This window comes from Heptranchias perlo, chromosome 14 (assembly GCF_035084215.1).
Source record: "Heptranchias perlo isolate sHepPer1 chromosome 14, sHepPer1.hap1, whole genome shotgun sequence".
In the NCBI taxonomy this organism is placed as follows: domain Eukaryota; kingdom Metazoa; phylum Chordata; class Chondrichthyes; order Hexanchiformes; family Hexanchidae; genus Heptranchias; species Heptranchias perlo.
Window position 1 is genome coordinate 4,587,241 of NC_090338.1, and position 143,211 is coordinate 4,730,451.

At 48.8% G+C, this 143,211-nt stretch overlaps 4 protein-coding genes across 5 annotated transcripts in view; 3 read left to right on the top strand and 1 right to left on the bottom strand.

Annotated features, from left to right (window-relative positions):
- Positions 1–25,176: 25,176 nt before the first annotated feature.
- Positions 25,177–54,696, top strand: ltc4s (leukotriene C4 synthase). Its single transcript, XM_067995973.1, has 5 exons — positions 25,177–25,315; positions 42,949–43,048; positions 44,453–44,523; positions 51,768–51,849; positions 53,078–54,696. The coding sequence occupies exons 1-5, from the start codon at positions 25,258–25,260 to the stop codon at positions 53,214–53,216; spliced, it is 450 nt and encodes a 149-aa protein (XP_067852074.1). The 5' UTR covers positions 25,177–25,257; the 3' UTR covers positions 53,217–54,696.
- Positions 54,697–55,856: 1,160 nt separating this feature from the next.
- LOC137332031 (histone H3.v1-like) lies at positions 55,857–78,633 on the top strand. 2 transcript variants are annotated; one of them, XM_067995760.1, is made up of 3 exons: positions 55,857–55,938; positions 75,585–75,687; positions 77,603–78,633. In XM_067995760.1, the coding sequence occupies exon 3, from the start codon at positions 77,612–77,614 to the stop codon at positions 78,536–78,538; it is 927 nt and encodes a 308-aa protein (XP_067851861.1). In that variant the 5' UTR covers positions 55,857–55,938; positions 75,585–75,687; positions 77,603–77,611; the 3' UTR covers positions 78,539–78,633. The 2 variants fall into 2 exon arrangements, with proteins under 2 accessions (XP_067851861.1, XP_067851862.1); XM_067995761.1 differs by having other exon boundaries at positions 77,606–78,633.
- Positions 78,634–107,473: 28,840 nt separating this feature from the next.
- Positions 107,474–132,899, top strand: LOC137332269 (protocadherin-18-like). Its single transcript, XM_067995974.1, has 6 exons — positions 107,474–107,756; positions 116,739–118,264; positions 125,088–125,176; positions 126,838–127,004; positions 127,774–128,285; positions 130,246–132,899. The coding sequence occupies exons 1-5, from the start codon at positions 107,567–107,569 to the stop codon at positions 127,875–127,877; spliced, it is 2,076 nt and encodes a 691-aa protein (XP_067852075.1). The 5' UTR covers positions 107,474–107,566; the 3' UTR covers positions 127,878–128,285; positions 130,246–132,899.
- A 5,162-nt stretch (positions 132,900–138,061) lies between these two features.
- The window catches only part of LOC137332032 (transmembrane O-methyltransferase homolog), an 8,329-nt gene continuing 3,179 nt past the window's right edge, over positions 138,062–143,211 (bottom strand). Inside the window, exons 3-4 of the mRNA XM_067995762.1 lie at positions 140,496–140,692; positions 138,062–138,791 (exon numbers count right to left, since the gene is read on the bottom strand). Coding sequence (XP_067851863.1) covers positions 138,459–138,791; positions 140,496–140,692 — 530 coding nt within the window. The 3' untranslated portion in view covers positions 138,062–138,458. The remainder of the gene's footprint in view (positions 138,792–140,495; positions 140,693–143,211) is intronic.

Consider the following 143,211-nt stretch of genomic DNA (forward strand, 5'->3'; position numbering starts at 1 on the left):
GTTACAGCCTGCCAACCTGAGAATGACCCGTTTATCCCTACTCTCTGTTTTCTTTCCGTTAACCAATCCTCTATCCATGCTAATATAGTTCCCCCAACCCCATGAGCCTTTGTGTAACAACCTTTTATCTGGCACCTAATTGAATGCCTTTTGAAAATCCAAATATACGACATCCACTGGTTCCCCTTTATTTACCCTGCTCGTTACATCCTCAAAAACCTCTAACAAATTTGCCAAACACTATTTCCCTCTCATAAAACCATGTTGACTCTGCCTAATCATATTATGATTTTCTAAGTGTCCTGTTATCACTTCCTTAATGGATTCCAGCATTTTCCTGATGACCGATGTCAGGCTAACTGGCCTGTAGTTCCCTGTTTTCTCTCTCCTTTCTTGAATAGCGGGGTAACATTTGCTACCTTCCAATCTGCTGGGACTGTTCCAGAATCTAGGGAATTTTGGAAGATCATAACCAATGCATCCACTATCTCTGCAGCCACCTCTTTTAGAACCCTTGGATGTAGGCCATCAGGCCCAGGGGATTTGTTGGCTTTTAGTCCCATTAGTTTGTCCAGTACTTTTTCTCTAGTGATATTAATTGTTTTAAGTTAGCTAGCACAAATTTACAGCATTGGATCGTTAAGTGTTCTGGAGTTGGAACCCTGGGTGCTTTCCATCTTCTCACCCACCCCCGAGCCAGGGATGCTGAGACCAGTTGTGCACTGTCACTATCCCTACCAGCTTGGCACGGTTCAGAGAGTGAATCCGGAACCATTATGGCCTCCGGGGCTCAGTATCGTACCAAGCAGTGCCTTTAACTACGAGTCATTATGGAACGTTCCACTCTTTAGAAGGCTTGTGGGGTTTGTTTTTGTGTAATCAGAACCTGATGCCTCTGATGAAAAGAACCGGAACCTGTAGATGGGATATTATAGAATCATACAGCACAGAAGGAGGCCATTTGGCCCGTCGTGCCTGTGCCGGCTCTTTGAAAGAGCTGTCCAATTAGTCCCATAGCCCTACAAATTTTTCCTTTTCAAGTATTTAGCTAATTTCCTCTTGAAAGTTATTATTGAATCTGCTTCTACCACCCTTTCAGGCAGTACATTCCAGATCATAGAAAGGTTACAGCACAGAAGGAGGCCACTTGGCCCATCGAGTCCATGCCAGCTCTACGCAAGAGCAATGCAGCTAGTCGCAACCCCCCCCCCACCCCCCCCATTATACCCGTAGCCCTGAAAATTTATAGAATCATTTTAAAAACTCACTAATTTTTTTTTTCTCCATCTATCCCTTAGTTCTTTTGCCAATTTTCTTAAATCTGTGTCATCTGGTTACCCTCCTACCAGTGGAAGCAGCTGAGGCAATTCTCGATGATTTTTCCTGCATTAAGAAAAGCTTATCCTGAAGGGGATGATGACCCACATTGAAAGAACCAGGAAGACCTCATCAAAGGTAGCCAAACTGCACTGTACTGCTCCTTTAGATGGTTCTTTCCTCTGTGTATGAATTTTGTGTTCAAGGGACATTAGCATTCGGAGATGAGATGTTTTCTCATTTATGCAACCAATGTCAGCATCAAGTACTCCCGGATCATGCATAGCTTTGAGTCAAATGCAGCTTAAGCTCCCTTCATTGTCTCAAAAAAAATAAGGGCCTTAATCCCAACCTCAGAAGATCAATGTGTCATTTTCCATTTCCACTTCCTTTGTGTTTCTTCTGAATAAGATTGCAAATTTAGGGCTCAATTAGCGGCAGTTTTGTGCTGCGGACCAATGCCCTTTGGTTTGGGGCTGCCTAAACTCATTTTATTTGGGACGCACAGCCAGCATAAACATTTTTTTAAAAAAAATTCATCCAATCAGTTTGAGCTGGATTTGAACTCTGGTCGCAGAGGTGAAAGGGCAATCTCTAATCTACCGCGCCACCCGGGGTCAATTTTTGTTTCCCCTCCCCCTGATTCTCCTGAAGGCACTGACTCATGATGTGGTGGTGTTCCACAGATGCCAACACCTGGCACCTCGCCCAAGTGGCTGGGCACATAATCTAGATTTGCACTGCAGTACAGGGCAGAAGGAGTGCTGTGCTGTTCAAGTTGCTGTCTTTTGGATGAAACATTAAACCTTGGGTCCCTGTCTGTTCACGTGAGCAATTGGTGTTTTCATAGAAGAGTAGGGAGTTCTCCCAACATTCACCAAAGTTCCTCCCTTGACCAGTATCACCAAAAACATTGCCTGCGCCGGGTCTTTGAAAGAGCTGACCAATTAGCCGCGCTCCCACTGCTCTTTCCCGATAGCCCTGCAAATCTTTCCTTTTCAAGTATTTATCCAATTCCCTTTCTGTGCAGAAAATGATTGCCAGGTTTCCCACATAACCATCTTACTTCAAAAGTAATTGAATGTGAAGCACTTTTGAGACGTTTGAGAAATGTGTTTTAGGTTGTGTATAAATCAAATCTTAAGAATTTAGCCCTGAAGGTCCCCACTGCTCCTTCAGTGGGAGATCAGCAGAATTCCGAGAGGTCCGCCTAAAAGGCAGCCGTTTGCAATGTATCTCCGGGGATCCCGCCAACCTCCTGGAATTACAGTCGGAGACCTTTGTGCTTTTGGACCTGCAGGAATGAGCCTCTTCTGAGGGGATCGTTGATTCATAGAATTCGACCCATCGTGCTCTTTGAAAGAGCTATCCAATTAGTCCCAGTCCCCAGCCCTTTCTCCAGAGCCCAGCCAATATTTCACCAAGTATTTATCCAAGCAGAGCAGAGGTATTTTCCAGAGTTTTGTGCCTCTCCCAGGAGATTACATGGTTGCGGTGGGCATAGGAAGTATCTAGTCAGGATGCTCCAAACATCATGACCGTGAAGCAGGCTTGAAGGACCAGCTGGTCTTTTCCCATCCTTTGTGATATGTTAGTATCTAATGACAAAATAGAAGAAAGGACTTGCATTTATAATGCGTCTTTCACGATGTCCCAAAGCGTTTTACAGCCAATGTAGTACCTTTTGAAGTCTAGTCACTGTTGTAATGTAGCAAGTTCCCACAAACAGCAATGGGATAATGACCAGATAATTTTTTTTTAAGTGTTGGGTGAGGGATAAATATCGGTCAGTACACCGGGGAGAACTCCCCTGCTCTTGTTCAAAATAATACCATGGGATCTTTCCTGTCTACCTGAGAGGGCAGACGGGGCTTCAGTTTAAAGTAGCACCTCTGACAGTGCAGCACTCCCTCAGTATATTGTACTGGAGTGTAGGCCGGGATTATGTGCTGGATAAGTGGTTTAGGCCTAGACACAATTATCAAACAGTGATATGATGGGAGGTACTAGGGCTGGTCTTCCTACATTACAACAGTGACTACACTTCAAAAATACTTCATTGGGTGTGAAGCACTTTAGGACGTCCTGAGGTTGTGAAAAGTGCTATATAAATCCAAGCCTTTCTTTTAAATGCAGCCAAAGTCTGGCGGTAGGGTCTGACATTGCGCTGGAATAAAGTGCAGGCAGACTCCCTAAAGGAGTGAATCTTGCTCCGCTTTGATTCAGAGTCACTTCGTGCCTTGACGCCTGATTTACACTGTGCAAGTTTAGTGTGGTCCAAAGTCAAACCATTTCTCTTTGGTGCTAAACTTGCACTGTGAATGCACCCTAAAGCGGTGCATTTAAAACACTTAAAAGTGTTCTTAAAATGTTCAAATGTCACTTTGTGACCTCCAGTTACTTTGTGATCATTTTAAAAATTCAAAGTGTGGAAATAATGCTAAATTTATTTTACTCAGTGCACCATCTGCTAGACCAAAGCTTTATCGTACAACTGAAGTTGCTGCATGTGTGTTGATTGAAGATAAAGCATCGTTCAAGGCTGCTATTAATGTACATCTCATCGATAGCTGGATACTAATCTGATGATGCTGATAAAGTCTGCAAACTGACTGTGCATCGATCTGATAAAAATTATTTTTCAAATTTGTTCTCAGGATGTGGGCGCCACTGGCAAGACCATTTATTTTCCACTCTCATCACCCCCAACACCCGCTCTCCTCCCCACGGCACCTTCCCGTGGAACGCAGGAGCTGCAACACCTGCCCCTTCGCTTTCTCCCTTCAAAGAATTAAATAAGGTTGGTCAAGCATGACCTTCCCTTTTGAAATCCGTGCTGACTATTCTTTATTATATTTTTGGTTTCTAGATGTTTTTCTATTACATCTTTGAGTAAAGATTCCATTATCTTTTCTACCACCAACATTAAGCTAATTGGCCTATAGTTCCCTGGACTTGTTCTATCTCCCTTTTTAAATATGGGAATCACATTATCTGTCCGCCAGTCCTCTGGCATTATTCCCTTTTCTAGTGAATTTTTATATATATGTAATAGTACCTCTGCTATTTCTTCCCTAACTTCTTTTAATATGCGCAGATGCAATCCATCCGGACCAGGGGTTTTATCCTCTCTTAAGTTTGATTAGTTTATCAATTATCTCTTCCCCCTTTCTATATTAAATGTTTTTATATGTTTTTTCATCTCTTCTAATGTCCTGCTCGCCTTAGTTAGTCTCCCTGCTAAATACTGAGGCAAAGTAACTATTCAATATTTCTGCCATTTTGCTGTCATTACCTGTGAGTTTATTTTGTGCATCCCTTAGTGGCCCTCTCCCTATCCTGATTATTTTTTTTGTAATATTTATGTGTCTGTAAAATACTTCTAATTTTTATATTCCTTGATAATTTAATTTCGTAGTTCCTCTTCACTTTCCTAATTGTTTTTTTGACTTCTTTCCTAACCTTTTTGTATTCCCTTTTGTCGTCCTCTCCTTTATATATTTTTTTTTTTTTTTATTCGTTCACGGGATGTAGGCGTCGCTGGCAAGGCCGGCATTTATTGCCCATCCCTAATTGCCCTCGAGAAGGTGGTGGTGAGCCGCCTTCTTGAACCGCTGCAGTCCGTGTGGTGACGGTTCTCCCACAGTGCTGTACCTGGTGTATGCCTTTTTCTTTAGTTTCAATTTTACCCTTGTCTCTTTATCCATCGATAGTGTTTCATTATTGGCTGATTTGTTCTTGTTTTTTTAAGAGGAATATATTTCTCCTGAACTCTCGATCACCGTTTTAAATATTTCCCACTGCTGTTGTATCTCTTTTTCCAGTTTACCTTCCTTATATATTTCTTCCTCCATTTCCCTTCCACTATTAGGTGGTCTATAGAATAATCCTATTAAGGTGATTGATCCCTTCTTATCCTTTATCTCAATCCACATGGATTCTGTTTCTATCTTTATGTTATCTATGTCCCTTTTTTCTACTGCCATTCTCATCCCCTCAAAATTAGCTTTTTCCAATCTATTACTTTGGTCTCTTTTACTTAAGTCTTCCTCAATCATTATTTTAAACCTTATTATGTTGTGATCGCTAATGCCTAGAGGTTCTGCTACGCTTACATCTCTTATCTGTTCTGGTTCATTTCCCATTATTAGATCTCACAATGATTCCTCTCTGGTTGGGCTTCTTACGTATTGGGAAAGAAAGGAGTCCTGAACACACTGTAAAAACTCAACTCCCTTTTCTCCTTTATCTATCTCTTCTTTGCAGTTTATTTGAGGGTAGTTGAAATCTTCCATGATTATTATTCAGTGTCTTTTACTCATTTCATAGAATTGCCTGCATATTTCTTCCTCCATTTCCCTTCCACTATTAGGTGGTCTATAGAATACCCCTATTAACATGATCGATCCCTTCTTATCCTTTATCTCAATCCACATGGATTCTGTTTCTATCTTTGTTAACTATGTTCCTTTCTTCTACTGCCATCATATTATCTCTAATTAGTACAGCTACTCCCCCCCCCCCTCCCCCGACCTTCCTTCCCTCCCTATCCTTTCTAAATATGTTATATCCTGCAATGTATAACTGCCAGTCCTGTTCTTTATGTCGCCATGTTTCAGTTATCCTTACTACATCTGTCTCCTCGCTATGGATTATTGCCTCCAGTTCCCCTGTTTTGTTATGGATGCTGTGCACATTGCTGTCGGCAGGTTAATTCATTTATGTTAACCATTCTTCTCATTTTATTTTTAACTGCCATTTTATGCGTTGTGCGTTGTGTTCTATAACTGTATCGTTCTCTGACTGTCTTTGTGTGTTAAAAGCAGTATTTAAGTGCACGTTGTTGTTCTTTTTTTAATAACCAGTATTATATACAACAATAGTTTGCATTTATATAGCGCCTTTAACGTAGTAAAACGCCCCAAGGCGCTTCACAGGAGTGTAATCAGACAAAAATTGACACCGAACCAAAAAAGGAGATATTCAGACAGGTGACCAAAAGCTTGGTCAAAGAGGTAGGTTTTAAGGAGGAGAGAGAGGTGGAGAGGCAAAGTGGCTTGGGGAGGGAAGTCCAGAGTTTAGGGCCTACACGGCTGAAGGCGCGGCCACTAATTGTGGAGTGAAGGGTATGGGGGACGCACAAGAGGCCAGAATTGGAGGAGCGCAGAGATCTCAGAGGGTCGTAGGGCTGGAGGAGGTTACAGAGATTGGGAGGGGCGAGGCCATGGAGGGATTTGAACCCCAGGATGAGAATTTAAAATCTGAGGCATTGGTGGACCGGGAGCCAATGTAGGTCAGTGAGCACAGGGGTGATGGGTGAACGGGACTTGGTGCGAGTTAGGATATGGGCAGCAGAGTTTTGGATGAGCTCAAGTTTATGGAGTGTGGAAGATGGGAGCATTGGAATCATCATTACCTGTTTAGGCACTTTGTATTATTAGACCAACTGATTCAAGGTGACGGAATCAAACAAATTACAAAGGATTCTCGGATTTCCAACGGTGTTTGGCGATTGAATTCTGTGGCTCTGTTCATTTTTCTCTGAAAACTGTAAATGAGTGGCCTTGATTGCTATTATGTTCCTTTTACTATGTATTTAATTTTGATAAATGTTAGGTTAAAAAGTAGCAAGTCGGTGTTATGTCTGTGATGTTTAACAGCATCAGGGAAGTGAGAGATTTAGCAACAGTTATAGCGGTGGGAGAGGGTGTTCATCTTTGGCAGCATTGGGGAGTGGTTCTAGCAACACTTGCAGAAAGGCAAATATGGCGTTTGGTAGCTCGGGAGGTGTAACGTACAATAACTTGCATTTATATCGCGCCTTCAAGGTAGTAAAACTTCCCAAGGCGCTTCACAGGAGCGTAATCAAACAAAATTTTGGTTTGGTTTACCAGGTGATCCCTGGGATCTGTTAATAGTTGGGGCTTGACAGCAGAGCAGGGTGCCTGGGGATAGGGCAGGGTCCTGGGGTCTGGGACCATTTGAGGGGGGATGTATTTGGGGTCTGTCAACACCGGGAGAGGCAGGTCCATGTTGTAGCAACATAGGAACAGGAGGAGACCATTTGGCCCCTCGAGCCTGTTCAGCCATTCAATGAGATCATGGCTGATCTGTGACCTAACTCCATATACTCACCTTAGCCCCATATCGCTTAATACCTTTGGTCAACAAAAATCTATCGATCTCAGATTTAAAATTAACAATTGAGCTAGCATCAACTGCCGTTTATGGAAGAGAGTTCCAAACTTCCACCACCCTTTGTGTGTAGAAGTGTTTCCTAACGTCAATCCTGAAAGTCCTGACTCTAATTTTTAGGCTATGTCCCCTAGTCCTAGACTCCCCAACCAGCGGAAATAGTTTCTCTCTATCTACCCTATCAGTTCCCCTTTATATCTTGGAAACTTCAATCAAATCACCCCTTAATCTTCTAAATTCCAGGGTATATGACCCTAGTTTGTGTAATCGCTCCTAATTTAATCCTTGGAGTCCGGATATCATTCTAGTAAACCTACGCTGCACTCTCTCCAAGGCCAATATGTCCTTCCGAAGGTGCGGTGCCCAGAACTGCTCACAGTACTCCAGGTGCGGTCTAACCAGGGTTTTGTATAGCTGCAGCATAACTTCTGCCCCCTTGTACTCTAGTCCTCTAGATATAAAGGCCAGCATTCCATTGGCCGCCTTGATAATTTTCTGTACCTGTCCGTGACATTTTAATGATCTATGTACCTGAACCCCTAAGTCTCTTTGGACCTCCACTGTTTCGAGCTTTTCACCATTTAGAAAGTACACTGATCTATCCTTTTTACCTCACACTTGCCTACATTGAAATCCATTTGCCACAGTTTTACCCATTTACTTAATCTATTAATATCTCTCTGTAATTTTACAGTGGAACATGAATGCAGAGCTGCTAGGACCATGGCAATGCCATGTCGAGGAATGCCACTCGGGTACAATGTGACATTAGATATACATCCTGGAGCTTTGTCTTTGGGAGTCTGGGAAAAACCGTGGTTGTTTTAATCAAGAGAACAAATGGGTGCATGATGGGGGAGAGTATACATGGGCTGTGGGAGGAGATTAAATGGGTGGGTAGAGTCCATGATAGGGGAGAGTGTACATGGGCTGTGGGAGGAGATTAAATGGGTGGGTAGAGTCCATGATAGGGGAGAGTGTACATGGGCTGTGGAAGGAGATAGATATATTTCTTAATGCTAAAGGGATCAAAGGATATGGGGAGAAAGCGGGAACAGGGTACTGAGTTAGACGATCAGCCATGATCATTTTGAATGGCGGAGCAGGCCTGAAGGGCCGAATGGCCTACTCTTGCTCCTATTTTCTATGTTTCTATGGAAGGAGATTAAATGGGTGGTTGGAGTCCATGATAGGGTAGAGTATATATGAGCTGTGGAAGGAGATTAAATGGGTGGGTAGAGTCTATGATAGGGGAGAGTGTACAGGGGCTGTGGGAGATGCAAACTTGATGGACTGAATAGCCTTTTTGCGTTCTGATCTTTCTCGAGTTATAGAGCAGATTAGCCCCTGAAGTCGGGTTCCAGCAGCAACGCTGTTCACCTAAAGCGAACAATTCAATTAACCATCGTTTGCTGGTGTAACATCCTGTTGTAGATTTCCTTTCCCACCAAAGCCACAGTATCATTTACTTCAATCTACTTGCCTATCTCATAGTTTGCACTCAATACAATCTAAAACAACACAACAGCACTAAATGAAAAACTAAATTTGCCTTCCTGCTGTTTGTTTGAAAGCTAGCCACAAAGAAGAACTCTACAGGGTTAATAAAGCTGTAATTAGGATTGAAGATCCTTCTAATTATTAAAAAAAAATACATTGTAATTGTGTAAGTACCACATAACAGACTTATTTGGAGGGGGGTGCAAGAGCAGAAGGATCTGGGGGTGCATATTCACAAGTCTTTGAAAGTGATAAGGTGGTTAAGAAAGTGTATGGGATACTTGGTTTTGTAAATAGGGGCACTGAATACAAAAGCAAGGAAATCATACTAAACTTTACAAATCACTGGTTAGGCCTCAGTTGGAGTAATGTGTACAATTCTGGGCACCACACTTTAGGAAGGATGTCAAGACCTTAGAGAGGGTGCAGAGGGGGTTTACCAGGATGATACCAGGGATGAGGGACTTCAGTTATGTGGAGAGATTGGAGAAGCTGGGATTGTTCTCCTTAGAGCAGACCTAATAGAGGTGTTCAAAATCATGAGGGGTTTTGATAGAGCAAGTAGGGAGAAACCGTTTCCTCTGGCAAGTAGGTCGGTAACCAGAGGTCACAGATTTAAAATAATTGGCAAAAGAACCAGAGGGGAAATGAGGAGAAATTTTTTCACACCCGGGGTTGTTGAGATCTGGAACGCACTCCCTGAAAGGACGGTGGAATCAGATTGGAGAGGAACTTTCAAAAGGCAATTGGACATGTACTCGAATAGGACAAATTTGCAGGGTTATGGGGAAAAGCTGGGGTGTGGGCCTAAATTGGACAGCTCTTTCAAAGAGCCGGCACAGGCACGACGGGCCCAATGGCCTCCTTCTGTGCTGTAAGATTCTATGATTCTATGAGCAATCATAGAATATTACAGCACGAACAGGTTTACTGAGGCTGTGTCAGTGTTTTTCTCCACTTCCCACCTAGTCTAATCCCACTCTCCTCACTCCCACACCCTTCAAATTCCCACCTAGTCTAATCCCACTCTCCTGCTCACTCCCCACACCCTTCAAATTCCGACCTAGTCTAATCCCACTCTCCTCGCTCCCCACACCCTTCAAATTCCCACCTAGTCTAATCCCACTCTCCTGCTCGCTCCCCACACCCTTCAAATTCCCACCTAGTCTAATCCCACTCTCCTACTCACTCCCCACACCCTTCAAATTCCCACCTAGTCTAATCCCACTCTCCTACTCACTCCCCACACCCTTCAAATTCCCACCTAGTCTAATCCCACTCTCCTGCTCGCTCCCCACACCCTTTAAAATCCCACCCAGCCTAATTCTACTCTCCCTATACCCTTTAATATCCCACTTAGTCTAATCTGACTCTCCTATTCACCTGCCTATTTCATTAATATTCCTCTTTTTCAAGTAACTATCTGAATTCCCTTTTAAAAAGAATTCACAGGCTCTTCCAGCACTGCTATGTGACAGGCACAGCTACTTTCCAACTACCCTCTGTGTAGATACATTTTAATCTCCCCTTTTTGTGATTATCTTAAATTTGTGACCTCTTTGTATTATCAGACCAGGCAAGGGAATCAATCTATCAAAAGTTACCTTCCCACGGTCAAGCACATTCTTGACACAACATCCTTTCTGCCAAAGAAAAGTGGAGTTTTCTTTTGGACAAGATTTGTACTTGTTGCGTTGTGGGATATTAGTTCCCAAGAATGAAACCCATTCCTATTTCAATAATCATTTAAAGGAATCATAGAATCATACAGCACAGAAGGAGGCCATTCGGCCCATCGGGCCTGTGCCAACTCTTTGAAAGAGCTATCCAATAAGTCCCATTCCCCTGCTCTTTCCCCATAGCCCTGCAAATTTTTCCTTTTCAAGTATTTATCCAATTCCCTTTTGAAAGTTACTATTGAATCTGCTTCCACCGCCCTTTCAGGCAGCGCATTCCAGATCGTCACAACTCGCTGCGGGGGGGGAAAAAAATTCTCCTCCCCCACTCCGGCTCGTTTGCCAATTTTCTTAAAACTGTGTCCCCTAGTTACCGACCCTCCCGCCAGTGGAATTAGTTTCTGCATATTTACTCTATCAAAACCCTTCATGATTTTGAACACCTCTATTAAATCTCCCCTTAACCTTCTCTGCTCTAAGGAGAACAATCCCAGCTTCTCCAGTCTCTCCACGTGACTGAAGTCCCTCATCCCTGGTACCATTCTAGTGAATCTCCTCTGCACCCTCTCCAAGGCGATCACCATTTCATCTGCTTTTAAGGGGGGGGTGTTCTGTGAGCAGCTGAGTTCAAGACAGTGAGTGACCCCTTGGTTAATGATAAACATAAGGGTATGTCAAGCCACAGTGTGATAGTGTCTGTCGGCCCATTACATTCATTGGCACATCACACCTTCCAAAAGAGCAGCTCAACTGACTTGATGAGGAATCGCAACGGATGTCAGAAATGACTTGACTGTTGCTCATGTTGAGACTTGATGGGCCACTGTTGATAAAAGGCAAAAATAATTCGGTGAGCTTTATCTCCAAGTCTTTAATTTCCAGTCATAGTGGCTGTCACATTTCCTGAACTATATTACGGTGCTGTTTAATGTTTTTTTAAATTGAGGGATTGGATTGCGTAGTGAGTCAGACACTGGCTTTTAATCTCTGGGACCTGCGTTTGAATCTAGCTCACACTTGTGTGATACTGTAGTGCATTTGTTATTGTACTCAGCGAGCAACCCAGAGGTCATGTGTTCAAATCTCGCCATGAAAACCCGAAATACTGACCATGAAAGCTGCCAGACTGTTGTAAAAACCTGACCGGTTTACTAGTGTCCTTCAGGGGTGGGAACCTGTCACCCCCACCCAGTCTGGGCTACTACACGAGACTCCAATCCACACTACGTGACTGACACTTAATTCTCTCTGAAGTGGTCTAGCAAGCCAATCATTTATAAAACCAACCATGACGACACATCTAGGTGCTAAATGGACCTTTGCCAGAACAAAAAAAAATGTGAAACGACTTTTGACAGTTTCACTGGCGCAGTAAGAGTTGCTCCTCTGAGCTTGTGATTTTAAGGTATATCACTGAAAGAAAGAACTTGCATTTATATGGTGCTTTTTCATGACCTCAGGACGTCCCAAACTGCTTTACAGTCAATGAAATACCTTAATTTGAAGTGTAGTCACTGTTGTGATGAAGGAAACACATAGCCATTCATCTCGCTGCTCTTTGTGAGACATTGCTGACACCGAATTGGCTGCTGTGTTTGTTTACATAACAGTCGTATTTTAAAGGAATCCATTGTGTGAAGAACTTTTGAAATGTTGCCATGTAAATGCTGGTACTTCATCTCAATGTACCTTGGAAGCCCCGAGAGAAACTGTCATTCTGGAGGTGTTTTTCACGTCGTGACAGTGTTGCCACATCTCTTCACGGCCAGTGCAGTCACTGTTGTGATGTAGGAAATGCGGCCGCCAATTTGCACACAGCAAGATCCCACAAACAGCAATGTAATAACGACCAGATAATCTGTTTTAGTAGTGTTGTTTGAGGAATAAATATTGTCCAGGACACCGGGGAGAACTCCCCTGCTCTCATTCGAAATAGTGCCGTGGGATCTTTTACGGGGCCTCAGTTTAATGCCTCATCCGCTAGACGGCACCCCTGACAGTGTAGCACTCCCTCAGTACTGCACTGGAGTGTCAGCCTGGATGGTTTTTTTATATTCATTCACGGGATGAGGGCTGTAGCTGACAATTTATTGCCCATCTCTTTGATACATATGAATGGCTTGCTAGGACACTTGAGAGGGCAGTGCAGAGGCGACGTGGGACTGGAGTCACATAGGCCCAGACCGGGTAAGAAAGGCAGGTTTCCTTCCCTAAAAGACATTGGTGAACCAGTTGGGTTTTCAGGACAATCCGACGGCTTCATGGTCACTTTTACTGAGACCAGGGGCTTGTTTTTAACTTGGAGCCGGGATGTCAGTGGGTGGGTGGATGGATTTACGTGCGGGGAAGCCAGAAATCAAGCGTGCTTGTTTAAATCTGCAATCACAACTCGATTGCAGGCAATTATCTTCCGGGTCTCCACGCTGTCCAGCGGGCCTACTGCGCACCCGAATGATGCGATTAAAAGCCCACAATTTAAAGGGCCAGTCCAAGAATGGATTTTGAAGGAGAAATGGAGTCCAGGAAAGCAGAGGCTGCCCCTCGATTTAATGATGTCGCCCTAGATGTACTGCTGGCTGCAGTGAGAGCCAGGAGGGAGCTAATGTTTCCAATGGATGGCAGGAAGAAACCTGGCTCTGTCACAAAGTGCTTGGCTGGAGGTGGCAGAAGAGGTGAGCAGCAGGAGCTGGTGCCCAGGTCATTAGTTCAGTGCAGGAAGCGTTTTAATGACCTAACCAGGTCAGGAAAAGTGAGCACAGTTGCTGATTCGCCCACATCCTGTGTCGTTCAACAACACCTCCCCCCACACTGCCGAGTCACTCTGTGTCCTCGCACCCATTTAAGTGTCAGCAGCAGCACCCATCCTTCACTTCCTATGCCCTTCCTCAACTGCCCACCATTCACCCACCACTGTCACTCGCCTCAATCCTGATGCAATGTGATCTATCTGTCTGATAGTCACCCTCTGATGCACCTCTTTCATGGTCAACCTCACCCAAAACAGTGCATCCATACCTTCAATCACTCGGGTCTGTTCTATCCCCCCCCCCCCCCTTGTAGGAGAAGAGAGCGCAAAATGCATGGGAAAGGAGAAGAACTGGAGGTGGCCCCTCACATAGTGGAGGAGGAGGCCATAGAAATAATTCGGACCGTCACATGCCAATCCATCGGAGATGGAGAGACCGGCAACCCGCAGATGGCTGGTGACAGAACTTTAACATCTTTCACACACACGATGAGTTGATTTTATCAATGATGTAACTGTGCCAGACCTCAGTAAGGTCGTTGGAAAGATTGTCACTTTTGCGATGAATCATTAATATTGCTTTCTGTTGTCCTCCAGGGCCTTCACTAGAAATCAGCAGAAGTGGAAGAAAGCGATCCCTCAGAGGGGCTTATTCCTTCCGATGGTGCACGGTCACAGGACGTCCAGCCGCGCACCAGCGCAGATACTCGCACTTCGGTGGGTCCACTTAGCCAGTTAGTTGGGTTATCACCTGGTGATTCACCGCTCATAAGTGAGCACGGGCAGACACTGGTGGCAGGGGCAGCTGTGGAGAGTCCGCTCTCCAAGCCCTGCTCAGCTGGACACAGATGTTGAACCCCGGGGGGGGCCATCGTTGAGAATGATTGAGCTACAGCTGCAACTTTGCGAGGTAATGGAAAACGTGCGATGCGCACTCTCTCCACAATAGCGGAGAGGATGGAGGAGCCCAACTCCATCGCTAGCGGATTGGCAGCACAGGTAAGTGCCGGAGATGGAGAGACTGGCAGCCTCCATGAAGTTTCAAGCATGGCTGTCAAATGAGTCCATGCAGGCCATGACCACGGCTGAGCAGACTCTGGATGCCAACGTGTCCGCCTCCTTAAACAGGCAGACAGATACGTTAGTCGTAGCCTTACAATGTGGCTCATATGCTCACCAGTCTGTTGGCCAGCAGAGTGGTGGGAATGACGTGCTGGTCCGGGAGAGGGATGATGGCGAAAGGGGACGTCAAAGTGGGAACTCCACTCAAAAGAGCTCCCACGTCTCGCCTGTCGGCCCCCCTCGACCAGTACCCGCAGTGCTGTCTCCTGTCCCAATGGTCGAGTCTGCCCCTACGTAAGTGCAGGTGGAGCAGTCTTTGGCAGGGCCCTCACGGGCTGCAAAACCCAGAGGTCATAGGCCGAGAGCATCTCAGCAGTCAGGGTAGAGACCTGAGCAGCCTGGCACTACCTCTGCTGCAGCCACAGGCGATGCACCATGTAGATGCGGTCGAAAGAGAAAGGCTAAGCAATTGTAATTCACCAAGGGTACGCACAAGGGTATTTGACGAGCTGACATGTTAATTTATATATTTTTTTTGTTATGGCGCATTAAGTTTAATCATTATCACCACCAGTGCCATGTCTTGGCCATTATTGAGTCCTTTTTTTGTGAATTCGCCCTTTCGTGTGCTTCACCATGAATGCCAAGATGTGATGCCACCCATTGGGTGCTTGTGCAATGGATGTATGCGTGGTTGAGGGACTGTTTTGTGCAAAGGGAGGGCCGGGGGATATTGGTGGTGGTGGTTCCAGGCGGCCTGAGTATTTCAAAGTCTTCAATTTGCACATCTCGTTGTGAGAACCTGTTGGCGATGAGGGGATCACGGGCAGTGACGTCCGCGGCCGCTCTGGCGATCGGTTCCCCATCTTCGTTCTCCTCCTCCTCCTCAGATGTACTGTAGAATAGATCCATTGTGCACCCCCCCCCCCCATCCTGATCTTGTCAGTTTGAGGGGCTCCAAAATGTAGGTAAATTTGTCTGAATACAAGAATCCTCAGTCTCGATAAAGAAATCTCAGTCTAAACACAAAGAACTCCCAGCCAAAGATTTGTCTGAGGGATCTGAGTGCCCAGCTGAATACCTCACCTTTTATTGAGATGCGTCAATCACGGGTTTAAAGGTCCAAATGAGCTTCGGCTGCAACTCACCTCCGTTTCAATGGTGTGTTTCAGAAGCCACAGGAGACGCGTTCGGGAGTGGTTAAATCCGTTTCTGTTGCAGAATCCACAAAAAGTTAATTACCTAAAGAGTTTCAACTACCTGAATTGGCCCTTTAAATATTGGCCCGCCGGCTTTAAGCGGGGATGGGACTTCCGGGTGTCTGTTGTGCGTGCATCCTAACGCGACTGGGTTAAACCCGGGAGTGGGCGTGTTGGAGCCGGGATGCGGTCCTGCTCCAAAAAGCTGCTACTTTAACCTCCCCCCCCCTATCCCGACCCACCCTGTTCTTGGGGGTGAAAATTACCTCCCAACTTTTTATTTCCAGATTTTGGGTTGGCACTTGTGATGGGACAGTCCGCACCCTTGCTGTCGACCATGCTTTTGTCTTCTCCTGGGCTGCTGGACTCTGTTGTGCTTATCTCCCTATCCCGCCTCAGCTATTCACGTGTTCTCTATCTCTTCAATTTATTTTAATTTGCTTCTTCCTTTTATCTTGTGTTAATGCCACTTCAACTATGTTAACCACCTCCTACTTCCCTTTTAAGCATTTTACACGTAATCCTCCGCGCATCCTTCCTCTCGTTCATGTGTGCGTGTATTTTTTTTCGCCTTTTATCTTGCCCCTTTTCCCTTAGTTCTAAAATGCTGTTCATTATTGTTCCAGTTCTGATCAGAGGTCCACACCTAAAACGTTAACTCATCTGTTCCCCCCGCAGATGCTGCCTGACCTGCTGAATGTTTCCACTGCTTTCTGTTTCTGAATGCAGTCTGCTACAGGATCCCAGAACTTAGGGGAATGATGTATGAGGAAAGGTTAATTTTCTTAGGTCTTTTGTCCAGATTGACTACTATCATAGAATCTTACAGCACAGAAGGAGGCCGTTCGGCCCATTGTGCCTGTGCTGGTTCTTTGAAAGCGCTATCCAATTAGCCCCTGCTCTTTCCCCATTGCCCTGCAAAATTTTTACTTTTCAAGTTTACATCCAATTCCCTTTTGACACTTTATTTAAGTTTTAGCATAACTTCCTTGCTTTTGTACTCTCTGCCACTATTTATAAAGCCCAGAATCCTGTGTGCCTCTAACAGCCTTCTCAACTTGTCCTGCCACTTTCAAAGATTTGTATATGTGAGCCCCCAGGTCGCTCTCTATTCCAGTGCCTCATTTAAAATTACACCATTTAGTTTATATTGCGCACCCAACCTGGGTCTTTCTTCCAGATTAAGGCCTCTGGGTCTTTTGTCTCTTGAAAAGAGAAGACTGAGAGGGGATATGATGGCAGTGTTTAAAATTATGAAAGATTTGGACAAATTTAATCCAAGTAAGCCATGTACAGAATTTAAGCACAAGGGGTCATATTTACAAATTAAGAATAAGAAAAGTGAATTGGGAATGCAGGAGAAACTTTTTTACTAGAAGGTGGTGAGTATATGGAACAGATTACTGGCACAGATAGTACAAGAAACCTTAATGGGTTTCACGAAGGAACTCAACAGGTTCTTGTCAACAAATGGGATTCAGGGTTATTAGAAACGCACCAAGGGATTACTGTGGATTGGTGGGCTGGATAGGAACAGGAGGAGGCCATTCAGCCCCTCGAGCCTGCATTCAATTAGATCATGGCTGATCTTTACTTCAACTCCAATTACCCGCCTTTGTTCCGTATCCCCCAATACCCTTGCCCAACAAAAATCCATCGATCTCCGTCTTGAGAGCTCCAATTGATCCACAGCTTTTTGGGGGAAGAGAGTTCCAGATTTCCACTGCCCTTTGTGTGAAGAAGTGCTTCCTGACATCACCCCTGAACGGCCTGGCTCTAATTTTACGGTTATGCCCCCTTGTTCTGGGGTCCCCCACAAGAGGACATAATTTCTCTCTATCTACCCCATCAACTCCTTGAATCATCTTAAACACCTCGATCAGGTCACCCCTTAACCTTCTAAACTCAAGTCTAGTCTGTGCAACCTGTCCTCGTAAATTAACCCTCTAAGCCCCGGAATCATTCTGGTGAATCTGCGCTGCACCCCCTCCAAGGCCAATCTATCCTTCCTGAGGTGCGGTGCCCAGAACTGATGGGGTCTGACCAAGACTCTATACAACTGAGTATAACATCCTCCCCTTTGGATTCCAGCCCTCTTGAGATAAAGGCCAACATTCCATAAGTCTATCATGTCCCCTTCTTCTGCCTAAAACTGTTATTATGTTTGGTTTAAGTTTAGTTGAGGATGATTCTGGTGGTGTGATGTGATGTGACTTGCTGTCATCTCTTGTGGTGTCTCGTACCCTGTTTACATTAGTAAATTACTAGCAGGTATCCCGTGGCATTGCTCGTGGATAGTCTGGAGTTCAATTGTGATGCCAAACCTGGTTTGTCCCTTTAACACCATTTCTCAAGTAGTCTGTGTGGAGAAGTGATTTAAACGGGGCAACTTCAGATAACTAAGTTTGTGGCTCCAAGTCAGAAGAATCCAGCATGAAGTTATTACCTATCTTTCCATGTTGTTTTTAAAATATGTTTTGTATCTGCAAGAAAGTGTGACGTACAGTGTGACAGGCAGGCACTGGATGCACAACTTTATAGAGCAGCCAACTGAAAAGAGCAGGATGGAAAATGAACAGTGACGTGATAGGGACAAAATAAGCTAATCACCGCGACCGTGTTACTACAACAACAGCTTGCATTTATATAGTGCCTTTAACGTAGTAAAACATCCCAAGGTGCTTCACAGGAGCGATTATCAGACAAAAATTGACACCGAGCCAAAGAAGGAGCCATTAGGACAGGTGACCAAAAGCTTGGTCAAAGAGGCGGGTTTTAAGGAGCGTCTTAAAGGAGGAGAGAGAGAGAGGCGGAGAGGTTTAGGGAGGGAATTCCAGAGCTTGGGGCTGAGATGGCTGAAGGCACGGCCGCCAATGGTGGGGCAAATGGAGTGGGGGAGGCACAAGAGCCCAGAGTAGGAGAAATGCAGAGTTCTTGGAGGGTTGTAGGGCTGGAGGAGGTTACAGGGATAGGAAATATACTAAATGAGGTGAGAAAATAGTGATGCCTACCGAGCATTTTAAAAGCCTTTCGACAGTGGGAGGAAGGGAACGTAGAAGGAGACGAGGAGTTTCACAGTTTTGAAATCTTGAAGAATTAGTTATAGCATCAACTTTCAAACTAGGATCCACGGACCCTCATGGTTCTGCAAGGAGACCACAGGCAAATCTACAACATTATTAGGCGTGTGTCTGTCTGGAGTGGGCGGTCCTGTATTCTGTGCCTTTTCACAGTGTTATTTCAGTTGCTGTATAATAATTTTTAAAAATGACTGCAATGTCGTTCAGAAGTTGGGACAAGGGGTCCCCAAAAGTGTGTCAATATTTGTAGAGATTGCAGGGCCATGTCAGTAATTAAGTAAGGTTATCCAATATGTATCAGTATTTGCAGAAAATCCCTGGGAGTGTGTCAGTATCTGCAGGAGGTCCCTTGGAATGTGTGTCAGTATTTACAGGGGGTCCCCGGGAGTGTGTCAGTATTTACAGGGGGTCCCCGGGAGTGTGTCAGTATTTACAGGGGGTCCCCGGGAGTGTGTCAGTATTTACAGGGGGTCCCTGGGAATGTGTGTCAGTATCTGCAGGGGGTCCCCGGGGGAGTGTGTCAGTATCTGCAGGGGGTCCCCGGGGGAGTGTGTCAGTATCTGAAGGGGGTCCCCGGGGGAGTGTGTCAGTATCTGCAGGGGGTCCCCGGGGGAGTGTGTCAGTATCTGCAGGGGGTCCCCGGGGGAGTGTGTCAGTATCTGCAGGGGGTCCCCGGGGGAGTGTGTCAGTATCTGCAGGGGGTCCCCGGGGGAGTGTGTCAGTATCTGCAGGGGGTCCCCGGGGGAGTGTGTGTCAGTATCTGCAGGGGGTCCCTGGGAGTGTGTGTCAGTATCTGCAGGGGGCCCCTGGGAGTGTGTGTCAGTATCTGCAGGGGGTCCCCGGGGGAGTGTGTCAGTATTTTCAGGGGGTCCCCGGGGGAGTGTGTGTCAGTATCTGCAGGGGGTCCCCGGGGGAGTGTGTCAGTATCTGCAGGGGATCCCCAGGGGAGTGTGTCAGGATCTGCAGGGGGTCCCCGGGGGAGTGTGTCATTATCTGCAGGGGGTCCCTGGGGGAGTGTGTCAGTATCTGCAGGGGGTCCCTGGGAGTGTGTGTCAGTATCTGCAGGGGGCCCCTGGGAGTGTGTGTCAGTATCTGCAGGGGGTCCCCGGGGGAGTGTGTCAGTATCTGCAGGGGGTCCCCGGGGGAGTGTGTCAGTATCTGCAGGGGGTCCCTGGGAGTGTGTGTCAGTATCTGCAGGGGGTCCCTGGGAGTGTGTGTCAGTATCTGCAGGGGGCCCCTGGGAGTGTGTGTCAGTATCTGCAGGGGGTCCCCGGGGGAGTGTGTGTCAGTATTTACAGTGGGTCCCCGGGTGAGTGTGTCAGTATTTACAGGGGGTCCCCGGGAGAGTGTGTCAGTATTTACAGGGGGTCCCCGGGAGTGTGTCAGTATCTGCAGGGGGTCCCTGGGAGTGTGTCAGTATTTACAGGGGGTCTCGGGGAGTGTGTCAGTATTTACAGGGGGTCCCCGGGAGAGTGTGTCAGTATTTACAGGGGGTCCCCGGGAGTGTGTCAGTGTTTACAGGGGGTCTCGGGGAGTGTGTCAGTATTTACAGGGGGTCCCCGGGAGAGTGTGTCAGTATTTACAGGGGTCCCCGGGAGAGTGTGTCAGTATTTACAGGGGGTCCCCGGGAGAGTGTGTCAGTATTTACAGGGGGTCCCCGGGAGAGTGTGTCAGTATTTACAGGGGGTCCCCGGGAGAGTGTGTCAGTATTTACAGGGGGTCCCCGGGGGAGTGTGTCAGTATCTGCATGGGGTCCCTGGGAGTGTGTCAGTATTTACAGGGGGTCCCCGGGAGAGTGTGTCAGTATTTACAGGGGGTCCCCGGGAGAGTGTGTCAGTATCTGCAGGGGGTCCCCGGGGGAGTGTGTGTCAGTATTTACAGGGGGTCCCCGGGGGAGTGTGTGTCAGTCTCTGCAGGGGGTCCCCGGGGGAGTGTGTCAGTATCTGCAGGGGGTCCCCGGGGGAGTGTGTCAGTATTTACAGGGGGTCCCCGGGAGAGTGTGTCAGTATTTACAGGGGGTCCCCGGGGGAGTGTGTGTCAGTATCTGCAGTGGGTCCCCGGGAGAGTGTGTCAGTATTTACAGGGGGTCCCCGGGGGAGTGTGTGTCAGTATCTGCAGGGGGTCCCTGGGAGTGTGTGTCAGTCTCTGCAGCGGGTCCCCGGGGGAGTGTGTCAGTATTTACAGGGGGTCCCCGGGTGAGTGTGTCAGTATTTCCAGGGGGTCCCCGGGGGAGTGTGTGTCGGTATTTACAGGGGGTCCCCGGGGGAGTGTGTGTTAGTTTTTACAGGGGGTCCCCGGGAGTGTATGTCAGTATTTACAGGGGGTCCCCGGGGGAGTGTGTCAGTATTTCCAGGGGGTCCCTGGGAGTGTGTGTCAGTATTTACAGGGGTCCTCGGGGGAGTGTGTCAGTATCTGCAGGGAGTCCCCGGGGGAGTTTTTTTTTATTCGTTCATGGGATGTGGGCGTCGCTGGCGAGGCCAGCATTTATTGCCCATCACTAATTGCCCTCGAGAAGGTGGTGGTGAGCCGCCTTCTTGAACCGCTGCAGTCCGTGTGGTGATGGTTCTCCCACAGTGCTGTTACGAAGGGAGTTCCAGGATTTTGACCCAGCGACGATGAAGGAACGGCGATATATTTCCAAGTCGGGATGGTGTGTGACTTGGAGGGGAACGTGCAGGTGGTGTTGTTCCCATGTGCCTGCTGCTCTTGTCCTTCTTGGTGGTAGAGGTCGCGGGTTTGGGAGGTGCTGTCGAAGAAGCCTTGGCGAGTTGCTGCAGTGCATCCTGTGGATGGTACACACTGCAGCCACAGTGCGCCGGTGGTGAAGGGAGTGAATGTTTAGGGTGATGGATGGGGTGCCAATCAAGCGGGCTGCTTTATCTTGGATGGTGTCGAGCTTCTTGAGTGTTGTTGGAGCTGCACTCATCCAGGCAAGTGGAGAGTATTCCATCACACTCCTGACTTGTGCCTTGGAGATGGTGGAAAGGCTTTGGGGAGTCAGGAGGTGAGTCACTCGCCGCAGAACACCCAGCCTCTGACCTGCTCTCGTAGCCACAGTATTTATATGGCTGGTCCAGTTCAGTTTCTGGTCAATGGTGACCCCCAGGATGTTGATGGTGGGGGATTCGGCGATGGTAATGCCGTTGAATGTCAAGGGGAGGTGGTCATTGCCTGGCACTTATCTGGCGCGAATGTTACTTGCCACTTATGAGCCCAAGCCTGGATGTTGTCCAGGTCTTGCTGCATGCGGGCTCGGACTGCTTCATTATCTGAGGGGTTGCGAATGGAACTGAACACTGTGCAGTCATCAGCGAACATCCCCATTTCTGACCTTATGATGGAGGGAAGGTCATTGATGAAGCAGCTGAAGATGGTTGGGCCTAGGACACTGCCCTGAGGAACTCCTGCAGCAATGCCCTGGGGCTGAGATGATTGGCCTCCAACAACCACTACCATCTTCCTTTGTGCTAGGTATGACTCCAGCCACTGGAGAGTTTTCCCCCTGATTCCCATTGACTTCAATTTTACTCGGGCTCCTTGGTGCCACACTCGGTCAAATGCTGCCTTGATGTCAAGGGCAGTCACTCTCACCTCACCTCTGGAATTCAGCTCTTTTGTCCATGTTTGGACCAAGGCTGTAATGAGGTCTGGAGCCGAGTGGTCCTGGCGGAACCCAAACTGAGCATCGGTGAGCAGGTTATTGGTGAGTAAGTGCCGCTTGATAGCACTGTCGACGACACCTTCCATCACTTTGCTGATGATTGAGAGTAGACTGATGGGGCGGTAATTGGCCGGATTGGATTTGTCCTGCTTTTTGTGGACAGGACATACCTGGGCAATTTTCCACATTGTCGGGTAAATGCCAGTGTTGTAGCTGTACTGGAACAGCTTGGCTAGAGGCGCAGCTAGTTCTGGAGCACAAGTCTTCAGCACTACAGCTGGGATGTTGTCGGGGCCCATAGCCTTTGCTGTATCCAGTGCACTCAGCCGTTTCTTGATATCACGTGGAGTGAATCGAATTGGCCGAAGACTGGCTTCCGTGATGGTGGGGATATCGGGAGGAGGCTGAGATGGATCATCCACTCGGCACTTCTGGCTGAAGATGGTTGCAAACGCTTCAGCCTTGTCTTTTGCACTCACGTGCTGGACTCCGCCATCATTGAGAATGGGGATGTTTGCAGAGCCTCCTCCTCCCGTTAGTTGTTTAATTGTCCACCACCATTCACGACTGGATGTGGCAGGACTGCAGAGCTTTGATCTGATCCGTTGGTTGTGGAATCGCTTAGCTCTGTCTATAGCATGTTGCTTCCGCTGTTTAGCATGCATGTAGTCCTGAGTTGTAGCTTCACCAGGTTGGTACCTCATTTTTAGGTACGCCTGGTGCTGCTCCTGGCATGCTCTTCTACACTCCTCATTGAACCAGGGTTGATCCCCTGGCTTGTTGGTAATGGTAGAGTGAGGAATATGCCGGGCCATGAGGTTACATATTGTGCTGGAATACAATTCTGCTGCTGCTGATGGCCCACAGTGCCTCATGGATGCCCAATTTTGAGCTGCTAGATCCGTTCTGAATCTATCCCATTTAGCACGGTGGTAGTGCCACACAACACGTTGGATGGTGTCCTCAGTGCGAAGACGGGACTTCATCTCCACGAGGACTGTGCGGTGGTCACTCCTACCAATACTGTCATGGACAGATGCATTTGCGACAGGGAGATTGGTGAGGACAAGGTCAAGTAAGTTTTTCCCTCGTGTTGGTTCGCTCACCACCTGCCGCAGACCCAGTCTGGCAGCTATGTCCTTCAGGACTCGGCCAGCAGCGGTGCTACCGAGCCACTCTTGGTGATGGACATTGAAGTCCCCCACCCAGAGTACATTCTGTGCCCTTGCTGCCCTCAGTGCTTCCTCCAAGTGGTGCTCAACATGGAGGAGGACTGATTCATCAGCTGAGGGAGGACGGGAGGTGGTAATCAGCAGGAGGTTTCCTTGCCCATGTTTGACCTGATGCCATGAGATTTCATGGGGTCCAGAGTCAATGTTGAGGACTCCCAGGGCCACTCCCTCCTGACTGTATATCACTGTACCGCCACCTCTGGTGGGTCTGTCCTGCCAGTGGGACAGGACATACCCAGGGATGGTGATGGAAGAGTCTGGGACGTTGGCTGAAAGATATGATTCTGTGAGTATGGCTATGTCAGGCTGTTGCTTGACTAGTCTGTGGGACAGCTCTCCCAATTTTGGCACAAGTCCCCAGATGTTAGTAGTAAGGAGGACCTTGCAGGGTCGACTGGGCTTGGTGTTTTGCCGTTGTCGTGTCCGGTGCCTCGTGGTCCGATGCCGGGTGGTCCGTCCGGTTTTATTCTTATTATGACTTTTCGTAGCGAGATTTTACAACTGAGTGGCTTGCTCGGCCATTTCAGAGGGCAATTAAGAATCAACCACATTGCTGTGGGTCTGGAGTCACATGTAGGCCAGACCGGGTAAGGACGGCAGGTTTCCTTCCCTAAAGGACATTAGTGAACCAGATGGGTTTTTACGACAATCCAGTAGTTTCATGGTCATCATCACTGATACTAGTATTTTAATTCCAGATTTTTATTTAATTAATTGAATTTAATTAATTAATTGAATTTAAATTCGCCAGCTGCCGTGGCGGGATTAGAACTCATTACTCTGGATTTTAGTCCAGGCCTCTGGATTACTAGCCCAGTAACATAACCACTATGCTACCGTACCCTGTGTGTCAGTATCTGCAGGGAGTCCCCGGGGGAGTGTGTCAGTATCTGCAGGGAGCCCCTGGGAGTGTGTGTCAGTATTTACAGGGGATCCCTGGGGGTGTGTCAGTATTTACAGGGGGTCCCCGCGGGAGAGAGTGTCAGTATTTGCAGGGGGTCTCGGTGATGTATCAGTATCTGCAGGGGGTCCCCGGGGGAGAGTGTGTCAGTATTTACAGGGGGTCCCTGGGGGGAGTGTGTGTGTCAGTATTTACAGGGGGTCCCCGGGGGAGAGTGTGTCAGTATTTACAGGGGGTCCCTGGGGGGAGTGTGTGTGTCAGTATTTACAGGGGGTCCCCGGGGGAGAGTGTGTCAGTATTTACAGGGGGTCCCTGGGGGGAGTGTGTGTGTCAGTATTTGCAGGGACTCCCCCATACAGAGCCTCTTGATTTGAACTCAGACCCTGCCATGAGCCTGGATTCCGAGACCACGTTCGTTTCCTCTTCAAGAAAAACCTCCATAACTTTTCTGATTGATTTCCAAAGCCACCTTCACTGACAGTCAGTCAGGGAGTTTGGGGCAGTTTCATTTAGTTTGAGAGGGAGAGCTGTGAATTTGATGGGCTGTGTGTTTCTACCTCTGACGCTGCACCGCAAGTCTCCAACTCCTCCCTCTCTGTAATTTGGGAAGTAGCAAAAAAAAGCCTGTGAATTGGTGACCTCCGAGTGAGTGAGCGGTGCAGCCTCCTCCCGGGAGCAAGTTGGAAGAATGTTGGACGATTTTGCGCTGTTGGCATTGATCACAATATTCGGAGTTTTAGAGCAAGGTAGAGTCGGTAACAGCTCATTAACACTGCATATTTATTGCTGTAAATTTAATGTAATTTGCACGTGCAACGGAATCGGGATTTTGTTTTATTTCTGTCGCCTGGTTTCAGCTGGTCTTCGGGCTGAGCGAACGGTGCAGATGTTGGTGTATCGCAGCTGAATGGGAGAGCTGATCCGTTAACCCTTATCCCACCCCCTTCCTTGCCTGTTAATGGCTTAAAAGTGGTTGGTTTAGTGGATTCGCTGGCACACTGGTTTCAATATGCATAATTCATCTGCCAGTCTCAATGACCTGCCCCTGGTAGATGTTGGTTTAGATGGTATGGTGGTTCCCCATGGTGAGGGTGGTGGGTGTACGGAATTCGCTGCCCGAAAAGGGACCCTCGACTCTTTTAAAAAGTACCTGGACCTGCACCTAAAGTGCTGTAAGCTGCAGGGCTACGGACCGGGTGCTGGAAGGTGGGATTAGAATGGGCTCCTTCTTCGAGCCGGCACGCACACGATGGGCCGAATGGCCCCCTTCTGTGCTGTATCTTTTCTACGGAAAATAAATCAGCCAGCGGATGTGGACTTGAGGCGAGCACAGGACTGGGCACGGCTGTGATGACCCCCACGGTCCAATAGTCTACCAACACATTCGGTAACCTCGCATCGCACATGAGGAGTGGTCACTGGAATGGGGGGTTACTGGAGGGTGCCTGGGGCTCACGGTAACTTGAGTCAGCGCCATCAGGAGAGGAGGAGCAGGGAATGGAGGGAAGAACTGGAAAGGGATGTGGTTTTAATGTTTATTTTGCATCAGCAGCTCACTGATTTTTCTGGTTTATTTGTCCTGCACCCCGAGTCGGGCGTGCAAATCCAGGGCAAACAAACCAAACGGGAACGCAGCAATTTCAGGGAGCAAACCACTCCCTACAGTGTGGGGTGCCCCTGCATCCCCAGATTTTAGAGACGTGTCCCACTTGTTTCGTATACTCCCCATCGGCGTCCCACACGATACCTCTGTGACTGTACCGATCGTCCCTCTATCTGCTCTTACGTGGCTGTACAATAACAACTTGCATTTATTTAGAGCCTTTAACATAGTAAAAACGTCCCAAGTCGTTTCACAGGAGCGATTATCAAACAAAAAATTGACACCGAGCAACATAAAGAGATATTCGGACAGGTGACCAAAAGCTTGGCCAAAGAGGTAGGTTTTAAGGAGGCGGCGAGAAATATTTCCAATTATACTTGGCTGCAATCAACTAAACTAAGGACAAAAATGAAGTTTTGAGTAAGGATGCGTGGCGGTTAATTAATTCTGTGCTGAAGGCAAGGTCAATCCATGTTAAGTATGTGCGGAATGGGAACTGAATGTTTATTAAGTCATTATTGCAACAGACCGTTAAGTAAATGGGATCTTGGTTCAGTGCCTCACTGGCCTGCAAAGCAATCTTTACTTAAATTAGACGTTGCTTTAGAAAAAAAAACCACTTGTTATATTTGTGATGTCTGTTTAATTAAGCTGGCAACTTCTGATGGCATCCCCGGTGACTCCTGGAGAATGAGTGGGTGTGTAGAGGTGAGTGAGGTTATAAGAAAGAAACGACATGCATTTATCCAGCACCTTTCACAATCTCCGGACATCCCAAAGCGCTTTACAGCCAATGAAGTACTTTTTTTTTTGAAGTGTAATCACTGTTGTAATGTAGGAAACGCGGCAGTCAATTTGCACACAGCAAGATCCCACAAACAGCAATGAAATAAATGACCAGTTTTCTGTTTTTAGTGAAATTGGTTGAGAACATAAGGAGCAGTAGGCCATACGGCCCCTCGAGCCTGCTCCGCCAATCAATCAGATCATGGCTAACCTTCGACCTCAACTTCACTTTCCTGCCCGATCCCCATATCCCTTGATTTCCCTCGAGTCCAAAAGTTTATCTATCTCGGCCTTGAATATACTTAACGACGCAGCGTCCACAGCCCTCTGGGATAGAGAATTCCAAAGATTCACAACCCTCTGAGTGAAGAAATTCCTCCTCGTCTCAGTCTTAAATGGCCGAGCCCTTATCCTGCGACTAGACTCTCCAGGCAGGGGAAACAACCTCTCGGCATCTACCCTGTCAAGCCCCCTCAGAATCTTTTATGTTTCAATAAGATCACTTCTCATTCCTCTAAACTCAATCTCTCCTCATAGGACAACCCTCTCATCCCAGGAATTAATGTAGTGAACCTTCATTGCACCCCCTCTAAGGCAAGTATATTCTTCCTTAGATAAGGAGACCAAAACTGTACATAGTACACCAGATGAGGTCTCACCAAAGCCCTGTACAATTGTAGTAAGACTGCCTTACTCTTGTACTCCAACCCCCTTGCAATAAAGGCCAACATGCCATTTGCCTCCCTAATTGCCTGCTGTACCTGCATACTAACTTTTTGTGTTTCTTGTACGAGGACATCCAAATCTCTCTGAACACCAACATTGAGGGATAAATATCGGGCAGGACACTGGGGAGTAATGATACACCAGGGATGAATAAAGAAATAAGGGCAAAATTGAAACTGAAGAAAAAGGCATACACTAAGTAAGTACATAGACAATAAAGGAGAGGATGACAAAAGGGAATACGAAAAGGTTAGGAAAGAAGTCAAAAACGATTAGGAAGGCAGAGAGAAACTACGAAGTTAAATTATCAAAGAATATAAAAAGAAATGGTGAAGTATTCTACAGATACATAAATAACAAAAGAAAAATCAGGATAGGGATAGGGCCACTAAGGGATAAACATGGTAAACTCACAGGTAACGACAGCAAAATGGCTGAAATATTAAATAATTACTTTGCCTCAGTATTTACAAGGGAGACTAACATGGTGGGCAGGACATTAGAAGAAGTGATCAAAAAAGATATAAAGACATTTAGGATAGAAAGGGGAGAAATAATTGATAAACTAATCAAACTTAGAGAGGATAAAACCCCTGGTCCGGAGATGGATTGCATCAGTGAATACTAAAAGAAGTTAGGGAAGAGATAGCAGAGGCACTATTACATATATATAACAATTCATTAGAAAAGGGAATAGTGCCAGAGGACTGGCGAATAGCTAATGTGATTCCCATATTTAAAAAGGGAGATAGAACCAGTCCAGGGAACTATAGACCAATTAGCTTAATGTCGGTGGTAGGAAAGATAATGCAATCTTTACTCAAAGATGTAATAGAAAAACATTTAGAAACCAAAAATATAATAAAGAATAGTCAGCACGGATTTCAGAAGGAAAGGTCATGCTTGACCAAATTTATTTAATTCTTTGAAGAAAAAACAGGATAGAGAAGGGTAATGCAATAAATAGATGTCCTGGGACAAAATTAATTGGCATGTGGAAAAGTACGGGCTAATAAATGAAAGTCAGCGCTGATCTGTTAAAGGGAAATTGTGTTTGACTAACTTGATTGAGTTCGTTGATGAAGTAACGGAGAGGGTTGATGAGGGTACTGTGGTTGACGTTTTGTATATGGACTTTCTAAAGGCATTTGTCAAAGTACCACATAATAGACTTGTTAGCAAAATTAAAACCCATGGGATTAAAGGGACAGTGGCTTGATCTAGCCCCCCCCACATTCAAGTCCAAATTATTAATATATACCACATTTTGGTAGGAAGAATGAGGAGAGGCAATATAACCTAAATGGTACAATTTTAAAGGGAGTGCAGGAACGGAGAGCCCTGGGTGTGTATGTACACAAATCTTTGAAGGTTGCAGGACAAGTTGAGAAACCAGTTAAAAAAGCAAATGGGACCCTGGGCTTTATAAACAGAGGCATAGAGTACAAAAGCAAGGAAGTTATGCAGAACATTTATAAAAAACTGGTTTGGCCTCAGCTAGAGTACTGTGTCCAATTCTGGGCACCGCACTTTAGGATGGATGTGAAGGCCTTAGAGAGGGTGCAGAAGAGATTTACTAGAATGGTACCAGGGATGAGGGACTTTAGTTATGTGGAGAGGCTGGGTGGTTCTCCTTGGAACAGAGACAGAAAGAGTTGATAGGAGGTGTTCAAAATCATGAATGGTTTTGACAGAGTAAATAAGGAGAAACTGTTTCCCATGGCAGAAGGGTCGGTAACCAGAGGACACAGATTTGAAGTGATCAGCAAAAGAACCAGAGGCGACATGAGGAAGCGTTTTTTTATGCAGTGAGTTGTAACAATCTGGAATGCGCTGCCTGAAAGGGCGGTGGAAGCAGATTCAGTAGTAATTTTGAAAAGCGAATTGGATAAATACTTGAAGGGCAAAAAATTTACTGGGTGATGGGGAAAGAGCAGGGGAGCGGGACTAAGTGAATAGCTCTTTCAAAGAGCCGGCACAGGCTCAATGGGCTGAATGGCCTCCTGTGCTGTACCTACTATGATGCTATGAATATATTTGGATTTTCAAAACACCTTCAAAAGGCCTTAGTAACTAAGGTCAGAGCGTGTGGAGTCAGGGGACAGGTAGCAGAATGGATAGCAAGCTGGCTACAAAACAGAAAACAGAGAGTAGGGGTTACTTCGATTGGCAAAAGGTGGGAAGTGGTGTTCCACAAGGATTGTTGCCGGAAAAACTGTTGTTCACCATTTGCGTAAACAATTTGGACTTGTGAATCGGAAGTACAATTTCAAAATTTTGGAGGTGTAGTTAATACTGAGGAGGCCTGTGCCAAAAAGACGTTAATAAACTTGCAGAATGGTCGTGTAATTGACAAATGAATTTCAATATAGATAAGTGTGAGGTGGTACATTTTGGTAGGAAGAATAAGGAGGCCACACACTGCTTGGATAATAAGAGTCTAAATGGGATAGAGGAGCAGAGGGATCTGGGGGAACAGATACACAAATCACTAAAAGTAAATCAAACACTGGGGTTCATTTCTAGAGGGATAGAATTGAAAAGCAGAGAAGTTATGTTAAACTTATATAGAACCTTGCTTAGACCACACTTGGAGTATTGTGAACAGTTCTAGTCTCCATATTATGAAAAGGATATAGAGGCACTGGAGAGGGTGCAAAAAAAGATTTACTAGGATGACATCAGAACTGAGAGGTTATACTTATCAGGAAAGATTGAACAGGCTGGGGCTCTTGTCACTAAAAAAGAGAAGGCTGAGGGGTGACCTGATCGAGGTCTTTAAGATTATGAAAGGGTTTGATAGGGTAGACTAAGGCCAGATGCTTCCACTTCCGGGGGAGACCAGAACTAGGGGCCATCAATATAAAATAGTCGCTAATAAATCCAATAGAGAATTCAGGAGAAACTTGTTTACCCAGAGAGTGGTGAGAATGTGGAACTCGTTACCACATGTTATAGTTGAGGCGAATAGTGTAGATGCATTAAGGGGAAGCTAGATAAACACATGAGGGAGAAAGGAATAGAAGGATATGCTAATAGGGTGAGATGAAGTAGGGAAGGAGGAGACTCGTGTGGAGCATAAACACCGGCATAGACCTGTTGGGCCGAATGGCCTGTTTCTGTGCTGCACATTCTCTGTAAAACTATTTCCTCTGGTGGGGGAAATCAAGAATGAAGGGACATAATAAAATTAGAGTTAGGTCATTCCGGAGGGAAATGGTGGAGCAGCAGGAAGCTGAGGCAGTTGAGGGACTAGCCTCAGTTTTGGAGATGAAGAATTTCTCATGTCTGCCATCAGTGCTGAGGATGGATGGGACAGGGGAGGGAGGTCAATGGCGGTGGTTTGTGATGCAGAAGAGTTTGGGATTGCCTCGTGCCCAGGAAGGCACTGAAGTAGTTGGAGAATTCGGTGGCAGAGGTGATAAGTGGTCAAGCCAGATCTGGTGATGGACAACAAGGCCAGTCTCATGCCTAGCTCACTTGAGCCTGTGGCTTTCTGATTTGAGGTGGCCAAATTGGGTGTTGTATTTGAGGCATGGGAGACTGTGAGGGGCCTGGCTTCAAACAACAACAATTTGCATTTATATAGCACCCTTAACGTGGTAAAATAACCCAGGGCGCTTCACAGGAGCGTTATCAGACAAAAATTACACCGAGCTACATAAACTGAAATTGAACTTAGTTTACTAACTTTAAAAGCTGCAAGTCAGTGCTGCAAACATTGGCAGTTAGTAGTTAACAGACAATCAGCTGTGGGTAGATTCCTGACGAGGTGTTACTTACTGTGGCTGGAAGTGGACTAACCAGTTGTAACTAGGGATGTGTCAGAAAGGTATATCGTACAAGGATCTTTGCAAAAGCACAGAGCTCGAGCACAGAGGCTCGGAAAGACAGAGGGTGAAGGGCCAAGAGTGAGGAAATTCAACTGGGAATTTGGTGGGTGTGGGAATTAAGTGCAGAGGGGGAAGGAGGTGATAAATGATTTAAACCAAAGAACAATAGACTAAGACTGAGTGGGGCAAAAAAGGGAGAGGCAGGAGGAATCAAAACAAGGGAAGGAAATGCCCCGAAGGTAAGTTGGTAAGTATTTAGTTCATTGGTTAGTGTTTTTAGTGGTTACTGGGGATAAAAGGAGCAGAGGCCCGAGAGCAGTAGGAGAGGGACCAGTGACCGAGAGCAGGGCAGGAATATAAAGGAGAGGGAGCAGTGACCGAGGGCAGAGTGGGGATATAAAGGAGAGGGAGCAGTGACCGAGAGCAGGGCGGGGATATAAAGGAGAGGGACTAATGACTGAGAGCAGGGTCGGGATATAAAGGAGAGGGAGCAGTGACTGGGGGCAGGGCGGGGATATAAAGGAGAGGGAGCAGTGACCGAGAGCAGGGCGGGGATATAAAGGAGAGGGAGCAGTGACCGAGAGCAGGGTGGGGATATAAAGGAGAGGGACCAGTGACTGAGAGCAGAGCAGGGTGGGGATATAAAGGAGAGGGAGCAGTGACCGAGAGCAGGGTGGGGATATAAAGGAGAGGGACCAGTGACTGAGAGCAGAGCAGGGTGGGGATATAAAGGAGAGGGAGCAGTGACCGAGAGCAGAGCGGGGATATAAAGGAGAGGGAGCAGTGACCGAGAGCAGAGTGGGGGATATAAAGGAGAGGGAGCAGTGACCGAGAGCAGAGTGGGGGATATAAAGGAGAGGGAGCAGTGACCGAGAGCAGAGCGGGGATATAAAGGAGAGGGAGCAGTGACCGAGAGCAGGGCGGGGATATAAAGGAGAGGGAGCAGTGACCGAGAGCAGGGCGGGGATATAAAGGAGAGGGAGCAGTGACCGAGAGCAGGGCAGGGTGGGGATATAAAGGGGAGGGAGCAGTGACCGAGAGCAGGACGGGGATATAAAGGAGAGGGAGCAGTGACCGAGAGCAGGACGGGGATATAAAGGAGAGGGAGCAGTGACCGAGGGCAGGGTGGGGGATATAAAGGAGAGGGAGCAGTGACCGAGAGCAGAGTGGGGGATATAAAGGAGAGGGAGCAGTGACCGAGAGCAGGACGGGGATATAAAGGAGAGGGAGCAGTGACCGAGAGCGGGGTGGGGGATATAAAGGAGAGGGAGCAGTGACCGAGAGCAGAGTGGGGGATATAAAGGAGAGGGAGCAGTGACCGAGAGCAGGACGGGGATATAAAGGAGAGGGAGCAGTGACCGAGAGCAGGACGGGGATATAAAGGAGAGGGAGCAGTGACCGAGAGCAGGGTGGGGATATAAAGGAGAGGGAGCAGTGACTGAGGGCAGGGCGGGGATATAAAGGAGAGGGAGCAGTGACCGAGAGCAGGGTGGGGGATATAAAGGAGAGGGAGCAGTGACCGAGAGCAGAGTGGGGGATATAAAGGAGAGGGAGCAGTGACTGAGGGCAGGGCGGGGATATAAAGGAGAGGGAGCAGTGACCGAGAGCAGGACGGGGATATAAAGGAGAGGGAGCAGGACGGGGATATAAAGCTGAGACCAACTCAAACACAGGTAGAAGTTTGAAGGAGTGACATCAGGATAGCTGGTTGGTGGGTAATATTTTTTTTGCACTGTAAGCCGGGGGAGTGGTTTGAACAAGGAACCTATAACTTGCTATTACTTTATTAAATTAATAACATACTATATTAATTTTAAAAATAACTAAATAAACCAAGTGAATTCATTACATAAAAACTTTAAGTCAATAAATAAAACAGGGTTAGATAGGGATGGCAGTGCAGGTGGTGCTGTAACTGCAGGATGTGGGAGTTTGTGGAGAGCAGCATGATCCCAGGGAACCACATCTGCAGTAAGTGTCTGCAACTCGAGGAACTTCGGCTCAGAGTTGTTGGGCTGGAGTCCGAGGGGCAGACATTGCGATGCATCAGAGAGGGGGAGAGTTACCTGGACACTTTGATCCAGGAGGTAGTCACACCCCTCAGGTTAGGGAGTGGTTTAGATTGGGTCTGTGGTCAGGGACAGGAGGATGTGACTGCGAGTCAGGCAGGTAAGGGGGACCCTAGATGCAGCGATGGAGGAGCCTCAGCCTTTGACCTTGTTCGACAGGTACGAGGTACTTGCTACCTGTGTGGATGGGAACAAAGACTGCAGGGAGGATGGGCAAACTGACCACGGCACCGTGACACAGGGGGCCATTCAAGTGGGGGGAGCAAAAAGGAAAGTGATAGTGTTAGGGGACAGTATAGTCAGGGGGATAGATACTGATCTCTGCAGCTGTGACCGGGAGTCCTGAGGGCTGTGTTCCTGCCCGGTGCTGGGGTTAAGGACATCTCCTCGCGGCTGGAGAAGAACTTGGAGCATGAGGGGGAGGATCCAGTTGTCGGGGTCCATGTAGGAACCAACAACACAGGTAGAACCAGGAATGAGGTTCTGCTGAGGGAGTTTGAGGAGCGAGGGTCTAAATTAAAAAGCAGAACCTCAAAGATAATAATCTCTGGATTACTACCTGAACCACGCGCAAGTTGGCATCGCGATAAACAGATTAGAGAGTTAAATGTGTGGCTGAAAGATTGGTGTTGGAGACGGGTTTCGATTCATGGGGCACTGGCACCAGTACTGGGGAAAGAGGGAGCTGTTCCGTTGGGACGGGCTTCACATAAACCGGGCTGGCACCAGTGCCCTGGCGAATCGAATAACTAGGGTGGTAGACAGGGCTTTAAACTAATAAGAGGGGGGGAGGGTTCAGGTAAAGGTAAATTTATAAGTGTAAAGAGAAAAGTCAAGACTATAGAGCAAAGTAGCGATTTGGATAAAAACAAGCAGAGTGTGTCAGGAAGGGACAGAGAGTTTAACAAAGGTAATAGGGCATTAGTGAATAAGGTCACAACAGGGAAAAATAGTAAAAAGTTAAAATTAAAGACACTATATCAATGCATGAAGCATTCGTAACAAGATAGATGAATTAATGGCACAAATAGAGATAAGTGGGTTTGGTCTTATAGCCATTACTGAGACATGGTTGCAGACCCTTGGTTCCCCACTATTTCCGGTGTGTTTTTTGTGTCTTCTACTGTGAAGACAGATACAAAATATTTGTTTAACATCTCTGCCATTTCCTTATAAATTTTGGTCTCCTTATCTAAGGAAGGATATACTTGCTTGCTTTAGAGGCAGTGCAATGGAGGTTCATTAGATTAATTCCTGGGATGAGAGGGTTATCCTATGAGGAGAGGTTGAGTAAAATGGGCCTATTCTTCTAAACTCCAGAGAGCATGAGAGGTGATCTCATTGAAACATAAGATTCTGTGGGGGCTCGACAGGGTAGATGCTGAGAGGCTGTTTCCCCTGGCTGGAAAGTCTAGAACTAGGGGGCATAGTCTCAGGATAAGGGGTCGGCCATTTAGGACTGAGGTGAGGAAAAATTTCTTCACTCAGAGGGTTGTGAATCTTTTGGAATTTTCTACCCCAGCGGGCTGTGGATGAGAATATTTGAGTATATTTAAGTCTGAGATCAATGGATATTTCGACACTAAGGTATATGGGGATCGGACGGGAAAGTGGAGTTGAGGTCGAAGATCAGCCATGATCTTACTGATGGCAGAGCAGGCTCGAGGGACGGTATGGCCTACTCCTGCTCCTATTTCTTATGTTCCTATAAGGAGATAGTTGGACAGGTGACCAAAAGCTTGGCCAAAGAGGTAGTTTTTAAGGAGCGCCCACCTTTTAAAGGAGGAGAGTTAGGTGTAGAGGTTTAGGGAGGGAATTCCACAGCTTGGGGCCAAGACGGCTGAAGGCACGGCCGCCAATGGTGGGCGAAGGAAATTGGGGGATGGACAAGTGGCCAGAATTGGAGGAACGCCCAAAGTGAAATCAAGGGAGCTATTTAGCAGATCGGCAGAGCCAGCGTTGTTTGAGAGACATGGTTGGAAATGCGTATATATTATCTCTGGTCAGAGAGTAAGGGTGGAAGGGGATGCAGATGGTGAGTCAGTGATCAACCGGGGTGTTGCAGGCAATGAGACTCTACGTTCCATTCAACCACAGAGCCCCATGGGGCCACGTACAGTACGCGATCATCTTTACAGCTCCAGTTGTACGGGCCAACACCATTTTCAATCTTGTGAATGTTTGACCATCTAAATTGTAGTTGTGAAGAATGCCCTTTGTTCTGGGATATTTCCAACAAAGAAACTTGGGGCTGTATTTTCATTTGAGTTGCAACAAAGAATCATTCGCTCCGAGGCTGTTGGATACAGAGCTAATCAAAGTAGTGTAAGGACTGGGATGGTTCAAAGGAAGATCAGAAGAACTTGCACCTTTCATGACCTCAGGATGTCCCAAAGTGCTTTACAGCCAATGAAGTACTTTTTTAAAGTGTAGTCACTGTTGTACTGTAGGGAAACGCGGCAGCCAATTTGCACACAGCAAGCTCCCACAAACAGCAATGTGATAATGATCAGATAATCTCTTCATTACTGATGTTGATTGAGGGATGAATATTAGGAGAAACTCCCCTGATTTTCTTTGAATAATGCAGGTGGTTCAGGGGTCAATTTTACTTTGGGGGGGTGGCAGGGGAGGAGCTAGTGCAAGAACGGTGCCTTTGCTGTTTTGACCTTTCATGGAGAAGAGTAATGTTTCAATTACTTTAAATGTTCTGTTTGAACTGAGTACTGTCTGTTTTTCTGTTCAATAAATGTGCCTTTTGGTTTTTAGCCCAAGACCCAGTCTGATGGAGCTTGTGTTCTAACACCTCCCTAAGTTATAGCAGCATGTGAAATACATCCCAGTGAGCCAGACACCAGTGATATGGGTTCTCTGTTCAACCCCTGGGTCTTGCTGCAATCTCCTCGATATTGGGCAGGAAAGAGCGCACTCAGGGACATAAGGGACATTAGGTCCAATTAGGGGACTGGTCAGTGATGCTGAATCCAAGGATAATATTGAACATAAAAACCCAAAGATGATTGATGATGAAAAATGTTCTTATTTCTATGACTTTCTTTAATTCAATTAATATTGAATTATACTAAGTTAAAACAGTCTATTAAATTTAAGGTAAGTAAAGAGAATTTTCTCCGCAGGAAAATAGAAAGTAAATTATTGTCAATGTCTTGATTTCATCATTTTCTATGAGTCCCTAAACAATTTTGTGTAATTTTGGCTCAATGGGTAGTACCCTCACCTCTGAGGTAGAAGGCCTTTGGATGAGTCATTAAACTGAAGTCCCACCTGCCTGTTCTTGGAGATCAGGTGCACTTTAAATATCCCATGACACTATCTGATGAACAGTGAGGAATTCCTGGTCAATATTCCTCCCTCAACCTCAAAAGTGTCAGCCGTGGCTCAGTGGGCAGCACTCTCGCCTCTGAGTCAGAAGGTCATGGGTTCAAGCCCCACTCCAGAGACTTGAGCACAACATCTAGGCCGACACTCCCAGTGCAGTACTGAGGGAGTGCTGCACTGTCGGAGGGTCAGTACTGAGGGAGTGCTGCGCTGTCGGAGGGTCGGTACTGAGGGAGCGCTGCGCTGTCGGAGGGTCGGTACTGAGGGAGTGCTGCACTGTCGGAGGGTCGGTACTGAGGGAGCGCTGCACTGTCGGAGAGTCGGTACTGAGGGAGTGCTGCGCTGTCGGAGGGTCGGTACTGAGGGAGCGCTGCACTGTCGGAGGGTCAGTACTGAGGGAGCGCTGCACTGTCGGAGGGTCAGTACTGAGGGAGCGCTGCACTGTCGGAGGGTCAGTACTGAGGGAGCGCTGCACTGTCGGAGGGTCGGTACTGAGGGAATGCTGCACTGTCGGAGGGTCGGTACTGAGGGAGCGCTGCACTGTCGGAGGGTCGGTACTGAGGGAGCGCTGCACTGTCGGAGGGTCAGTACTGAGGGAATGCTGCACTGTCGGAGGGTCGGTACTGAGGGAGCGCTGCACTGTCGGAGGGTCAGTACTGAGGGAGCGCTGCACTGTCGGAGGGTCGGTACTGAGGGAGCGCTGCACTGTCGGAGGGTCAGTACTGAGGGAATGCTGCACTGTCGGAGGGTCGGTACTGAGGGAGCGCTGCACTATCGGAGGGTCGGTACTGAGGGAATGCTGCACTGTCGGAGGGTCAGTACTGAGGGAGCGCTGCACTGTCGGAGGGTCGGTACTGAGGGTGTGCTGCACTGTCGGAGGGTCGGTACTGAGGGAATGCTGCACTGTCGGAGGGTCGGTACTGAGGGAATGCTGCACTGTCGGAGGGTCGGTACTGAGGGAATGCTGCACTGTCGGAGGGTCGGTACTGAGGGAGCGCTGCACTGTCGGAGGGTCAGTACTGAGGGAATGCTGCACTGTCGGAGGGTCAGTACTGAGGGAATGCTGCACTGTCGGATGAGATATTAATCAGGTGGCGTTTGTTGGTTCAGGTGAAGGTTAGAGACTCCACGGCACTATTGAGGACCAGAGCAGGAAGCTTCCCCGGTGTCCTGGACAACATTCCTCTCTCAACCACCACATCACCTCATTCATCTCACTTCCTCATTGCAGCACGCAAATTGTTTTGTGATTATCTACATAACAACACTGGCAGCATTCCAGAAAGTAATTCACTTGGTTGTGAAACACAGTGGCGTGTCTCAGGAATGTTATCAGACAATATATTCATGTAATTTCCTTCTTTCATAATCAGGATATAAATATAATTACATTGTCAGATTTGGAATTCAAATATAAAATTTGACAGAGTTCTGTGCATCCGTTTTTAAAAAAAATTGAGATGCCCAGGTTCAGAACCAAGGCACCAATGTTAAAAAGGATCAGGAAAGATGATGTTGGGTCGACTAGGCCTATATTCACTCGAGTTTAGACGAATGAGAGGTGATCTCATCGAAACATATAAAATTCTAACAGGACTAGACAGACCAGATGCAGGGAGGATGTTCCCGATGTCTGGGGAGTCCAGAACCAGGGGTCACAGTCTCAGGATACACGGGGTATGCCATTTAGAACCGAGATGAGGAGAAATTTCTTCACTCAGAGGGTGGTGAACCTGTGGAATTCTCTACCACAGAAGGCAGTGGAGGCCAAGTCATTAGATGTATTCAAGAAGGAGACAGATATATTTCTAAATGCTAAAGGGATCAAGGGATATGGGGAAAAAGCGGGAACAGGGTACTGAGTTAGACAATCAGCCATGATCATTTTGAATGGCGGAGCAGGCCCGAAGGGGCCGAATGGCCTACTCTTGCTCCTATTTTCTATATTTCTATGATGATTGTAATTCAGGAGGTAGCGACTATGTGACACAAAAACTTGGGTATTTAAAAGTTCTGAAGACTGCAGAAGGAAGGGAGATGAAGAGTTCCAGAGTTTTGAGATCTTGGGAAAGAAAATCTGGAATCATGCGTTCAGTTCTGGGCACCGCACCTCAGGAGGGATATACTGGCCTTGGAGAGGGTGCAGCGCAGATTCACCAGAATGATACCGGGGCTTAAAGGGTTAAATTATGAGGACAGGTTGCACAGACTGGGCTTGTATTCCCTTGAGTGTAGAATATTAAGGGGTGATCTAATTGAGGTTAGATTTTAAAATGTTAAAAGGATTTGATAGGGTAGATAGAGAGAAACTATTTCCTCTGGTGGGGGGGAGTCCAGAACAAGGGGGCAGAACCTTAAAATTAGAGCCAGGCTGTTCAGGGGTGATGTCAGGAAGCACTTCTTCACACAAAGGGGAGTGGAAATCTGGAACTCTCTCCCCCAAAAAGGCTATTGAGGCTGGGGGTCAATTGGAGCTTTCAAGACTGAGAAGGATAGATTTTTGTTGGGTGAGGCCATCGAGGGATACGGAGCAAAGGCGGGTAAATGGAGTTGAGGGACAGATCAGCCATGATCTGACTGAATGATGGAGCAGGCTCGAGGGGCTGAATGGCCTCCTCCCGTTTCTATGAGTTAGAGTAGGTGATGAGTTTTGATTCAACACAGTGAGGACGCAGGGGGGAGAAGGAGGAGTTTGTCGGGCAGAGTATTTGGAGCCAGGGAGGAACAAGAGCGTAAAATCAAAGGAGCGCTGACCAGTACTGAAAAAATAGAGATAAGAAAGGTTCAAACCGAGTAAGAGGCAACAGAAGTATAGAACGTACCAGGTGGGCAACCTCTTTAGATGGCAAATTATGTTTGTGTAATCTAGATATGTGATACACACCAATGTTACTGTCCAGTTTTGTGATGAGCATTGTTTTACAAAAACAACTTGCATTTATATAGCATCTTTAACGTAGTAAAATGTTCAAAGGCGCTTCACAGGGCAAAACTTGACACTGAGCCAAAGAAAGAGGCATTAAGACCAAAAACTTGGTCAAAGAGGTAGGTTTTAAGGAGGTTCTTGAAGGAGGAGAAGGTAAAGAGGCGGAGAGGTTTAGGGAGGGAATTCCAGAGCTTAGGGCCTAGGCGGCTGAAGGCACGGCCGCCAATGGTGGAGCGAAGGAAGTGGGGGATGGACAAGAGGCCAGAATTGGAGGAGCGCAGAGATGGTGGAGGGTTGTAGGGATGGAGGAGGTTACAGAGATAGGGAGGGGCGAGGCCGTGGAGGGATTTGGACATGATGTGGATCCTAGGATGACTAACGACATTCCTTTTTCTGTTGTTGTCTAATGAATGTAATCAGCATTGCTCGTGAGGTTTTTTTTTGACGTACTGCAGCTGGGCTGGGCCCTGAATGGAGCCCAGAGTCACGTGGAGCTGGTAACCTCACTGTGGGGAATTGTGCAATTTCCCATCACAGGGACCTGAGAGGGAAGTTCTTTGTTCCGGGGTCAAGTGCAGTGGAAAAGATACAGACATGAATGAGGAGGCTGATCTCAGTGTAAGGGAAGGAACTAGGAGAAAAGAACTCGAAAGAAAGAAAGAAAGAACTTGCATTTCTATCGTGCCTTTCACGACCTCAGGACGTCCCAAAGTGCTTTATAGCCATTGAAGTACTTTTGAAGTGTAGTCACTGTTGTAATGTAGGGAAATGTGGCAGCCCATTTGCACACAGCAAGATCCCACAAACAGCGATGTGATAAATGACCAGATAATCTTTTTTTTAGTGGTGTTGGTTGAGGGATAAATATTGGCCCAGGATACTGGGGCGAACTCCCTTGTTCTTTTTCGAAAAAGTGCCGTGGGATCTTTTACTTCCATTGTGAGAGATGGCTTAATTTGTTGGAGTAAATTGAATCTGGGGAATTAATACATGTGTGATTAATGGATCCAGTTCATTCATTTAATGATCTGCGTCTGAGTGAGTGGAATCCACCTTTTTTTTTATTTGTTCATAGGATGTGGGCGTTGCTGGCGAGGCCGGCATTTATTGCCCATCCCTAATTGCCCTTGAGAAGGTGGTGGTGAGCCGCCTTCTTGAACCGCTGCAGTCCGTGTGGTGAAGGTTCTCCCACAGTGCTGTTAGGAAGGGAGTTCCAGGATTTTGACCCAGTGACGATGAAGGAACGGCGATATATTTCCAAGTCGGGATGGTGTGTGATTTGGAGGGGAACGTGCAGGTGGTGTTGTTCCCATGTGCCTGCTGCCCTTGTCCTTCTAGGTGGTAGAGGTCGTGGGTTTGGGAGGTGCTGTCGAAGAAACCTTGGCGAGTTGCTGCAGTGCATCCTGTGGATGGTACACACTGCAGCCACAGTGCGCCGGTGGTGAAGGGAGTGAATGTTTAGGGTGGTGGATGGGGTGCCAATCAAGCGGGCTGCTTTGTCCTGGATGGTGTCGAGCTTCTTGAGTGTTGTGGAGCTGCACTCATCCAGGCAAGTGGAGAGTATTCCATCACACTCCTGACTTGTGCCTTGTAGATGGTGGAAAGGCTTTGGGGAGTCAGGAGGTGAGTCACTCGCCGCAGAATACCCAGCCTCTGACCTGCTCTCGTAGCCACAGTATTAATATGGCTGGTCCAGTTAAGTTTCTGTTCAATGGTGACCTTTTATACCTGTCCCATGCATCTCTCCTTGATTATTGACTACCCATTTGCTCAGCAGTGTGATACTATTTGTACAGATCCCTGGGAGTGCGTTAATATTCGTACGATCTCTGGGAGTGTTAATATTCGTACGATCTCTGGGAGTGTTAATAATCGTGGGGATCTCTGGGAGTGTCAATAATCGTGGGGATCTCTGGGAGTGTTAATAATCGTGGGGATCTCTGGGAGTGTTAATATTCGTGGGGATCTCTGGGAGTGTTAATATTTGTACAATCTCGGAGTGTTAATATTCGTGGGGATCTCTGGGAGTGTTAATATTTGTACAATCTCTGGGAGTGTTAATAATCGTGGGGATCCCTGGGAGTGGGAGCATGCACCTAATCAAGGAAAAAAGATGGTGGAAAAAAAAACACAACAAAGCAAGTGAGAGAGTCTACTGAAATTCAGGAAGGAAAGTGAAACACTGAGCTGAGCTGAGAAGAGGAACCTGGGTCCCAGAATCAATTTGGCGGGGGTGGGGGGAGCAGAGTAGGGCTGGAGGAAGTTACAGAGATAGGGAGGGACAAGACCCTGAAGGGACTTACACACAAGGATGAGAATTTTAAACTGGGGGTATTGGAGGGACTGGGACCAGACATAAATCAGCAAGGACAGGGATGATGGATAAGTGAACAGGATTTGGGGTGGTGGGGGGGTGGGATATGGGCCGTAGAGTTTTGGACAAGCTGTCTCTCCCGGGGCAGCGCTCTCGCCTCTGAGTCAGAAGGTCGTGGGTTCAAGCCCTACTCTAGAGACTTGAGCACAAAAATCCAGGCTGACACTCCCAGTGCTGCACTGTCAGAGGTGCCGTCTTTCAGATGGGACGTTAAACCGAGGCCCCGTCTGCCCTCTCAAGGTGGATGTACTAAAAGATCCCACGGCACTATTTTGAAGAAGAGCAGGGGGGAGTTCTCCCCGGTGTCCTGGGGCCAATATTTATCCCTCAACCAACATCACTAAGAAAGATTATCTGGTCATTTATCTCATTGCTGTTTGTGGGATCTTACTGTGCACAAATTAGTTGCCCCGTTTCCCTACATTACAATACTTCAAAGAGCATTTAATCGGCTGTGAAGCGCATTTGGACGTCCTGAGATCGTGAAAGGCGCTATATAAATAAAAGTTCATTCTTGCTGACGGTTCAGCTCATTCACCCAACCACCCCCACCATCTGTGAAATGTGTAAAATGTTGGAGGAAAGAGTTTTATTTGTGACATGTCTTGAAACTAAAAGATCTAAATATCCAGCCCTAAATGTTTTTATTTTGTTCTGTGATTTGTTTATGTGCTAATCATCTCTCTCTCTCTCTCTCTCTCTCTCTCTCTCTCTCCATTGCAGCTTACTTTTCACTTGAAGTGATCTCCGCGAGAAGGAAGTTTCATGTTTCCCCCCCGGCAGTAACTGGCAATGTAGCCTTCGAGAGAGTATACAGAGCACAGTAAGGGAACAACGTCTCAACTAACCTTCCCATCTCTTGCAGGGAATATACAGAGCAGCACAGCCAAAGTCATTGGTCTCAACCCCGTCTACCTGCTCACCATGTCCCTCAATCTCATCTGTCTCCAGAAACACATTTTGGAGAGGGGTGGGGGTAATTTCAAGCTAACCTGCTGGGTGAGAAACTGACAGGATCGGATTGGCAGCCCGCCCACCCGAATCGCGCCGCGCCCCGCCCAAATCGCGCCGCGCCCCGCCCGAATCGCGCCGCGCCCAAATCACGCCCCGACCGCCCCCGCCACGGATTTTACTTTCTTTGAAAGCACTTGTGGAGTAAAATCAGGAGGGGGTTAAAACGAACGTCCGATCTGATCCGATCCGGCCAGTTCCCCGCTGTGCGGGTTAGGTTAAAATTCACCCTTTAGTCCTGCTCTGGTCGGATTCTGGAACACACAGGTCAACGTAGACAACTTGTAACGATCCAAACAATGGCCACGAGAAAAGCTGAAAATTCAAACACAGCCCTGAGTGTGAAAAGAAAGAACTTGCATTCATATAGCGCCTTTCACCACCTCAGGACCTGTGCACAGCAAGATCCCACAAACAGCAACGTGACTGACCAGATAATCTGTTTTTTTCGGTATTAGTTGAGGGATAAATATTGGCCGAGGACATCAGGGAGAACTCCCCTGCTCTTCTTCCGATAGTGGCCGTGAGATCTTTTACGTCCACCTGAGAGCGCAGACGGGGCCTCGGTTAACGTCTCGTCCGAAAGGCGGCACCTCCGACAGTGCAGCACTCCCTCAGTCCTGCACTGGGAGTGTCGGCCTGGATTGTGTGTTCAAGTCTCTGGAGTGGGGCTCGAACCCCGAGGCGAGAGAGTGCTGCCCACTGAGCCCCGGCTGAGTGTGGGACAATGACATATAAGTGCAGTGGGACACAAGCTTGACAGGTGTCAGCCGCGGCTCAGTGGTCTCCCCCGAATCATAAGGTTTGGGGACGAACGTGAAAGGCGCTATATAAATGCAGGTTTGTTCGTTCTTTCTCTCTCTCAGATGCTGACTGACCTGCTGTGCACTTCTAGCAATTTTGTTTTATTTATTTCAAATTTCCTGCATCTCCAATTTTCCTTTTGAATTGAACCCAATGACTGATGGACCGTGTGTGTGTGTGTGTGTGTGTGTGTGTGTGTTTGTGGATGGATATCTGGTGAGGGGGCGATCCAGCTTGGCCGTGGTGCTCCTCCCACAGCCGAATAGCCCCGTTAACGCTTATAATCTCAGCTCACACATTCAGCAGCGCGATCGGGGAAGAAAAGTGTTGAAAATAAGTTGAAACATCTGTCCTGGCCAACTTATTTGGAAACCTTCAAAAAAAATTTTTTTTCATTTTTTTTTTCTTCCAGAATTAATAGCTCAGAGTATTTCCCGATGTTCCTGAGCATTTTTTGGATTTCAGGAGTCTTCTTCAATCAGGGTAAGAGAAACAAATCTTTTCTTAATGAAACTGACTGCAGTCTACTTCTGGTAATTCAAAGTCAATCTTTGCACTTAAAAATGTAATTATCCATTCAAATTAATATCGTACATAACACAGCAAAGTGGGAATTTAGTTCTAAATAATAAGTTTGAACAGTCAGATCATTTGAAGGGGTTACAAACAATAATAACTAGCACTTATATAGGAACATCGGAACAAAAGGAGGCCATTCAGCCCGTCGAGCCTGTTCCGCCATTCAAGTAGATCATGGCTGATCTGTATCTTAACTCTATTTACCCGCCTTTGTTCCATAATCCCTTGATATCCTCACCCAACAAAAATCTATCGATCTCAGTTTTGAAAATTTCAGTCGACCCCCAGCCTCCACAGTTTTTTGGGAGAGAGAGTTCCAGATTTCTGGCTCTTTGAACGAGCTGTCCATTTAGTCCCACTCCCCTGCTCTTTTCCCAGAGCCCTGCAAATATTTTTTTCAAGTATTTATCCAATTCCCTTTTGAAAGTTATTATTGAATCTGCTTCCACCGCCCTTTCAGGCAGCGCATTCCAGATCATAACAACTCGCTGTGTTTTTTTAAAAATTGCCAATTATCTTAAATCTGTGTCCTCTGGTTACCGACCCTCCTGCCACTGGAAACAGTTTCTCCTTATTTACTCTATCAAAACCATTCATGATTTTGAACCCCTCTATTAAACCTCCCCTTAACCTTCTCTGCTCCAAGAAGAATAATCTCAGATTCTCCGGTCTCTCCACATAACTGAAGTCCCTCATCCCTGGCACCATTCTAGTAAATCCCCCTTGCACCCTCTCCAAGGCCTTCACATCTTTCCTAAAGTGCGGTGCCCAGAACTGGACACAATACTCCAGTTGTGGCCGAACCAGTGTTTTATAAAGGTTCATCACAACTTCCTTGCTTTTGTACTCTATGCCTCTATTTATAAAGCCCAGGATCCTGTATGCTTTTTTAACTGCTTTCTTAATCTGCCCAGCCACCTTCAATGATTTGTGCACATATCCCCCCAGGTCTCTCTGTTCCTGCACCCCCTTTTAGAGTTGTGCCCTCTAGTTTATATTGCTTCTCCTCGTTCTTCCTACTGAAATCTGTCACTTCACACTTCTCTGCGTTGAATTTCATCTGCCACGTGTCTGCCCATTCCACCAGCCTGTCTATATCCTCTTGAAGTCTATCACTATCCTCCTCACTGTTCACTACCCATCCAAGTTTTGTGTCATCTGCAAATTTTGAAATTGTGCCCTGTACACCCAAGTCCAAGTCATTAATATATATCAAGAAAAGCAGTGGTCCCAGCACTGACCCCTGGGGAACACCACTGTTCACCTCCCTCCAGTCCGAAAAACAACCGTTCACCACTACTCTCTGTTTCCTGTCACTTAGCCAATTTCCTATCCATGCTGTCACTGCCCCTTTTATTCCATGGGCTTCAACTTTGCTGACAAGCTTATTATGTGGCACTTTATCAAATGCCTTTTGGAAGTCCATTTACACAACATCAACTGCATTGCCCTCATCAACCCGCTCTGTTACCTCATCAAAAAACTCAATCAAGTTGGTTAAACACGTTACCCCACCAGCGAACAAATGTTATCTGTTTTTAATATAACGGGTCAGTTGCTGTCTTTTCTATGTTTCTACCTCTCTATCTCTGTTTTTTTTTTGTTTGTTGTTTTTTTTGGTGATTTGTATATTCTGAGACCTGGCAGGTAACACCTGTCTGTCTGCACACCGATTGCCTTGGCAACGGGCAGTTGAAAAAACTGTCTGTAATCACCAAGCATTGTTCTGTGAATTATAAATGCGATTTCATTTCAAGGATTTCATTTTCACATCGTTCACCTGACGAAGGAGGAAGCCTCCGAAAGCTTGTGAATTTAAAATAAAATTGCTGGACTATAACTTGGTGTTGTAAAATTGTTTACAAGTATCTAAGGATGGTTGGAAGATTATGACCAGTACCTCCGCAATTTCCACCCTTACTTCCCTCAGCAACCTAGGATGCATCCCATCCTCTTTTGTCATCCAGGGAGCTCTGGTTTTAGTTGCCCTATCTTTCTCCCTCGTGGGAATGTATCCAGACTGTACCCAAACTATTTCCTCTTTAAAGGCTGCCCATTGTTCAATTACAGTTTTGCCTGCCAATCTTTGACTCCAATTTACCCGGGCCAGATCTGTTCTCGTCCAACTGAAATTGGCCCTCCTCCAATTAAATATTTTTACTTTAGAGTGGTCCTTGTCCTTTTTCATAGCTAATCTAAACCTTATGATACTATGATCGTTGCTCCTTAAATGTTCCCCCACTGACACTTGCTCCACTTGGCCCACTCATTTCCCAGAACCAGATCCCACAATGCCCCCTTCCTCGTTGGGCCGGAAACGTATTGGTCAAGAAAGTTCTCCTGAACACACTTCAAAAATCCCTCCCCCTCTTTGCCCCTTTACACTATTACTATCCCAGTCTATATTAGGATAGTTGATGTCCCCAGTTATCACTACTCTACAGCTCTTGCACCTTTCTGTAATTTCCTTGCAAATTTGCTCCTCTATATCCTTCCCACTAATTGGTGGCCTATAGAATACACCCAGTAGTGTAATGGCAGCTCTATTGTTTCTTGACTCTAACCAAATAGATGGTTGACCCCTCCAGGACATCTTCATGTAAGCCACATTTTGATCTCTGCCTCATTGTTTTTTGCAGTCCTTTCAACTTCTGATCTGATCAGACCCTTAACTCTACCAGGTGATATTAACAGAGTGACCATGTGCCAGCCTTCTAACTATTCTATGCTCTGCTGTGCGTATCTTATCTTGCATCAAGTCCCGTTCACCCATCGCCCCTGTGCTCGCTGACCTACATTGGTTCCTGGTCCGGCAACGCCTCGATTTTAAAATTCTCATCTATGTTTTCAAATCCCTCCATGGTCCTCACCCCTCCCTATCTCTGTAACCTTCTCCAGCCCTACAGTGCTCTGAGATCTTTGAGCTCCTCCAATTCTGGCCTCTTGCGCATCCCCGATTTTAATCGCTCCACCATTGGCGGCCGTGCCTTCAGCTGCCTGGGCCCTAAGCTCTGGAATTTGCTCCCTAAACCTCTTGTTATAAATTGGATAGCCCGGGGGTGAAGGATAGAATACTGGAGCCTGGTCTTCAGTTGCTTCCGAGCCTTTATTCACAGAGATCAACATTACACACACCACACCCTAGATCAGCTCTCATAAATGGATTCAAGAGAGTTCCCAATTGATAGGCACCACCTGAATACAATTAACTTGGATACAATTAACACTCTCCCCCTCTCTACCTCTCTCTCCTCCTTTAAGATGCTCCTTAAAACCTCCCTCTTTGACTAAGTTTTTGGTCACCTGTGCTAATATCTCCTTATGTGACTTGGTGTCAAATTTTGATTGATGATCTCTCCTGTGAAGCACCCTGGGACGTTTTACTACGTTAAAGGCGCTATATAAATGCAAGTTGTTGTTGCACCTGGCCTCTGCCTGTTCTATGAGCCAGCCATTAGTGGACGCACAAAGCGGCCTGATGGTGATCCGTTCTCCCCGTTCCCCCAGCTTCTCCAGTCTATCCACGTATCTGAAGTTCCTCATCCCTGGAATCATTCCAATAAATCTCTTCTGCACCCTCTCTAAGGCCTTCACATCTTTCCTAAAGTGCGGTGCCCAGAACTGGACACAATACTCCAGTTGTGGCCGAACCAGTGTTTTATAAAGGTTCATCATGCCCCATCACTCTATGCCTCTATTTATAATGCCCAGGATCCCATATGCTTTTTCAACCGCTTTTTCAACCTGCCCTGCCACCTTCAATGCTATGTGTACATATATCCCCAGATCTTTTTGTTCCTCTACCCCTTTTAGAGTTGTGCCCTCTAGTTTATATTGCGCCTCTTCATTTTTCCTACCGAAATGCATCACCTTGCGTTTTTCCGCGTTAAACCTCATCTGCCACGTGTCCGCCCACACCACCAGTCTGTCTGTATCCTCTATCACTAGCCTCCTCACTGGTCACTACCCTTCCAAGTTTTGTGTCATCGTTTTGTGTCATCATTTTGTGCCCTGTACTCCCAAGTCCAAGTCATTAATATATATATCAAGAAAAGCAGTGGTCCCAGCACTGACCTCTGGGGAACACCACTGTACACCTCCCTCCAGTCCGAAAAACAACTGTTCACCACTACTCTCTCTTTCCTGTCACTTAGCCAGTTCTGTATCCATGTTGCTACTGCCCCCTTTATTCCATGGACCGCAATCTTAATTTATAAACCTATCATGCGGCACTTTATCAAACGCCTTTTGAAAGTCCATTATACACCACATCAATTACATTGCCCTCATCTACCCTCTCTGTTTCCTCATCAAAAAATTCTATCAAGTTGGTTAAACATGATTTGCCTTTAACAAATCCGTGCTGGCTTTCCCTAATCAATCCACACTCCTCCAAGTGACTTAATTCTGTCCCGGATTATCGTTTCCAAAAGTTTCCCCACCACTGAGGTTAAACTGACTGGCCTGTAGTTGCTGGGTTTATCCTTACACCCTTTTTTGAACAAGGTTGTAACATTTGCAATTCTCCAGTCCTCTGGCACCATCCCCGTATCCAAGGATGTTTGGAAGATTATGGCCAGTACCTCCGCAATTTCCACCCTTACTTCCCTCAGCAACCTAGGATGCATCCCATCCGGACCGGGTGACTTATCTACTTTAAGTACGGTCAGCCTTTCAAGTACCTCCTCTTTATCAATTTTTAGCCCATCCAGTATCTCAACTGCATTTTCCTTTACTGAGACTCTGGCAGCATCTTCATCCTTGGTAAAGACAGATGTAAAGTACTCATTTAGTACCTCGGCCATCCCCTCTGCCTCCATGAGCAGATCTCCTTTATGGTCCTTAATCGGCCCCACCCCTCCTCTTACTACCCGTTTACTGTTAACATGTCTGTAGAAGACTTTTGGATTCCCTTTTATGTTGGCCGCCAGTCTATTCTCATTCTCTCTCTTTGCCCCTCTTATTTCCTTTTTCACTTCCTCTCTGAACCTGCTATATTCCGCCTGGTTCTCAACTTGTGTTATCATCCTGACATCTGCCCTACGCCCCTTTTTTCCATTTCATCTTACTCACTATCTCTTTTGTTATCCAGGGAGCTCTGACTTTAGTTGCCCTGCCTTTCCCCCTTGTTGGAATATACCTAGATTGTACCCAAATCATCTCTTTAAAGGCCGCCCACTGTTTAATTACAGTTTTGCCTGCCAATCTTTGATTCCGATTTACCCGGGCCAGATCTGTTCTCATCCCATTGAAATTGGCCCTCCTCCAATTGAGTATTTTTACTTTAGAGTGGTCCATGTCCTTTTCCATAGCTATTTTTTTTTATTCGTTCATGGGATGTGGGCGTCGTTGGTGAGGCCGGCATTTATTGCCCATCCCTAATTGTCCTTGAGAAGGTGGTGGTGAGCCACCTTCTTGAACCGCTGCAGTCCGTGTGGTGACGGTTCTCCCACAGTGCTGTTAGGAAGGGAGTTCCAGGATTTTGACCCAGCGACGATGAAGGAACGGCGATATATTTCCAAGTCGGGATGGTGTGTGACTTGGAGGGGAACGTGCAGGTGGTGTTGTTCCCATGTGACTGCTGCTCTTGTCCTTCTAGGTGGTAGAGGTCGCGGGTTTGGGAGGTGCTGTCGAAGAAGCCTTGGCGAGTTGCTGCAGTGCATCCTGTGGATGGTGCACACTGCAGCCACTGTGCGCCGGAGGTGAAGGGAGTGAATGTTTAGGGTGGTGGATGGGGTGCCAATCAAGCGAGCTGCTTTGTCCTGGATGGTGTTGAGCTTCTTGAGTGTTGTTGGAGCTGCACTCATCCAGGCAAGTGGAGAGTATTCCATCACACTCCTGACTTGTGCCTTGTATGTGGTGGAAAGGCTTTGGGGAGTCAGGAGGTGAGTCACTCGCCACAGAATACCCAGCCTCTGACCTGCTCTTGTAGCCACAGTATTTATGTGGCTGGTCCAGTTAAGTTTCTGGTCAATGGTGACCCCCAGGATGTTGATGGTGGGGGATTCGGCGATGGTAATGCCGTTGAATGTCAAGGGGAGGTGGTTGGACTCTCTCTTGTTGGAGATGGTCATTGCCTGGCACTTGTCTGGCGCAAATGTTACTTGTCACTTATCAGCCCAAGCCTGGATGTTGTCCAGGTCTTGCTGCATGTGGGCACGGACTGCTTCATTATCTGAGGGGTTGCGAATGGAACTGAACACTGTGCAATCATCAGCGAACATCCCCATTTCTGACCTTATGATGGAGGGAAGGTCATTGATGAAGCAGCTGAAGATGGTTGGGCCTAGGACACTGCCCTGAGGAACTTCTGCAGCAATGTCCTTATACTATGATCGCTGCTCCCTAAATGCTCCCCCATTGACACTTGCTCCACTTGGCCCGCCTCATTCCCCAGAGCCAAATCCAGGAATGCCTCCTTCCCTCGTTGGGCCAGAAACGTACCGGTCGAGAAAGTTCTCCTGAACACGTTTCAAAAATTCCTCCTCCTCTTTGCCCCTTATTATTTATTGTTATACCAGTCTATATTAGGATAGTTGAAATCCCCTGTTATAAACTACTCTTTGGCTTTTGCATCTCTCTGTAATTTCCCTGCAAATTTGCTCCTCTATGTCCTGCCCATTAGCTGGTGGCCTATAGAATGCACCCAGTAGTGTGGTGGCGCCTCTATTGTTTCTTAACTCTAACCAAATTCTGTCCTGGGCCGCCGCCTTGAACCGCTGCAGCCCGAGTGGTGTAGGTGCTCCCACAGTGCCCTTAGGTCGGGGAGGTCCAGGATTTTGACCCAGCGACGATGACTGAACGTCCGGTATATGTCCAAGTCGGGATGGTGTGTGTGATTTGGAGGGGAGCTTGGAGGTGGTGGTGTTCCCATGTATCTGCTGCCCTTGTCCTTCTCGGTGATGGAGGTCGCGGGTTTGGGAGGTGCTACTGAAATGATGTCAAGTTTGGCTTTTAAAAGCCTGTCAATTGTAGGAGGATTGGAATACTGAGATTGAGGGTTAAACCTTTACCCTTGATACTCTGGTTTCCGTTGTGTCTTTTTCCCTGGGTCTTGGGTTGTGAGCTTCTGAAAGTTGGACCCTACGTTCAGTCTGACGATCTTTAACCCATTTGGCACTAACCCATTTGTTTTATTTTCCATACAGCTCTTGCAGTGTGTTTTGGAGTTCTGTATTTGTACGGCAGGTACAAGTACTTCAAAGGCTATTCTGAATCTGCCCAAGATAGGTAAGACTGTGCGATCCTCTCCAAGGCACTGAATTCTATTGAATCACAGTTTCCCATTTGGCCGTGGTCCTCGATGTCGACCGGGCCAAAGGCGTAAACCAATCCCCTGCCTTGTGCCCATTTCATTCTGTTTTCTGCAAGTCAGAGAGCGGCATAATAGTACAGGCTGGTTCCTGCTGCCAGCATCACATTGCTGGTGGACCTGAGTTATACTGCCAGCTTCGTGCTGCACTCAGACTGGGGAATAAAGAGCTTAGTGTGCCTGCAGCTGAATGTTGGTCAGTGAGGCCAGAATTGGAGGTGATGCAGAGATCTCGTAGGGCTGGAGGAGGTTACAGAGATAGGGAGGGGGCGAAGCCATGGAGCGATTTGAAAACAAGGATGGGAATTTTAAATTCGAGGCGTTGCTGGACCGGGAGCCAATGTAGGTCAGCGAGCGCAGGGGGTGGGTGATGGGTGAACGGGACCTGGAGCGAGTTAGGATACGGACAGCAGAGTTTTGGAGTAAAAACAGAAAGTGCTGGCGAAGCACAGGATGTCAGGCAGCATCTGCGGAGAAAGAAAGAGAGTTAATGTTTCACCTCAAGTTTACGGAGGGTGGAAGATGGAGGCCGGCCAGGAGAGTATTGGAATAGTCGAGTCTAGAGGTAACCAAAGCATGGATGAGGGTTTCAGCAGCAGATGAGCTGAGGCGGGGTCGGAGACGGAGACGGGCGATGTTATGGAGGTGGAAGTAGGCGGTCTTGGTGATGGAGAGGATTTGGGGTCAGAAGCTCATCTCAGGGTCAAATAGGACGCCGAGGTTGCGCACGGCCTAGAAAATTATGAATGGTTTTGATAGAGTAGATAGGGAGAATCTGTTTCCACTGGCAGGAGGGTCGGTAACCAGAGGGGACAGATTTAAGATAATTGGCAAAGGAACCAGAGAGGAGATGAGGAGAAATTGCTTTTATGCAGTAACTTATGATCTGGAACGCGCTGCCTGAAAGGGCGGTTGAAGCAGATTCAATAATAACCTTCAAAAGGGGAATTGGATAAATACTTGAAAAGGAAAACATTTTCAGGGCTATGGGGAAAGAGCAGGGGAGTGGGATTAATTGGACAGCTCTTTCAAAGAGCCGGCACAGGCACGATGGGCCGAATGGCCTCCTCCTGTGCTGTGTGATTCAGGCACTTCTGCTTTTCTCTTTGCCCGGTTGACGATGAACTGATCTTCTCTTCCTCCCAGGTTGGCTCCATTGTACTTCAGTGCGACCATGCTCTGGGTTCTGATTGCTTTGGCTTCAGCCGGAGTCCTCGGCCAGTTGTCCTCTCGGTATTTGGGCTATAATCCAGCAGCTGCTGCAAGAGCCTTCGTCGGACTGTGAACAAGTTGGTCGACCATCTCCGTCTTAAGTGCTGCCCTCTTGAAAGATTATTTAAAGTGCTAATTAAACTTAAAACCAACTATATATATATATATTTTTTTGCTTCATTCGAACTGTTGTGTGTTGAGGCCAAGACCCTGAAGTTAGTCTCTCCAAATGTTAATGTGTGAGTATTTTGTTGGATAATTCCTGTTTCTGGTGTTTTACCCGGGGGGTGTTTGGACACTGATCTCTGAGGAGCCCGACTTCAAAACGAGATTTGGTGAGTCGGGGACTCAGAAATTCGATCATGTGACTCCCTCAGCTACGCATCATTCTCAGAAAAAAACTGTACACCTGAAACCGGCTGCCCTGAGTACATAGAAAGTACAGCACAGAAACAGGCCATTCGGCCCAACAGGTCTGTGCTGGTGTTTATGCTCCACACGAGGCTCCTCCCTCCCTACTTCATCTCACTCTATCAGCATATCCTTCTATTCCATTCTCCCTCATGTGTTTATCGAGCTTCCCCTTAAATGTATCTACACTATTCACCTCAACTACTCCTTGTAGTAGCGAGTTCCATATTCTCACCACTCTCTGGTTAAAGAATTTTTTCCTAAGTTCCTTACTGGATTTATTGGTTAATATTTTATATTTATGGCCCCTAGTTTTTGACTCCCCCACAAGTGGAAAATCTTCTCTAATGAAGGATCTACACTAAAACGTTAACCCTGCTGTGAACTTCTTGCATTTGCAATTTCCTTTTTGTTTTTACTTCTGCTATTTGACTCGCTGCCACTTGTCTTCCAGGAAGCTCATCCTCGAAGAATTAATCTTTCTCTCTTCATTGTTGTGTCGATTTGTCTCTCTCGTCTCACTCGATGCCATTCTTGTCCCTTTTCCCTTCTTGGTGACGGTGCATTTGCCAAAACCAATATTCCCAGCGCCCGACTCCAGCTCCGACTCTTTCCGTGAGGATTCTTACCGAGTGCTCACTCTTCCTCTTTCGGGATCCTTTCCTCGATATCCAGCATTCCTTTGACTACTGCTCTCCACTTCCAACCCTCTCTCTACAATGGATGCTCCATCTCATCCAGTCCGGGGATGGGCAATAAATGTCGGCCTTCCCAGTGACGCCCACATCCCTATCGTCGATATCCCATTCCTCCATCTCATTCATCGCTCCAACCAACACCCTCTTGACTGGAAGCCAAAGCAAATCTTGGATGTCAGTCCTGCTGCTTCCTTCCTTTCCCAAGTATCAGTGACCCAAGGTGATTCGAGTCAGGCTGAAATCCCACCCCGGGTACCTGACCAACTCTTCCATGTTCCTGGATCTCCTCTAATGTGACCAAAGCCTACAAGTGTGGGGGATATGTAAAGACTGTGACTGTGATACCGTTTGTTGCTAAGTAATGAATAAATACTGTCTACATCTGTAATAAGCTAATTTTTACATCAGTTACAAAGAAGCACATTAAAATATTCAATAAGTTGAGACTCTTTCACAAAGCCTGTTAATTTTCACTTGACCGTATTTAAACAACGGGAGAATGAGCTGGGGATGCTCCGCTATTAAAATGGGACAAGAGGTGATCACTCTGCTACTTAAACCTCACCATGATCCAACAGACTGGGCACTTCTTTACTGAATTTCGAATCGTGCGATAGCATTGGCCTTCAAAGAGGGAAAGTAATGAGTTTGGGACAGTCCGTGACAGATTCGGATGTGACACCCAATGGTAATCAGTGTATCATTTATTAACAGTCAAATCAAACATGTAAAAGTACCCAATATTAAAAGACAGTAATAATAGAGTTTAAAACAATATTACCCCGTTTGATCTGTAGGCAGAGTTCGTAGTGGTCGTTTTGAGTTCTCTGACAGCTGGGAGGTCTTCTCCGGATCCTCTGCCCTGAGCTTAGGAGATTTTGGATTGTTATGGCCTTGGCCAGATTCTCTCACCATATGACCACCATAGCTGCAGCACCAGGAGGAGGCCATTCGGCCCATTGTGCCTGTGCCGGCTCTTTGAAAGAGCTATCCAATTAGTCCCATTCCCCTGCTGTTTTCCCATAGTCCTGCAAATTTTTCCCCTTCAAATATTTATCCAATTCTCTTTTGAAAGTTATTATTGAATCTGCTTCCACCGCCCTTTCAGGCAGCGCATTCCAGATCAGAACAACTCGCTGCGTTAAAAAAATGTTTCTTCATGTCGACTCTGGTTCTTTTGCCGATCGCCTTAAATCTGTGTCCTCTGGTTACCGACCCTCCTGCCACTGGAAACAGTTTCTCCTTATTTACTCTATTAAAACCCCTCATGATTTTGAACACCTCTGTTAAATCTCCCCTTAACCTTCTCTGCTTTAAGGAGAACAACCCCAGCTTCTCCAGTCTCTCCACATAACTGAAGTCCCTCATCCCTGGTACCATTCTAGTAAATCTCCTCTGCACCCTCTCTATGGCTTTGACATCCTAAAGTGCGGTGCCCAGAATTGAACACAATTCTCCAGCTGAGGCCTAACCAGGGATTTATAAAGGTTTAGTGGAGTTGCTATTCACAAGACCTTTATAGATTTACAAGGTTGTTTTTTGCAGAGCTCAAGGTGGTCAGTTTGTTTACTCATCTCGCTATTGTTCCGTTCTTACCGCTGTCTTTGGATCATTGTTCCTCTTTCTATCGGTAGCTGTCTTGCCTCACAACGAGGATGATGATGAGATTCAGTCACTTAGACAAAGGTCAGTATTTTACAATTCAGCAAAATAATCCGCACAGCCTGCAGAGCATGATGGTTAATAGCGTTAAGAAAATTATGTCAATTTATCCCTACTCCCAATATTCTTACAAGTCCCAACCCGGTTCCTAGTGGGCATGAGCTGGTGTGCTAAATAGAAAAAAGTTCCCAGTATGTTGGAGCTAGGGCACAGAGCAGAGGAAGCTTAACTCCGTATCTAAACCATGCTGCTAATCTTGGGCTAATAAGTGACAAGTAGCATTGACGCCACACAAGACCACCTCCACCACCCCCCTCCCCTTGACATTCAAAGGCATTACCATCACTGGGTCACTACTAAAACCGTCTACTGGCCAGGATTAACCTGGGGAGCAAAGATAACAGCTGGCATATTGTTTTCACTACAAACCATCTCCTTAAACCCCTCTCCCCTCAACCCCCACCTCCAACAATAAGCACCAGGAGCTCATGGACTTCTTTGTCGCTAAGTTTGAGACCATCTGTTCAGCTGCCTCTGGCGTTTTCTCTCCGCTCCCCCCCCCCCCCACTTTCCCTTGTCCACCAAGCCAACCCTCCCCTCAGGCTTGCCCCTGCTCTAGCCCTGAATCTGCATCATTCTCTAGTTTCTCTCCTATGTTCCCTTCGTGCCCTCTCCAAGCCTATATTGTCCATGAGACCCACCTCATGCTCCCTCGACCCTATTCCCGCCAAACTGCTGACCACCCAACTTCCTTTTCTGGCCCCCATGCTAGCTGACATTATAAATATTTCCATCTCCTCAGGTATTGTCCCCTTCAAAACCACCACCATCATCCCTCTCCTCAAAAACCTAACCTTTACCTTTCAGTCCTTGCAAAACTATCGGTCCCATCTCCAACCTCCCTTTCTCTCCAAAGTCCTTGAACATGTTGTCGCCTCCCAAATCCGTGTCCATCCTTCCCGCAACTCCATGTTTGAATCCCTCCAATCAGGTTTCCGCCCCTGCCACACCACAGAAATGGCCCTTACCAAAGTCACAAATGACATCCTATGTTTCTGTGACTGTGGTAAACTATCCCTCCTCATCCTTCTCGGCCTGTCTGCAGCCTTTGACACGGTTGACCACTCCATCCTCCTCCAATGCCTCTCCTCCGTTGTCCAGCTGGGTGGGACTGCGCTCACCTGGTTCCATTCCTATCCAGTTGCAGCCAGAGAATCACCTGCAATGGCTTCTCTTCCCTCTCCCCCACCGTTACCTCTGGAGACCCCCAAGGATCTATCCCCCTCCTATTTCTCATCTACATGGTGCCCCTTGGCGACATTGCCTGAAGACATGCGCCAGGAATTCCTCTGAACCGCTCCCGCTCCATCCCGTGTAAGTGGGGTTTCCGCTGCTCTTCCGGCGAAGTTACGATGGCAAAGCAGGAGCAGCTCCCAGGAAATTCCTGGCCATGGGGTCAGGTTCCACCTGTACACTGACGCCACCCAGCTCTACCTCACCACCACCTCTCTCTCGCCCCTCCACTGTCTCTACGCTGTCGACTGCTTGTATGACATACAGTCTTGGATGAGCTGGAATTTTCTCCAGTTATATATAGGGAAGACCGAAGCCATCGTCTTCGGTTCCTGCCCCAGCTCTGAACCCGAGCCAACGATTCCATCCCTCTCCCCGGCCACTGTCCGAGGCTGAACCAGACGGTTCACAACTTTGCCGTCCTATTTGACCCTGAGATGAGCTTCTGATCGCATATCTTCTCCATCACCCAGACCACCTTCTTTCACCACCATCATATCGCCCGTCTCCACCCCCTGCCTCAGCTCATCGGCTGATGAAACTCTGATCAACATCTTTGTTACCTCCAAACTTGTCTATTCCAATAATCTCCTGACTAGCCTCCCAGTGTGTCAGTATTTACAGGGGGTACCCGGAGTGTGACAGTATTTACAGGGGGTACCCGGAGTGTGTCAGTATTTACAGGGGGTACCCGGAGTGTGTCAGTATTTACAGGGGGTACCCGGAGTGTGTCAGTATTTACAGGGGGTACCCGGAGTGTGTCAGTATTTACAGGGGGTACCCGGAGTGTGTCAGTATTTACAGGGGGTACCCGGAGTGTGTCAGTATTTACAGGGGGTACCCGGAGTGTGTCAGTATTTACAGGGGGTACCCGGAGTGTGTCAGTATTTACGGGGGGTCCCCGGGAGTGTGTCTGTATTTACAGGGGGTCCCTGGGAGTGTGTCAGTATTTACAGGTGGTCCCCGGGAGTGTGTCAGTATTTACAGGGGGTCCCTGGGAGTGTGCCAGTATTTACAGGGGGTCCTGGGAGTGTGTCAGTATTAAAGGGGGTCCTGGGAGTGTGTCAGTATTTACAGGGGGTACCCGGAGTGTGTCAGTATTTACAGGGGGTCCCTGGGAGTGTGTCAGTATTTACAGGGGGTACCCGGAGTGTGTCAGTATTTACAGGGGGTACCCGGGAGTGTGTCAGTATTTACAGGGGGTACCGGTGTGTCAGTATTTACGGGGGGTCCCCGGGAGTGTGTCAGTATTTACAGGGGGTACCCGGAGTGTGTCAGTATTTACGGGGGGTCCCCGGGAGTGTGTCAGTATTTACAGGGGGTCCCCAGGAGTGTGTTAGTATTTACAGGGGGTCCTGGGAGTGTGCCAGTATTTACAGGGGGTCCTGGGAGTGTGTCAGTATTAAAGGGGGTCCTGGGAGTGTGTCAGTATTTACAGGGGGTCCCCGGGAGTGCGTGTCGGTATTTACAGGGGGTCCCCGGGAGTGTGTCAGTATTTACAGGGGGTCCCCGGGAGTGTGTCAGTATTTACAGGGGGTCCCCGGGAGTGTGTCAGTAATTACAGGGGGTCCCCGGGAGTGTGTCAGTAATTACAGGGGGTCCCCGGGAGTGTGTCACTAATTACAGGGACTCCCCGGGAGTGTGTCAGTAATTACAGGGGGTCCCCGGGAGTGTGTCAGTATTTACAGGGGGTCCCCGGGAGTGTGTCAGTATTTACAGGGGGTCCCCGGGAGAGTGTGTCAGTATTTACAGGGGGTCCGTGGGAGTGTGTCAGTATTTACAGGGGGTCCCCGGGACTGTGTCAGTAATTACAGGGGGTCCCCGGGAGTGTGTCAGTATTTACAGGGGGTCCCCGGGAGAGTGTGAGTATTTACAGGGGGTCCCCGGGAGTGTGTCAGTAATTACAGGGGGTCCCCGGGAGTGTGTCACTAATTACAGGGGGTCCCCGGGAGTGTGTCAGTATTTACAGGGGGTCCCCGGGAGTGTGTCAGTATTTACAGGGGGTCCCCGGGAGAGTGTGTCAGTATTTTTAGGGTGACCACTACAGAAAAGTTTGAAAACCACTGTTATAGGAAGGTGTAAAATTGAAAACGAGGGAAAGGAAAGAGGTCAGGAGATTAAAAACTCAAGTTTGAAAATATGAAACAAAGAACGGAAAACACTGGAACCACTGTTACTACCTGATCAAGGAGAGCCAGCCTTGTGTCTCGAATGGGACCCTTGAGCTGAACTCAGTGATTCTGTAAACACCAAGCAGGTAGTTCGGAGAAAGGAAAGCAAATCAGTTCCAGATGATTAAATTTGCAGTAACCAAGTGAAAGTTTCTTTGTCAGAAAGGCATTAGATCGACAGGAAAACTGTTGAAAACTGGATGCCAAGATAAGCAAACGTTTGAAGATTGTCTCAGCGCGTCAAAACTGAGTGTCGAGAATTCTGGTTTAGAAATAAAACGGTCGGGATTTTCCCGACGATGTGAAGTGACGGAGAGGTTCAGATTGGTCTCTGTGGTCAATGGAAATCAGAATCTGAGGAACCTTCTAAATATTGAGAGGTGTAGTTGAGGTTAAAGTAATCCGCTCAACTTGGCAATGAGCACCAATCGAAGGTACAAAAACTCGCACACTTTTCGTAAAGTTCGATGGTGGACATGAGGAAGAGACTCCCGGGGAAGAGAGTTGACTGTCGGTGAATTGGAACTGGATCGATAGCTAGTGAGAAGAGTGAAATATTAACAGAACTGCTTGATATATTTTCGTGGGGGAGGACGGGGCAACTTAGTGTGAATGGTACCAGGGCTTAAAGGGTTGAATTATGAGGACAGGTTGTATAAAATTGGCTTGTAGTCCCTTGAGTTTAGAAGGTTATGGGGTGACCTAATTGAGGTGTTTAAAATGATAAAAGGATTTGATAGGGTAGATAGAAAGAAACTGGTGGGGGGAGTCCAGAACAAGGGGGCATAACCTTAAAATTAGAGCTCGGCCGTTCAGGGGTGATGTCAGGAAGCACTTCTTCACACAAAGGGGAGTGGAAATTTGGAACTCTCTTCCCCCAAAAGCTGTGGATCAGTTGAAAGTTTCAAGACTGAGATGGATAGATTTTTGTTGGGTGAGGGTATCAGGGAATATGGAGCTAAGGTGGGTAGCTGAAGTACAGATGAGCCATGATCGAATTGAATGGCGGAACCAGCTCGAGGGGCTGAATGGCCTTCCCCTTTTCTCTAAATTCTAGCAGTGATGTGGGAGAGAGTCCATGATGGGAAGGCAGGACACGGACTCTGGATGCAGTGGGTTAAGTGGTTACTCTGGACTTTCTTATGTTGGACACAGTTTTAAGGCAAGTTGGGAATTTTTTGCTATCTTGCGAGAACTTGGCACGTATTTCAGCTAGATCAATGCGGCAGGAAATCAACTCCCCAGAGGATGTGACAGAATGTGCTGCTCCGAGCAAAGGTGCAGATTGCCAAGATTTAAAACATACTGACTTCTGGCAGTGCTGAATTTCATTTTGAATGGAATCCATGTAGGTTGGAGGTAACGAGTGCGAGTGAGTATAGGAACAGGAGAATAGACCGGATGAATGCGTGGCTGCAGGGATGGTGTAGGAGGGAGGGATTTAGACTCCTGGGGAAGGTGGGACCTGTACAAACGGGACGGGTTACACCCGAGCAGGACCAGGACCAGGACCAATGTCCTCGCGGGGGTGTTTGCTAGTGCCGTTGGGGAAGGTTTAAACTAGAGTGGCAGGGGGATGGGAACCTGAGCGGGGAGTCAGAAGGGAGTAAAGTTGAGAGCAGCAAGAGAGGGGAAGACCCAGGGGAAATTTACAATACAAATAGTACAAACAGTTGTTCAAGAACAAGTGAAAGGGAAAAGCGGAGAGCAGCGGAAAGAAAGTGTACTTTAGACACTACAGATAAAGTGAAAACTAGAAGGCGGAAGGCGATTATCCCAGCATCAAAGCTGAAGGTCAGGCTAGGGTGTGTGGCCCAACTAAGAGTTCTATATACAAATGCACGGAGTATAAGGAATAAATTAAATGAACTACAGGTTCAAATTCAAATTGGAGGGTATGACATGATAGCTATTGCTGAGACATGGCTGCAGGATGGTCAGGATTGGGAACTAAATATACCGGGTTATAAGGTCAACAGGAGAGACAGGGAAAATGGAAGAGGGGGAGGAGTAGCCTTAGTGATTAGAGATGAAATCAATTCAATGATAAAGGAGGATATAACGAGAGGTAAGCAGCCAACAGAGACCTTATGGGTTGAATTGATAAATAGGAAAGGATCTAAGACTATAGTGGGAGTTGTGTATTGGACCCCTGGCAGCAACTCTGAAGTGCTAGATTGTATAAATGCAGAGGTTAGACAAGCATGTACCAAAGGCATAGTGGTCTTAATGGGGGACTTTAACCTTCACATAGATTGGGGAAAGCAAACTAGCAACTGTCAGAAAGGTAGTGAATTTCTTGAGTGTGTCCGGGATAGTTTTCTACAGCAGTATGTCCTAGAGGCAACAAGGGGGCAAGCCATACTAGATTTAGTAATGAGTAATGAACCAGATTTAGTTAACGGCTTAACTGTGCGTGAACATCTATCCAATAGCGATCATAACATGATCGAGTTCAATGTAGTGTTTGAAAGGGAAAAAAGTGAATCAGCTGCTAAGATTCTAGACTTGGGTAAGGCGGACTTTAATGGGATGAGACAGAGACAGTCCACAGTAAACTTGGCAAATCTGTTAATGGGTAAAACGACTGATGATCAGTGGGAAATGTTTAAAGAAACATTTAACGTGATACAGAATCGGTTTATACCCCTGAGGGGCAAGAACTCTACTTGCCAAAAAAAACAGCCATGGACAACTAAAGAGGTAAGGGACAGTATAAGACATAAGGAAAGGGCATACAAAAAGGCAAAAAATAGCACAGATCCTGGCGAATGGGAAAGATACAAAGATCAACAAAGGGTCAGAAGTAAAGGGAATTAGGGGTTACGGGGAGCGGGCAGGAAATTGGACATGAATTTAGATTTGAGGTTAGGATCAGATCAGCCATAATCTTATTGAATGGCGGAGCAGGCTCGAAGGGGCGATTGGCCTACTCCTGCTCCTACTTCTTATGTTCTTATGTCACAAAACAGATAATTGTAAACAATTTTACAACACCAAGTTATAGTCCAGCAATTTTATTTTAAATTCACAAGCTTTCGGAGGCTACCTCCTTCCTCAGGTGAACGATGTGGAAATGAAATCCTCGAAATGAAGTCGCATTTATAATTCACAGAACAATGCTTGGTGATAACAGACAGTTTTTTCAACTGCCCGTTGCCAAGGCAATCAGTGTGCAGACAGACAGGTGTTACCTGCCAGGTCTCAGAATATACAAATCACCAAAAAAAACAACAAACAAAAAAAACAGAGATAGAGAGGTAGAAACATAGAAAAGACAGCAACTGACCCGTTATATTAAAAACAGATAACATTTGTTCGCTGGTGGGGTAACGTGTAGCGTGACATGAACCCAAGATCCCGGTTGAGGCCGTCCTCATGGGTGCGGAACTTGGCTATCAATTTCTGCTCGACGATTTTGCGTTGTCGTGTGTCTCGAAGGCCGCCTTGGAGTACACTTACCCGAAGGTCGGTGGCTGAATGTCCTTGACTGCTGAAGTGTTCCCCGACTGGGAGGGAACCCTCCTGTTTGGCGATTGTTGCGCGGTGTCCGTTCATCCGTTGTCGCAGCGTCTGCATGGTCTCGCCAATGTACCATGCTCTGGGGCATCCTTTCCTGCAACGTATGAGGTAGACAACGTTGGCCGAGTCACAGGAGTATGAACCATGCACCTGGTGGGTGGTGTCCTCTCGTGTGATGGTGGTATCTGTGTCGATGATCTGGCATGTCTTGCAGAGGTTACCGCGGCAGGGTTGTGTGGTGTCGTGGACGCTGTTCTCTTGAAAGCTAGGTAATTTGCTGCGAACGATGGTCTGTTTGAGGTTGGGTGGCTGTTTAAAGGCGAGTAGTGGAGGTGTGGGGATGGCCATAGCGAGGTGTTCGTCGTCATTGATGACATGTTGAAGGCTGCGGAGAACATGGTGTAGTTTCTCCGCTCCGGGGAAGTACTGGACGACAAAGGGTACTCTGTTGGTTGCGTCCTGTGTTAGTCTCCTGAGGAGGTCTATGCGATTTTTTGCTGTGGCCCGTCGGAACTGTCGATCGATGAGTCGAGCGTCATATCCCATTCTTACTAGGGCGTCTTTCAGCGTCTGTAGGTGTCCATCGCGTTCCTCCTCGTCTGAGCAGACCCTGTGTATTCGCAGGGCCTGTCCATAGGGGATGGCCTCTTTGACGTGGTTAGGGTGGAAGCTGGAAAAGTGGAGCATCGTGAGGTTGTCCGTGGGCTTGCGGTAGAGTGAGGTGCTGAGGTGCCCATCTTTGATGGAGATTCGTGTGTCCAAGAAAGAAACTGATTCTGAGGAGTAGTCCATGGTGAGCTTGATGGTGGGATGGAACTTGTTGATGTTATCGTGTAGTCTCTTCAGTGATTCTTCGCCGTGGGTCCATAGAAAGAAAATGTCGTCGATGTATCTGGTGTATAGTGTTGGTTGGAGGTCTTGTGCAGTGAAGAAGTCCTGCTCGAACTTGTGCATGAAAATGTTGGTGTATTGGGGTGCGAATTTGGTCCCCATGGCTGTTCCGTGTGTTTGGGTAAAGAACTGGTTATTGAAGGTGAAGACATTGTGATCCAGGATGAAGCGGATGAGTTGTAGGATGGCGTCCGGAGATTGGCTGTTGTTGGTGTTGAGTATTGATGCTGTCGCAGCGATGCCGTCATCGTGGGGGATACTGGTGTAGAGTGCCGAGACGTCCATCGTGGTGAGAAGTGTTCCTGGTTCAACTGGTCCGTGGGTACTGAGTTTTTGTAGGAAGTCTGTAGTGTCGCGACAGAAGCTGGGGGTTCCCTGTACGATGGGTTTCAGGATGCCCTCGATGTATCCAGAGAGGTTCTCACACAGGGTTCCGTTGCCTGATACGATAGGACGTCCGGGTGTGTTGGCTTTGTGTATCTTTGGGAGGCAGTAGAAGTCTCCCACGCGGGGAGTACGTGGGATGAGAGTGCGTAGGATGCTTTGAAGGTCTGGATCGAAGGTCTTGATCAGTTTGTTGAGCTGGTGGGTGTGTTCTTTGGTCGGGTCTGCGGGTAACCGTCTGTAGTGTTCCTGGTTGTCCAGTTGTCGGTATGCTTCTTTGCAATAGTCCGTTCTGTTCTGTATGACTGGCTCCTCCTTTGTCCGCTGGTTTGATGACAATGTTGCGGTTGGTCTTGAGAGCGTTGATGGCGTTGCGTTGTGCTCGGTTGACATTCTGGACTGTCTTCTGAGTGCGGCTGATGAATCTGGCATTGACGCATTTCCTGACAGCTTGAGCATACATGTCAAGCTGAGGGCAGCGACCCTCCGGAGGAGTCCAGTTTGACTCTTTCCTCTTCGGTTGCTGTACCGCGGATCCCTCTGTCTGCTGTTCCGGATCGTCGATTGTCTCATTGGGTTCGCTGCTGAAATCTTGGGGTTTGTGGTAGAATTCCCGGAGCCTCATTCTCCTGATGAATTCCTCTGTGTCCGCCGCGAGACTAATGGGGTCCATTTTGGTAGTGGGGCAGAAATTGAGCCCTCGGCTGAGAACTTCGATTTCGTCTGGTTGAAGGGTGTGGTCGGACAAATTGACGATAGACTTCCCTGTGGTTGCAACCGTGGTACCAGGGGAAGCTTGGTCAATGCTGGTGGTGATGCCGAGTTTCTCAAGCTTCCTGCTCTTGGTTTTCATGTAGGCAGCGTAGTTCCGTTGCCTCGTCTGTTTGGCGGTATAACGTAGCTGGTCTGCTGTGTCCTGAGTACAGGTTGAGAGTATGGACTCTATCTTGGTTTCGAGGTTGTGGCGTCTGCTGTAGAGTTGGTGTATGAGATGGTTGCGGAGTGTGCGAGAGGTACGGCGGCAGAGTCTCTCAGCGTAATCCGAGTTGTATGTGGACCTGAGTGGGTTCGCCAACATTTTCATGCACAAGTTCGAGCAGGACTTCTTCACTGCACAAGACCTCCAACCAACACTATACACCAGATACATCGACGACATTTTCTTTCTATGGACCCACGGCGAAGAATCACTGAAGAGACTACACGATAACATCAACAAGTTCCATCCCACCATCAAGCTCACCATGGACTACTCCTCAGAATCAGTTTCTTTCTTGGACACTCGAATCTCCATCAAAGACGGGCACCTCAGCACCTCACTCTACCGCAAGCCCACGGACAACCTCACGATGCTCCACTTTTCCAGCTTCCACCCTAACCACGTCAAAGAGGCCATCCCCTATGGACAGGCCCTGCGAATACACAGGGTCTGCTCAGACGAGGAGGAACGCGATGGACACCTACAGACGCTGAAAGACGCCCTAGTAAGAATGGGATATGACGCTCGACTCATCGATCGACAGTTCCGACGGGCCACAGCAAAAAATCGCATAGACCTCCTCAGGAGACTAACACGGGACGCAACCAACAGAGTACCCTTTGTCGTCCAGTACTTCCCCGGAGCGGAGAAACTACACCATGTTCTCCGCAGCCTTCAACATGTCATCAATGACGACGAACACCTCGCTATGGCCATCCCCACACCTCCACGACTCGCCTTTAAACAGCCACCCAACCTCAAACAGACCATCGTTCGCAGCAAATTACCTAGCTTTCAAGAGAACAGCGTCCACGACACCACACAACCCTGCCGCGGTATCCTCTGCAAGACATGCCAGATCATCGACACAGATACCACCATCACACGAGAGGACACCACCCACCAGGTGCATGGTTCATACTCCTGTGACTCGGCCAACGTTGTCTACCTCATACGTTGCAGGAAAGGATGCTTCAGAGCATGGTACATTGGCGAGACCATGCAGACACTGCGACAACGGATGAACGGACACCGCGCAACAATCGCCAAACAGGAGGGTTCCCTCCCAGTCGGGGAACACTTCAGCAGTCAAGGACATTCAGCCACCAACCTTCGGGTAAGCGTACTCCAAGGCGGCCTTCGAGGCACACGACAACGCAAAATCGTCGAGCAGAAATTGATAGCCAAGTTCCGCACCCATGAGGACGGCCTCAACCGGGATCTTGGGTTCATGTCACGCTACACGTTACCCCACCAGCGAACAAATGTTATCTGTTTTTAATATAACGGGTCAGTTGCTGTCTTTTCTATGTTTCTACCTCTCTATCTCTTTTTTTTGTTTGTTGTTTTTTTTGGTGATTTGTATATTCTGAGACCTGGCAGGTAACACCTGTCTGTCTGCACACTGATTGCCTTGGCAACGGGCAGTTGAAAAAACTGTCTGTAATCACCAAGCATTGTTCTGTGAATTATAAATGCGATTTCATTTCGAGGATTTCATTTCCACATCGTTCACCTGAGGAAGGAGGTAGCCTCCGAAAGCTTGTGAATTTAAAATAAAATTGCTGGACTATAACTTGGTGTTGTAAAATTGTTTACAATTGTCAACCCCAGTCCATCACCGGCATCTCCACAACAAAACAGATAGTAAGAGCTACAAAAAGAGAGTATGAAAAGAAACTTGCAAGGGATATCAAAACCAATACGAAGATCTTTTATAGTTATAATAGGAAAAAGAGGGTGGTCAGGAGCAGTGTTGGCCCCTTAAAAACTGAAAGTGGGGATATTGTCATTGACAATGGGGAAATGGCAGACATGTTGAATAATTACTTTGCGTCAGTATTTACAGTAGAAAAAGAGGATAGCATGCCAGAAATCCCAAGAAAACTAATATTGAATCGGGGACAGGGACTCGATAAAATTAACATAAGTAAAGCAACAGTAATGAAGAAAATAATAGCACCAAAGAGTGACAAATCCCCAGGACCAGATGGTTTCCATCCCAGGGTTTTAAAGGAAGTAGGTGAGCAGATTGCAGATGCCCTAAGTATAATCTTTCAAAGTTCTCTAGATTGGAAAATTGCACATGTCACTCCACTTTTTAAGAAAGGAGAGAGAGGGAAACCAGGGAATTATCGACCAGTTAGCCTAACGTCTGTTGTGGGGAAAATGCTGGAGTCTATAATTAAGGATAGGGTGACTGAACACCTCGAGAATTTTCAGTTAATCAGAGAGAGCCAGCATGGATTTGTGAAAGGTAGGTTGTGCCTGACGAATCTGATTTAATTTTTTGAAGAGGTGACTAAAGTAGTGGACAGGGGAATGTCAATGGATGTTATTTATATGGACTTCCAGAAGGCATTTGATAAGGTCCCACATAAGAGACTGTTAGCTAAGATAGAAGCCCATGGAATCGAGGGAAAAGTACGGACTTGGTTGGGAAGTTGGTTGAGCGAAAGGCGACAGAGAGTAAGGATAATGGGAAGGTACTCACATTGGCAGGATGTGACTAGTGGAGTCCCGCAGGGATCTGTCTTGGGGCCTCAATTATTCACAATATTTATTAACGACTTAGATGATGTGGAGATGCCGGTGATGGACTGGGGTTGACAATTGTAAACAATTTTACAACACCAAGTTATAGTCCAGCAATTTTATTTTAAATTAACAAGCTTTCGGAGGCTTCCTCCTTCCTCAGGTGAATGAAATGAAATCCTCGAAATGAAATCGCATTTATAATTCACAGAACAATGCTTGTTGATTACAGACAGTTTTTTCAACTGCCCGTTGCTTAGATGAAGGCATAGAAAGTCTCATATCTAAGTTTGCCGATGACACAGAGATTGGTGGCATTGTAAGCAGTGTAGATGAAAACATAAAATTACAAAGCGATATTGATAGATTAGGTGAATGGGCAAAACTGGCAAATGGAATTCAAAGTAGACAAATGTGAGGTCATCCACTTTGGATCAAAAAAGGATAGAACAGGATACTTGCTAAATGGTAAAAAGTTAAAAACAGTGGATGTCCAAAGGGACTTAGGGGTTCAGGTACATAGATCATTGAAGTGTCATGAACAGGTGCAGAAAATAATCAATAGGGCTAATGGAATGCTGGCCTTTATATCTAGAGGACTAGAGTACAAGGGGACAGAAGTTATGCTGCAGCTATACAAAACCCTGGTTAGACCGCACCTGGAGTACTGTGAGCAGTTCTGGGCACCGCACCTTCGGAAGGACATATTGGCCTTGGAGGGAGTGCAGCGTAGGTTTACTAGAATGATACCCGGACTTCAAGGGCTAAGTTACGAGGAGAGATTACACAAATTGGGGTTGTATTCTCTGGAGTTTCGAAGGTTAAGGGGTGATCTGATCGAAGTTTATAAGATATTAAGGGGAACGGATAGGGTGGATAGAGAGAAACTATTTCTGCTGGTTGGGGATTCTAGGAGTAGGGGGCACAGTCTAAAAATTAGAGCCAGACCTTTCAGGAGTGAGATTAGAAAACATTTCTACACACAAAGGGTGGTAGAAGTTTGGAACTCTCTTCCGCAAATGGCAATTGATACTAGCTCAATTGCTAAATTTAAATGTGAGATAGATAGCTTTTTGGCAACCAAAGGTATTAAGGGATATGGGCCAAAGGCAGGTATATGGAGTTAGATCAAAGATCAGCCATGATCTTATCAAATGGCGGAGCAGGCACGAGGGGCTGAATGGCCTACTCCTGTTCCTATGTTCCTATGATCCTAACTGAAGCAGCAGGGGTCCAAGTTTAACTGGGCCAATGTAAGGGGAAAACTCTGGGAAGTTCCACTCCAACCCATGAAGGTGATCAAACAGGGACCAGGTGACACCAGAACACATGGGGACACCTACCTGCTATCGGTAGAGATGTGCATCACACTCAGGAACTCGACCAGCTCCCTTTCGAATAAAGAAGAAAGAACTTGCATTTATATAGCGCCTTTCACAACCTCAGGACATCCCAAAGCGCTTCACAGCCAATGAAGTCCTTTTTGAAGTGTAGTCTCCGTTGTAACGTGGGAAATGCGGCAGACAATTTGCGCACAGCAAGATCCCACAAACAGCAATGTGATAATGACCAGATAATCTGTTTTGGTGATGATGTTGGAGGGATATATATTGGTCTGGACACCGGAGAGAACTCCCCTGCTCTTCGAAATAGTGACTGTGCTTTAAAAGAATTTCATCGGCTGTAAAGTGCTTTGGGACGTCCTGAGGTTGTGAAAATGGAAGTTCGTTCTTTCTTAAAGAAAGAATTTGCATTTCTATTCCGCTTTATTCTCAGGATGTCCAATAGCAGTTTACAGCCAATGAAATAGTTTGAAAGCACAGTCGCTGTTGTTTTGCAGGAAATGTGGCAGCCACTTTGTGCACAGCAAATTAACGATTGATCGGATAACATGGTTTTGCTGATGGTGGAGGGAGAAGTGATGGTAGATAATGCCGTGGAATCTTTTCTGTTCACCAGAATAGGCAGACAAGGCCTGGGTTTAATGTCTGGTCTGAAAGTCAACGCTCCAACAATGAAGCATTCCCTTACTAGGAGTGTCAGCCTAGATTGAGAGCTCATGTCTGCCATCGATAGATCACCAGGCTTGATTGCTGGGTAACAATTGGCAACTTTTTTTTTATTCGTTCACGGGATGTGGGCGTTGCTGGCGAGGCCGGCATTTATTGCCCATCCCTAATTGCCCCTTGAGAAGGTGGTGGTGAGCCGCCTTCTTGAACCGCTGCAGTCCGTGTGGTGACGGTTCTCCCACAGTGCTGTTAGGAAGGGAGTTCCAGGATTTTGACCCAGCGACGATGAAGGAACGGCGATATATTTCCAAGTCGGGATGATGTGTGACTTGGAGGGGAACGTGCAGGTGGTGTTGTTCCCATGTGCCTGCTGCCCTTGTCCTTCTAGGTGGTAGAGGTCACGGGTTTGGGAGTTGCTATAGTGCATCCTGTGGATGGTACACACTGCAGCCACGGTGCACCGGTGGTGAAGGGAGTGAATGTTTGGGGTGGTGGATGGGGTGCTAATCAAGTGGATTGATTTGTTCTGGATGGTGTTGAGCTTCTTGAGTGTTGTTGGAGCTGCACTCATCCAGGCAAGTGGAGAGCATTCCATCACACTCCTGACTTGTGCCTTGTAGGTGGTGGAAAGGCTTTGGGGAGTCAGGAGGTGAGTCACTCGCCACAGAATACCCAGCCTCTGACCTGCTCTTGTAGCCACAGTATTTATGTGGCTGGTCCAGTTAAGTTTCTGGTCAATGGTGACCCCCAGGATGTTGATGGTGGGGGATTCGGCGATGGTAATGCCGTTGAATGTCAAGGGGAGGTGGTTAGACTCTCTCTTGTTGGAGATGGTCATTACCTGGCACTTGTCTGATGTGAATGTTACTTGCCACTTATCAGCCCAAGCCTGGATGTTGTCCAGGTCTTGCTGCATGCGGGCTCGGACTGCTTCATTATCTGAGGGGTTGCGAATGGAACTGAACACTGTGTAATCATCAGCGAACATCCCCATTTCTGACTTTATTAGGAGGGAAGGTCATTGATGAAGCAGCTGAAGATGGTTGGGCCTAGGACACTGCCCTGAGGCACTCCTGCAGCAATGCCCTGGGGCTGAGATGATTGGCCTCCAACAACCACTAGGTAACAATCACTTAGGGAGCTTATTGTTTCATTGTCATATTTTATACACAGAATTCTAAGGAAATTGATAGAGATGGATAGAACAGGAAGTGAGAGTTTGGATGGAGTGTAAAGAGAAGTAAGGGAGAATGAGGAAATTAAATTACGCTAAACCTTTATAAATCACTGGTTGGTTCTCAGCTCAAGTATTGTGTCCAAATTCTGGGCATCACACTTTAGAAAAGATGTCAAGAGAGGGTATTAGAGAGGGTGCAGAAGAGATTAACTAGAATGGTAACAAGGATGAGGGATTTCAATTATGTGGAGAGACTGGAGAAGCTGGGGTTGTTCTCCTTAGAGCAGAGGTGATTAAGGGGAGATTTTGATAGAGTAAATAAGGAGAAACTGTTTCCAGTGGCAGGAGGGTCAGTAACCAGAGGACACAGATTTAAGATAATTGGCAAAAGAACCAGAGGGGAGATGAGGAGAATTTTTTTTTACACAGCGAGTTGTGATGATCTGGAATGCGCTGCCTGAAAGGGCGGTGGAAGCAGATTCAATAATAACTTTCAAAAGGGAATCGGATAAAAACTTGAAAAGGAAAAATTTGCAGGTCTATGGGGGAAGAGCAGGGGGAGTGGGACTAATTGGAGAGCTCTTTCAAAGCAACTGGCACTATGGGCCAAATGGCCCGCCTCCTGTGCTGTAAGATTGTACGAGGTGCAAGAGGGGTGTGGAATGTGGCAGGTGCTGATGAGTTGATCCGAGCAGGGTGGTCTGTGACCACCACCGTATTCACCTCACACCCTGTCACCGCATTTTGAGATGGGCCGAGCAGAGATATGTTGAGGGTCTTCCCAAAACCAGTTACTTTTTTTTTCAAAAAATATACTTTATTCATAAAATTTGCAGCAATATTATACAATACAGTTCTCATATCACATTCCAAATGTACACAATACAGATTATACAATTTGCAGGTTACATCAAGTACAGTTCAATGAACACATTGTACATAATTACAGTTCATGACACTCTAGGGTGTCTCATTGCATTATACTCAATACAGATTATTGATTACAGATTCATTACAGGTACATTACAGATTCATTACAGGTACATTACAGCAATTTGAATTTTACATTCTGTCCGGGGGAGTTTTTCCCTGATTGCAGCCCCTGGGTATACAAAGGCGGGAAGGCTCTAAACGGTTGCCTTTCCCCACAGAGCCTTTGCGGCGGCCGCACCCGTCCTCAGTGCGTCCCTGAGCACGTAGTCCTGGACCTTGGAATGTGCCAGTCTGCAACACTCGGTCGAGGACAGCTCCTTGCACTGGAAGACCAGCAAGTTTCGGGCAGACCAAAGGGCGTCTTTCACCGAGTTGATGGTCTTCCAGCAGCAGTTGATGTCCGTCTCAGTGTGCGTCCCGGGGAACAGCCCGTAGAGCACAGAATCCTGTGTTACGGAACTGCTCGGGACGAACCTGGACAGATACCACTGCATCTCTCTCCAGACCTTCCTTGCAAAGGCGCATTCCAGAAGGAGATGGGTGACGGTTCCGTCTGCACCGCAGCCTCCTCGGGGACAGCGTGCGGTGGCGCTGAGAGTCCGGGAGCGCATGACGGATCTGACGGGAAGGGCCCTTCTCACCACCAGCCAAGTTAGGTCTTGGTGCTTGTTTGAAAGGAACCAGTTACTTTCTTAAAGGTGTAATAACTCTGGGATTCTACTAAACCTTGAAAGGAATATTTATGGTCGGGGCACCAGAGAAATCACCAACCCCTTCACCGTAACCACCTCATCAAGAAGCCATCTGGGATTTACCACCCAGTCTATACCTAGGAAGAAATGATGCCTAAATTTGATTCACCAAATCGTCTTGATTCAACCAGTTTGGATTAGCTTAACATTTACCCCACCAATCCCTCTATTAGGACATGCAGAGCCTACTGAATAAATTAACCCTCTCTTGTTAAATCATTAATGAGGAAGTCAGACCATGAAGTAATGAACTAACATTTCTTTATTTAAACGCGTTTAAATTGAACTAACAGTATGCCAATTATTTAGTAGATATGGCTAACTGACGGACTGAATACTGGAGGGGCAGTCACCAGCTGGATGACTATCAGTCGACTTAAGGGCCTGATATTGATAATTGGTGCGATTGGTTTGTGCTTGGACTCCCTATACAGCGGACATGTTAAGAACATTGGATAGCAAGTCGACTGCACAAATCAAAGACCAATTAGTTCAGATTATTCCCGATACACTCACACTTGTGGGGGAGACTCGGTGTATTGCAGGTGTTCATCCCCTTCAGTGTCACATTAAAACAGCCATGTTAGTAACTGTGGTGGCCTCGGTTAAGTTCTGACATGGGCGGTTCAGTTACTCCCAGAACTTCCTAGCCTTCAGTAACAATGGGACAAAAATCAGATTAAAAAGGGACGTATTTATATTTCCCTACCATGTTATCTCCGAGCCGTGGCCTCGACATCTCGGGGCCTACCAGTTCCTGAAAACAATTCCATGTTCCGCACAGTTAGCACTTCCAGTTTCCCAGAGTTCAGCAGAAGGTCGTGGGTTCAAGTCCAACTTCAGAGACTTGAGCACAAACTCCAGGCTGACACTCCCAGTGCGGTACTGAGGGGAGTGCTGCACTGTCGGAGGTGCCGTCTTTCGGATGAGACGTTAAACCGAGACCCCATCTGCCCTCTCAGGTGGACGTAAAAGATCCCACTATTTGAAGAAGAGCAGCGGAGTTCACCCTGGTGTCCTGGGGCCAATATTTATCCCTCAACAAACATCACTAAAACAGATTATCTGGTCATTATCAAATTGCTGTTTGTGGGATCTTGCTGTGCGCAAATTGCTGCTGCGTTTCCTACATTACAACAGTGACTACACTTCAAAAAAATGTCATTGGCTGTAAAGCACTTTGGAACATCCTGAGGTCGTGAAATTCTATATAAATACAAGTCTTTCTTTCTTTGACTGCTGAAACTCCATTTTGAGGGCACACTTGAGGTAGTTTCTCCGGTATTTTCCTCACACGGGCCTATCTCACACACTAACTCCATCTGCTCATTTCTTTCAGTGTTACACTGCTCTCATTTTACCCCTCACTTTCTTTTCTTTCCCTCTTTTAAACTCTCTTTATCCCTCACACTCTCTTATTCTCACTTTTATGCCTCTCAACTTCTCGTGATCTCTTTTTTGCCTTCCTCACTTTCTCTTCTCTCTCTCTTTTCTTTAATGTTTATTCTCCCTTACATGTTCTCTCACATTCCCTCCCTCACATTCTCTCCCTCACATTCCCTCCCTCACATTCCCTCTCTCACATTCCCTCCCTCACATTCCCTCTCTCACATTCTCTCCCTCACATCCTCTCCCTCACATTCCCTCTCTCACATTCTCTCCCTCACATCCTCTCTCATGTTCTCTCATGTTTTTTCTCTCGTGGTCTCTCATTTTCCGTCTCATGTTCTCTCTCTCTCATGTTTTCTCTCTCATGACTCAAGGGAGTCATGATGAACCTTTATAAAACACTGGTTCGGCCACAACTGGAGTATTGTGTCCAGATCTGAACACCGCACTTTAGGAAAGATGTGAAGGCCTTAGAGAGGGTGCAGAAAAGATTTACTAGAATGATTCCAGGGATGAGGGACTTAATTTAAGTGGATAGACTGGAGAAGCTGGGGTTGTTCTCCTTGGAACAGAGAAGGTTGCGAGGAGATTTGATAGAGGTATTCAAAATCATGAAGGGTCTAGACAGAGTAGATAGAGAGAAACTGTTCCCATTGGGGGAAGGGTCAAGAACCAGAGGAGATAGATTTAAGGTGATTGGCAAAAGAACCAAAGGTGACATGAGGAAAAATTTTTTTACACAGTGGTTATGATCTGGAATGCACTGCCCGAGGGGGTGGTGGAGGCAGGTTCAAACATGGCCTTCAAAAGGGAACTTGATAAGTACTTGAAAGGAAAAAAATTGCAGAGCTATGGAGATAAGGCGGGGGAGTGGGACTAGCTGGATTGCTCTTGTACAGGGCCAGCATGGACTCGATGGACTGAATGGCCTCCTTCCGTGCTGTAACCTTTCTATAATTCTATGATTCTATGTTCTCTCTCACTCATGTTCTCTCTCTCTCTCTCTCTCATGTTCTTTCTCTTTCATGTTCTCTCATGCTTTCTCTCTCATGTTTTCTCTCATTCTCTTTCTCTCATGTTCTCTCTCTCTCATGTTCTCTCTTCCTCTTGCTTTCTTCCTCTCTCGCGCATCCAGAGCTGGTGGGCTTTGAATTCAGACCCACAGGCACATGGACTCAAGGTGTCTCCTGCGGGCCATTGTTGGGGAGGAGGGTGAAGATGAGAATAGGCCACTGTGTGGGGAAACAATGAAATTCTATTTAGTTCCCAGTCCAAGGAACCCCGTGCGCTCAACGAGAACTCACAGGTCATCACTTGACCCCTAGTGCTTTCAACTTAACTCCTAAAGTTTCTTGATGCCATGGCGACAGCATCTCGATTGGACTGTTACATCACAGCAGGGATGTAAATTTCCATGGTTTTGGGGATCAGTCAGCTCCGTGTTAAAGCACTGAGGACCACTGAGGACCGAATGCGGCTGGTGATGTCCTGAGACTATTCGATGCTGTCGTCAGCCAGCTTTGTAACACCAGAGCAGCTGTGACATCATAAGCCGACGTCCAATATATTTGATGCAATGATATTTTTATTTCAATTCCCCTCACTTTTCACAATTGCTTTCCTCACATCTTCAAGTTGCATCGACATGTGCCATCACCTGAATCACAGCTCACTGGGTCAAGCAGCTCCCGAACCTCTGCCAATGTCCACTTCATCACCTTCCATAAGAGCAGGCCAGGTAGAAATTTTTCTTCATTTTTGTTTTAGTGTGTGTGAATATTTGTGCTCATCCAGGTCAGAGATATTATGCTGGGGAATGGAACATTTTCCATTTCAGATACCCACTATCAATATCAAACACTCCCAGGGCAGGTACTGCATGGCGTTAGATACAGAGTAAAGCTCCCTCTACACTGTCCCATCAAACACTCCCAGGGCAGGTACTGCATGGGGTTAGATACAGAGTAAAGCTCCCTCTACACTGTCCCATCAAACACTCCCAGGGCAGGTACAGGACAGGTTAGATACAGAGTAAAGCTCCCTCTACACTATCCCATCAAACACTCCCAGGGCAGGTACAGGACAGGTTAGATACAGAGTAAAGCTCCCTCTACACTATCCCATCAAACACTCCCAGGGCAGGTACAGCATGGGTTAGATACAGAGTAAAGCTCCCTCTACACTATCCCATCAAACACTCCCAGGGCAGGTACAGCACGGGTTAGATACAGAGTAAAGCTCCCTCTACACTGTCCCATCAAACACTCCCAGGGCAGGTACAGCACGGGTTAGATACAGAGTAAAGCTCCCTCTACACTATCCCATCAAACACTCCCAGGGCAGGTACAGCACGGGTTAGATACAGAGTAAAGCTCCCTCTACACTGTCCCATCAAACACTCCCAGGGCAGGTACAGCACGGGGTTAGATACAGAGTAAAGCTCCCTCTACACTGTCCCATCAAACACTCCCAGGGCAGGTACAGCACGGGTTAGATACAGAGTAAAGCTCCCTCTACACTGTCCCATCAAACACTCCCAGGGCAGGTACAGGACGGTTTAGATACAGAGTGTGTTGAGTGAATGTGAATGTGTTTGAGTTTGTGAGTGAGTGTGAGTGTGAAGGTGTGTGTCTGTTGAGTGTGTGTGTGTGTGTTGAGCGAAGACAGAATTGGGTTCTGCCAAGATGCACCCTATGGTGGAATAGCCTACTGGCTCTCACTGCTCAGACTGACATGCGATGAGTGTGTGTGTGTTGAGTGGGAGGGTGTGTGTGAAGTGTGTGTGTGAGTGGGAATGAGTGAGTGTGTGAGTGAGTGTGTGAGTGAGTGTGTGTTGAGTGAAGACAGAATTGGGTTCTGCCAAAATGCACTCTATGGTGGAATAGCCTACTGGCACTCACTGCTCAGATTGACGTGCAATGAGTGTGTCTGTTGAGTGTGTGTGTGAGTGGGAGTGTGTGTGAGTGGGAGTGTGTGTGAGTGGGAGTGTGTGTGAGTGGGAGTGTGTGTGAGTGTGAGTGTGAGTGGGAGTGTGTGTGAGTGGGAGTGTGTGTGAGTGGGAGTGTGTGAGTGGGAATGAGTGAGTGTGTGTTGAGTGGGAATGAGTGAGTGAGTGTGTGTTGAGTGGGAAGGTGTGTGTGTGTGAGTGGGAATGTGTGAGTGGGAATGAGTGAGTGCGTGAGTGAGTGTGTGTTGAGTGGGAATGAGTGAGTGTGTGTGTGAGTGTGTGTGTGTTGAGTGGGAATGAGTGAGTGTGTGTGTGAGTGTGTGTGTGTTGAGTGGGAATGAGTGAGTGTGTGTGTGTTGAGTGGGAAGGTGTGTGTGAAGTGTGTGTGTGAGTGGGAATGAGTGAGTGTGTGTGTGAGTGTGTGTGTTGAGTGGGAAGGTGTGTGTGTGTGAGTGGGAATGAGTGAGTGAGTGTGTGAGTGTGTGTGTTGAGTGAAGACAGAAATGGGTTCTGCCAAGATGCACTCTATGGTGGAATAGCCTACTGGCACTCACTGCTCAGATTGACGTGCGATACTGCGTTCACTTGTATGAAAGCGAAAAAGAGTTCACATTTGTTAGAAAACTGAGACCTTTTGTGAAAATTATGTCGACCAAATCCTTTAGAGTGTCGGAGTAAATGTGTCCTTTTAACGATTATTGTCTAGCAGTGCTGAATGGGTCTATTCCACAACTTTAAGGACTTCATTGACTATATTAAGACCTTCTTTGAACAACTCTCACTACCTTGTAGATGTAAATTTAACCCCAAGAGGAGCCCATTACGCAAACATGCCCCCATTTCTTCACTTTACTTGTTGGACTACGACCACAGGATTGCAGAGCTCGGTTTGGACCACGAGCCTCCTGTTTTTCGAATCAGTGGGCAGAGGTTGACCTTTAAGAAAGGAAGGTGGATATCTCAGTCCTGTCAAGGTATCTTTCCTTCCAGCCAGAGTGATCTGGTGAAGAACGTCAAGGAAAGAAACCGTCTTCTCCAGGACCAAAACAACGTCCTGCAACTGAAATTGGAACTGGTGATGGACATGTTGACCGAGACCACAGCTAACCTTCTGCTGTTGGAAGAGGATGAGGATGAGACGGAGGAGCGGGAGCAACAGGAAGAGGAGGAGGAGAAGGAAGAGGAGAAGAAAACATGTCCGAAGAAACTTCCAACGCGGTCCAACAAATACGAAGTGGATTCGAGTGACTTTGAATTGGAAGAGGAGGTGACGCCAAGTCAGCGAGGCAACAGGTACGAAATGGAGCCCACATCGACAGAGGACGAAAGCGGGTACTCGGAATTAAAATCGAGGGTGTTCACCAAGAAGCCTCAAGGCGAGGTCAAACCCAAGGTTTGCCCGATGAGACGCGCAGCGCTGGCAGCGTCGAGGGCGAGAGCAAGTTCAAACAAGTACCCAAATCCAAAGGCCCAGCTCCTCTTTCCCTCTGCGCCAGTGTCAAAAACAAAGTCCTCTCCAAAGGTTTGTAAACTCGAGTTGGAGCCGAAACCAAAGCCCAAGAGGCGTCGGGCGGAATCCAGACCCAAACCCGTTAAACCCACAAACGGAACTTGTCCCGTGAAAAAGGGATCTCGGCTATGAATACGGAACTCCGCAAAATTAACGAGATTGTGGACCATCCGTTTTGTGACTCTCCCCTTAACTGTTTGATTATTTTCTGGTGATGCAATAAAAACATAAAGACACTGATTTTCCTTTTTTGTTAAACAGATTAAGGGGATATTTGTTAGAGGTTTTCAAAATCATGAGGGGTTTTGATAGAGTAAATAGGGAGGACATGTTTCCAGTGGCAGGAGGGTCGGTGACCAGAGGACACAGATTTAAGGTAGTTCACTAACGACACCTTTGATTGGTGTGATGGTGTCCCAGCCTAATATAAGATATGCGATTTGAGAACCTCTCACTCACTCACCTGACGAAGGAGATAATCTCCGAAAACTTGTGATTTTCAAATAAATCTGTTGGACTATAACCTGGTATCACTCTCACTATCATTCTCTCACTCTCTCACACTCTCACGCTCTCTCACACTCTCTAACTCTCACTCTCTCACAATTTCACACTCTCACTCTCTCACTCTCACTTACACACTCTCACTCTCGCTGTCTCACTCTCTCATACTCTCTCACTCACTATCATTCTCTCACACTCTCTCACTCTCACTATCATTCTCTCACACTCTCACTGTCTCACTCACACACTCTCACTCTCACACTCTCACTCTCACTCTGTCTCACACTCTCACTCTCACTGTCTCACTCTCACACTCCCACTGTCTCACTCTCACACTCCCACTCTCTCTCACTCTCTCTCACTCTCACTATCATTCTCACACTCTCTCACTCACACACTCTCACTCTCACTGTCTCGCTCTCTCACTCTCACTATCATTCTCTCACACTCTCTCACTCTCTCACACTCTCACTTACACACTCTCACTCTCGCTGTCTCACTCTCTCACTGTCATACTCTCACTATCATTCTCTCACTCTCTCACACTCTCTCACTCTCACTATCATTCTCTCACACTCTCACTCTCTATCATTCTCTCACACTCTCTCACTCTCACTATCATTCTCTCACACTCTCACTCTCACTCTCACTATCATTCTCTCACTCTCACTATCATTCTCTCACACTCTCTCACTCACACACTCTCACTCTCACACTCACTCTCACACACTCACACTCTCTCACTGTCTCACACTCACACACTCTCTCTCTCACTGTCTCACACTCTCACTCTCACTGTCTCACTCACACACTCTCACTCACACACTCTCACTCACACACTCTCTCTCTCACACACTCTCACTCACACACTCTCACTGTCTCACTGTCTCACTCTCACTCTCACACTCACACTCACACTCTCTCTCTCACTGTCTCACACTCACACTCTCTCTCTCACTGTCTCACACTCACACTCTCTCTCTCACTGTCTCACACTCTCACTGTCTCACTCACACACTCTCACACTCACACACTCTCTCACTCTCACTGTCTCACACACTCTCACTCACACACTCTCACTCTCTCACTCTCACTATCATTCTCTCACACTCTCTCACTCACACACTCTCACTGTCTCACACTCTCACTCACACACTTACACTCTCACTGTCTCACACTCTCACTCTCACTGTCTCACTCACACTCTCACTCTCTCACACTCTCTCACTCTCACTATCATTCTCTCACACTCTCTCACTCACACACTCTCACTGTCTCACACTCTCACTCACACACTCACTCTCACTATCATTCTCTCACACTCTCACTCACACTCTCTCACTGTCTCACACTCTCACTCTCACTGTCTCACACACACTCTCACTCTGTCTCACTCTCTCACGTTCTCTCACTCTCACACTCTCTCACTCTCACTATCCTTCTCTCACACTCTCACTCACACTCTCTCACTCACACACTCTCTCACTGTCTCACACTCTCACTCTCACTGTCTCACTCACACACTCTCACTCTCTCACTCTCACTCTCTCACCCTCATGTCTGATGAAAGTGTGTATGTGTAGACAGCACTGTGGCTCCATCTCCCTGCCCAACCCCCCATTGTCAAAGTATCACTTTCTAATGCTACGTGTGGGATCTTTCTGTGCACAGATTTGCTGCTGTGTTTCCTCCATTACAACAGTGACTACACTTCCGAATGTACTTCATTGGCTGTAAAGTGCTTTGTGACCATGAGACCATGAAAGGCGCTGTGTTTGAATTGTCAGCTTGTCTTGTGGCCATTGTTTGGACCGTCACAAGTTGTCCAGGTTGGTCTGTATGTTCCAGAATCTGACCAGAGCAGGAGAAGACTTTGCAACATGGATTGAATGTGACGAAGGCTCAGGCTGTAAACCAACAGAGAATTTATTTAATAAGGAACAGATAAATAAATAATAATCAGTGGAAAACAGTCTGGTTACGGTAATTTATAGACTTTGCCGATCACCATCTACATGAAAACAATAAAGGCAATTCTCCCTGAACTTTTCATTGAAACTTCACCTGTAAAATCACCACCTTAAAATTCATATTACTTTTTTTTTCAAAGCAGTTAGTAAGTCCACATCTGCAGAGACATGGCAGCCTCTCTAAACATCTGGTTGGTAATACTGGAAGGAGCTGGCAACACTAAGGAGGCAGGGAATGGGAAAGAGGAGGGAGGGAGCGGCAATGGGAGAGAGGGAGTGGCAACAAGGAGGGAAGGAGGGAAGGAACCAGGACTATAAGTACCAGTGAGACAGAAGCTTGTATCTGGATATTCAGCTCTTCCAATATTATGGTGTGAGTGCTGCATGGTTTTGTGTAGAAGTCTCTTTGTGCTATTGTAATGCAGAATTTAACCCCCCCCCCATTCCTTTTAAACAGGTTCCTGTCCCCACTGAAGGAATGGACAAATCTCGAAGAGTCCAGACATTAATATCCGAAGCGCAGTTTGAGAACTCTGAGTACAAGACCTGGGTTTACTGGACCATCTGCTGCTGCTGTTGTACAACTTTGTACCACTTTTGCTCCAACATTACCATCTGCTGGTTGAATATTGTCCTGTGTTAACAAACTAGGAACAAATTAGGAATGTAGGAACAGGAGGAGGCCATTCAGGTGGGGAAATCCAACTGAGGGAAGCGCAATTTTAAAATTAGAGCTAGGCCATTCAGGGGTGAAATCAGGAAGCACTTTTTCACTTACTCCTGTTACTATGACAGGCTCGAGGGGCTGAATGGCCTCCTCCTGTTCCTATGTAACAGGCTCGAGGGGCTGAATGGCCTCCTCCTGTTCCTATGTAACATGCTCGAGGGGCTGAATGGCCTCCTCCTGTTCCTATGTAACAGGTTCGAGGGGCTGAATGGCCTCCTCCTGTTCCTGTGTAACAAGCTCGAGGGGCTGAATGGCCTCCTCCTGTTCTTATGTAACAGGTTCGAGGGGCTGAATGGCCTCCCATGTTCCTATGTAACAGGCTCGAGGGGCTGAATGGCCTCCTCCTGTTCTTATGTAACCGGTTCGAGGGGCTGAATGGCCTCCTCCTGTTCCTATGTAACAGGTTCGAGGGGCTGAACGGCCTCCTTCTGTTCCTATGTAGGAGGTTCGAGGGGCTGAATGGCCTCCTCCTGTTCCTATGTTTCACTGAGCCCAGGGTGACACTATAATATTGCAATTGGATGATGCGATGGGGGAACTGTAGGTTCCCTCCGAATGGATGGGCCGAATGGCCGTCTATATCTGTCTTTGTTATGAGGTGTGTGGAAACATGACATCAGAAAAACAATTTTAAAAATTGTGAAACCCAAGTGAAGGGCCAGTTCCTCCAGTGCACAGGTTTACGATGCAGGGAAAACATAAATTAGAGCAAAGGGGGCGGCTACTCCCACCTCTGTAACATCGCCCGTCTCCGCCCCTTCCTCAGCTCATCTGCTGCTGGAACCCTCATCCCTGCCTTTGTTACCTCCAGACTCGACTATTCCAATGCTCTCCTGGCCGGCCTCCCGTCTCCCACCCTCCGTAAACTTCAGCTCATCCAAAACTCTGCTGCCCCGTATCCTAACTCGCACCGAGTCCCGTTCACCCATCACCCCCTGTGCTCGCTGATCTACATTGGCTCTCACTTTGGCAACGCCTCGATTTTAAAATTCTCATCCTCATTTTCAAATCCCTCCATGGCCTTACCCCTCCCTATCTCTGTAACCTCCTCCAGCCCTACAACCCTCCGAGATCTCTGCGCTCCTCCAATTCTGGCCTCTTGCGCATCCCTGATTTTAATCGCTCCACCATTGGCGGCCGTGCCTTCAGCTGCCCGGGCTCTAAGCTCTGGAATTCCCTCCCTAAACCTCTCCGCCTCTCTCTCCTCCTTTAAGATGCTCCTTAAAACCTACCTCATTGACCAAGCTTTTGGTCACCTGTCCTAATATCTCCTTATGTGGCTCGGCGTAAAATTTTGTTTGATAATCGCTCCTGTGAAGCGCCTCGGGATAAATAAATGCGAGTTGTTGTTGAGAGTTCCAGCTGTTAACAGTTGGTGACTGGGCCAGGTTTATTCAGATCATTTCCTGATGATTTGCTCCTTAATTCACCGTATCCGGGGCAGAAGGTGCCGACAGCTGCCAGTCCTGCTGTGAAGTGATTGGGTTACAGTTACTCCCACCACAGTCTGTAACTTAACCACAAGGTGTCACAATAGAGGCAAAGATCAGGCACAGAACTAAAGGCACAGTCTGCCCACGGACTCCGTCCACTGCACGTCCACTGCCCACTGCACGTCCACAGCACGTCCACTGCATGTCCACTGCCCACTGCACACCCACAGCACGTCCACTGCCCACTGCACGTCCACTGCCCACAGCACGTCCACAGCACGTCCACTGCACATCCACTGCACGTCCACTGCCCACTGCACGTCCACTGCACGTCCACTGCACACTGCACGTCCACTGCACACTGCACGTCCACTGCACGTCCACTGCCCACTGCACGTCCACAGCACGTCCACTGCCCACTGCACGTCCACTGCCCACTGCACGTCCACAGCACGTCCACTGCCCACTGCACGTCCACTGCCCACTGCACATCCACAGCACGTCCACTGCCCACTGCACGTCCACTGCCCACAGCACGTCCACTGCCCACTGCACGTCCACTGCACGTCCACTGCCCACTGCACGTCCACAGCACGTCCACTGCCCACTGCACGTCCACTGCCCACTGCACGTCCACAGCACGTACACTGCACGTCCACTGCCCACTGCACGTCCACTGCCCACTGCACGTCCACAGCACGTCCACTGCCCACTGCACGTCCACTGCCCACTGCACGTCCACTGCACGTCCACAGCACGTCCACTGCCCACTGCACGTCCACTGCCCACTGCACGTCCACTGCCCACTGCACGTCCACTGCCCACTGCACGTCCACAGCATGTCCACTGCACGTCCACTGCCCACTGCACGTCCACTGCCCACTGCACGTCCACTGCACACTGCACGTCCACAGCACGTCCACTGCCCACTGCACGTCCACAGCACGTCCACTGCCCACTGCACGTCCACAGCACGTCCACTGCCCACTGCACGTCCACAGCACGTCCACTGCCCACTGCACGTCCACTGCCCACTGCACGTCCACTGCCCACTGCACGTCCACTGCCCACTGCACGTCCACTGCCCACTGCACGTCCACTGCATGTCCACTGCACGTCCACTGCCCACTGCACGTCCACTGCCCACTGCACGTCCACTGCATGTCCACTGCACGTCCACTGCCCACTGCACGTCCACTGCCCACTGCACGTCCACTGCCCACTGCACGTCCACTGCCCACTGCACGTCCACTGCATGTCCACTGCACGTCCACTGCCCACTGCACGTCCACTGCCCACTGCACGTCCACTGCATGTCCACTGCACGTCCACTGCCCACTGCACGTCCACTGCCCACTGCACGTCCACTGCATGTCCACTGCACGTCCACTGCCCACTGCACGTCCACTGTCCACTGCACGTCCACTGCATGTCCACTGCACGTCCACTGCCCACTGCACGTCCACTGTCCACTGCACGTCCACTGCCCACTGCACGTCCACTGCCCACTGCCCACTGCATGTCCACTGCCCACTGCATGTCCACTGCACGTCCACTGTCCACTGCACGTCCACTGCCCACTGCACGTCCACTGCCCACTGCACGTCCACTGTCCACTGCACGTCCACTGCACGTCCACTGCACGTCCACTGCCCACTGCACGTCCACTGTCCACTGCACGTCCACTGCCCACTGCACGTCCACTGCCCACTGCCCACTGCATGTCCACTGCCCACTGCATGTCCACTGCACGTCCACTGTCCACTGCACGTCCACTGCCCACTGCACGTCCACTGCCCACTGCACGTCCACTGCCCACTGCACGTCCACTGCACGTCCACTGCCCACTGCACGTCCAGGTGACAAAGGTCCCTCGGTCCATCTGATCCCATTCTTCCCAAATATCAAACCTTCCCATTACAGCATCTGGCTCTTTATTGAAGGAGTCCAGGGATCAAAGCCTCAACCAATCTTCCTGGCAACTAGTTCCAGATGTTGATCGCTCTGTGTCTGTCCTAAGCTTGCCCTTCACATTTATCTAATCTTATCTCTCCGTGTGTCTGTCTGACTGTCTGTCTCTCTCTATCTGTCTGTCTCTCTATCTATCTGTCTGTATGTCTATCTATCTATCTTTCTATCTATCGATCAGTCTGTCTATCTATCTATTTGTCTGTCAGTCTGTCTGTCTGTCCCTCTATATCTCTGTCTCTCTCTCTATCTCTGTCTCTCTATCTGTCTCTCTAAATCTCTATCTATCGCTCTATCAAAAGTAGTACTTAACCAGATGTTGCATTCCAACTGTCGCACTCTGGATGTCCAGAAGTTTGACCTTTGCGGAATCGCGTTGCACATCTGGCTCAGTGGGACTTCTGCCCCTCACAAAGATGCAACTTGATTCTGGCCTTGGGGTGGTTTAAATATTTTTGTCGGGGAGTCGGGGATTTGCAGTGCTTTCGGCAGCTCTGAGCTACCAGAGAAACTGTAAACTTTAATTTTAAAAAAGTTTGTATTTGGCACCGTGTCCAGTGCAGTTGGTCGCTCCGCGATCAATTCCACACCCATTCGGGTTATTAAAAGTTCAGTCATTTTTAAGGAAGGGAGTGATGGCAATTTTGAAGGGAGGGGAACAGTGCCTGAGGAAAAGGAGCAGCTAACTCTGTCAGTGAGCATTAGACCGAGTAAAGGAGCTGGGTTATGAGGAGATCTAAGGCCATTAAAGATAGAACTTGCATTTATATAGCGCCTTTTACAACCTCAGGGCGTCCCAAAGTGCTTTACAGCCAATGAAGTACTTTTTTGAAGTGTAGTCACTGTTGGAATGTAGGAAATGTGGCAGCCAATTTGTGCACAGCAAGATCCCACAAACAGCAACGAGATAATGACTAGATCATCTGTTTTTTTTAGTGATGTTGGTTGAGGGATAAATATTGGCCCCAGGACACCGGAGAGAACTGGTCATTGATGACTATATTGCAAAAACTCAACTGGTTCACGAACCTTGCCCTTTAACCTGCCGACCTTACCCGGTCTGGCCTACATGTGACTCCAGTCTACAACATACGGGTAACTCAGTTGTCAGGGCAACTAGAGATGGGCAATAAATCCAGCCTGGCCACACCTCTTAAAAAAGACATTTTAAAAATGACCACCAATTTACACTGTCATTAAACAAACCTCGGGGAGAATCTCCATGAAGGGAAGAGCTCAGAAGTGGACCTTGCTTAGGTGGCCCCAAGACTTTGAAATAACAAGGGTTAATTATATCAGAAGTGCAGGTACAACTCCTATAAAGAAAGAACTTGCATTTATATAGCACCTTTCACAACCTCAGGACGTTCCAAAGAGCTTTACAGCCAATGAAATACTTTTGAAGTGTGGTCACTGTTGTAATGGAGGAAACGCAGCAGCCAGTTTGCGCACAGCAAGATCCCACAAACAGCAATGTGAGAATGACCAGAGAATCTGTTTTTTAGTGATATTGGTTGAGGGATAAATATTGGCCCCAGGACACCGGGGAGAACTCCCCTCCTCTCCTTCGAGATAGTACCATGGGATATTTTACGTCTATCTGAAGAGGGCAGACGGGGCCTCGGTTTAACAGCTCATCCAAAAGACGGCACCTCCGACAGTCCCTCACTACTGCACTGAAGTGTCGGCCTAAATTTTGTGCTCAAGTCTCTAAATTGGGACTTGAACCTGCAACCTCGGAGGTGAGAGTGCCGCCCACCGAGACACAGCTGTTTGTCTCATGTAAGAAGGCCATAGAGGAAGGCCCAGCAAGATCCGCTGCTATCTCAGGCCCCCTGTATACTGCAGGTGAACGGGCTGCCTCAACCTCTTCAAGCACTGCTGAGTGAGGAGACGATACCTCAGCAAGGAAGCCATGGATGAATTGTGCCATCTCCTGCAAGCAGCCCTGCGTCAGAGGAGCTACATCAGCACTGCGCTGCCTGTAGTGATAACATAGGAACAGGAGGAGGCCATTCAGCCCCTCGAGCCTGTTCCGCAATTCGTGGCTCAACTCCATTTAACCGCCTTTGACCCATTTTGTGTTTCTTACAATCACGGAAGGAGGCCATTCGGCCCATCGTGCCTGTGCCGGCTCTTTGAAACAGCTGTCCATTTAGTCCCACTCCCCCGCCCTGCTCTTTCCCCGTAGCCCTGCAATTCTTCCCCCCCCCCACCCCTTCAGGTATTTATCCAACTCCCCTTTTGAAGGTTACTATGGAATCCTTTCGGGCAGTGCGTTTATCATAGACTCATAGACCTCACCTTAACAGGCATTGGCTGGAGTCTCGGCAAGGATCAGTCAGTTTGTGAATTGCAGCCACAAAACTACTGACCAGAGCTGACCCGTTTTGACCTGCTTGCAACTACATCAAGTTCAACACCGGGATGCGGTGGGACCAGGACCGACACATCGGGTTATTGAAAGACGCGACTTTCTCAGAGCCTGGGGAGAATATTGACTGCTCCACTGTAACCATTTCTACAGCGCCTTTTACGACCTCTGGACGTCCCAAAGTGCTTCACAGCAATGGAGTACTTTTTGAAGCGTAGTCTCTGTTATAGAGTCATAGAGTCATACAGCACGGATAGAGGCCCTTCGGCCCATCGTGTCCGCGCCGGCCATCAAGCCCTGTCTACTCTAATCCCATATTCCAGCATTTGGTCCGTAGCCTTGTATGCTATGGCATTTCAAGTGCTCATCCAAATGCTTCTTGAATGTTGTGAGGGTTCCTGCCTCCACAACCCCCTCAGGCAGTGAGTTCCAGACTCCAACCACCCTCTGGGTGAAAAAGTTCTTTCTCAAATCCCCTCTAAACCTCCCGCCTTTTACCTTGAATCTATGTCCCCTTGTTATAGAACCCTCAACGAAGGGAAAAAGCTCCTTAGTATCCATCCTATCTGTGCCCCTCATAATTTTGTACACAATTATGTTGTAATGTAGGGAAACGCGGCAGCCAATTTGTGCACAGCAAGATCCCAAAAAACAGCAACGTGATAAATGACCAGACAATCTGTTTTTTAGTGATGTTGGTTGAGGGATAAATATCGGCCCCAGGACACCGGGGAGAACTCCCCCCTGCTCTTCTTCCAATAGTGGCCGTGGGATCTTTTATATTAACCTGAGAGGGCAGACGGGGCCTCGGTTTTCAGTCTAAGATTTTCCAGAACGAAGGAAGATATATTTTTCCCTTTTTCCGAGGGACAGTGTTTGGAGATATGCCACCTGATCTATCTCTGGATAATTGAGCTGAACAGTAATGGGTTTAAGATGCTTCCTCTTGGAGCGTTTATTAATAGTCGCCTTTCAGGACATGAAAGTCGAGCTGCATCTGGTGGTAATCTTATTTCCTTTCAAGTGCGGTCATTTTTCTGCCATCAGTTTGAAAGGTTTGATGGAGCATATTGTTGTCAAAGGTAAAGAGGTGTATTTAGTGGGTTTGTATCTCTGATAAATGGTGTGAAGAGGGCAAAGGGATTGGCTGCAACTTTAAAGGGAAGAATCTGTTCAGTCAGAAACCCTCAATGTCTTTTCTTCACTGAAGATAACAACAATAACTTGCATTTATAAAGCACCTTCAGTGTAATAAAATGTCCCGAGGCGCTTCACACGAGCGATTATCAGACAAAATTTGGCACCGAGCCAAAGAAGGAGATAATAGGACAGGTGGCCGAAAGCTTGGTCAAAGAGGTAGGTTTTAAGGAGCGTCTTAAAGGCGGAGAGAGAGGTAGAGAGGTGGAGAGGTTTAGGGAGGGAATTCCAGAGCCAATGGTGGAGTGAAGGGTATGGGGGATGCACAAGAGGCCAGAATTGGAGAAGCGCAGAGATCTCGGAGGGTTGTAGGGCTGGAGGAGGTTACAGAGATAGGGAGGGGGGCGAGGCCGTGGAGGGATTTGAACACAAGGATGGGAATTTTAAAATCGAGGCGTTCCCGGACCGGGAGCCAATGTAGGTCAGCGAGCGCAGGGGGTGATGGGTGAACGGGACTTGGTGCGAGTTAGGAAACGGGGCAGCAGAGCTTCGGATGAGCTCAAATTTATGGAGGGTGGAAGGTGGCCACCTTCATCTGTATCTGTCCTGAATTCTCGTTACGAGCACCTGGAATAGTGAGGTGAGTTTGCTCCGGTTAGCGACGGTATGGATGAATTTGCGAAGGCTTCCTCTGGTATTCCTAACGACATTGTAAGTGCGTTCTTTTGGAGCATGTGAACAAGAGAAAAATAAAATCGTCAAACGCATTTACAATATTGCTACGCAGGGCGACAGTGAAATTTTTACCCCAGGGTTCAAAAAACGTTCATCATAAAATTGTTCAGCAGGTACTTTCTAGAGAAACTGTTAGGAAAACTCGGCCTCAGTTATAACTGTGCATCGACAAATTGGGGTTGATATTTCTTGCTGTGGACCACAGGAACAGGAGGAGGCCATTCAGCCCCTCGAGCCTGTTACACAGGAACAGGAGGAGGCCATTCAGCCCCTCGAGCCTGTTACACAGGAACAGGAGGAGGCCATTCAGCCCCTCGAGCCTGTTACACAGGAACAGGAGGAGGCCATTCAGCCCCTCGAGCCTGTTACACAGGAACAGGAGGAGGCCATTCAGCCCCTCGAGCCTGTTACACAGGAACAGGAGGAGACCATTCAGCCCCTCGAGCCTGTTACACAGGAACAGGAGGAGGCCATTCAGCCCCTCGAGCCTGTTACACAAGAACAGGAGGAGGCCATTCAGCCCCTCGAGCCTGTTACACAGGAACAGGAGGAGGCCATTCAGCCCCTCGAGCCTGTTACACAGGAACAGGAGGAGGCCATTCAGCCCCTCGAACCAGCCCCGCCATTCAATTAGATCATGGCTGGTCCATACTTCAACTCCATTTACTCGCCTTTGCTCCGTATCCCTCGATACTCTTACCCGACAAAAATCTATCGATCTCAGTCTTGAAAGCTCCAATTGATCCCCAGCGTCCACAGCCTTTTTTGGGGGAGAGAATTCCAGATTTCCGCTCCCCTTTATGTGAAGAAATGCTTCCTGATTTTGCTCACAACACGACAACTTGACCTGGGATTTATTTAATGGCGTATCTGAGGACAATGTTGTACTCTGGCCAGCGGGTCCCAATTGGTCCCAGCCGGACTGGACTCCATTTTTCATCTCTGAGGAGACTGCAAAGAAACTGTGAAGCGGGCGATTGTGGAGGTAATTGATGTAAAAAGAAAGAACTTGGATTTGTCCAGCGCCTTTCACAACCTCAGGACGTCCCAAAGCGCTTTACAGCCAATGAAGTACTTTTTGAAGTGTAGTCACTGTTGTAATGTAGGAAACACGGCAGCCAATTTGCGCACAGCGAGATCCCACAAACAGCGAGGTGATAAATGACCAGATGGAACACAGGAACCCGATCAGCTGTTTTAGTGATGTTGATTAAGGGATAAATATTGGCCCCAGGACACCGGGGAGAACTCCCCCTGCTCTTCTTCGAAATAGAGGCCGCGGGATCTTTTACATCCACCTGAGAGGGCAGACGAGGCCTTGGTTTAACGTCTCATCCGGACCAAAACCCCCGTTTCTCATCTGATTGTCCAGGTCTTAGAAGGTTAAGGGGAGATTTGATAGAGGTGTTTAAAATCATGAACTGTTTTGACAGAGTAAATAAGGAGAAACTGTTTCCAGTGGCAGGAGGGTCAGTAACCAGAGGACACGGATTTATGGTGATCGGTAAAAGAGCCAGAGGCGACATGAGGAAGCGTTTTTTTACGCAGCGAGTTGTGATGATCTGGAATGCGCTGCCTGAAAGGGCGGTGGGAGCAGATTCAATAGTAACTTTCAAAAGGGAATTGGATAAATACTTGAAGGGAAAGAATCTATAGGGTTATGGGGAAAGAGCAAGGGGAATGGGACTAATTGGACAGCTCTTTCAAGGAGCCAGCACGGGCTCGATGGGCCAAATGGCTCCCGTGCTGTACCCACTATGATACTATGTAGTGATCCGTTTTTTTTTAATTTAAGGTTCTCCAGCCCCAAATTCGTACTGAGAGTAAAAGGGGGCCTCTCTCCACGCAGGTTATCCCAGGGCGGACAGGAAGTGTGCCTTCTGGCACAGGGCCTGTTGGGAATTGGCGCTTCCTGTGACAGGATGTAGGTTAGACAGGATCGAGAGCACACCACAAAAAAAAACAAACACTCCTGTGAATGTCGTTCGAATCCGAAGGGGGAAGGAGAGCAGCTGATGGAGAGGGAAAGACCACCGGCCCTTTGCTGAGATCAAATTGCAGCGGATTGAATACGATGGAGCAAAGGTGGAAAAATAAGGGATTAAAGACGCCAAACACAAGCCTGAGAAACAAGACCGATGGAAGAGAACCTTAGTTGTCTTACCTGTATCAGCCCTGGCTCAGTGGGCAGCACTCTCGCCTCTGAGTTAGAAGATTGTAGGTTCGCAGTCCCACTCCAGAGACTTGAACACATAATCTAGGCTGACACTCCCAGTGCAGTGCTGAGGGAGGGCTGCACAGTTGGTAGGCGCCGTCTTTCGGGTGAGACTTTAAACCGAGGTCCTGTCTGCCCTCTCAGGTAGATGTAAAAGATCTCGCAGCCACTATTGGAAGAGGAGCAGGGGAGTTCTCCCTGATGTCCTGGGGCCAATATTTATCACACAACTAACATCACTAAAAAGATGATCTGGTCATTATCTCATCGCTGTTTGTGGGATCTCGCTGTGCGCAAATTGGCTGCCGTGTTTCCCTACATTCCAACAGTGACCACACTTCAAAAAGTACTTAATCGGCTGTAAAGAGCTTTGGGACGTCCTGAGGTTGTGAAAGGCACTGTATTAATGCAAGTCTCCAGTATTTAACATACAACTGATCCCAGTACAGTTTAGGACTGAAATGAGGAGGAATTTCTTCACTCGCAGGGTTGCGAATCTTTGGAATTCTCTACCCCAGAGGGCTGTGGATGCTGAGTCATTGAGTATTTTCAAGGCTGAGATTGATGGATATAGGGGAATCAAGGTTTATGGGGATTGGGCGGGAAAGTGGAGTTGAGATAGAAGATCAGCCATGATCTTATTGAATGGCGGAGCAGGCTCGAGGGGCCGAATGGCCTACTCCTGCTCCTATTTCTTATATTCTTATGTAGAATGACCATAAAGAAACGAGAGGTTTAAAAAGGTAAACATCAGAAAGGTAAACTGAAAGTTCTCGGCCAATTAACAGATTAAGAGATGGGAGCCTTCCAGCTGACTGCAATGCACAGCGTGATAACTGAATCCTACAGACCAGGAAGTTCCCAGGTTTGATCCCTGTGCTGTGCCGCCAACTGCAAGGAGATCTACAGCCAAACTCTTCTGATTTTCCCCACCTCTGCTTGGCGTTTCTGAAGCCTCAGATTGTTTCCTCTCCGCTCGCTGACTCTTCCATTGGGAATTAAGCCATGGCTGCGGTGCAATCTGCAAGGGTTGAAAGGAAATTCTGAGCTGGAAGGGGTTAAACCACACTCCACCAGTGCGTGTGAGCTGAGAGAATTCTTTATTGTGCACATTCTGCTCTTTTTGAAAAGCGCAGAGAACAGGAAGGTGGGCTTTGGCCTTGACTCAGGAAGCCAGTCTGTTGTGTTACCGCTGGCCAGCTGAGCAGCAGCTCTGCGATTGAGCACAGGTCTGGCTTCCTCTGGGCTGGGCTCGTCCCTCACAGCCAAAAGCTTCCGACTCCCAGTCCTAAAGCTGTTACTTTAGATATACTGCAGACGTAGGCAGAAAAAAATATCCCAGGAGAACAAGAAGTGGGTTTTCTGCCTGGTTTGAATCCCAGCACAGAACTGCAGTACAATGTTCCAATCCCTTCCTGTCCATTGTCGAGATGTGGGCGTCGCTGGCAAGGCCGGCATTTATTGCCCATCCCCGAGCTGCCCTGAGAAGGTGGAGGTGGGCCCACTTCTTAAACCACTGCATGTAGCAGTGTGAGACAACGCAATGGCTCACTAGGCCACTTCAGAGGGCAGTGAAGAGTCAACCATGTCAGTGTGGGACTGGAATCATACATGGGCCCAGACTGGGTAAGGACGGCAGGTTTCCTTCCCTAAAGGACATTAGTATTAATCTCACTGCCCCACTCTCTCCCCATAGCCCTGTATCAATCCCAAACTAATCCCACTGCCCCGCTCTCTCCCCATAGCCTTGTATCAATCCCCAAACTAGTCCCACTGCCCCGCTCTCTCCCCATAGCCCTGTATCAATCCCAAACTAATCCCACTGCCCCACTCTCTCCCCATAGCCCTGTATCAATCCCAAACTAATCCCACTGCCCCACTCTCTCCCCATAGCCCTGTATCAATCCCCAAACTAATCCCACTGCCCCACTCTCTCCCCATAGCCCTGTATCAATCCCAAACTAATCCCACTGCCCCACTCTCTCCCCATAGCCCTGTATCTTGCTCTGCCTCTCATGTTTCTCTAATTTTTCCTTAAAAGATGCAATGGTTTCTGCCTCAACCATTCCCTGAGGCAAACCGTTCCATGCACCAACATCCCTCCGTGGAAAGAAATTTCTCCTCACCTCTCTCCTCACTCTCTTAATGACAAGTTCAAATTGATGATCCCTCGTCACAGACCCCCCCACTCCGTAACCAAAGGAAATAATCCTTCCTTATCCACTCTATCAAAACCCCTTCATCACTTTAAAATCTTCTATTAAATCTCCTTTCGGCCTTCTCTGTTCCAGTACAAATAATTCCAGTCCCTCAAGTCTCTCCTCATAGCCATCGTTTGCCATCCCTGGAATAATCCACATCTTGTGACAATGACATATCAACAACATTAACTTGCATTTATACAGCGCCTTTGATGGAGTAAATCGTCCCAAGGTGCTTCACAGGACCGTAATCAGACAAAAACTGACACCGAGCCCCATAAGGAGACACCATAAGACCATAAGACCATAAGAGATAGGAGCAGGAGTAGGCCATTCGGCCCCTCGAGCCTGCTCCGCCATTCAATGAGATCATGGCTGATCTGATTTTTACCTCAACTCCACTTTCCCGCCCTTTCCCCATATCCTTTGACTCCCTCGCTGATCAAAAATTCGTCTTAACTCAGCCTTGAATGTATTCAATGACTCGGCCTCCACAGCTTTTTGGGGTAAAGAATTCCAAAGATTCACGACCCTCCGGGAGAAGAAATTCCTCCTCATTTTAAGGAGGAGAGACAGAGGGGGAATTCCAGAGCTTAGGGCCTAGGCAGCTGAAGGCACGGCCGCCAATGGCGGGGCAAAGGAAGTGGGCCAGAATTGGAGAAAGGCAGAGGTCTCAGAGGGCTGTCGGAGGTTACAGAGATAGGGAGGGATTTGAACACAAAGCTAATCTCAGCACTGGATCGACTCTGGCCTGTGTGGCTCGGCTGGGTATTGGACAGTGCGATAACCCACCCAGCCAAATGGGGAGCTCAAGTTTCACTTTTAGTTTTTCCGCCTTTGTTCTTGTGCCTTATTTTTCCTTTGGTTTCCATCTTCAGGGAATAATGCTTTGAACTTATAAACAGGAGGAGTGTGGTAATGTGTCCATCCCCCCGGGGCTTGGCAGGTGCAGCAAACAGGACAAAACGGTCCAAAAATTTCTCAGCACCTCCACCCGCCAATGAGTCACACGAGGAAATATTCATCAAGGCTGTGAAAAAAAAACTCTGTGTTTTTGTTTAATTTTTATCAATGACTGCATTGTTGACACTTTAACAAAGTCCTTGTTTCCTTCACAGCTCTATGCACCTATTATTCTGCAGGTTTGGGTTTAAAACACTGAATTCCCTCTGCTCCACACACTCTACAGGTGCGCGTCTCATCAGCTCATTCCTTGCAGCTACACAAACGAAAGAATGAAAGAGAGAGAGAGAGAGAAAGAAAAGCATTTATATAACGCCTTTCACAACCCTAGGACACCCCAAAGTGCTTTACAGTAATTTTGAAGTGTAATCATTGTTGCAATGTAGGAAACGCAGCAGCCAATTTGCGCACAGCAAGATCCCACAAACAGCAATCATCTGTTTTTTTTTAGTGATGTTGGTTGAGGGATAAATATTGGCCCCAGGACACCGGGGAGAACTCCACCTGCTGTTCTTTGAATAGTGGCTGTGAGATATTTTATGTCTACCTGAGAGGGCAGATGGGGGCCTTGGTTTAATGTCCCTTCTGAAAAACTGCACCTCTGACAGTGCAGCACTCCCTCAGTACTGGCACTGGGAGTGTCAGTCGGGATTTTGTGCTCAAGTCCTATGGAGTGAGACATGAACCCAGGATCTTCTGCCTCGGGTGAGAGTGCTGCCCACTGAGCCACGGCTGGCAGCCTGATGCTCAGAATATCTTCAGCCCATCCTTCATAGGAACATAGGACCAGGAGGAGGCCAATCAGGCCCTCGAGCCTGTTCCGCTATTCAATTAGATTGTGGCTGATCTGCACCTCAGTTCCATTCACCTGCCTTAGCTCCACATCCCTTAACTCTCTTACCCAACAAAAATCTATCTATTTCTCTCTTGAAAGTTTTCAACTGACCCCCAGCATCCACAGCCTTTTGGGGGAGAGAGTTCCAGATTTCCACTCCCCTTTGTGTGAAAATGTCCTTCCTGATTTCACTCCTGAACGGCCTGGCTCTAATTTTAAGGTTATGCCCCTTATTCTGGATTCCCCCCCATCAGAGGAAATTGTTTCTCTCTATTTACCCTATCAACTCCATTTATCATTTTAAACACCTCGATTAGATCACCCCTCAACCTTCTGCACGCAAGGGAATACAAGCCCAGTCTATGCATCCTGTCCTCAGAATTTAACCCTTTTAGCCCTGGTATCATTCTGGTGAATCTGCGCTGCACCCCCTCCAAGGCCAATATATCCTTCCTGAGGTGCGGTGCCCAGAACTGAACGCAGTCTCCAGATGGGGTCTGACCAGGGCTTTGTGCAATTGTAGCCTCGCTTCCTTACTTTTGAATTCCAAACCCCTTGAGATAAAGGCCAATATTCCATTAGCCTTTTTGTTTACTTTTTGTACTTGTGCACTAGCTTTTACTGATTTGTGTACATGGACTCCTAAATCTCTCTGCTCCTCCACAACTCCTAGTCTCTCAATTTGTCTTGTTTTGGATCGAAGGTGGATGACCTCACATTGAACTCCATCTGCCATAGTTTTGCCCACTCACTTAATCTGTCTACGTCCCTTTGTAACTTCCTGCTCTCATCTACGCAATTTACTGCCCTAAGCTCTGGAATTCCCTCCCTAAACCTCTCTACCTCTCTCTCCTCCTTTAAGATGCTCCTTAAAACCTACCTCTTTGACCAAGCTTTTGGTCACCTGTCCCTAATATCTCCTTATGTGGCTCGGTGTCACATTTTGTTTGATAATCGCTCCTGTGAAGTGTTGGGATGTTTTACTACATTAAAGGCGCTATATAAATGCAAGTAGTAGTAGTAGTAGTAGTAGTAGTAGTAGTTGTTGTTGTTGTTGTTGTTGTGCTGTGCCTCCTAATTTAGTGTCATCAGCAAACCTGAATATACAACTCTCTATTCCTTCCTCCAAGTCATTAATTAATATGGTGAAAAGCTGAGATCCCAAAACAGATCCCTGGAGAACACCATGTGTCACATCCCGCCAATCAGAGAACAAACCCATTATCCCTACTCTCTGTCTCCGACCTCCCAACCGATTCCCAGCCCATGTCACAGCATCACCTCCGATTCCGTGCGCTCTCATTTTTGCTAATAATCTCTCGTGTGGAACCTTGTCAATTGTTTCCTGGAAGTCCAGTTGGACAATATCCACGGACACTCCCCTAAGCCCCGTGTCAGTGTCCTCCTCAAAGTATTCCGCTAGATTAGTCAGATATGACCCACCCTGCACAAATCCACGCTGACTCTCTTTGATCAGCTCATATTTCTCCGAGTGCTCAGTCACACTCTCTCTAATGATAGATTCCAGTAACTTCCCCACAACTGACTGTAAGCCGGTGGGTCTGTTATTACTTTGTTTCTCCCTCTCTCCCTTCTTAAATAATGTCAAAGAAATCTGACGACCGTTCAGTCATTCTGCAAGAAAACTGGTCTGGAGAGGAACGTCAATAAAGACAGTCGGTTCCAAGAACAAGACCTTTCTACACAACCACCCGGAGAAACAGTCAATGAATGGTCTGTCCATTCGAGTCCATCTGTATTACTTGACGGGCTAACTGCTGCTTCACGTGCTGTCTGGGGCCACATTTGTGGTTGGTTGTATCTGGGATTCAGTGCTGGTGCCTCACCTTCGCTCGCTGTTCGGATGAGACGTTAAACCGAGGCCCCGTCTGCCCTCTCAGGTGGACGGAAAAGATCCCACGGCCACTGTTTCGAAGAAGAGCAAGGGGGGAGTTCTCTCCGGTGTCCTGGCCAAAATTTATCCCTCAACCAACATCACTAAAAACAGATTATCTGGTCATTATCTCATTGCTGTTTGTGGGATCTTGCTGTGTGCAAATTGGCTGCCGCGTTTCCTACACTTCAAAAATCCTTCATTGGCTGTAAATGCTCCTTGGGGTGTTCTGAGGTTGTGAAAGGTGTGGTAGAAATGCAAAGTCTTTCTTTCTTCTTCTTTTCTCAGTAAAAGAAGGTAACAGACTGCCAGGTCTCAGCCGTGGCTCAGTGGGTCGCACTCTTTACACTGAGTCAGTAGGTTGTGGGTTCAAGTCCCACTTCAGGACTTGTAGCACATAATCTAGGCTGACACCCTCAGTGCTCAATACCGAGGGAGTACCGCACTTTCAGTAGGTGCTGTCTCTCGGCTGAGAGGTTAAACCCAGGACACGTCTGCCCTCTCAGGTGGACATAAAAGATCCCATGAGCCACTATTTGAGGAAGGGCCGGGGGGAGTTCTCCCCAGTGTCCTGGGGCCAATATTTATCCCTCAACCAACATCATTAAAAACAGATAATTTGGTCATTGATCACTTGCTGTTTGTGGGATCTTGCTGTGCGCAAATTGGCTGCCGCGTTTTCCACATTACAACAGTGATTACACTTCATAAAAAGTACTTCATTGGCTGTAAAGCGCTTTGGGACGTCCTGAGGTTGTGAAAGGCGCTGTTGGTTCGTTCTTTCTCTACGGCGGGAATGTGTGGAAGGGCTGTGGATTTCTGTCATGCCCCGTTTCCGTACTTTTACTGAACGCCCTCTCTTGTAGCTGTGCCAGGGTAATTGACTTTCCCACGCGAGGTTATCACCCACTGATCATCACAGTGAATCAACTTGTCCTCTACCCAAAGTGGAAATGGCCACTTAGCCCTAGGAAAGAGGGGTTTTGATTGAGTAAATAGGGAGAAACTATTTCCACTGCAGGATGGTCAGTAACCAAGGTAATTGGCAAAAGAGCCAGGGGGGAGATGAGGAGAAATGTTTTTACGCAGCGAGTTGTGATGATCTGGAATGCGCTGCCTGAAAGGGCGGTGGAAGCAGATTCAATAATAACTTTCAAAAGGGAATTGGATAAATGCTTGAAGGGGAGAAAATGTGCAGGGCGATAGGGGAAAGAGCAGGGGGGATGTGGGACTAATTGGATAGTTCTTTCAAAGAGCTGGTACAGGCACGATGGGCCGAATGGCCTCCTTCTGTGCTGTAAGATTGTGTGATTCTAAAGAGAGCTCAGCAACTGGAGAAAAGAGGACAAAAATAAACTGAACGTTGCCTCCGCTGTGGCTCTGACCTGGACTGATATTCATTCACATTTTTCTGAGCCTGCCCATTGGACAGAGGCCTTGCAAGCAATCTGTGAATTGCTGGGAGAGATATTTTTAGTTACGATGAAAGGAACAATATCCTGTTGATCAAAACTGCTAAAAATAAAATCTACGTGGTATCTCCCTTAATAGTTTCAGTCCAAAACTTCCTTTCCCGATAGACGTGGAATGATTCAAACAGATGAGATCTTAAGAAATTGATTCCAGATATATAGTCGCTAGTGGCATTTAACCAGCCACTAGTTGCTTCACACCAGAACTACAGGGATGATTCCATTAACATTTTACCAACTCTGTTCTGTCTCTGTTGCTTCCTGCCCTCCTCTCCCCTCCCCCAGCCTAGTTGGCCAGGTCTGTTCTCCATTCTCTTCCTCCAATGTACCTGCTCCTCTCTCCTGATGCCCGTCTCTGCTCTCTGGTCATGTCCCTGGTGAGCCACACTGACATTTCCTGTTCCCATTCTCTCCCAATACTGTGGCTAACAACCTCTGACCTGAATCCCCCCTCCCCTACCCAATTTTTTTCTAATTCATTCTCGGGGATGTGGGCGTCGCTGGCAAGGCCGGCATTTATTGCCCGTCCCCGGTTGCCCTGAGAAGGTGGTGGTGGGCCTTCTTCTTGAACCGCTGCAGCCCCATGTGGGTGAAGGTGATTCTTATCAGTTGGTAAAACTGACTCACTCGCTGGTCCACTTCAGAGGGCAGTTACGAGTCAACCACGTTGGCGTGGGAGCTGGAGTCACACAGAGGCCCAGAGCGGGTAAGGTCGGCAGGTTTCCCTTCCCTAAAGGACATTAGTGAACCAGTTGGGTTCTGACAGCTTCCTGGTCACTTTTACTGATACCGGCTTTTTATCTCCAGATATTTAAAAAAAAATGCCATGGTGAGATTAGAACTCACATTCTCTGGATTACCAGGCCAAGTAATAGAACCACAACACTAGTGTTGCCACTGTTGTAATGTAGGAAACGCAGCAGCCAATTTGTGCACGGCAAGATCCCACAAACAGCAATGAGATAAATGGACCAGATCATCTGTTCTTTTTTTAAGTGATGTTGGTTGAGGGATAAATATTGGCCAGGACACCGGGGAGAATTCTCTTGCTCTTCTTCCAGTAGTGGCCGTGGGATCTTGTATGTCCACCTGAGAGGGCAGACGGAGCCTCGGTTTAACGTCCAAAAGACGGCACCCCTGACAGTGCAGCACTCCCTCAGTACTGGCCCCGGGAGTGTCAGCCTGGATTATGTGCTCAAGTCTCTGGAATGGGACTTGAACCCACGACCTTCTGACTCAGAGGTCACTGAGCCATGGCTGACACTTCAGTGCAGTAGTCGCATGATAAAACAATAAAGGAGTTGTTGACTAATTATAGCAAGCAATCTCTATCAATGAGTCTCCAACAGACCCAGACATGAGGTGAGGAAAACCCCAGTGGGGGAGAGTTTTGAGAACCATAGGTCCAAAGTCACCTGTTTCTCCCGAGCCTGTTACACTCACCACACGTCATGACTCAAATTACTCATATACTGTACCCCAAAATATTATTTTCTGTTGGGAGAACCAATCACTAAAACAGACTATCTGGTCATTATCTCATTGCTGTTTGTGGGATCTTGCTGTGCGCAAATTGGCTGCTGCGTTTCCTACATTACAACAGTGACTACGCTTCAAAAATACTTTATTGGCTGTTAAGCGCTTTGGGATGGTCCTGTACAATTTCAAGTTCTTTCTATTCTTTACTTTCTGAATTCACTCTTCGATTTCAACCTTTAGGATTTCAGCGGCTCTGGCAGGGGAAGTTCCGTCAGCTCTTCCTTCCCAGAGGTGAGATGGTTCGCTTGGCCGAGAATGTCAGGATGGAACTTAGCTTATTACGCACGTACGGCGGCTTGAATCTCAGCCAATACTGAGATTCAAAACGGTGAATCACTGAAGGAAGCCTCCACTCCCAGAGATTTTGCTTCGTTGTGGATACTCGGTGTCTCAATGGGTAGCACCCTAGTCAAAAGGTCGTGGGTTCAAGTGAGTTCACTCCAGAGACTTGAGCACACGATCCAGGCCGACACTCCTAGCGCCAGTACTGAGGGAGTGCCGCACTGTCAGAGGTGCCGTCTCTTGGGCGAGACATTAAAACCGAGGCCCCGTCTGTCCTCTCAGGTGGACGTAAAAGATTCCACGGCCACTATTTCGCAGAAGGGGACTTCTCCCCCGGTGTCCTGGGCCAATATTTATTCCTTAACCAACATCACTAAAAACAGATCATCTGGTCATTATCAACAGGGAGCTATTTTTAACTCAAAAGAGGCTGAGGCTTTGTGTGCTAAAAGACTTTCATATTTTCCAAAGAGAAAAGATGGCCTATATGCATAATTTTCTCCTGGGAGGGGGGACATTTTACTTGATAGAGGGTAAGTTGGGGGTTACCTGAAATTGTGAGATTCATGAGTTCTCCCTGGTGTCCTGGGCCAATATCTATCCCTCAACCAACATCACTATAAAAAAAAACCCCAGATGATCTGGTCATAATCACATTGTTGTTTGTGGGATCTTGCTGTGCGTAAATTGGCTGCCCCGTTTTACAACAGTGACCTCACTTCAAAGTAATTCATTGGATGTAAAACGCTTTGGAACAGCCTGAGGTTGTGAAAGGCGCTATATGAATGCAAGTTTGTTCTTTCTTTATATCACTTCTCCTCGAGTCTGCTCGATCATCTTCAGGGATCGGAGGGGAATTTCACGAGTTTTTCCCAAATTGGTCTGAAGTTTTTTTACCACCCTCGGGAGATTGTGTGCCTGGGGGGGGGTGGGTATAACGCCGCACCAAGTCTGAATAGGGATGGCTTGATGGACCGGGGCCTCTTCCTCTCCTTATTGTATATTTGCATTTACTAAATAATTAGAATTTCTGGGCGGGGGGCAGAAAACAAATCAGGAGCAGACTTCAACAGACACTACAATCTGAAACTGGCTCATTGTTTAAAGTGCTTCAGGTTGTTTTATCGACACCGAAGGATTTCTTCCTGAGATCCTGGTGTTTATAGTAATCAAATGCCGCCAAATCTGATCGCTAGATGTCCAGCGAGCACTAAAGGGCAAACAATGGAGGGAACCCAACTTAATGGTGTTCCCTCCCAACTAATAGCATAATGTTTCACTGAATTAACACACCTTAAACTGCATGAAGTTCCTCAGTTCCAAATGGTCTGACTCACAACAATGGTTCTTGAATGCAGAACACTCTTTTTTAAAAATATAAACACATAAAATTATTTCGTATAGAAATGACTATATTTCCCCACGGCGTTGCATATTGTGGAGGGGGCGACCTATTGCGTCAAAAGAGGGAAAATGTTTTTTAAAATTCATCCAGTCAAAGCTTTGGCAGAGGTTCGACTGATGCCCCCCCCACACACCTAAACAGGTTTCCACTGAACCTTCCCAGCATTTAATCGACTCCCTTGTACGCACACATGCACATCTCAACCCACCATACCGAACTCTCAACTATAAGAAAGGAAAGAAAGATTTTACATTTCTAAAGCGCTTTACAGCCAATGAAGTACTTTTGAAGTGTAGTCACTGTTGTAATGTAGGAAATGCAGCAGCCATTTTACGCCCAGCAAGATCCCACAAACAGCAATGAGATAAATGCTCAGATCATCAGTTTTAGGGACGTTGGTTGAGGGATAAATATTGGCCAGGACACCGGGGAGAGCTCCCCTGCTCTTCTCCAAAATAGTACCATGGGATCTTTTACATTCACCTGAGGGGGCAGACAGGACCTCAGTTTAACATCTCATCCGAAAGACTGCACCTACTGACAGTGCAGCACTCCCTCAGTACTGCGCTGGGAGTGTCAGCCTGGATTTTGTGCTCAAGACTCTGGAGTGGGGATTTGAACCCATGACCTTCTGACTCAGAGGCGAGAGTGCGACCCTCTGAGATACAGCTGACACAAGTGTTGTGCCCCTGGTGAGTTTGTGTTAACAAAGTGTGTGCAAGTGTTAACAGCACACACTGCACTCAGCTGTAGAGTCCAGCTGCTCGATTGTTCATGAGCTTACAATAAATAGGATGTTGCGACCGGGACTGGATCTCCTACAGCATGGCAACAAAACCAGGATGTTGGCCCAAGTCTCATTTAATAAAGAAATTTCAACAGGAGAAAATTAACTCTTTAGGGACTTGCTCATCCTCCTACAAGAGATGTTGGTATTGGTCTTGACATTATCAGAGAGCAGGAAATGGAAATTTGCCAAAGAAACCCATCTCTTGTTCACAGATCCCAAACCCCACCTCCTCACCATATCCCTCAATCCCACCTACCCACCTCCTCACCATATCCCTCAATCCCACCTACCCACCTCCTCACCATATCCCTCAACCCCACCTACCCACCTCCTCACCATATCCCTCAATCCCACCTACCCACCTTCTCACCATATCCCTCAATCCCACCTACCCACCTTCTCACCATATCCCTCAATCCCACCTACCCACCTCCTCACCATATCCCTCAATCCCACCTACCCATCTCCTCAACATATCCCTCAATCCCACCTACCCACCTCCTCAACATATCCCTCAATCCCACCTACCCACCTTCTCCCCCATCCCTCAATCCCACCTACCCACCTCCTCACCATATCCCTCAGTCCCACCTACCCACCTTAGAGAGGCATAGATTTAAAGTGATTGGTAGAAGGATTAGAGGGGAGCTGAGGAAATTGTTTTTCACTCAGAGGGTGTTGGGGGTCTGGAACTCACTGCCTGAGAGGGTGGGAGAGGCAGAAACCCTCAACTCATTTAAAAAGTACCTTGATGTGCACTTGAAGAGCCTTAAGCTGCAGGGCTACGGACCGTGTTGGAAAGTGGGATTAGGCCGGGTGGCTCATTTTCAGCCGGCACGGACACGATGGACCGAATGGCCTCCTTCTGTGCCGTAAATTTTCTATGATTCTCTGATCACCATATCCCTCAACCCTAGCTACCCACCTTCTCATCATATCCCTCAACCACCTTCTCACCATATCTGTCAGATTGTTGTAAAAACCCAACCCTTTAGGGAAGGAAACCTGCCGTCCTTACCCGGTCTGGTTAATATGTGACTCTACACCAGCGTGGTTGACACTTAATTGGCCTCTGGTGTGGCCTAGCAAGCTATCTAGTTAGGGCAATTATAGCGATGGGCAATAAATGCCGGCCTTGCCAATGGTGCTCACGTCCTGAGAATGAATTTAAAAAAACATGGTGAATGTGTTCATGAACATTTCCTCTGTTTGGTTTTTCTAGTGAATCTCACAGTTAGCGGGGCTGAGAATTCTCAAAACCAGATGACAAATGGCGATTCTCTAAGTGACAACTGACCCTGTGTCCAAATGAGCATCTTGAGGTGGCACCAAAACACGGCCTCGAGACCCCCGCTTGGGGATCGTGGGGGGACTCCTCCCGGGAGTAGCTGCCTGGAATGTCTTGGTGCTCTTTAAATGACCCAGTGTTACCCGGGACTTTTCTAAGCTTTTTAAAAGACGGACAGAACACAAATCACACGGCTGCACACGGGGATTGGACCATATTCCGAGAGGGTTTCATCACGTCACCTCCTGCCCTGCAACTGCCCACCCCTCCAGCCATTGGTCAACCTGACATGTTAATCAGACAATAATGGCGGCTACAGTACCCACAATCCTCTGCGCTTCAGAAACCGCCCTATCCATCGTGCGGATTTCCCAGAGTGCGTTTGTTGCGAGTCCGGCCGGAGAAGGGAAGGTCCCTATGGGCTTTCCTCCCGGGATCACTCGCAGGAGGATCGGGGAGATTAACCTCTGATTCCGGGAGACTCCACGACAATGCTGGAGGGTCGGCAAACTCCTATTGCACACCGGCGCCGAGCACGGCTTTACAGAGATGGGCGATGCGGAGGCAGCTGGCAGCAGGTTACGCAGGGCTGGACACACGCCCGGGCTCGCAGAACGTTCTGGGCAGATTCACAAGACAGTGGGGGGATCACCATCCCGCCTCTGTGAATCTCTGACACACAATTCCTGCTCCTGCAGGGTGTGGGCGGGTGTGACGTTCTGCACTCTCCCAGCCGTTGGGTTTAGGACTGCACTTTCTATTGAACTCTTCCCTTTCCAACCCCGGCTCAGGAAATGGCCTGTTGCTTTGCTCTGTCAGTCGGCCGATACTGAACTTGTCCCATTGGGTAAGGTTCCTGACCGGTGCCATTCCAGAAATCTCCACACAGCCGATTCCCGCACAATGTTTAGCCGACTTTTGCCATGAGCTCCTGTATAATTAACGTGGCTTCATAAGAAAGTTTTGTGCCCGTTATTTTCTTAAATCAAAAGAAAGAACTTTCATTTCTACAGTGCCTTTCACGACCTCAGGACATCCCAAAACGCTTTACAGCCAATGAAATACTATTTGAAGTGTAGTCACTGTTGTAATGTAGGGGAATGCACACAGCAAGATCCCATAAACAGCGAAGATCAGATATTCAGTTTTAGTCATGTTAATTGAGGGATCAGTGATGTTGGTTGAGGGATAAACATTGGCCCAGGATACCAGGGGGAACTCCGCTGCTCTTCTTCGGAATGGGATCGTTTATATCCACCTGCGAGGGCAGACAGGGCCTCGGTTTAACGTCTCATCCGAAAGACGGCACCTCCGACAGTGCGGCACTCCCTCGGTACTGATACTGGGAGTGTCGGCCTGGATTATGTGGTCAAGTCTCTGGAGTGGGGACTTGAACCCACGACCTGATCTGGCTCTAGAGGGGAGAATGCTGCCCACTGAGCCACGGCTGACACCTGATTAGTGACATTAAGACCGATTAGTCACTGAGGAGCCAATCTTTCTACAATCGCCCCATTCAGCCACCCTGCTCTTCGCACCAGTATAAATCGACACTCCACACCCAGTCCCTCACAACCGCTTAAATTGGCGGATTGCCAGGATAGCGAATCTGGCTAGGTTGCCCTGTTATGTCTTTGACTTCTTGAGTCATTAACTCATTTCAATAATTCTGGAGGAAATATAACAATTCATGCATTGTGTTTCTCAAACAGCTTCCAGCTCTAAAAACAAACCATCTGTCAGAGTTAGAGCTAAATTGATAAATGATTCTGCAATCAGAGGGATTATATTACAACGTATTATCACCAAGAGAGGAACTGCAAGAAAAAATAGATTCCAAGAAAGATTTTTTTTAATTTAAAAAGGTGTTTGTGATTTAAAGAAATAACTTGCATTTATATAGCGCCTTTCGAGACCTCAGGACGTCCCAAAACGCTTTACAGCCAATTAACTACTTTTTGAAGTGTAGTCACTGTTGTAATGTAGGAAACGCGGCAGCCAATTTGCACACAGCAAGATCCCACAAACAGTAATATGATAATGACCAGATCATCTGTTTTAGTGATGTTGGTTGAGGGATAAATATTGGCCCCAGGACACCGGGGAGAACTCCCCCAGCTCTTCTTTGAAATAGTGGCCACGGGATCTTTTACATCCACCTGAGAGGGCAGACGGGGCCTCGGTTTAAAGTCTCATCCGAAAGACGGCACCTCAACAGTTTACATTTAGGGAGAGAATTCCAGTGCGTTGGTGTGTTAGAGGGGTTGTGTGGGATGTGGGAAGCAGAAGTGAAGTAATCGGGACTTGTGGGCAGTGCCCCTGAGATGCTGATTGTGCTTTGAAACCCTCACACAAAAATGCTGCATTCCCAGGTGATGAAAACTGGATGGTCTCTCTCCCCCCTTCCCCCTGGACAGGGTCTGACCTATCTGGTCTCTCTCCCCCTTCCCCCAGCACAGGGTCTGACCCGTCTGGTCTCTCTCCCCCTTCCCCCAGGACAGGGTCTGACCCATCTGGTCTCTCTCCCCCCTTCCCCGGGACGGGGTCTGACCCGTCTGGTCTCTCTTCCCCCCGGGACAGGGCCTGACCAGTCTGGGGTCTCTCCCCCCGGGATGGGGTCTGACCCGTCTGGTCTCTCTCCCCCCGGGACGGGGTCTGACCCGTCTGGTCTCTCTCCCCCCTTCCCCCAGGACAGGGTCTGACCTATCTGGTCTCTCTCCCCCCTTCCCCGGGACGGGGTCTGACCCGTCTGGTCTCTCTCCCCCTTCCCCGGGACGGGGTCTGACCCGTCTGGACTCTCTCTCCCCCCGGGATGGGGTCTGACCCTCCGAGCACTTCCTCAACTCTCTGTTGGAGCTTCAGATTTCCAGCATCTGCAGTGTTAACTGAAGGAGCCCTGAGCTCAACACAGCTCCGCCCCCTACCCTAGAAGCTCCTCCCCCTGGCATAGAAGCCCCGCCCCATATCCAACACCTCTTTGATTGGTTGAAAGTTCCTCATTGTTTTGGTCAGGGGCCGGTCCTGATTGGTCCGTGCGCCCGGCCCGTCAGAGCGCAGGATGTAACAAAAAAAGTTTGGAAGAAAGTTTGAGCGGAATCGGCGCCTGTGGGCGGAGATTGGGCGGGGAATGGGCGCCTGTGGGCGGAGATTGGGCGGGGAATGGGCGCCTGTGGGCGGGGAATGGGCGCCTGTGGGCGGAGATTGGGCGCCTGTGGGCGGAGATTGGGCGGGGAATGGGCGCCTGTGGGCGGAGATTGGGCGGGGAATGGGCGCCTGTGGGCGGGGAATGGGCGGACGGCGGGCACCGGGGCACCGGTTCCTTCCTATAATGTGGCTCGGTGTCCGGCCGCATCCAGGGGCTGTGTCCCAGACCCAGTCCCGGTCCGAGCCGGGAACAGAAGCCCAGCTCCGGCTCCGGCTCCGCCACCATGGGACGGGCGCTGCTGCTCCTGATCTGCTGCTGCCTTGTAACCACCGCTTGTCCTCAGGATGTGCCGGGTGACCGGGTGGTCGCCGGGCCCGAGGACCCCCCGCCCGGTACCGGACCCCGGGACCGTGAGGAGAGGAGACGCCGAGAGCCCGACCGGGGCCCCGCTCGCTGCCGCCTCCAGCCCACAGGTGACAAACTCGGCCGGGGGAGGGGGTCCGGGGGGTCCGGGGTGGGGGGTCCCGGGGGGTCCGGGCCGGGGGTCCCGGGGGGTCCGGGGTGGGGGTCCCGGGGGTCGGAGGGTGTCCGGGGGGTCCGGGGTGGGGGTCCCGGGGGGTCCGGGTCGGGGGGTCCGGGCCGGGGGTCCCGGGGGGTCCGGGGTGGGGGTCCCGGGGGTCGGAGGGGGTCCGGGCCGGGGGTCCCGGGGGGTCCGGGTCGGGGGGTCCGGGGTGGGTGTCCGGGGGGTCCGGGGTGGGGGGGATAAGGAGACTGTAACTTCTGTTATTCCAACTGAAATAATGTTACATCTTCAAAGTAAATGATATTTAATTGGAATGAATTAGTGGAAGCGGGTTTGACTCGGGAACAATCGGGTCTTTTAAGATTCGCTTCTGTGCGGAAGTTGTCAATAACTTGGATTATTACAGTTAATTTAACAGACTGGGGCATCAGGAAATAATTTTTAAAATGATTGTATGGGAAAAGAGCTCCCATGTGTTGTACCAACAAATTCTATTTGTGTTGATGAATAAAAGACCCTGTCTATCCTCCCGTCTCCCACCCTCCGTAAACTCCAGCTCATCCAAATCTCCGCTGTCCCGTATCCTAACTCACACCGAGTCCCGTTCACCCATCACCTCCCTGTGCTCGCTGACCTACATTGGTTCCCAGTCCGGCATCGCCTCGATTTTTAAAATTCTCACTCTTGTTTTCAAATCCCTCCGTGGCCTCGCCCCTCCCTATCTCTGTAACCTCCTCCAGCTCTACAACCCTCCGAGATCTCTGCGCTCCTCCAATTCTTGCCTCTCGTCCACCCCCCACTCCCCTTTGCCTCACGTTTGGCAGCTGTGCCTTCAGCTGGAATTCCCTCCCTAAATCTCTCTGCTTCTCTCTCCTTTTAGGAAGCTCCTTAAAACCCACCTCCACCTGTCCTAATATCTCACCTAATATCTCTTTATGTCGCTCAGTGTCAAATTTTGTCTGATTTACGCTCCTTGGAAAGTTTTACTACATTAAAGGTGCCGTCTAGATGCAAGTTGTTGCTGTTTTAATGGGGACACCATTGAAGGGAATCATTGAAGGGAAAATAATTTTTTTTTAACTTGTATTTAAAAGGCTGAGCTGATATTTACTGTATCACAGAGCGAACACGGGGGTTGAAGATATTGCAGTGAAATGCACCTTGATACAGTTCAAGTTACAACATCGTTACCCAATCAAAAACCCAGCACCGTTTGAGTTTCCTTGCCACTCACGGTCCAGTTTTCTCTCTTTTTAAACCAGTGAGTAATTTGAGACATGACCTGTGGTGCGTGTAACAGGCTCGGGAGGAACAGGTGACTTTGGACCTATGGTTCCCAAAACTCTCCACCACTGGGGGGTTTCCTCACCTCATGTCTGGGTCTGTTGTAGACTCATTGATGGAGATTGATTACTATAATTAGTCAACAACTCTATTATCGTCTTATCATGCGACTCCCAGGGTGGGAGAAGGTGAACTGGATGGACCTTTTTCTTCATCTAGCAATTCCCATGAAGACACTGACTAATCCCAAGTACCCATTCTTAATGTGCAGTCAGAGGCGGTGAGCTGTCCGAAATTGACCCAGTTCCGCTGGCCTGTAGGGTACCCTGGCAGGTCGTCCAGCAGTGGGGTCGCTGTGCGGTGATCAGGAGGAGTATTTTGGGGCTCGTTTCCCAGGGTCTGAGACTAGCTGACCAAACTGAGGCCACTGAACTCGGCACAGAGTGTGGATTGAATGCGCGATCTGCATGGGCCAGCCCCACACCAAGCAGGACTGTGTCCCCGGGCAGAGTCTGATTAAAATCTGGGATCGAATCGAAGGGTTCCCTAACCCTAATGCTGTTTGCCTCTATATTTAGATCCTTAATTCCATATCCTGAAAGTGAGTGACGTATCTCTTGCTGATGTTCTCCAGCATTTCCTGCCTTTTTTTGCAGGTTTCCGACATGTGCATATTTTTTTCCACATAAACTTTTTTTTATCAACTTTCTGAAATGATTCTATACTCAGTAAAATTTCAGTTTTGTTGGTTTTCATTTTTTTTTTAAAAAAGGTACCTTTCTTGCTAAGAGCTGCATTGACACCCAGTCCAGCCCAGCCCAGACCAGACCAGACCAGAGAGTAAATCAGCAGAGAACTGTTTAAATGCAGCTCTTAATGCATTCAGGTCTATTCGAGCTCAGCCACTCCTGTGGATAGTGATGGTCAATTCAGCAAGTTAATCTGTTATTTCTTCCCAATGAATTGCTGATGTTGTAGTGAGCAGAGATGGGAATCACACCAACTTGCATTGACATTGCACCTTTAACACAGTGAAACGTCCCAAAGTGTCAGTGGGGGGAGCATTTAGGGAGCAGCGATCATAGTATCATAAGGTTTAGAATAGCTGTGGAAAAGGACACGGACCACTCAAAAGTAAAAATACTCAATTGGAGGAGGGCCAATTTCAGTGATTGAGAACAGATCTGGCCCGGGTAAATTGGAATCAAAGATTGGCAGGCAAAACTGTAATTAAACAGTGGGCGGCCTTTAAAGAGGAGATGGTTCGGGTACAGTCTAGGCACATTCCCATGAGGGGGAAAGGTAAAGAAAACTAAAGCCAGAGCTCCCTGGATGACAAAAGAGATAGTGAGTAAGATGAAGCAGAAAAAAGTGGCTTATGACAGTTGTCAGGTCGATAACACAAGTGCCAATCAGAGAGAATATAGAAAGTTCAGAGGGGAAGTGAAGAAGGAAATGAGGGGCAAAGAGAGATTACGAGAACAGACTGGCGGCCAACATAAAAGGGAATCCAAAAATCTTCTACAGACATGTTAACAGTAAATGGAGTAAGAGGAGGGGTGGGGCCGATTAGGGACCATAAAGGAGATTTACTCATGGAGGCAGAGGGCATGGCTGAGGTACTAAATGAGTACTTTGCATCTGTCTTTACCAAGGAAGAAGATGCTGCCAGAGTCTCGGTAAAGGAAGATGTAGTTAAGATATTGGATGGGTTAAAAATTGATAAAGAGGAGGTACTAGAAAGGCTGGCTGTGCTTAAAATAGATAAGTCACCCGGTCCGGATGGGATGCGCCCTGGGATGCTGAGAGAATAAGGGAGGGAAATTGCGGAGGTACAGGCCATAAGTCAGGAGTATGATGGAATACTCTCCGCTCGCCTGGATGAGTGCAGCTCTAACAACACTCAAGAAGCTCAATACCATCCAAGACAAAACAGCCTGCTTGATTGGCACCCTATCCACCACCCTAAACATTCACTCCCTTCACCACCGGCGGACTGTGGCTGCAGTGTGTACCATCCACAGGATGCACTGCAGCAACTCGCCAAGGCTTCTTCGACAACACCTCCCAAACCCGCGACCTTCAACACCTAGAAGGACAAGAGCAGCAGGTACATGGGAACAACACCACCAGCACGTTCCCCTCCAAGTCACACACCATCCCGACTTGGAAATATATCGGCCGTTCCTTCATCGTCGCTGGGTCAAAATCCTGGAACTCCCTTCCTGACAGCACTGTGGGAGAACCTTCACCACACGGACTGCAGCGGTTCAAGAAGGCGGCTCACCACCACCTTCTCAAGGGCAATTAGGGATGGGCAATAAATGCCGGCCTCGCCAGCGACGCCCACATCCCATGAACGAATTTTAAAAAAATCTTGCAGACATCCTTAGATGTGGGGATGGTGCCAGAGGACTGGTGAATTGCAAATGTTACACCCTTGTTTAATAAAGGGTGTAAGGATAAACCAGCAATTATAAGCCAGTCAGTTTAACCTCGGTGGTGGGGAAACTTTTGGAAACGATAATCCGGGACACAGTTAACAGTCACTTGGACGAGTGTGGATTGATTAGGGATAGCCAGCACGGATTTGTTAAAGGCAAATCGTGTTTAACCAAATTAATAAGAGTTTTTTGATGAGTTAACAGAGAGGGTCGATGAGGGCAATGCGGTTGATGTGGTGTATGTGGACTTTCAAAAAGCGTTTGATAAAGTGCCACATGGTAGGCTTGCTATTAAGATTGTGGCCCATGGAATAAAAGGGGCAGTAGCAACATGGATACAGAATTGGCTAAATGACAGGAAACAGAGAGTAGTGGTGAACGGTTGTTTTTTGGACTGGAGGGAGGTGTACAGTGGTGCTCCCCGGGGGTCGGTGCTGGGACCACTGCTTTTCTTGATATATATTAATGACTTGGACTTGGGTGTACAGGGCACAATTTCCAAATTTGCAGATGCCACAAAACTTGGAAGTGTAGTGAACAGTGAGGACGATAGTGATATACTTCAAGAAGAGATAGACAGGCTGGTGGAATGGGCGGACACATGGCAGATGAAATTTAACACGGAAAAATGCGAGGTGATACATTTTGGTAGGAAAAATGAGGAGAGGCAATATAAACTAGAGGGCACAATTCTAAAAAGGGATAGAGGAACAGAGAAGGTGGCAGGGCAGGTTGAGAAAGCGGTTAAAAAAGCATACGGGATCCTGGGCTTTATAAATAGAGGCATAGAGTACAAAAGTAAGGAAGTCATGATGAACCTTTATAAAACACTGGTTCAGCCACAACTGGAGTATTGTGTCCAGTTCTGGGCACCGCACTTTAGGAAAGATGTGAAGGCCTTAGAGAGGGTGCAGAAGAGATTTACAAGAATGATTCCAGGGATGAGGGACTTAATTTAAGTGGATAGACTGGAGAAGCTGGGGTTGTTCTCCTTGGAACAGAGAAGGTTGTGAGGAGATTTGATAGAGGTATTCAAAATCATGGAGGGTCTAGACAGAGTAGATAGAGAGAAACTGTTCCCATTGGGGGAAGGGTCAAGAACCAGAGGGCATAGATTTAAGGTGATTGGCAAAAGAACCAAAGGTGACATGAGGAAAAACATTTTTACACAGCGAGTGGTTAGGATCTGGAATGCACTGCCCGAGGGGGTGGTGGAGGCAGATTCAATCATGGCCTTCAAAAGGGAACTGGATAAGTACTTGAAATGAAAAAATGTGCAGGGCTGCGGGGATAGGGCAGGGGGAGTGGGACTAACTGGATTGCTCCTGCATAGAGCTGGCGGGACCCGATGGGCCGAACGGCCTCCTTCCGTGCTGTATGATTCTGAAGTGCTTCGCAGGAACGTAATTAATCAAAAAAATTGACACCTGGCTAAAGAAAGAGACATTAGGACAGGTGACTAAAAGTTTGGTCAAAGAGGTAGGTTTTAAGGAGCGTCTTAAATTGGCTGAAGGCACAGCCACCAAAAGGACTGCCCATCCCACATTTAAATCACCCCTCTTCTGTCTACAGATGGCCACCACAGCATGGGGCTGTCTGCTAATCTGTTATTCCTTCCCTCAACTAATTAATTTCCGCCTGCTCACTAGCACCAACGAATGTAGTGAAACGCGGCAGCCAATTTGTACACAGCAAGGACCCACAAACAGCAATGAGATAATGACCAGATCATCCGTTTTTAGTGATAATGGTTGAGGGGTAAATATTGGCCAGGACTCCCCTGCTCTTCTTTGAAATAGTGCCATGGGATCTTTTACACCCATCCAGAGGTTTGCTCTGGGTTGGGGACATGGGGGGGATGGTGATGGGAGGTGGGAGATGGGTTCCCTTGGAATTTGGGCCTTGGGAGGAGGGTGCAGGTTGGTTCGGAGTTGGGGCCAAGGGGAGGGAATGGGTTCCATTGTGGGGGGTCGGGGGTTCTTTTGAGGGTGGGGCTGGCAGAACAGAAGGTCTCTGTTTCCTCCCTCGTCCAGCTTCAGCCATCACCGTTGTCCAACCCAGAACCTCCTTGATCCTTGGACCTATAGCCTGCCCCGCCTAGTGCTCCCATGTTTCTATCTCCCCTCCATGTGGCTGCAATTCAAGATACAACACTGCAATGTCAATAAGAAGACTAACTTTTCCAAGTAGGATCGCCAACTCTGGTTGGACGTATTCCTGGAGGTCTCATCCAGGCTGACGCTCCACTGCAATACTGAGGGAGTGCTGCATTGGTGGAGGTGCCGTCTTTAGATGAGACCTTGAACTGAGGCCCCGTCTGCCCTCGCAGGTGGGTTTAAAAGATCCCATGATCACTATTTTGAAGAAGAGCAGGGCAGTTCTCCCCAGTGTCCTGTGGCCAATATTTATCCCTCAACCAATATCACTAAAAACAGATTATCTGGTCATTATCTCATTGCTGTTTGTGGGATCTTGCTGTGCGCAAATTGGCTGCCGCGTTTCCCCACATTACAACAGTGACTACACTTCAAAAGTACTTCATTGGCTGTAAAGCTTCTTGAGGCCGTGTATGGTGCTATATAAATGCAAGTCTTTCTTGAAAAATATGTGAAATGTACAGTGTTGAGCATACAGGGCACGGTGGGAATTGAGCAGAAACCTAGAGGAGACGGAAGGAAGGACAGACTCCGAGCATGACAGAATGAAGCAGTTAAAGAGACCCACCAGTACTGTACCCCCGTGTTATACAGTGACAGACCTGTACCCACCAGTACTGTACCCCAGTGTTACACAGTGACAGACCTGTACCCACCAGTACTGTACCCCAGTGTTATACAGGGACAGACCTGTACCCACCAGTACTGTACCCCAGTGTTATACAGTGACAGACCTGTACCCACCAGTACTGTACTCCAGTGATATACAGTGACAGACCTGTACCCACCAGTACTGTACCCCAGTGTTACACAGTGACAGACCTGTACCCACCAGTACTGTACCCCAGTTATACAGTGACAGACCTGTACCCACCAGTACTGTACCCCAGTGTTATACAGTGACAGACCTGTACCCACCAGTACTGTACCCCAATGTTGTACAATGACAGACCTGTGCTCACCAGTACTGTACCCCAGTGTTATACAGTGACAGACCTGTACCCACCAGTACTGTACCCCAATGTTGTACAGTGACAGACCTGTGCTCACCAGTACTGTACTCCAGTGTTACACAGTGACAGACCTGTACCCACCAGTACTGTACCCCCGTGTTATACAGTGACAGACCTGTACCCACCAGTACTGTACCCCAGTTATACAGTGACAGACCTGTACCCACCAGTACTGTACCCCAGTGTTATACAGTGACAGACCTGTACCCACCAGTACTGTACCCCAATGTTGTACAATGACAGACCTGTGCTCACCAGTACTGTACCCCAGTGTTATACAGTGACAGACCTGTACCCACCAGTACTGTACCCCAATGTTGTACAGTGACAGACCTGTGCTCACCAGTACTGTACCCCCGTGTTATACAGTGACAGACCTGTACCCACCAGTACTGTACCCCCGTGTTATACAGTGACAGACCTGTACCCACCAGTACTGTACCCCAGTGTTATACAGTGACAGACCTGTACCCACCAGTACTGTACCCCAGTGTTATACAGGGACAGACCTGTACCCACCAGTACTGTACCCCAGTGTTATACAGTGACAGACCTGTACCCACCAGTACTGTACTCCAGTGATATACAGTGACAGACCTGTACCCACCAGTACTGTACCCCAGTGTTACACAGTGACAGACCTGTACCCACCAGTACTGTACCCCAGTTATACAGTGACAGACCTGTACCCACCAGTACTGTACCCCAATGTTGTACAATGACAGACCTGTGCTCACCAGTACTGTACCCCAGTGTTATACAGTGACAGACCTGTACCCACCAGTACTGTACCCCAATGTTGTACAGTGACAGACCTGTGCTCACCAGTACTGTACCCCAGTGTTACACAGTGACAGACCTGTACCCACCAGTACTGTACCCCAGTGTTATACAGTGACAGACCTGTACCCACCAGTACTGTACCCCAATGTTGTACAGTGACAGACCTGTGCTCACCAGTACTGTACCCCAGTGTTACACAGTGACAGACCTGTACCCACCAGTACTGTACCCCCGTGTTATACAGTGACAGACCTGTACCCACCAGTACTGTACCCCAGTGTTATACAGTGACAGACCTGTACCCACCAGTACTGTACCCCAGTGTTATACAGGGACAGACCTGTACCCACCAGTACTGTACCCCAGTGTTATACAGTGACAGACCTGTACCCACCAGTACTGTACCCCAGTGTTATACAGTGACAGACCTGTACCCACCAGTACTGTACCCCAATGTTGTACAATGACAGACCTGTGCTCACCAGTACTGTACCCCAGTGTTATACAGTGACAGACCTGTACCCACCAGTACTGTACCCCAATGTTGTACAGTGACAGACCTGTGCTCACCAGTACTGTACCCCAGTGTTACACAGTGACAGACCTGTACCCACCAGTACTGTACCCCAGTGTTATACAGTGACAGACCTGTACCCACCAGTACTGTACCCCAGTGTTATACAGTGACAGACCTGTACCCACCAGTACTGTACCCCAGTGTTACACAGTGACAGACCTGTACCCACCAGTACTGTACCCCAGTTATACAGTGACAGACCTGTACCCACCAGTACTGTACCCCAGTGTTACACAGTGACAGACCTGTACCCACCAGTACTGTACCCCAGTGTTACACAGTGACAGACCTGTACCCACCAGTACTGTACCCCAGTGTTACACAGTGACAGACCTGTACCCACCGGTACTGTACCCCAGTGTTATACAGTGACAGACCTGTACCCACCAGAACTGTACCCCGGTGTTATACAGTGACAGACCTGTACCCACCAGTACTGTACCCCAGTGTTATACAGTGACAGACCTGTACCCACCAGAACTGTACCCCGGTGTTATACAGTGACAGACCTGTACCCTGGGGGTCCATGTGGATACAGTTTGAACAGTGCACACACCCACTGATAGGCTCTGTGGAATCCCAGTGATGACGCTGTGAATAATAACTGTTTTATTAAACCTATGCAAACTTGAGGAGGACTGGCTAACACAAATCACGTTTCATTTTATCTTCAAGTTCTGGGCGTTCCCGGGAATGGCGTCTCCTCGTCTGCCGCTGGCCCCGATGTTGTCCTGGTACCGGAGGGGGTTGCGGAGAATGCTGTCATTGCCCTGGTCGAGATGTCTGATGCCGATTCCGGGGTGGAGTGCAAGCTCGAAGCCGACGGGAACTTTCGTCTCGTGAAGACCTACGAGAGGAATTATGTCATCGTGACCAACACCAGCCTGGATCGGGAGGAGAGGATGCAGTACAATCTAACGCTGATCGCCGAGGACAACAGGAGTCCGTCCTTTACCTCAACCGTCCAAATCACGGTCAAGGTCACCGATGAGAACGATAATGCCCCCGTGTTCAGTGAAAGTGCTTACCGGGCGTCAGTAATGGAGAACGCTCTTTCCAACACTACTATTCTGACGGTGACCGCCTCCGATGTTGACCTGGGCGCCAATGGCCAAGTCACTTACTCTATTCTGGACTTCTACGTGTCGGGAACTCCCATATCGTCGTTAATCGGCATCCACCCCACCGCGGGGACGATCTACGCCCTTGAGCCTTGTGACTACGAGCGAACGCCAACGGTTGACTTTGTGGTTGAGGCCAGAGATGGCGGTCAACCCCCGGCCAGGGCCACGGTGCCCGTCAGGCTGGACGTTGTCGACCTGAACGACAATCGGCCGGTCTTCACCTCTCCGGCGTGGCCGAGGATGGCCGTGCCCATCGCGGCTGAGCCGGCAGTGGGCGGGGACTGTGCCGACGGGCTCGGCTTTGCGTCCAGCAGCTCCCGCCGGCGGCAGAGCGTCTACCCGGTCACCACGGTAAAAGCGGAGGATGCCGACTCCGGCGCCAATGGCGAGCTGCTCTACAAGCTGGTGGGCGGCGATGGAGAGGGCGTCTTTAGCGTGAACGGGAGCACCGGGGAGATCCGAGCCGCCGTTTGCAACGTCGGCGACCTGCTGGCGAAGGAATGGACCATCGTGGTGTGCGCGGGAGACCGGGGCAGCCCGTCCCTCTCCTCCAGGACCCTCCTGAAGTTGACCTTTGTCCGTGCCATGGACCCTAATCCGGCAAGTGAGCGGCTGGGTGCCCCGGTTGTCGCGGTGATCTCCCTCGGAGCGCTGTGCCCCTTGGTTCTGTTGGCCACCCTGGTCTTGTTTAGAAACAGGCACAAGTCCGGGAAACGTGACCCCAGAGCGTACAACTGCCGCCACGCAGAGACCGCCTACCAGCTGCACCCAAAGCGACCCCAGAGGCAGATCCAGAAGACGGACATCACCCTGCTGCACCCGGGCAGACGCGGTGGGCAGGAGGAGCGGTCCCCAGGGCCTCCCTCTTCCCCTCCTCCTCCTCCTCCTCTCCGTGCCAGGACTCCAGAGGAGCCCCCCTCCCGGGAGGAGCAGGTGGAGGCGGAGAGGCCCTATCCCACTCTCCGGAGAGACCGAGACTCCCATCACCACCAGCTCCTGAGGGAGCTGGTTAGACTGTCCATGGCCGGGTTCTCTGACTGCACCCTGGAGCTCACCCCCATCTCGCCACACGTCCAGGTAAGGGCCGCGCTCGCACTGCATGCTGGGATTTACTGTCCGCGGCTCAAACTTTTCTTCTTGGGGTGAATTTTATGAATGAGCGCTCCCAGCCCAGGAGCATGTATCGGAAATTCAGGGGCAGGACTCCCCACGAACCCCCTCATTGCCCATCCATTCAGTTAGTGGGCTGGGCTCAGTACAGGCTCTGCCGTCATATTGATGCTGTTTATTATGCAAAACAGAGTGATATTAGTAACTGTGACTCGGTCCAGAATTCATCCCATCCTCTGTGTCTGGAAATAGAAGAATTCATAACCTGTCCAGATCGATCTGTACCTGCATTGTCTGTTTTTATCTGTTTATCCATCTCCCGATATCTCTTTATCCATCTGTCTTTATATTCTATCCATATCTATCTCATTTTTTCTTTCTTTCTTTCTATCTCTGTGTCCCTCTCTCCCTCCCTCCCTCCTTCCTATCCATCTCTCTCTCCCTCCCTCCCTCAATTCCTCCCTCCTATCCATCTCTCTCCCTCCCTCAATTCCTCCCTCCTATCCATCTCTCTCTCCCTCAATTCCTCCCTCCTATCCATCTCTCTCTCCCTCAATTCCTCCCTCCTATCCATCTCTCTCTCCCTCAATTCCTCCCTCCTATCCATCTCTCTCTCCCTCAATCCCTCCCTTCTATCCATCTCTCCCTCCCTCACTCCTTCCTATCCATCTCTCTCTCCCTCCCTCCCTCAATTCCTCCCTCCTATCCATCTCTCTCTCTCCCTCCCTCAATTCCTCCCTTCTATCCATCTCTCTCTCTCCCTCCCTCAATTCCTCCCTCCTATCCATCTCTCTCTCTCCCTCCCTCCCTCTCTCAATTCCTCCCTCCTATCCATCTCTCTCTCTCCCTCCCTCAATTCCTCCCTCCTATCCATCTCTTTCTCTCCCTCCCTCCCTCAATTCCTCCCTCCTATCCATCTCTCTCTCTCCCTCCCTCCCTCAATTCCTCCCTCCTATCCATCTCTCTCTCTCCCTCCCTCTCTCAATTCCTCCCTCCTATCCATCTCTCTCTCTCCCTCCCTCCCTCAATTCCTCCCTGCTATCCATCTCTCTCTCCCTCCCTCCCTCAATTCCTCCCTCCTATCCATCTCGCTCTCTCCCTCCCTCCCTCTCTCAATTCCTCCCTCCTATCCATCTCTCTCTCTCCCTCTCTCCCTCAATCCCTCCCTTCTATCCATCTCTCCCTCCCTCACTCCTTCCTATCCATCTCTCTCTCCCTCCCTCCCTCAATTCCTCCCTCCTATCCATCTCTCTCTCTCCCTCCCTCAATTCCTCCCTCCTATCCATCTCTCTCTCCCTCCCTCCCTCAATTCCTCCCTCCTATCCATCTCTCTCTCTCCCTCCCTCAATTCCTCCCTCCTATCCATCTCTCTCTCTCCCTCCCTCAATTCCTCCCTCCTCTCTTTCTCTCCCTCCCTCCCTCAATTCCTCCCTCCTATCCATCTCTCTCTCTCCCTCCCTCCCTCAATTCCTCCCTCCTATCCATCTCTCTCTCTCCCTCCCTCAATTCCTCCCTCCTATCCATCTCTCTCTCTCCCTCCCTCTCTCAATTCCTCCCTGCTATCCATCTCTCTCTCCCTCCCTCCCTCAATTCCTCCCTCCTATCCATCTCGCTCTCCCTCTCTCTCTCTCTCCCTCCCTCTCTCTCTCTCTCTCTCCCTCCCTCCCTCAATTCCTCCCTCCTATCCATCTCTCTCTCTCTCCCTCCCTCCCTCAATTCCTCCCTGCTATCCATCTCTCTCTCCCTCCCTCCCTCAATTCCTCCCTCCTATCCATCTCGCTCTCCCTCTCTCTCTCTCTCCCTCCCTCAATTCCTCCCTCCTATCCATCTCTCTCTCTCTCTCTCTCTCCCCCTCCCTCAATTCCTCCCTCCTATCCATCTCTCTCTCTCTCTCTCTCTCCCCCTCCCTCAATTCCTCCCTCCTATCCATCGCTCTCTCTCTCCCTCCCTCCCTCAATTCCTCCCTCCTCTCTCTCTCTCCCTCCCTCAATTCCTCCCTCCTATCCATCTCTCTCTCTCCCCCTCCCTCCCTCAATTCCTCCCTCCTCTCTCTCTCTCCCTCCCTCAATTCCTCCCTCGTATCCATCTCTCTCTCTCTCTCTCTCCCTCCCTCAATTCCTCCCTCCTCTCTCTCTCTCTCCCTCCCTCAATTCCTCCCTCCTATCCATCTCTCTCTCTCTCTCTCCCTCCCTCAATTCCTCCCTCCTATCCATCTGTCCGCTTCTCTCTTAAAGTGCTGTATATAGTCAGGGATTTACCAGCATCTGCCAATCTACAGAAATGTACCTCATGAATTGGCCTCTAATTTTTAATAAGACTTCCATATTGGCTTTGGGATTTATCTTTCCAGTTTCCACCCCTGGCCTCTACGTGTAATCCTGTGTAGAATTTCTGGATTGCAGTCGAGAAGACCATGTATAATTCTAATTGACCTTTTCCCCCCACCGTTGAAATGAACAAGAAGCAAACTGCTTTACGGAGTCCGAGACAGACAAATCAGAGTATTTTCTAAATGGTGAGAGACCAGGAGCTATGGAGGAGCAGAGATTTAAGTGTCCATGTACTCAAATCATGAAAAGCTAGTGCACAAGAACAAAAAATAATCAAACAGGTTAATGGAATGTTGGCTTTTATCTCGAGGGGGCTGGAATACACAGGGGTGGAAGTTAATCTTCAGTTGTATAGAGCCTTGGCCCCCTCCTGTTTCTGTGACAAGTTCAAGGGGCTGAATGGCCTCCTCCTGTTTCTGTGACAAGTTCAAGGGGCTGAATGGCCTCCTCCTGTTTCTGTGACAAGTTCAAGGGGCTGAATGGCCTCCTCCTGTTTCTGTGACAAGTTCAAGGGGCTGAATGGCCTCCTCCTGTTCCTATGGAGGCCCGAGGGGCTGAATGGCCTCCTCCTGCTGTTGCTGTGACGGGCAGTTACCGGTCAGTGCGATGCCGTCACTGCGACATTAAGCTGTGAGCTGCAGGAAGCTCAGTCAGCCTCCCCTGCCCTTGGCAGAACTTTATTTGTACACATCTGGAGTGGAGCTACACAGCTGGGATGACAGTGTGTGAGTGTGCCCCGCTCTGTGTTGTACAGAGGTGAATCCCCGCCCACAGCATCTTAATGTTGGCTCTTTGCCAGTGAAAAGTTAATAAATGAAATTTGAGCTGATCAGCTTTGGGAGATAATGGACTGGAATATTTCTGTTTTTGATGATTTAATGAGTGGCCGTAGCAATCCTGCTCCGTCTGCTGTTTTAACAGAGGAAGTCAGTCCTTTTAAAGAAAAGTGGATAGAGCCTCCTTTAAACTAGAAGGCAAGGATACAGTTGTGTGGTGATTATCTCACTGGACTAATAATCCAGAGAATGAATTTGTATGTTCGTAAAACATGAGTTCAAATCCCACCATGGCCAGTCTGAGGCTTTGAATTCAGATTTTTAATAAAATTTGGAATTATAGAAAGCTGGTCTCAGTAAAAGTGACCTTGAAACTGTCGGATTGTCGTAAAAACAATGTCCCTTTAGGGAAGGAAACCTGCCGTCCTTACCCGGTCTGGGCCTATAGGTGACTCCAGTCCCACACCAACCTGGTTGACTCTTAACCTCCCTCTGAAGTGGCCCAGCGAGAAACTCAGTTCGTATTAAACCCACTACCAGCGGTTCAAGAAGACGGCCCACCACCACCTTCTCAGGGGGCAACTAGGGGATGGGCAATAAATGCCGGCCTCACCAGCGATGCCCACATCCCGGGAATGAATGAATTTTTTAAAGAAGTGGACGCCCAACAAACAGGTTAAGCAAACACGCCAAAAGGTTATTGGGTGGAGAATGTTTCTGAGCAGTGAACGCTCACCATGGCCGCCCCTTCCGATAGGCAGGACCCCCACCTACGCACCCTCTCACCAGAGGTGGGAATTCCCCCCCCCCCCCTCCCCCGGGTCGCTCCATGTAGCGATGTTCCAAGTGAGACGGTGAAGAGTTTCTAAAGGAAGTCCTGTAATTCCCCAATCCCTTTCTCCTGGAGTGAGAATTTTCTGATCAGCAGATTTCCTGTACAACACTTGATGCGATTGTCCGCTATCCCTGTGCCTGCTCTTTTTAAAAAAAAAAACGCAGACGTTAACCCTTTGAAACCGCAGCAGGGATGGATTTAGAACGAGTGCGTTAAACGTTTGGGTGAGAAACAGTGCCACTGGGAGAATTTAGCTGGTGGTGAGAAGGGAGGAGAGTGGCCCGGGCCCCGTGCTCTTTAAATTAGTGATCATTTGTTGTAATAAAACTTTTAAATTGAGACAAATGAAAATTATAACCGGTGCAGTACTGAGGGAGTGCTGCACTGTCTGAGGTACCGTCTTTCGGATGAGACGTTGACCCGAGGCCCCGTCTGCCGTCTCAGGTGGATGTAAAAGATCCCACAGCCACTATTTTGAAGAAGAGCAGGGGGGAGTTCTCCCCGGTGTCCTGGGGCCAATATTTATCCCTCAACCAACATCACTAAAAAACAGATTATCTGGTCATTATCACATTGCTGTTTGTGGGATCTTGCTGTGCAAACTGGCTGCTGCCTTTCCCCACATTACAACAGTGACTACACTTCAAAAGTAATTCATTGGCTGTAAAGCGTTTCGGGACGTCCTGAGGTGGTGAAAGGCGCTCCAGAAATTCAAGTCCTTTCCTTGTGGGGATTGGTTCGGTGACCTGGAGATTTGACTGGAACGGATTAACAAACTCTGCCCTTCTCGTCTTGAAGCCCAGTATTCCCGATCAGACTTCCCGTCCCTGTTCATAACTTTATCTCCTGTCGGTTTAATTTACATAGAATTACATCGAATGTACAGCACAGAAACAGGCCATTCGGCCCAACTGGTCTATACCGGTGTTTATGCTCCACACGAGTCTCCTCCCTCCCTACTTCATCTCACCCTATCAGCATATCCTTCTATTCCTTTCTCCCTCATGTGTTTATCTAGTTTCCCCTTAAATGTATCTACACTATTCACCTCAACTACTCCTTGTGGGAGCGAGTTCCACATTCTCACCACTCTCTGGGTAAAGAAGTTTCTCCTGAATTCCCTATTGGATTTATTAGTGACTATCTTATATTTATGACCTCTAGTTCTGGTCTCCCCCACAAGTGGAAACATTTTCTCTACGTCTCCCCTATCAAACCCTTTCATAATCTTAAAGACCTCAATCAGGTCACCCCCCAGTCTTTTCTGTTCAATCTTTCCTGATAACTATAACCTCTCTGTTCTGGTATCATCCTTGTGAATCTTTTTTGCACCTTCTCCAGTGCCTCTATATCCTTTTTATAATATGGAGACCAGAACTGTTCACAATACTCCAAGTGTGGTCTAACCAAGCTTCGATACAAGTTTAACATAACTTCTCTGCTTTTCAATTCTATCCCTCTAGAAATGAACCCCAGTGTTTGGTTTGCTTTTTTATGGCCTTATTAACCTGTGTCGCTACTTTTAGTGATTTGTGTATCTGTTCCCCCAGATCCCTCTCTCCTCACCACAGACAGACTTTCACTGTCCGAGCAGTGTGTGACCTCATTATTCTTGTTGATTTCCAATATTTTGATTTCCTTTTTCTCACCCTACCTCTCCTGAAGGTGCAGCCCCTTCCCCCCTCCCTCTCCTCCCCCTCTCTCTCCTCCCCCCTCCCCCTTCTACCCCCTTTTCTCCTCCCCCCTCCCCCTTCTCCTCCCCCCTCCCCTCCCCCCTCCCCCTTCTCCTCCCCCCTCCCCCTTCTCCTCCCCCCTCCCCTCCCCCCTCCCCCTTCTCCTCCCCCCTCCCCTTTCTCCTCCCCCTCCCCTTTCTCCTCCCCCTCCCCCTTCTACCCCCTCTTCTCCTCCCCCTCCCCCTTCTACCCCCTTCTACCCCCCACCTCCCCCTCTCTCCCCCTCCCCCTCTCTCCCCCTCCCCCTCCCCTTCTCTCCCCCTCCCTCCCCCTCTTCTCCCCCCTCCCTCCCCCTCTTCTCCTCCCCCTCCCCTTCTCCTCCCCCCTCTCACCCCTCCCCCCTCTCACCCCTCCCCCCTCTCACCCCTCCCCCCTCTCCTCCCCCCCCTCTCTCTCTTTCTCTCCTCCCCCACCATTATCCCAGTAGCCAATCTTCAGGTGCTGAAAGGAATTGTAACTGGCGGGAGGTGGGATATTGGAGCTGAGCCCCACGCTGGCCCAGGGGAGCAGTGACCATTAATAGCCCCCTCTCCCGCCCCCCCCAAGTGTCTGAGATCAGCTAACTCAGCCCCATTCTGTGTGGTTCTGTTTTTTTTTCTCATTCGTTCTCGGGATGTGGGCGTCGCTGGCGAGGCCGGCATTTACTGCCCGTCCCTAGTTACCCCTAGTTGCCGCCTTCTTGATCCACTGGTAGCGGGTTTGATACGAACTGAGTCACTTGCTGGGCCACTTCAGAGTCAACCATGTTGGTGTGGGGACTGGAGTCACATATAGGCCCAGACCGGGTAAGGACGGCAGGTTTCCTTCCCTAAAAGTACATCAGTGAATGAACCAGTTGGGTTTTTATGACAATCCAACAGTTTCTGGTCACTTTTACTGATCATTTCCAGATTTTTTTTTAAAAATTCAAATTCTCAAACTAACCTGGTGGGATTTGAACTTGCCGCTCTCTGGGTTACTAGTCCACTAACTACCGTACCGTACTTGGTAGAACTCTTACCCACTAAGCCACTAGTTTTAAAAGGTAAAATCAAGAGTCCGTATTGTCTCCCCGAGAGATAAACAGGCCGTGCGTCGAGCAAATCCTGATGGAAATTCTCCTTTCCTGTTTTACAGCAAATCTCCCAGCTGCTGTCCTTACTGCACCAGGGACAGTTCCAACCAAGGCCAAATTTTCGGGGAAATAAATATTTAAAGAACTACAGGTACAAACTGCTGAGTGGAACCAGGAACCTCCTTCACAATCAGATCAAAGCTGCTCGTGTCAGCGGGCCGGACTCTCGCCTCGGAGTCAGAAGGTCGCGGGGTCATACTCCCACTCCAGAGACTCGAGCGCGCGGTCTAAGGCTGACACAGTGCTGCACTGTCGGAGGTGTCGTCCTTTTGGATGAGACGTTAAACTGAAATATTTTTACAAAAATAAAGTTAATGCGTAAAGCACAATTTTAGATCTGCAACCTCCCTTTCCTCTCCAAAGTCCTTCAACGTGTTGGCGCCTCCCAAATTCATGCCCACTTTTCCTGCAATTCCATGTTTGAATCCCTCCAATCAGGTTTCCGCCCCTGCCACAGTACTGAAACGGCCCTTACCAAAGTCACAAATGACATCCTCTGTGACTGTGACCGTGGTAAACTCTCCCTCCTCGTCCTCCCCGACCTGTCTGCACCCTTTGACACGATTGACCACTCCGTCCTCCTCCATTGCCTCTCCTCCATCCTCCAGCTGGGTTGCGACTGCTCGCAAAGGTTCCATTCCTATCTATCCAGTCATAGCCAGAGAATCACAAGTGCTATATAAATGCAAGTTGTTGCTATCATCAAATCATGCTGCACAGAAGGAGGAGGCCATTCTGCCCATCATGCCTGTGCCGGCTCTTTAAAAGAGCTGTCCAATCAGTTCCACTCCCCCTGCTCTTTCCCATTAGACCTGTAAATTTTTCCTTTTCAAGTATTTATCCAATTCCCCTTTTGAAAGTTATTATTGAATCTGCTTCCACCGCCCTTTCAGGCAGCGCATTCCAGATCAGAACAACTCGCTGCATTAAAAAAAAATTTCTTTCCTCTGGTTCTTTTCCCAGTTATCTTAAATCCGTGTCCTCTGTTTACTGACCGTACTGCCAGTGGAAACAGATTCTCTCTTATTGTTTACTCCCAGACTCGACTATTCCAATGCTCTCCTGGCCGGCCTCCCATCTTCCATCCGCCGTAAACTTGAGCTCAATCAAAACTCTGCTGCCCCGTATCCTAACTCGCACCAAGTCCCGTTCACCCATCACCCACTGTGCTCGCTGACCGACATTGGCTCCCGGTTCGGAAATGCCTGTATTTTAAAATTCTCATCCTTGTGTTCAAATCCCTCCATGGCCCTCGACCCTTCCCTATCTCTGTAACCTCCTCCAGCCCTACAACCCTCCGAGATCTCTGCGCTCCTCCAATTCTGGCCTCTTGCGCAACCCCCGATTTTCTTCGTTCCACCATTGGCGGCCGTGCCTTCAGCTGCCCGGGCCCTAAGCTCTGGAATTCCCTCCCTAAACCTCTCCACCTCTCTCTCCTCCTATAAGACGCTCCTTAAAACCTACCTCTTTGACCAAGCTTTTGGTCACCTGTCCTAATATCTCCTTATGTGGCTCGGTGTCAAATTTTATCTGATTACACTCCTGTGAAACACTTTGGGATGTTTTACTACGTTAAAGGCGGTAATTAAATACGAGTTGTTATAATTAAAATAAAACAATTAATTCTGCTTATGCTGCCTCTCCTCTACACTCTCTCTCTTCCCCCAATTTTTTTCTCTCTACCCAAGTCTTTAAATTAATTTTGTTTCTCGGTGGAGCCTAAGGCTGGTTGTTTCTTTTCTGTTGCCGCAGGGTTGCGATGCAGGAGGCCGACAGGGTTAGTCTGAAAGACAGTGGACAGGGAGAGAGTGAGGAAGGAGATAGTGACAGCGATACAGGCAGGAACTCACCCATTGACCGCCTGCTCGAGGAGGGACTAAGTGACCTGCTGGTCAGGGGCGGCTGGACATCTCCAACAGGTGAGGCGTCTGTCTGGACTTTTGTAATTATATTAATATTTGAACCTTTGTTTTAATTGTTTTGTGACGGGGTGTGTGTTGAGTTGAGTTGGATTAAGTCATTTCTCGCGTGTTTGTGACAGGCAGGTGGACCTTTACTCTGTATCTAACCCGTGCTGTACCTGCCCTGGGAGTGTTTGATGGGACAGTGTAGAGGGAGCTTTACTCTGTATCTAACCCGTGCTGTACCTGCCCTGGGAGTGTTTGATGGGACAGTGTAGAGGGAGCTTTACTCTGTATCTAACCCGTGCTGTACCTGCCCTGGGAGTGTTTGATGGGACAGTGTAGAGGGAGCTTTACTCTGTATCTAACCCGTGCTGTACCTGCCCTGGGAGTGTTTGATGGGACAGTGTAGAGGGAGCTTTACTCTGTATCTAACCCGTGCTGTACCTGCCCTGGGAGTGTTTGATGGGACAGTGTAGAGGGAGCTTTACTCTGTATCTAACCCGTGCTGTACCTGCCCTGGGAGTGTTTGACCTGGAAGCAGAGTTCCACTCCCCACACTCACATCCTCCACTTCAATGAACAGAGTTTCACTTAAACGAACGTCGTACGACAGGGATAGATACGAACGTCGTACGACGGGGATAGATACGAACGTCGTACGACGGGGATAGATACGAACGTCGTACGACGGGGACAGATACGAACGTCGTACGACGGGGACAGATACGAACGTCGTACGACGGGGATAGATTGCCTGTTGAATGTTTCACCTCCTGTGTTTCAGTGCTGGGCTCGCGGGCCAGTGCCAGCGATGAGCTGAGTCTGGAGGATCTGTGCTGGATGCTGCCCTCGTCACTGCCCCTCCGATTACAAGGAGAACGTGTTTAATCCGGAAGCTGCCGAGGTGACTGAGAGTTCCCGACCCGTCACTGAGGGCGACAAGACGACTTTCTCGACGTTTGGCAAAAATTCCGTGGACTATTGTGACGGGACAGACGAGGCGGCGGTCAGAGGTTCCCTCTTGACAGAAATGAGTGCCCTTTTCCAACTCCTGCTGACGCAGAAAGCTGAGGCCTACCCGGAGATGAGCCCTGAGCTGTTTCTAAAGCTCTCGGCCCGCAGGAGTGTCTCCTCGGACTGTGAGGTTGGGGAAGTGACGGGAGTGTCGACGGGGGCCAGGGTTCCTGGGAGAGGTGCAGCGAACATGCCCACCGCTGGAGCCCGTCACCTCCCTGTGGTGCAGGAAACCACAGAACAGAGAGAGGGGACAGAGCCGGACTTGCGGCTGCTTTAATGGTGAGTGCAGCAACGCACTGATCTGCGTGCGTGCGGTATCCAAACAATGGCTCCCCCTGTTACCCGGTTACCACTCTCTCTCCCTCTCACCCACTTACTTTCTCTCTCTCTCCCTCTCTGTTACCCGCTGTCTCTCTCTCTCTCTCTGGTACCCACTCTCTCTCCCTCTCACCCATTTACTTTCTCTCTCTCTCTCTCTTTTTCTCCCCACCCCCCGTTACCCCCACTCTCTCTATCCCCCTCCCTCGGTTATCCGCGCGCACGCTCTCTCTCTTTCTCTCTCTCTCTTTCTCTCTCTCTCTCTTTTTCTTTCTCTTTCTCTCTCTCTCTTTTTTTTCTCTCTCTCTTTTTCTTTCTCTCTTTTTCTTTCTCTCTCTTTTTCTTTCTCTTTTTCTTTCTCTCTCTCTCTCTCTCTTATTCTCTCTTTTCCTTTCTCTCACTCCCCCAGTTATCTGCGTGCGCTCTTTTTTTCTCCCTCTCTCCCTCCCTCTCTCCCTCCCCCCCCCCCCCCCCACCCCCCCCCCCCCATTACTCGCTGCACTAACTGCACCCACTGGTTTGCACTGCTAGAATTTGCCCGGCGGCTGGAGCTTTGGGATTGGGTGACCAGGGGGGTTGGGGTGGGGGGACCGGGGGTGGGGTGACCGGGGGGGTGGGGTTGGGGTGGGGGTGGGGTGACCAGGGGGTTGGGGTGGGGGGACCGGGGGTGGGGGTGGGGTGACCGGGGGGTTGGGGGTGACCGGGGGGTTGGGGGTGACCGGGGGTGGGGGTGGGGTGACCGGGGGGTTGGGGTGGGGGGACCGGGGGTGGGGGTGGGGTGACCGGGGGGTTGGGGGTGACCGGGGGGTTGGGGGTGACCGGGGGGTTGGGGGTGACCGGGGGTGGGGGTGGGGTGACCGGGGGGTTGGGGGGCCCGTGTCTGTCAGGAGAAGGAAAAGACTTTGAATTTATAATAAAATGGAAACGTTCACCTAAAGGAGATTTTGGGGACTGTTTTATGCTCCGAGTTCCATTATCCACCGCCAGCTGGGAGCACGAGGGGGCTGGAGATCCGTCACATTTCGATGGACAATCGAAAACCAATACTGATATAACTCTAGAAATGGTATTTCCAGTCCCGAGCCCGTGTGTGTTGGTGCCGAGTGTCTGCTGGGTGGGATCCGTGCCAGATTTCCCTATGACCCATTGAGGGTGTGGTCATCTTGGACCTTTTGTGTCAGAACGGATGTGTGTTTGCAGGAGGCTCCCTCTGACAAAGTGAGTTGCACAAACCGTGACGTTAGGAGGAGATTCTCTTCCACAGAAATGATCAAATTTACCTTCAGTCCTGCTGGAGACGTTTTTAAAGAATGGGACTCGTTGTCACAGACTGTCTGATGTCTCCGGATTTGGAACTTGCCCCTTGCCCCTCGTCCAGTGTCCTTCCGGGAGTTTATTTCCCCACTCCAGAGATTTGAGCCCATAATCCAGGCCGACACTCCCAGTGCCAGTACTGAGGGAGTGCTGCACTGTCGGAGGTGCCGTCTTTCGGATGAGACGTTAATCCGAGGCCCCGTCTGCCCCTCTCAGGTGGACGTAAAAAAATCCCACGGCCACTATTTCAAAGAAGAGCAGGGGAGTTCTCCCCGGTGTCCTGGGCCAATATTTATCCCTCAACCAATATCACCAGAACAGCTTCGTTGGTCATTTGTTTCATTGCTGTTTGTGGGATCTTGCTGTGCGCAAATTGGCTGCCGTGTTTCCTACATTACAACAGTGACTACACTTCAAAAGTACTTCATGGGTTGTAAAGCGCTTTGGGACATCCTGAGGTCGTGAAAGATGCGACAGAAAGGCAAGTTCTTTCCAACCGGTTAGTGTCAGTGCCAAGTGAAGCCGTTTTATTTTGATGTTCGAGTTGTAGTTTAAATGTGGGGAAGACTCGAGTAACCTGGCCTCTGTGTATTACATTCTGTGGTAGGTCTCATTGGTCAATCACTGCAACGCCTGGGATTGAAGCCCGGAGGAGAAGGACCCGTTTGGAAAGAGACGTCCAGTTCTTGTTCAGTTGAGTGGAACCGGCAATGTCATTGGCCACCAAGCTGAAGAGACCAATGGCTTTAGACTTTGAGCTCGTGATCTTTCATCCTTCTAGTCTGCTGCATGAAGTTCTGGCTTGACTCTCGCTGATTTACCTGGGGCCTCCGACACTCTCCCTCCTCGAGGGAGCTCAGTCCTGTGTTGCAGTCTGGCTCGAACCGACCACCGGGAAACTGCGTCTGACAAAGGACTTCCATCTGAAACCTCGGGTCCTGACCCCCACTGTCCTGGGTGGGGGGGGTCTGTCCTGTGCCCTACTGTCCCGGGTTGGGGAGGGGGGAGCAGAGTCTGCCCCATGCCCCACTGTCACGGGGATGGGGGGGGAACTGTCTTGTGTCCCCCACTTTCCCCCGGGGAGTGGGTCTGACCCGTGTGCCCCGGTGGGGGATGGGTCTGCCCCCTGTCCCCCGGTGGGTGGGGGGAGTCTGCCCCGTGCCCCCCACTGTCCCCAGGGCGGGGCTGCCCCGCGCCCCCCCGCTGTCCCAGATTTGGAATTGAAGTCTGTGGCTGTCGACGATGATCACCTGAGAAAACTGGATTTCATGATTGCACAAAACAGATCGAGGGGGGGCCGTGGGACCTGTAACCAGCGCCCCTCCCCTCCCGAGGATGGAGGGGGGGCCGTGGGACCTGTAACCAGCGCCCCTCCCCTCCCGAGGATCGAGGGGGGCCGTGGGACCTGTAACCAGTGCCTCTCCCGAGGATCGAGGGGGGGCCGTGGGACCTGTAACCAGCGCCCCTCCCCTCCCGAGGATCGAGGGGGGCCGTGGGACCTGTAACCAGTGCCCCTCCCGAGGATCGAGGGGGGCCGTGGGACCTGCAACCAGCGCCCCTCCCCTCCCGAGGATCGAGGGGGGCCGTGGGACCTGTAACCAGTGCCTCTCCCGAGGATCGAGGGGGGGCCGTGGGACCTGTAACCAGCGCCCCTCCCCTCCCGAGGATCGAGGGGGGCCGTGGGACCTGTAACCAGTGCCCCTCCCGAGGATCGAGGGGGGCCGTGGGACCTGCAACCAGCGCCCCTCCCCTCCCGAGGATCGAGGGGGGCCGTGGGTCCTGTAACCAGCGCCCCTCCCCTCCCGAGGATCGAGGGGGGCCGTGGGTCCTGTAACCAGCGCTCCTCCCGAGGATCGAGGGGGGCCGTGGGACCTGTAACCAGCGCTCCTCCCCTCCCGAGGATCGAGGGGGGCCGTGGGACCTGTAACCAGTGCCCCTCCCGAGGATCGAGGGGGGGCCGTGGGACCTGTAACCAGCGCCCCTCCCGAGGATCGAGGGGGGGCCGTGGGACCTGTAACCAGCGCCCCTCCCGAGGATCGAGGGGGGCCGCGGGACCTGTAACCAGTGCCCCGCCCCTCCCGAGGATCGAGGGGGGCCGTGGGTCCTGTAACCAGTGCCCCTCCCGAGGATCGAGGGGGGGCCGTGGGACCTGCAACCAGCGCCCCTCCCCTCCCGAGGATCGAGGGGGGCCGTGGGTCCTGTAACCAGCGCTCCTCCCCTCCCGAGGATCGAGGGGGGCCGTGGGTCCTGTAACCAGCGCTCCTCCCGAGGATCGAGGGGGGCCGTGGGACCTGTAACCAGCGCTCCTCCCCTCCCGAGGATCGAGGGGGGCCGTGGGTCATGTAACCAGCGCCCCTCCCCTCCCGAGGATCGAGGGGGGCCGTGGGTCCTGTAACCAGTGCTCCTCCCGAGGATCGAGGGGGGCCGTGGGACCTGTAACCAGCGCTCCTCCCCTCCCGAGGATCGAGGGGGGCCGTGGGTCCTGTAACCAGCGCTCCTCCCCTCCCGAGGATCGAGGGGGGCCGTGGGACCTGTAACCAGTGCCCCTCCCGAGGATCGAGGGGGGGCCGTGGGACCTGTAACCAGCGCCCCTCCCGAGGATCGAGGGGGGGCCGTGGGACCTGTAACCAGCGCCCCTCCCGAGGATCGAGGGGGGCCGCGGGACCTGTAACCAGTGCCCCGCCCCTCCCGAGGATCGAGGGGGGCCGTGGGTCCTGTAACCAGTGCCCCTCCCGAGGATCGAGGGGGGGCCGTGGGACCTGTAACCAGCGCCCCTCCCCTCCCGAGGATGGAGGGGGGGCCGTGGGACCTGTAACCAGCGCCCCTCCCCTCCCGAGGATGGAGGGGGGGCCGTGGGATCTGTAACCAGCGCCCCTCCCGAGGATCGAGGGGGGGCCGTGGGACCTGTAACCAGCGCCCCTCCCCTCCCGAGGATCGAGGGGGGCCGTGGGACCTGTAACCAGCGCCCCGCCCCTCCCCTCCCGAGGATCGAGGGGGGAGGGTTTTATCTGCTCATTCACGCCAAGGGTTTTGTAAATATACCTCCCGAGTTTTACACTTTCGAGTATCTTGCAGAAGAGCAGCAATGTGATAAACATTTCAACCTTGCTCCTTAACTGCTATAAAATATTTTTCTATTCTATTTAATGATTTATTCCTGGCCCAGTGTCAGTGATTTTATATATTTGTATATTTTCTGACACCGTCCTTTATTACTCAATCCGCCTACTGTATATTTTGCAATTTACAATAAAATTTGTGGAAACTTTAAATAATTAAACCGTGACATGGGTTTCTGGGAAGAAGCAAACTTCAGTAAAAGGGCCACCCCAAGTGGCCAATCCTTGCACACAGACTATTCGACAGTGGGGGCGTCACAGTTAATATTATTCCCATATTTAAACAGGGAGATAGAAGAAATCCAGGGAACTATTGACCAGTTGGCTTAACTGGTCTATAGTTCCTACCATTGGTGGTAGGAAAGATAATGAAATCTTTACTCAAAGATGCAGTAGGAACGAGAAGATTGTGGGGTGACCTAATAGAGAGGTCTTTAAGATTATGAAAGGGTTTGAAAAGGTGAATTAGAGAGGATGTTTCTACTTGTGGGGAGACCAGAACTCGAGGCCATAAATATTAATAATTGCTAATAAATCCAATAGGGAATTCAGGAGAAACTTCTTTACCCAGAGAATGGTGAGAATGTGGAACACACTCCCACAAGGAGTAGTTGAGGTGAATAGTGTCGATACATTTAAGGGGAAACTAGATAAACACATGAGGGAGAAAGGAATAGAAGGATATGCTGATAGGGTGAGATGAAGTAGGGAGGGAGGAGGCTCGTGTGGAGCGTGAACACCAGCATGGACCAGATGGACCGAATGGCCTGTTTCTGTGCTGTACATTCTCTGTGTTTAATAAAAAAAGACATCCAAAAATCGAAAATAGTCAGCACGGATTTCAGAAGGGAAGGTCATGATTGACCAACCTTCTTGAGTTCTTTGAAGAAGTAACAGAAAGAGTAGACAAGGGTAATGTAGTAGATGTAATATATTTGGATTTTCAAAAGGCTTTCGATAAGGTACCACATTGTAGACTCATGACTAAGGTCAGAGCGTGTGGAGTCAGGGGACAGGTAGCAGAATGGATAGCAAACTGGCTACAAAACAGAAAACAGAGAGTAGGGGTTAAGGGTGGTTACTCAGACTGGCAAAAGATGGGAAGTGGTGTTCACAGGGTAAAATTGAACAATTGCCTTTAGTTTCTTAAACCTTCAATCAATCACGTTTTCAAAGGGAGCTGGGGGTGGGTGGGGGGCAGAAGTGGGTGGGAGAATCGGCCATCGGCAGGGAAACGGGGGGGGGGGGAATGAGAGGGGACGGTGGGTTGAGGATAGATTGTGCCTTGGTATGCGGGCATCAGTGACTATCCTTCGAGTGCAGCGGAGCACAGAGTGAACACCTCAGAGTTTGGTGAGTGTGGGAGTTCGGTGAAGTGGGGGACGGAGGTGCTGCTTTGCCTTTTCCTAACTTTTTTCCGCAGAGCAGCGTCTGACCTGAGCGGCAGAAGACTGAGAGTGGGGATAAAAGCAGCAACAGACTGCAACAAGAGACAACTACTGTGTGACGTCGCAGGTGAGGCAGGAGAGTCCGAGAGGTGAGCACAGTATAAAAGGAGAGACCGAGAGCGGGAGGAGAGTCTGAGAGGTGAACGCAGGGTAAATCTAAGGCAAGTCATGGCAGCACAGCTCGCACCCGTGATATGCTCCTCCTGCACAATGTGGGAAGTCATGGACACACCGCTGTCCCTGGTGACCATGTGTGCAGGAAGTGTGACCAGCTGCAGCTACTGGCAACCGCATTTCGGAGCCGAGCTGTGGGTGGACTCACTGTGGAGCATCCGCGATGCTGAGACTATCGTGGATAGCACGTTCAGTGAGGTGGTCACACCGCAGGTAAAGATTACGCAGGCAGAAAGGAAATGGGTGACCCCCAGGCAGAGTAAAAGGACTAGGCAGGTAGAGCAGGAGTCCCCTGGGGCCATCTCCCTCTCAAACAGATATTCTGCTTTGGATACTGTTGGGGGAGATGGTTTATCAGGGAAAGCAGCAAGAGCCAAGTTCATGGCACCACGGGTGGCTCTGCTGCACAGGAGGGGAGGAAGAAGAGTGGCAGGGCTATAGTGATAGGGGATTCAATTGTAAGGGGAACAGATAGACGTTTCTGCGGCCGCAAATGTGACCTCCAGGATGGTATGTTGCCTCCCTGGTGCTAGGGTCAAGGATGTCACGGAGCGGCTGCAGGGCATTCTGGAGGGGGAGGGTGAACAGCCAGTAGTCATGGTCCATATCGGTACCAACGACATAGGTAAGAAAAGGGATGAGGTCCTGCAAGGTGAATTTAAGGAGTTAGGAGATAAATTAAAGCAGGACCTCAAAGGTAGTGATCTCAGGATTACTACCAGTGCCACGTGCTAGTGAGTATAGGAACAGGAGAATAGACCAGATGAATGCGTGGCTGCAGGGATGGTGTAGGAGGGAGGGATTTAGATTCCTGGGACATTGGGGCCGGTTGTGGGGAAGGTGGGACCTGTACAAGCCGGACGGGTTACACCCGAGCAGGACTGGCACCAATGTCCTCGCGGGGGGGTTTGCTAGTGCTGTTGGGAAGGTTTAAACTAGAGTGGCAGGGGGATGGGAACCTGAGCGGGGAGTCAGAAGGGAGTAAAGTTGAGAGCAGCAAGAGAGGGGAAGACCCAGGGGAAATTTACAATACAAATAGTACAAACAGTTGTTCAAGAACAAGTGAAAGGGAAAAGCGTAGAGCAGCAGAAAGAAAGTGTACTTTAGACACGACAGATAAAGTGAAAACTAGAAGGCGTAAGGCGATTAACCAGTATCAAAGCTGAAGGTCAGTCTAGGGTGTGGTCCAACTAAAAGTTCTATATACAAATACACGGAGTATAAGGAATAAATTAAATGAACTACAGGTTCAAATTCAAATAGTCAGGGTATGACATGATAGCTATTACTGAGGCATGGCTGCAGGATGGTCAGGATTGGGAACTAAATATACCGGGTTATAAGGTCTACAGGAGAGACAGGGAAAATGGAAGAGGGGGAGGAGTAGCCTTAGTGATTAGAGATGAAATCAATTCAATGATAAAGGAGGATATAACGAGAGGTAAGCAGCCAACAGAGACCTTATGGGTTGAAATTGAGAAATAGGAAAGGATCTAAGACTATAGTGGGAGTTGTGTATAGGACCCCTGGCAGCAGCTCTGAAGTGCTAGATTGTATAAATGCAGAGATGAGACAAGCGTGTAAGAAAGGCATAGTGGTCTTAATAGGGGACTTTAACCTTCACATAGATTGGGGAAAGCAGACTAGCAACTGTCAGAAAGGTAGTGAATTTCTTGAGTGTGTCCGGGATAGTTTTCTACAGCAGTATGTCCTAGAGGCAACAAGGGGGCAAGATACTAGATTTAGTAATGAGTAATGAACCAGATTTAGTTAACAGCTTAACTGTGTGTGGACATCTATCCAATAGCAAAGGTTAAGGGGTGATCTGATTGAAGTTTATAAGATATTAAGGGGAACAGATAGGGTGGATAGAGAGAAACTATTTCCGCTGGTTGGGGATTCTAGGAGTAGGGGGCACAGTCTAAAAATTAGAGCCAGACCTTTCAGGAGTGAGATTAGAAAACATTTCTACACACAAAGGGTGGTAGAAGTTTGGAACTCTCTTCCGCAAACGGCAATTGATACTAGCTCAATTGCTAAATTTAAATCTGAGATAGATAGCTTTTTGGCAACCAAAGGTATTAAGGGATATGGGCCAAAGGCAGGTATATGGAGTTAGAACACAGATCGGCCGTGACCTTCTCAAATGGCGGAGCAGGCACGAGGGGCTGAATGGCCTAAACCTGTTCCTAGATGCTCAGTGTTCAGTTTTGCAGGACGATCAGGGCTCTACTCAAGCTGGGGAGGAGGAGGTGTGCCTGAATTTTGGGTCTGAAACGCCGGGATGAATGTGAGAGGTAAGCATTCCACGTCAGCCGTGGCTCCGTGGGTCGTACTGTCTCCTCAGTCAGAAGGTCGTGGGTTCAGGTCCCACTCCAGACACTTGAGCACAAAATCCAGGCTGACACTCCCAGTGCAGGACCGAGGGAGCGCTGCGCTGGCTGAGGGTCAGTACCGAGGGAGCGCTGCGCTGGCTGAGGGTCAGTACCGAGGGAGCGCTGCGCTGGCTGAGGGTCAGTACCGAGGGAGCGCTGCGCTGGCTGAGGGTCAGTACCGAGGGAGCGCTGCGCTGGCTGAGGGTCAGTACCGAGGGAGCGCTGCGCTGGCTGAGGGTCAGGACCGAGGGAGCGCTGCGCTGGCTGAGGGTCAGGACCGAGGGAGCGCTGCGCTGGCTGAGGGTCAGGACCGAGGGAGCGCTGCGCTGGCTGAGGGTCAGGACTGAGGGAGCGCTGCGCTGGCTGAGGGTCAGGACCGAGGGAGCGCTGCGCTGGCTGAGGGTCAGTACCGAGGGAGCGCTGCGCTGGCTGAGGGTCAGTACCGAGGGAGCGCTGCGCTGGCTGAGGGTCAGTACCGAGGGAGCGCTGCGCTGGCTGAGGGTCAGTACCGAGGGAGCGCTGCACGGTCGGAGGGGCCGTCTTGCAATAAGATGTTAACCTGAGGCCCCTTCTGCCCCCTCAGTTGGATGTAAACGATCCCATGGCCAATATTTAGCCCTCAACCAACTGATTATCTGGTCATTTATCACATTGCTGTTTGTGGGATCTTGCTGTGCTCAAAGTGACTGCAACATTTGGCTACATAACAAGGATTGCACTTTGAACATACTTGATTGGCTGTGAAGCAAGTGGGCTATGAACGGTGTTATTTTAATGCAAGTTCTTAATGCATTGAGTGTGATGAGTCTTAATTTAAACAGTTACAACACAAGAATGTACAGCGTGTGATCAATACAATAGTGGACTTGTGAGAATTTCAAAGCTTTTATTTGGGGATTGAAAACGAGACAGTGAACAGGATTATTGTCAGTTATGTAACAAAGACTTGTTTATAAAATGGTGTCCAGTTCATAATAAACCACACTTTGTTATTGGCTGTTATTTGAGTGCATAATCTCAACTAACAATTAATGATCACTCCCAGCAGTGACTCCCCCACAAGGTGACAGAATGGACGGGGGGTCTGTGTCTGTGATTCCCCCCCCCACACGGTGATGGGACGGGGGTCTGTGTCTGTGATTCCCCCACACACGGTGATGGGACGGGGGTCTGTGTCTGTGATTCCCCCACACACGGTGATGGGACGGGGGGTCTGTGTCTGTGATTCCCCCACACACGGTGATGGGACGGGGGTCTGTGTCTGTGATTCCCCCACACGGTGACGGGACGGGGGTCTGTGTCTGTGATTCCCCCCCACACGGTGATGGGACGGGGGGTCTGTGTCTGTGATTCCCCCACACACGGTGATGGGACGGGGGGTCTGTGTCTGTGATTCCCCCCCACACGGTGATGGGATGGGGGGTCTGTGTCTGTGATTCCCCCACACGGTGATGGGACGGGGGTCTGTGTCTGTGATTCCCCCACACGGTGATGGGACGGGGGTCTGTGTCTGTGATTCCCCCACACGGTGATGGGACGGGGGTCTGTGTCTGTGACTCCCCCACACGGTGATGGGGGGGTCTGTGTGATTTCCCCCACAGCCTTGCTGGTCGATCCCCATTCCCGAGAATGAAAAACAATTCCAAAAACTACCTAATAAAAACAAACCAGCCCGACAGCACCAGCGACACGCTGGTCCCCAGCCTAGTTTCGTAATCCGCCTTCCTTTAGGAACGTTAACTCCTCCATTCCGTCCGGGACGTCCTCCTGGTAAGGAGCTGAGCTGCGGTGGAAGGTGCTGCCGTAACGCGGGTCACTGCGGACCGAGCGGAGGAATCCGGCCGCCCCCGGCTCGGTCACACCGTCGGCCAGGATGACCGAACCCTCGACCAGCAACCCCGCCTCCACCAACAGCCGCAGCTCCCTCAGGTACTCCCCCCGCCCCTGGCTCAGGAACACAAAGTCGAAAGCCTCCACTCCGTACGCGGGCTTGAACCGAGGGATGGCCTCAGCCGGAGGGCCGGAGATCACCTGGAACTGGGGGAGAAGGGGGGGGGGGGGGGGGGGGGGGAAATCAGTCAGGTACAGGTCAATGTCAGGAGGCAACGCTGCACAACAGGCTCCGTTTTTCTAGGGGAGGGAGGAGTCTCTGCACGAGGGGCAATGGCCACAACGTGGCAGAAAGGAAGCAAAAACACACACGGTCAAAGCCGTGGGTCAGTGGGTGGCACTCCCTCGCCTCGGAGTCAGAGTCACTCCGGAGACTTGAGCACATAATCCAGGCCGACAATCCCGGTGCCAGTACGGAGGGGAGTGCTGCACTGTCGGAGGTGCCGTCTTTTGGATGAGACATTCAACCGAGGCCCCGTCCGCCCTCTCAGGTGGACATTAAAGATCCCTATTTCGAAGAAGAGCAGGGGGGAGTTCTTCCCAGAGTCCTGGGTCAATATTTATCCCTCAACCAACATCCCTTAAAAAACAGATTATCTTGTCATTTATCATATTGCTGTTTGTGGGAGCTTGCTGTGCGCAAATTGGCAATGAGGAGGCAGCAAAACAGCTAACCAGTGACCCCTTCTGGAATGTGCGTGCGTGTGCAGGGACATCGGGGGAAGACAGGATCAGGTGGCTGATGAAGGCCATTCGGCCCATCTTCAATCTTCCATCCAGAGAGATCCCAACATTCCTCCCCTCCCATCGCAGCATCCCATTGTGTTTAGTGTGATTCCCCCCATGGTGGAATATCCTGTCTGAGCCTCAGTGCAGAGGGTCACTCATAGACAGACCTCCTTGGGTTGAGGTACGGGAGGGGTGAGCTTGTGGTGGTGGTGGGGTTGTACACTGGCGAGATCCAGCCTTTTAAACGGTGAGAAGCTCGGAACTGTGGAGGAGCAGAGACATTGAGGGGTCCAAGTACAGAAATCACCAAAAACTAGTGGACAGGGACAGAAAAAATCAAAAAGGCTAATGGAATGTTGGCCTCTTTCTCGAGGGGGCTGGAATTCAAAGGGGAGGAAGTTATATATCAGTTATATAAAGCTCTGCTCAGACCCCATCTGGAGATACTGCGTTCAGTTCTGGGCACCGCACCTCAGGAAGGATATACTGGCCTTGGAGGGGGTGCAGCCCAGATTCCCCAGAATGATAACCGGGGCTAAAAGGGTTAAATTACGAGGACTGGTTGCATAGACTGGGCTTGTATTCCCTCAAGTATAGAAGATTAAGGGGTGATCAAATTGAGGTGTTTAAGATGATTAAAGGATTTGATAGGGTTGATAGAGAGAAACTATTTCCTCTGGTGGGGGGAGTCCAGAACAAGGGGGCAGAACCTTAAAATTAGAGCCAGGCCATTGAGGGGTGATGTCAGGAAGCACTTCTTCACACAAAGGGGAGTGGGAATCTGGAACTCTCTCCCCCAAAAAAAGCTGTTGAGGCTGGGGGTCAATTGAAAATTTCAAAACTGAGATTGATAGATTTTTGTTGGGTGAGGGGTATTAAGGGTTACAGAACCAAGGCGGGTAAATGGAGTTAAGATACAGATCAGCAGTGATCTAATGACGGAACAGGCCAGAGGGGCTGAACGGCCTCCTCCTGTTCCTGCGCAACGGGCCCGAGGGGCCGAGCGGCCTCCTCCTGTTCCTGCGCAACGGGCCCGAGGGGCCGAGCGGCCTCCTCCTGTTCCTGCGTTCCTCTGCGGGAGTAAAGTGCGTTGCCTGGAGTTACCTTGGATACCCTGGGTACCTGCGTGTGCTTCAGTCCGGCCATCAGCATCATTCCCTCGGCCAGGTCGGCGGTTTTGGGGTCACGTTCCACGGTGTAAAGCTTCGACCCGGGCGGGAGGAGCCGTGCGATGCGGATCGCTGCGTACCCACAATAAGTGCCCAGCTCCAGAGCCCGGAGAGGAGCGACGGGCTGGACCATCGAATCCAGGATCTTACCTGCAACAGGTTCAGGTCGGAGGTTACACAAAATAGTCGGTGATGATTTTCATAGAATTATAGAATGACACGGCACAGGAGGAGGCCATTTGGCCCGTCGTTCGTGCCTGTGCCGTCTCTTTCAAAGAGCTATCCAATTAGTCCCACTCCCCCCTGCTCTTTCCCCATAGCCCCGCAAATTTCTCCCCTTCAAGTATTTATCCAATTCCCTTTTGAAAGTTTTATCATTGAATCATAGAAAGGTCACAGCACGGAAGGAGGCCATTCGGCCCGTCGAGTCCGTGCCGGCTCTATGCAAGAGCAATCCAGCTAATCCCACTGCCCCGCCCTATCCCCGTAGCCCTGCACATTTTTTCCCTTTCAAGTACTTATCCAGTTCCCTTTTGAAGGCCATGATTGAATCTGCCTCCACCACCCCCTCGGGCAGTGCATTCCAGATCCTAACCACTCGCTGCTATTGATTTGGAATGCGCTGCCTGAAAGGGCGGTGGGAGCAGATTCAATAATGGAGAATTGTGTTTAGTTCTGGGCACCGCACTTTAGGAAGGATGTCAAAGCCTTAGAGAGGGTGCGGAAGAGATTTACTAGAATGATTCCAGGGATGAGGGACTTTAGTTACGTGGATAGACTGGAGAAGCTGGGGTTGTTCTCCTTCGGACAGAGGTGGTTTAGAGGAGATTTGATAGAGGTATTCAAAATCATGAAGGGCCTAGACAGAGTAGATAGAGAGAAACTGTTCCCATTGGCGGAAGGGACAAGAACCAAAGGACATAGATTTAAGGTGATTGGCAAAAGAACCAAAGGTGACTCAACATAACAACTCAATGCGTAAAAAAAATATTCTCCACATCTCCCTTTTGGCTCTTTTGCCAATTAGAATCATAGAATCGTTACAGCACAGAAGAAGCCCATTCGGCCCATCGAGCCTGTGCCGGCTCTTTGTAAGAGCAATCCAGTTAGTCCCATTCCCCGTAGCCCTGCAAATTTCTCCCCTTCAAGTATTTATCCAATTCCTGTTTGAAAGCCACGATTGAATCTGCTTCCACCGCCCTTTCAGGCAGCGCATTCCAGATCATCACAACTCACTGCGTAAAAATGTTTTTCCTCATGTCGCCTTTGGTTCCTTTGCCAATCACCTTAAATTTGCGTCCTCTGCTTCTCAACTCTTCCTCCAATAGGAACAGTTTCTCTTTATTTACTTTATCTAAACCCTTCATGATTTTGAACACCTCTATTAAATCTCCTCTTAACCTTCTCTGCTCTAAGGAGAACAATCCCAGCTTCTCCAGTCTCTCCACATAACTGAAGTCCTTCATCTCTGGAACCATTTTAGTAAATCTCCTCTGCACCCTAATGTGTGCAGTTTTAGAGGACTTTAAAGCCACGGAGAGAGTGGTGTAGATTCACCAGGATGATGCCAGAGATGTAAAACTCTAATTATGAGGAGAGACTCGAGATACTGGGACTGTAGCCACTGGGGCAGGGAAGGTTAAGAGGAGATTTCATTGAGGTTTATCAAAATTATGAAGGGTTTTGATAGAGGGAATATGGAAAGACTATGTCCTCTGGTTGTGGAGTGGGGGGGGGGGGGGGAAGTCAGTGACGAGGGATCATCAATTTCAAATTGTCATTAAGAGAGTGAGGAGAGAGGCGAGGGGAAATTCTATTGTGGTGCATGAAACGGTTTGCCACAGGGAGTGGGTGAGACAGAAACCATTGCGTCTTTTAAGTGAAAATTGGATAAAATTTGAAGCAGAGGAAGTTACAGGGCTATGGGGAGAGAGTGGGGCAGTGGGATTAGTTTGGGGATTGATACAGGGCTATGGGGAGAGAGTGGGGCAGTGGGATTAGTTTGGGATTGATACAGGGCTATGGGGAGAGAGTGGGGCAGTGGGATTAGTTTGGGATTGATACAGGGCTTTGGGGAGAGAGTGGGGCAGTGGGATTAGTTTGGGATTGATACAGGGCTATGGGGAGAGAGCGGGGCAGTGGGATTAGTTTGGGATTGATACAGGGCTATGGGGAGAGAGCGGGGCAGTGGGATTAGTTTGGGATTGATACAGGGCTATGGGGAGAGAGTGGGGCAGTGGGATTAGTTTGGGATTGATACAGGGCTATGGGGAGAGAGCGGGGCAGTGGGATTAGTTTGGGGATTGATACAGAGCTATGGGGAGAGAGCGGGGCAGTGGGATTAGTTTGGGATTGATACAGAGCTTTGGGGAGAGAGTGGGGCAGTGGGATTAGTTTGGGGATTGATACAGGGTTATGGGGAGAGAGCGGGGCAGTGGGATTAGTTTGGGGATTGATACAGGGCTATGGGGAGAGAGTGGGGCAGTGGGATTAGTTTGGGGATTGATACAGGGTTACGGGGAGAGAGTGGGGCAGTGGGATTAGTTTGGGATTGATACAGGTCTATGGGGAGAGAGTGGGGCAGTGGGATTAGTTTGGGATTGATACAGGGCTATGGGGAGAGAGTGGGGCAGTGGGATTAGTTTGGGGATTGATACAGGGCTATGGGG

What these genes read in the sequence shown, in the direction of transcription:
- LOC137332269 (XM_067995974.1), top strand. Translation starts at nt 107,567, where the DNA reads ATGGGACGGGCGCTGCTGCTCCTGATCTGCTGCTGCCTTGTAACCACC. An exon ending in CTGCCGCCTCCAGCCCACAG is followed by an intron (nt 107,757 to 116,738) that starts GTGACAAACTCG and finishes TTTATCTTCAAG; the next exon opens with TTCTGGGCGTTCCCGGGAAT. An exon ending in CGGCTGGACATCTCCAACAG is followed by an intron (nt 127,005 to 127,773) that starts GTGAGGCGTCTG and finishes CCTGTGTTTCAG; the next exon opens with TGCTGGGCTCGCGGGCCAGT.
- LOC137332031 (XM_067995760.1), top strand. Translation starts at nt 77,612, where the DNA reads ATGGGTCTATTCCACAACTTTAAGGACTTCATTGACTATATTAAGACC.
- ltc4s (XM_067995973.1), top strand. Translation starts at nt 25,258, where the DNA reads ATGTTGGACGATTTTGCGCTGTTGGCATTGATCACAATATTCGGAGTT. An exon ending in ATTCGGAGTTTTAGAGCAAG is followed by an intron (nt 25,316 to 42,948) that starts GTAGAGTCGGTA and finishes TCTCCATTGCAG; the next exon opens with CTTACTTTTCACTTGAAGTG. An exon ending in AGGAGTCTTCTTCAATCAGG is followed by an intron (nt 44,524 to 51,767) that starts GTAAGAGAAACA and finishes TTTTCCATACAG; the next exon opens with CTCTTGCAGTGTGTTTTGGA.